The sequence below is a fragment of the Misgurnus anguillicaudatus genome, chromosome 10, assembly GCF_027580225.2.
Source record: "Misgurnus anguillicaudatus chromosome 10, ASM2758022v2, whole genome shotgun sequence".
NCBI classification, from domain to species: Eukaryota; Metazoa; Chordata; class Actinopteri; order Cypriniformes; family Cobitidae; genus Misgurnus; species Misgurnus anguillicaudatus.
The window spans coordinates 8,099,882-8,244,060 of record NC_073346.2 but is presented as its reverse complement, the minus strand read 5'-3'; the positions used below and the strand labels follow the sequence as shown (position 1 = coordinate 8,244,060).

Here is a 144,179-nt window from a genome sequence, read left to right as displayed (position 1 = left end):
TAATGCGGCACACCCGCAGGTACAGCAGGAGCCCATCAGATATACTCTAGTAGTTTTAGTGTATTTTTTTCGTTTACGCACTTTGAGCAACAGAAACACTTATGATAATATAAAACCCAGTCGCTTTATTGTGCACATGTGGTTTACGAATAAATGTCTGGGTCCGTTGGAATACAATAAATTTATTAACAGAACGTTAACATTTGGTTTTACTCTAACTGGAATTAACAATTGTATATGTAACGTGCATTAATATGTTGCAACATTTGTTACATAATTCTTACAATGTAATTACTTGGTAATAAAGGCTTTTGTCATGTGTTCTTCTTAACAATTGCATTTTAACAGAATTGAGTTGTTTTCTTGACAATCCTAACAGAATGTGTTTGTAATTCGAGGTATTATGGTGTTCCAAAACGCTTTGAAGGAGATGCTAACATGCTAATCTCCCGGACCCTGTAATGCTTTCATCCTTCTGTCAAGGACATTCATATCACTCGCTGGTGTGAAGACATGCCATCTTGATTGCTTCAGTTTATTCACAGGATATTATTCATGGTATTTGTTGCCTTTCCAATGGGACCAGCTATCTTTTCAGTGTTTGTTTTCCGTCCCAAACAACCACATTCTTAAAAATTCATGGATTTGTTTTCCTTCACCAATTGTCCCAAAGCCTTTGTTTGTTACTCACCCCTCAAGTTAAAATCTTACTTTTGAGCACCAATTTGTTTGTTTGTGTATGTGTGTGTCAGGGTTGGTTTCAAGGGCAAAAGAACGAACCCGCTTTACAACAAATTGTAGTTAAGAATATGCCAATTATGTTCAATATATTTGCCGTTTCTTCTCTTCCTAGTGTTTACATAGTCATTCAAAATAGTCCATAAAGAAATTGAGTACTTAATTCTACAAGTGGGAGGTGAAACCCCCCGGCAGTTTTATCTACAGAGGTAAATATGTGGTGGGTGAATGTTCTGGCTAATTGTCTTCGCTGCCACAGATTTTCTGCTCTTTAAATGTATTATCTAATTGCTTGCCTGTGTCTGCTTCCCCTGGTGGGATCCACATAATCAGTGCACTCTCTTCGTGCTTTCCCACCAGTTGCATATTTAATTATTTGTTCCGTGTGTTGTAAATTGGCCCTCCTGGCACATTAACACACCATTATTGGCCTGAAACAAAGCGATTACTTTAAATATTGCGGCGACTTTCTGTGCATCAACGACACCCCGGGTGACACGACACTGACCCATGCATCCTCATACACACAGCCATCCTATGCAAAACTAAACACGTCTGTGCATAGTGAAATCTTGTCAGAGAGGTTAAGAGTGTGTGGGGGGGAATATATTACCCTCCACTTTTTTGAGATAATGACCGCCATTCCTTTTCCCAGTCACTGATGACAGCTTGAACTAACCGATAATGGCATGCTGGCAGTGGAGGAGGGCACTTACGTTATTCCTTCTGACAAGGCTCAGGGGAAGGCCTCATTTTTTTGACATTTGACCATGCAAATTTGGACCTGCTACATTATTCCACATTTACATCCTCTCAGCTAGCCGGTTAAGAGCACGGCAACAAGCGGCCGCCCCCAGCAGCTCCGATAAAGGCCGCGGTGCGGGAAAGCATACGGTTAAATATGGATGTAAAAGGTGATTTAAGAGAACGAGTCGCTCTTGATTTTCACTCGGCCAGGTCTCTCGCAGCCTGAACAGGGTGGCGCTTCGTATAGAGATTGAGGTAAATACGAACCTGACAAATAATTAATCACCAGGGAAATTTCATTTTCGTGTATAGCTTTGTCGAAAAGATCAGGACGGGGTGATATCGCATGCTCTCAAATAGATACATTGTAGAGCTTCCCTGTTAAAAAGCATTCTCGATTTGCAGGAATTGTGTGGATAAAGTGAAAAGTCTTCAAAGATCCGCTTCATAAAAACAGCATGCGGATGTTGTCTGAAGTGTTCAAGATACATAGCAAACATGCATTGCCTCCAGGACGTGATTATGCCGCTCTGTACTAATAAGGTATCTCTTGCTGTTTATTTATTAATCCCCATACGCCAGTTCTCTGCTCATTTATTAATGTCGCACCTTCCCTCTTGTTTAGTTAAGTGTGGATGTCTCGTCAGATAGTGAAGGCGTGGGGGTTGTCTAAAGAGGGAGGGAGGGGTAATTTAACAGGGCTAGGAGGGTCACCTCACCTGCTGGGACTACAAGCAATCAGGGATGGCAAATGTTCCCGGAGCTGACAGCTTTCAGGTCGGACCCTCTCATCGTGGCCAGATTGCCCTTGTAAGGCCTAATAATTTGCGGCGGCCGGTTTTAATAAGGAACACTTTGATAGGCTCTCTAGCTGTCTGTTGCTTCGCTGTATTATTGCAGCGATGGGAGGTTGGGAAGCCCGCCCCTCGGTTGCTCGTGAGCCGTAATATGTCAGGCAGGCAGCTCGGTGCTCAAACGGACCGCGGGGCTGACAAGTAAATAAACCTCATTAGCTCACAGGGCAAAATAAACTGCTCAATGAAATGACAGTGGCAAGGGCTACCGTTCTTAAACAACTGTCAAGCATTCTGGCAGCGAGCGTCGAAGCCCATGCAAGACATGCACACAACTCAGCAAACAAAAACACACATGCACATGGAAAAATGGGCACTAATTAACACCAGACAACAGCTCACTCGAAAGAAAGTAACACAATGCAGATTGGATAAGGGGTATGGTTTTTAGCAACCTGATCTCCAGATCTTACCATTTTCGCTTCGGTTTAGGGTTAGATTTACATGAAATGACATCCCTACCCAAACCCAACTCTAACCCCAACGCCAGGCGACAATTGTTTAAAGTTTAGAAAATATAAAAGAATAAATCAGAAAAAATAGTATAAACCAATAGTTAAAGTGACATACTAACGCAAACACTAGATCTGGCCCTAAACCGAAGCGGAAGTGGTTTGAAAACAGGAAAAAGCAGTTGAGTAACCAATCCGTGAGAATGCCACGGAAAAAGAGAGTCCGTAGCAGGGCCACGGAAAAATGAAGAGATCTGTGAGAATGCCACGGAAAAATGAGCACAAAATTCCGTGACTATGCCACGGAACTTTGTGAGATCATGTCTGTGGAAAGAACATGCAAACCCAGGTAGTGAAACATTGAAATATTAATGCCAGGTCCAGCAATGCATGAATATGGACCCTTTTAATAGCTTCTTAATTATTCATCTACATAAAAATGAACTACCTGGACTGTGAGAGAAATATCACGGTGATAAAAATGGCGACGTGTCTCCCATCTAGATGGTAGTTGAGGAACACGTTTAGCCTATTTTGAGAGCAAATATATGAAGAAAATGAAATGACAGTGTGTTCAGTCCAGGGGCGTCACTAGACCCCTTTTACTGGGGCATGTGCCCCAGTGTAAATCTTTTGTGCCCCGGTGTAAATCTCAAGTTTACATTTTAGCAGTAAACTAGTGTAGTGCACGCGCCAATTCGTGTCCGTGTCCACGAACAAAACATGTCTGTGTGTGTCTGTTTTGCTGTGCGCAGCCGCATACAAAGTACGTGTGACGCCACGCGATTCGGTTAGTTTATGGAAACATGACGAGACTAAAGTAAGTTTCTAAATAATAATGATAATCTTATTTTCACCCGATCACGCATGTGATGGACATCAGAAATGTTTTGTGCAAAGCAGGGAAAGGGAAGCAAAAATGAGAGATGATAATGGAGGTAAGACAAATTACATCTTCACCCTGTCAGGTCTCAAACATCTCAGGAAAACCTCTGTCAATAGTCTATAGAATTGCATTGTTCACATACCTGTACAAAAAGCGTGTTATAATGTTCTGTATTTTTAGATATGAAATTAATATTCAGTTCACTAGCTCTAGGACATTACGTAAACAGTTAGCAGTAACTAAAATAGATTTTCTTAGTAGATTTAAATAAATAAAAAATATGTTTTTAATCATTGTTATGTAAAATGCAAATCTGCATAAAAATATTTTCGCTGCTGTCATTATTTCCAAAGATTTTATGCCTATGAAGGTGATACTTACATATTTTTAAATACATGTTTGTCTGTCCCAGTACTTGTTGCAATGTTGGAATAGTGGGTTTAGCAAAGGAAATTGTATCTGGCACAGTAAAAAAAAAAAGTGGGGGGCCGTGCCCCAGTAGACCTTTATGGCTAGCAACGCCCCTGGTTCGGTCTAATGTATCAATGGAAGAAATTCATCCCAAGCTTTCAGTTTTCCAATAATTAGGAATCTTTTTTTATTCTCCATTGAATACTATAACCCACCAATTGTAATATGGTTCTTAAATGCCACTGACAGACATACACAGTAGCAAAATATTACAAATTTCTATTTATTCCTATTTGCAGTTATTAAATACTTTATGCACGGGATAATGTATAGGCAGCAGATATTTATCGCCGAAATAAGCCCCGACAGTGTGATCAGGACCCGAAGTTGTTGTATCACACTGAAGGGGCTTATTTTGTGATAACCTGCTGCATGCATTACCCCCCTTATAACATAGCTATTTACCTCATAAATAAGGTAAGGGACATTAAATATTGATTTAATTTAAAAATAACCACCAGAGCAATGTTAGTGGTAACTGTGGTATAAGCAGAATAATTGACTCTGGTCCTTTGAATTATTTGAAAATAATACACACCCGTGGTGTAACAGCACTCTTCTTCACATTGTGCTGCATTAGGTGTGCACTATTTTCGAATAATTCAACGGCCCGTCATCAATTATTTGTACATAAGGAACATGATTATTAAATTCCCAACGAGTCTCGTCTATGATGGCTTTCAGGTCACAGTGAATGTTTTTCAGGCAACAGTGTATGCTTAGACATAACACAATTCATGTGTCAACATTTCACCAAACAGTTTATCGAGGGTTTTAAATGAGATTTACAGCAGCTTGCGATATCTGGACCTCCTGTTTTTATCCTCTGTCTCACTATATTTTCCTCCTGTAGGCCTGAATTCTCCTCATTAGATCTCTTTCTGTCTCGCCGACCCACCTTGTGTTTTATACTGCTCCAAAATAATTTACAGGGATGTCGACATCGACTTCTCCCCCCGAATACGGTTACCCTCCACTAAATGCTTTGTAGTGAAGCCAGCTCGGTTTTATTTGGAGTTTGTCTGAGCCCATAGCAGAAGGAACGGATACTTTATCAATAGGTAGGGATTGCACAGCCCCGAGCAGTGTGAAATATTACAGACGCTTTGCTCTAGCCGGGAGCCGCGAAGAACCAAACAACGCTTCCCAGACAGCAATATCTCTCTGCTCGGGAGAGATTGTTTTTTTCCGAGTCCAAAACGAGTTTAAACAATATTTATTTCCCACAGATCCACCACGTGCAAGGTGGTCGCTACCCGAGACTGCATGGGAATCCGACATCACAGAGCAAACACGAATGCATCCGCTCTGTCGTTTAGATCTGTTGACATGTTTGTTTTCTGTTTGAACGAAATCTCCGAGTGTCGAACGGAACGACGCCGTTCGGCATTAATCAGTTTTGGCTGCTTGTGTCAATATTTAATTAAGTAAACAAACAGACACACAAACAATTTAATTGGAACGTTATCGAGGAAATAATCGGCCTTAAAAATTCTGTCATGAAAATGTAATTATGCTTGACAAAATTAATTATGAAGAGTGCGGCAGAAATAAACACGCAGGAACATGAGTGACAGAGATATCTGCCAGGGAAGTGACGTAGAAAAAAACACGACCAAATGAAACATCAGTGAGAAGTTATTTCATAGCTGGTTTGATCGCTTGCACTGTTTTTAAAAATGTATTTGCAGAAATGCTGAAATTATTTTTAGTCTTGATTTTTCTGCTGTTAATGATTATTGTCCACATTTTGGTCTTGTTTCTGACGCACCTACCAACAGGTGTGCAAGGGTGATTGCTGATAGTCTGTAGGTGTTAGGTACAGATACAGGCAAAGATATTAGATTAGTCAACACCCACCTACCTGATCTGTGTTGTATGCATTTTACAAGGTGGCTAATTTGTATGAATTTGTGTGAAGTAAATCATACATAATATATATTTTTAAGGAAGCATTTATGAAACCCCGCTCCTAAAACCAGTGACGTCTCTAAATGGAAAGAAAATCGCAAATACATAAAAATGAGATTGATCACATTCATAAATAAAATAAGTACAAATTTATATATATATCCTTTAAGGATTGAGAATGTTATGACATTTTAAATATTAGAAATCAGAGGATAAAGATATTTATGGATGTCTTTGGAAGGTGTGTAAACAAAAATTCTGCTTATTCACATATTTTTGCTTGTAGCTTTCTTATTTTATCAGATATTTGCATGAAATTTAAACAGAAGGTAGAATTTTGTTAGTTCTTTCCAATTAAATCATGAACGTTTACTGTTTTATTGGAATGGGCATCAGACCCATGGTAGCCATAGTTTTTAGGACGATGCCTGCAGTGGACGTTCTGACAAGATGTTCCCTATAGTCTGTTATCACCCTTACAAAAATTAACCATGGTTTTATTGTGGTAAAAGTGTAGTAACCATGTTTTTTTTGGTCTATTGATTACTATGAGCAAAACCATTGTTTTACTACACTAACCATGGTTTAACTATGGTTTTTGAAAACCATGGTTGTCAAAACCATGGTTATTTTGAGGTTACCATGGTTTTACTACAGTAACCATGGTTTTTTGGTTTTAACTGTAGTAAAACCATGGTTAATTTTCCTAAGGGCAGAAATGTGATTACCAAATTTCCTCGATTTATTTAAATACCTTCTCCTCCATTTAGAGTGCCATGTTTTAGTACCAAGATTAAAGATATATATTTTGGTCCACCTACCTTTCATTAGTGTCCAGAGTTTAGTGGAAGCACACCGACCGGTTGAGAGTTACACAAATTTTCAAACAGTTGCTGTGAACTAAAAACACCTCTGGATTGAAAGCTCAAAATATCAAACGCTTCCGGTGGTTGGAATTGACATATTTATTGTCGTATTTAGTAAAAACATACTACAGCCATGCGTAGAGGAGTGGAAATTGCATGACACACATTGTAAAAGTACCACGCAGCCACGGAGCATTTTTCAGATCAGAAATTAATTTTTCAAAACACTTTGTTCAACATCCACATCATCAAGTCAGTTGTGCACAACATAAGAGCAAATTCTCATTGTTTTGGACAAATTGCAAATATTTTGATACAATCATGTAGTTAAATAGCACTAAAAGTGGTTCACTGGCTTGTAATCATAGGGGGACCATTTTATCTGGTGCTATAGTGGTGCTACTGTATCACCCCGGATGGTTTTTCACCTATGATTACAAGCTTTTAGTGCTATTTAGCACAATTTTTAGAGTGTATGTACAATTGTCTCTGCTGTTTGCTACATTTTCAATTGCTTATTATTTTGTATTTATACTGTAAAACATGATTTATTCAGTGCCACAGTGTGTGTAACTTTTTACAGAAAAAAATAAAGGTGTAAATGTGAATTTTATCCAATCTCTGTCCAATTTCCCATGAATGAGTAACTTCCTACTGTTAAAGTCGCCATGAAACGGAAGTAGCAATTGCCTTATTTTCCCCGTGGTGACGTATATCCGTGTGAAACGGCTTCTGAAATGAAATAAGGCAGGGCTGGATTTGAATTTGTCCATCGAGATCTGATTGGATCGTTTGAAGTTGGGTAGTGTTGATAATTGCTGCGATCTTCTCCCGGACTCCGCCCACCTGGCATAACATATGACCGGAAGTGAAGAGAAATCGTTTTGAGGAGGGGAGGAGATTTGCATTTTTGATTAAAGATTATGAGCACACACAATTTTTTTTTAAAAATAATGAAGCTCACAGATAAGTCATTTGTTAATAATACCACAATATTAATACATAGTATATATAGTTTATATCATTTCAATTTCATTGCGACTTTAATATTGAAAAGTGCAGCCATGTTCATTTACAGTCATCATTATCAAAACTGTTCACATTAGAAAATACTGACACATATAATTGTGTACACTTGGTATATTGAGAACAGGGCTATATTATTATTTTAAGACTGTCTTTTATCATGAACAATGACATTCAAGGACTTGCCATTTTGATAGGACTGACATGTTCACTGAAATAAAAATTTGCTCTTGAGGATGAACTAAGTGCTTTTGAACAAGTTTTTTGCAGGACATCTATGAAATGTTGTGCAGTTTAGTACAAATTGGTCTGAAAAATGCATGCATTATTTTGCACATTTTAGGAATGATTCGAGAAATGCTCCAAAGCGACTGAGAAAAACTGTAATATTTGACATCATTCTTACAAAAAATTAGTGTACACACTGTAAAAAATACTTTGCTGCCTTAAATTTTTTTGTATTAAATTAACTTAGATTTACAAGTCATGTATACAGAGATGAGTTGTCACAACTTATCAAATATAGTTGAGAAAATTCAACTTAATTTTATAAGTTATAACAACTCACCTGTAGTTATAACAACTCATCTCTAGTCAAGATAAATAATAGTAAGTTGAAATGACTTGTAAATCCCAGTTGAATCAACAAAAAATTTTAAGGCAGCAAAGTATTTTTTACAGTGCAGTAAACCTTTCTAATTTTGTAATTTTTCAATGGTACTTTACAAAAAGGTGAAAATGTGACTTTGTCCACAGTAACATCAGAAAATACTGACACATATAATTGTTTACACTTTTTATATTGAAAACATGGCTAAACATTTTGACTGTCTTGTTTATTAACAATGGCGACTTGCCGTTTTGATGAGACTGACATGTTCACTGACATAAAATTTTACTTTTGAGAGATGAAATAAGAATTTTAAACAAATTACAGGATTTTGCAGGACATCCATAATGTTGTGCAGTTTGTACGGATTGTTCTGAAAAACGCACTTATTATTTATGAATGATTTGAGAAATGCTCCAAAAATGTAATTGTTCTTTATTATAGGCCAGCTATTGTACAAGTCAACAGTCTACATGTTTTTGTGTGTATTACAGCATTGTCCACTTGAGTAATAACTCAGGAAATGGTGTAACATAACAAGAGTGTGTTATAAAGATATCTTCAATGTTGTGTATGGATAAGCACATTAATGTGCTCTTAATTGTCTCTGATAAGTCTGGGCTTTCACACAGGACAGCTCTGCCCTCTGCTGGACATATAGATGAAGTGATTTCATGCACAAACAAACAAAATGTGTTCGATTAAAATAATGACAAAAAATGTAGTTTTTAACTTATTAAGGAAGCACAATTTATTGTGGTCCCTAAAATGTAGGTTTATGAATATAGCAGACACTTTTATCCAAAGCAAGTTAGGCTGCAATGCATTCAATCTATGTATTGTTTTTCATGTGTGTTCCTTTGGATTGAACCCTAACACAACACTTTATCAGTTGAGCTTTGTGGATCCAGGTGTCTGTGGATTGTCCATTCCTGGCAGATGTACAGCCTTAAAAATTCAGGCAAAGGTTTGAAATCGTTAAAAATGAAGATGTTTTTACCCAACTTGTTTCTCTGTAGACCTAAACCTTGAAACATAGACTCGATGGGTCAAGCAGACTGCAAACCTCATCCCCTGAAGACTGTTGTTTAGTGGCTCTGTCAATACACCTTGAAAACAGTCGCATCTCTCTCTCTCTCCCTCTCTCTCCGTCTGCGAGATAAACTTCCCTCCCTTCCCAAGCCTCTCAAAGCACTTTAGAGCGTTAAATAAACAGTAGGCCTCAGATTTAACTGGGGAGTCTAACAGCCGTGACCTTTTCACTTCAAATGTGGCGGGACCGAGTCATTAATATTGCCATGGCAGCCGCCCGGGGCAGACATAAACTGCTGATAAATAAACGGTTGAATCATTTATGGAGGGGCTCTCTGCCTCTTCCCTCACACAATATGTCCTATGACATGTGCCCGTCTCTCTTCTGTTCAGCCCGTGGAGATTTTAAATGCTAAATGTATGTGCATATTTTTCCTATCGCCGGTCGTATTAGAATTGCAAGCCCCGATCCCTGACGGAACATGAAAGGATCGCTGGTGCATAATGCCGGCAGAAATTATAAAATCCCACGATGACCTGCTGCTATCTGGGTGGCGGTAATGAGCGCGCTCGTGTGCTTTGTGCGACGTTGGCTTGCGTCTTTTCTCATTCCTAATTTCCTGTTTTTGGGGTCTTTGTCTATTATCACCCTAATGACTGTACAGATGTGTACATTTTAACTGTACAGATGTGTACAGTTTATCACTCGCCAAAAGATGAAAGGAAGTCGACGAATCCAGTCACTAACAGTCATGCAATACGAAGAGAGGAAAGTCTGTGCAGTTTCGGTTTGACCCAAGTATCATTCGTTCAGAGGACTAAAGCTAAACAACACACAACAAGACAACTAACAGGAGGAAATGCTTTTTCTTGAATTTTTTAGTTCTCTTTTAGAGGAAGAGATATTCTGTCAGACCTTGCAACTTTATATTGCCCGTTGTCCCTTTGCAGATAATGATCCCTGGCAATCGATTGATCCTGAATCTCTAGAGCTCTCTGTTGGGCACCTGGTGGTTTCATTCAAGCCTGTTTTACCAAAGAGACCACAGCCTCTAGTTAAACTGATGTCAAACCTTATATAAACCAAAATCAGATTTCCATTGAGCCCAGGGCAACAAGCAAAGCAATAGACAGACAGAGAAGACGAATAGATAGATGCATGAACGGCTTGCCAAAAAGATTTTGCATGCAACCTCATGCAACCAAATCAAAGAAGCGCCTGTTAATCTGTTACTTGTTTTTTATCAGTTTATATGCACCGTATTATCTCGCCATTTTGATAGGGTTTTTTGATTATGCTATATGTCGCTACATGTTCAGGCGGCAGACGCAACAGCGTAGACGCAAACGTCATAGCATTTGAGCACGGGCTCCTTGCTGCTGCATTTTGTTATCTGAAAAATTAAAAGGCCATCAGAAACACTCACAACACTTCCAAACCCGAGTACGGTAATGTGCACTAATCCCTCGATGTGTAAAAAATGTATGGTTAAAAATGTGACAGTATCGACATACTATATTAGTAGATTTCTAGATACAACGCCAGAGTTCGACAAAGTTCACATACAGTATGAGGTCAAATTGATTGCAAACTGCATTCTTCTAATAGTTTTATATAAACATATTTGTAAAGTTTTTAATAATTGCAATTAAAATTAAAGTTGAAAATAAACGAAAGGTGGAGATAACAGCATTATTGCTTTTGCAGCGGTAAACATTAAAATCAATCATGTGACTGTTGTTTATGTCATTTTCATTGTTTATATACTTTTAAAATGACATTCATTTTATAACATAAAGCAGATGTTTTTTCAGATGTAAATGTATTTCAATGTTATCACACTGATTAAGTTAATTGATATAAGTTACATATTTGACATAAATGTTTTTATTATTTTAGTTTTTTTCACATGAATGCAGGGGGGCTCAGATTGTTAAAAATGTAAGTGCCAAGGAAAAGACTGTGAACGCTCTATAATATTTCTGTAGCACTTTATATTGCAGTACGTGTACTTATTTTGTAAATATGTTGTACTTACAGGCAAATGTGTGGTACTTACTTTTGAGTATCTACATGGTAATTACCTGGTATACAGGTAATTACTGTACATACCATTTGTAGTTATTATGTTACTCTAGATAAGTACTGGTTAATACCAAATACATACTTCCAGTGTAGGTAACAAGAAACACTACTGTACTTACAAATGAATGTACAATATAAGGATTGTAATTACATGTAATTATTATAGTAATAACAGTTTATTATGCATAATTACATGCAACTATCCCTAAACCAAACCCTAATCCTATCCCCAACCCTATAGTAAGTACATGTTGTTAATCATTTTTACTTAGTACTTAAATGTACTGTATACTTACACTGTAACAGTGATGCCGTAAAATAAAGTGTGACCAAACCGTTTGCCTGTACGCTTACATAATCATGCTTATTATATAGCTATTTACCACATAAGTAAGGTGAGGAAATTTGAATATTGATTTGAAATATTTGATTTGCTCAATTTTACCGAATGCAGACCTTCCACAAGTAAAAATACTTCGGTTTTAAGGTAAGACCAAACGTCACGTCAAATGTCACGAACACACTATTTGGTTTAATCATGTAAATATAACGTCACATATGTTATTAAAATACATATTTAGGCCTATATTTAGTTTTGTGTAATATTAAACTCTACCTGTCAAAATGATTTGCAGCATCCGGGTTACTGTGGGTTAGATTATTATTTTAATTTATTTGCTAATTTTTTATTAATTGACAGTTAGTATAAATACTGCAGCAGTGTATCCAAATATACACTGTCCAAAAAAACACACACACAAAAATAACACAAAATTAGATCATTTAAAAGAAAAAATAAAGACATTGCTGGGGGGAAACAATGTTATTGAGCGGTTGTTATCTGAGAATAACAAACCTGCAAATGTCGCGAATCAAGCATTTGTCAGGAATCTCACGAGAACCCAAGCGCAGACGATGAAGGGGTTAACAAAATATTTTAATTGTTCAAATGCGAAAACAAAGCCCACGTGGGAGCGAAACTACATATACCAAGCCCTTCACAAAGACAAACTTTACACTAAACTCGGCTATATTTTGATATTTAAACTGCAAAACACGACTTGAAACACACGAACAGTACAAAATGATCCAGCACAGGACTATGGACACAAAGGGATTAAATAGAAACAAAAACAAAAAGAGATAAAAAGGTGAAACAGGTGAGGGGAATAAACTAATGATGAATAAATAACAGGGAGAACGAGGGGGCGGGGACTAGAGACGAGACACCGAAGGCACATGACCCGATATGCAAGGCCATGAGCCTCCACATAGAACGTGGGACTGTCAGAGCCCTGCAATCATGAATTAGATATACTTATAAAACATCCTGACAGCATTCCATCGAGCCATGTAATACTAATAAACAGCACATAAAACTTCATATCAGAGAAAATAACATGACGTCTCCCAAACTTCCAGCCTCAGTAATCCTTACACTTGTTCTCCTCTTTTACCAACAGAGGGAGCCATAATGTTACACAACTTTTTATTAGTCTTTCATCTGTTGTAGACCATCATCTGTTATTTAGGGCATTACAGCTCACCATTTAATTATACTACAATGCTTTAAACTGTACCATTGTGTGCTCTTATAAAGATTATATGGTACATTTTACAGTATTGGTATTTTACAATGTAGTGGGAACCTTGTAGTGGGAAAAGATCAGGGCTTATCTTTACCCACCCAATGCATATCCGATCTGTCTGTGTCACTCACTCACACCTGTCTTTAGCTGAAATTGCATTACCATGATAATCTGTGAGGTTATCAGATATAGGCTAAATGCTAATGCTGAAAACACACTTGCAGACGTTTGCACATGCACTTTTCCACACTATCCTCCGACTAAAGCATTATGGCAAATGTTCCACTTTTACATAGATATTTGAGCGAGACGTCCTTACAAGTCACGTCTTCACATAAATTTTTTATGTACTATAGCTCTAATAAGTTACAAGCAATATGTATAATATACAGTAATGCTGTGCTGGGTCTTAGCCAGTTTCAGTGATACCATCAGACAAGCCTTTTCATTCAGTCTCCTGGGATTTTGACCTCTCGTGTAAGCAGACCCAGAATCAGCTGTTGAGTGGGAGTGTAGAGAAATGGAAAGCATGCACCAGACCATTTTCACCACGTGACCTTGAGACCGACCCCACTGTCTGGGTTTTCCCTGGCTGAAATGATTTTCCCTCGACACGCTCACTCAGCATTAAAGTCTCGTGGTGTGCCGGACAACTCACTCGCAGTGGCAGTGATGTATGGGAAAGGGTGTTTGCATTGTGAGGTGAACATTTGTTGCACGTAGAGAATATGTGGAAACTCGGACTTATGAGGAATCACAGCTGGCAAAGGATCCACTTTGACCCAGTTTTTCTTTGGTGTCGATTTCACCCTTTATGAGTTTTGCAGTGACTTCTGGGTTAAAATCTATTTATCTATCTGTTGTCACCATATCAGACCTGATTCCCTGTGCAGAACACTACCTGGGATGTCCGCCACTTTGTAGGGTAGTCCAAATTCCTTGCGTTCGACGTACTGTTCGCTATTTAATACCCACAATGCATTTTGATTTAAAGTGTACAAATAATCAAAATTAAATTTATATGCATTTGTTTATCCACCACCAATCCATTAATTCATCAATCATTAAATGAATAATGAACGAATAGTAGAATGGAAAGTAGACAATGTTTAACTTGTAAACTACACTGCAATCTTTTCTTTAGGTATTTATCCACAACCAAACAGTTATATTGAGGAACAACATAAACAGCCTTTAATCGTCCTGTGTAAAGTGCCTTATTGGGCTTTTCACACTTGCAGTTGTTTACACAAGGTCATTTTTTTAACCCTGGGTTATCTTGTTTTATGGCCAACGTTGCTTAGACTTCACTTTGGGTTTGTAATAAATCCTAAATAGTCGGGCTTTATGATTTGAATGTGCATGTCTGTAATCCCTAGGTTAACTCAACTACACATTCACTTGGTTAATAACATTGATTAGGCAAATACAGCATGCCATCCATATTACCTGTTTAAATAACTGCTTATCTATCTGTGCAAATGTCCTCCCAAAGAAGTTTCACACGGGTAACCTAAAGCTATTGGTCTCTTGTGGGTCTGATTCTGTGGTCCGGTCCAATCGTTGGGATATCAGGGAATCAGAGGTAGATTTTGGGGTTGGGGTGGTTAAAGCTGGCATTAAATACACTAAATCCCAGTATGAAGGGATATGTGAGAATAAGGGTGGGGTTTCCACATATGCCTGCGCAGAACAGAACCGTCCTGCAATTGAAACCCAGGCAGCTGCTGTGAGCAGGATGTCATGAGACGTGTGAAGGATTAGCATAGAAGAATCAGACGTTGGCATCTTTAACCCACACATATGACCTGTGACCCAACAGAAAAGGTTTAAGTTATCTACAGAGGTTTCCTGCTTAATCTTCAGATCTTTAGGGCAATGCCACTTAATCTGGATATACCTGCGCTGGTGTTTACTGGAGTTTACTGGACGATTTAATGTGCACACAAAGAGCTGCAGGCTCACAAAGAGAATTTTCTCACACTTTTCTCTTGTGTCAGTATTGATCCTCAAGTCAAAATAACAACTCAAATGTCTGTATTCAGAACACGCAGTGATGTCAAAACATATTTGTTCTAAATTCAATTCAATTTTATTTATAAAGCGCTTTTTTAACATTTGTTTAATTGTTCCAAGGCAGCTTTAAATATTAATAAACACAAAAATCAGAGGACAGCAAAAATAGCAAAGTAATAATTTAAAGTATAGAAGAAAGTTATAAGTTACGCTGATGTCAGCTAACTCCCTAGGGGTTGATAAAACTCTTGAGAGAAAAACCCTTTAGAGAAAAAAGTCCTAGGGAGTAAAAACCCTTTAGAGAGAGCCAGACATAGCAGATCTTATAGAAAATAAACTATATATTACTATATTATAAAATGTATGGTAATTAAAAATGTAAAAAGCAGTTTGTAGCAGTTGGTTGTTGCTGGGCAGACTACGTGATACAGTAGCAAAAGAAATACTATAAAATATAATACGAATTAAAATGGATAAATGTGTGCTCGGTTCCGGACAAGCAAACTATTGCGACATAAGTTTATTTACTAATTATGTAAATGCTTTGTTAAAGAAATATGTCTTTAGTTTAGAATTAAATTGATTGACAGGTCGTGTACTATCTTTATTTTTGCTTGCTTGTTTTCTCGTGATCTCAACATAACAAAAGTTGTATTCTTGTGATGTGATTAAAGCTAACGTGTACTTTAGAACGTGTTGTTTTGATTTTAGACAGAGCATATTTTGATAAATTAGCATGGATGAACAAATGAGATTTTACTTGGATCAGGGATTCACTCAAGCTGAAATCGATTTGTCAATTATTGACAATTTGATAATGGTGATTTTTAGGGACTGTCTCTAAAGTAACTCCATAATATATATAAGTTTCTAATTTAAACATGCATTTAAATGGGATGACTTAAAGTCAACAAACAGTCACAATACCAACTGTACTGTGTTGATGTAGTTGTCAGCTGTAATGCAACTTTGTTAGATTTTTGATATTTATTCAAATAAACTGTTAAATACTACTTAGGATAGAAACATGTCCATTATTACTTTAGAGATGGTCCCTAAATTCACTAACATTAGACATCAAACTTTATTTATTTCTCAAGTCTATCGGCAATTAGCTACACGTGTGGTAACGGCGAAGACCCCAACTCATATGCATCAGCAGTACACTTCAAAATACACGAAATATTATGGACAGAAAATTACATTATGACATTTGGATTATCATGTCAGGATAACGGGAAAACAACTTTTGTTATCTCGAGATTATGAGAAAATTAAATCGTGATCAAGAGAAAACAACTTTTGTTATGTTGAGATCACGAGAAAACATCAAGCAAAAATTAAAATATGGATGACCTCTCTCGGCTTCCGTAAACCACGATGGATTGTATTTTAATGATAATTCTTGGAGATAAGAAGGCACTAGGCCATTTAAGGCTTTAAAGGTGAGCCAGTGTAAGGTTCTAACTAAAAAGTTTGCCTTAAAAATAAAAAGTAGGCAATATTTACTCACTCTCAACCCATCCTCTCTGTAGGCCAATATGACTTTCTTCTTCTAGCCAAACACAGTCAGAGTTATATTAAATAATATTCTGGTTCTTTTCAGCTTTATAGTATGACATTGTATAGTGCTTTAAGTCTGGGTCTTTAGTCTGGGTCTTCAAGTCCATCTAAGATGAGAATCTCATTGTTTCCAAATTATCCCACTGCGTGGGATTGTTGCTCATCTCCGTGTAAAAGGTTTCATTTTTCCCCTGTTCTTGCACTGCTGAGTCTGCAGGGCCTTTTGTGTGAGAGCTCCAGTGAGTTTAATGTCACAGAGTAATTCTCTGCCATTTCATATAATGGGCTTTTAGGACAGTGTGTCAGTGGCGTGGGGACTGATCACACAAGAATGCCTTTCATTCAGACAGGAACCACGCAGCTTTACAAGTATTTTCATACATATCAGGGGTTTTATTGCACTTGCATTGCACTAAAAATGACAAATCCACAAAACAGATGGATTTAAATGCAGCATTCGTCTACCAACTTGCCCCTTAACACTTTTCACTGAATCACAATGAGATGCACTTATCCGACAAAGCTTTTAAGTGGAAATTTGTACTTTAATGTCCTGATTAGTATTCTCAAACCGTATCTGAGATCTAAGTGATTTATTTTTGTGTCAGACAGATGGGTGTGCAGGTTTTGTGTGCAAAAAAACAAGTTGAATGCGAAGACCACTCTGACCAATGGGCGATGGAAGATGGTATGATGTCATAGCCAAAACATTCTTCTTGACACAATAAGCAAGTGTATTAATGAGATACAGTGTAATCTTCTCCTCAGCCAAGGGTTTTGTGGGGAGGAATATAATCATTCAGATATTAGCTCCATGTGAAGAAGACGCCATTCCAGTTCTTAACTGCTTTGATTTATTGAAGAAAAACTGACTCACCAGGCAGTGTTTATAGACACGAACAGATGCTTTGTAAAGGAATCCTTAAAACCACATGCATAAGGACAAAGTACTTCCCTCTTACCAGCCTACTGCCAAGACATTGACCTGTAGTGATGCGAGTAGTGACCTGGAAGTGGACCTTTACTTTGGTTGCCACTGGGAAAAGGTCATGTTTGTTTTGCTTGCCACCCTTTGGCATGTGAGAGTGACCATGGTGCTGCAATGGGGATAGTTGGTCAAAGAAAGAGACTCACAACAACAAGACACAATGCTGACATTAACCCACACCATCCCATTAACCATAACCCACACATTTTATTCAGTAAGCATTTCCTCAGAATAAATGAGTCATTAATGTATGTAATATATAGACTGCATTTACATAATATGTTTTGTACTTACTCATTTCAGACATTTAAGACACAATTTAAAAATTCATCTCAAACTCAAAATTGCATTACTCTGTAAAAGTTTTTTTCTTTAATGTCATAATGTTAGACCTAGGCCAAATCCTATTTCTATTTTATACCCCTTCACCTACGTCTAAAGTGTACTTTATAGTTGTGCGTAGTTTTTACACCTTAGGCTGTGCGTTGCCTGATGCGCACCTCACCAAAAATTCTCAAATCTTCTCAAATCACACACAACAAGCTGCTTCTTCTTGGTTTGTGGGTTTACTGGGCAAGCTGCTTCTTTCTTCTTCGTTTTTGGGTTGACTGACCAAGCTGCTTCTTCTTCGTTTGTGGGATTACTGGCCAAACTACTTCTTTTTCGTTTGTGGGTTTACTGGACAAGCTGCTGCTGCTTCTTCGTTTGTTTTTTCTTTGGCTGTTGCACTGCTACTGAGGGTTACACACATGGTGGGTACTACCGACTGCATGTGTAATTGCACATTGATGATGCAGAAGTATGATTGAAAACCGATGAGTAGCTTACGGACTCAATGATATGCCGTAAGGCTTACGCAAAACTATTATTATTGTGAATTTTTTTTTCCTAACATTTCATAAAACGCTTGATTTGGGATACATATCATTTGTAATAATATAATATTTGTAATAAAATCATTTTAATGATATAATGAAATAAAAATAGTACATCACACAAACCATAAAAAACATGTTTTTGTTTTAACAAAAAACAACATTATGGCTACTACACATTCCCCCAGTTTCACAGACAAGGTTTAAAGTTAGTCCTAGACTAAGACACATGTTTGAGCTGTCTCAACAGAAAATAACTTGCCCTGAGAGATCTTATAATATGCCAGGGTCTTTGATTTGTCTCAGCATACACACCACTAGCGTCATTTTCTAAGGCATGCTTAAACATCTTAATTTAACTAATGCCTAGTCCTGGCTTTAGCTAAGCCTTGTCTGTGAAACCATTGTTATATTATACAATAATTTATTTGGTTTATTTATGAGTGAAAAGGACATTCAATCAAACCTGTCAATTAAATGAATATTTGTTTTGACATGGTAACCCGATCATATATTCCATAAATGTTTAGTTTTTAGTGTGCATGCCATTCTGAACCTTTCTTATAACTCTACAGAGAAGAGCAAATCTATTTTGTTTGAACTATTTCTTAGTAAGCTCACCTGCCTTCAAAGTGATTTGAAAAACATACCACTTCATACAACTTCAAACAAACAACTTCTCCTTTCACATCTTCATCACGTACAGCACCTGGACAACACAATGTTCGGGACAAAAACAGGATCTGATGGGACCATTTGAGAGAAAAGTTCAGCAGATACATATCCACCATGAAATCTGAAGCACCTGCTCTCAGAGCTACAACAGGTTGAAACTGACAGCCATGTACTGCATTTTATCCAAGTGTCTTTGATTTTTAGTCCTATATTTTCCATGTCACCCTTTCTTTATTCTTTCAGCAATTGGCTGCAAACTGAAAAACCTGAAGCGTGCGTTGAAAGATTTATTGGCAATGAGCATCTGTATGATGTTTAAGAGCTGCTAAATGAGAGTCAATGGCATTGATGGGAGACAGACATCAGAGAGAGACAGCAACAGTGATCTTGGATCTGCAAGTATTGCTTTTCTCCATTCTAAAATATTATTTAAAACAAATGTGACACTATGAAATCCAGGCTAAAGTCTCATAAACTAATGATGAGATTAGGAGCATCGACGTTTGATTTCACACTGATCTCAATCTCTGACATGATCTTACTCATTCAATAGAGATAGAGATATCAATGTTATATTTTCACACAATGTTCTTACATTAGGTAGGATGATGTTTTGTGGTAAACAATAAATCACATAAATTGACTATTAGAGTCATATATCTAGTGACTTCTCTGATTGGTGGATCTCACATCAAAAAATCACATTGATATCTACAGAAGTACATGTAAATGCAGAAACTTTATAGCCTATAAATCTGTCTAAATTGTTTAAACATCCTCATTAAAAGTCTGTTTTCTATAAAATAAAAGTGAATAGGATTTGATCTTCCTGACTCTTGCGCTCTATCAGAGGGAACAGGGTCAGGAAATGAGAACCAGAGCTGGGACTGAGAGAATGACCTTCAAAAGAGTGGGAAAGACAGAGAGAAAGAGATGGGAACGGGATAAAAATAAAAAGACTGCCTATGTACGATACGGACGCGAGTACCAGTGCGTGAGAAAGTCAAATAAAGATGTCATGGAGAAGATGAGATCACTTTGTTTTCATCGTTTCGACAGCATCTGAGAGAGATCTGACCTTAAACAGGGACCCTGTGACCTTCACCTGTTGAGCATCTATAACATCAGACCCAAAAGAGTTATAACCACCTTGATGCCACTACGTGTACTGGACATGGTAACAGTAGATTGAATGGGTATGTTTTGGATTAATAAACTTCACTTTTACCTTTTTATGGGGGAGACTCGTCACTTGTGTCCTAGTCTGGCTGGTTAATTTACTGCCGGGTTAAATGTGCAGCCCTGTGTTCAATTACACGCCAAATTTCAATGCCTCTATATCACCAGATGGGTCACATATAAACTCTCATATATAATGTTACTGTCTGAATACAAAGAAAGTGGGCCGAGAGTCTATTCATCGAATAGTCGATGGATGTTGAGTCTCTCTGCTTGAAAACATTTAACTACCATAGTAAAATAGAGTAGACCAAAAACTGCTTACATAAATGCTTGTTTGTGCAGTTAGTTTGTTGTAGGTTTCAAACACCCAAAACTATCTTAAATTATATATATATAAAATTTATACAACAATTCTTTCTGGTTCTCGAATCTGATTGGCCAAGAGCTCTTTCCATGAGATATTGTACTGATAACATAACAGTAACCGGTTCACCGTTTGTATCATTTCACATCGTGTGGATGAGTAAAATACACTTGGAATAAAGCAACGAAAACAATAATTTTCTCTGAAGTGATCTCTCTCCTCCCATCAATACGCAAAAACACAGTGGAAGTGAAAGTAAGCACTGCCGCTTTTACATTTGAATAATTTTTTGACTTGATAATCTATTTTCCCATGTCGTGACTATTAAAACACGTTGTGAGATATCGCCACTGATATATTTATAAGCAGCATGCAAAAAACATCTCTCTGACAATTAAAAAAACTGTTTAAGTCCAGTAATAAAGCAAGTGCTCGTACCGCAAGATTAAATGGAAAAGCAATATAGTATATAAATATAGTTTTATTAACTTTTATCTCGCGGCAAAACAATAACAACACATAAGACACAAAATATTGTCGCTGTCCGATGAAAACCACGTATGTCCATTTTGCAGATTTTGAGATTTTTTGACGGATTGATTGTCCAGATTCATTTCCGTATACAGTATGCTTCACATATCTAAATGGCCAATGAAAAGTTGTGAAATCATGTCATCTGATTTTCACGTATATCCATTTGGTGTCAAAGCTGTCAATCACACCGCGTATCTCCCGCCCTATGGAAGAATCTCGCCGGTCTTGTGAAGTTTCATTGAAGCTCAGCACTAGATAGCCGAATAAACATAGCCTGGTGAGACAATGAATTTCCTTCATCGGGGGTAAACGTTTCCCCCTGACGCCAGACGTACGTCTAGGAGTGACAAAATTACGGTAGGACTGTGCAAACAAAGTATCTGTCTAGCATTGTCATGTCAGTGTATTGATTCATTGTCCCTTCATAGTTTGCAAGAGACATTTAATACATTTATAATTAATATTAAATAAACTAAGCGTATTTAATAAACTAAGACATAGGCTATTTAATAAACTGAGCGTATTCATCTGTCAATATGAAACGCAACTTGGCCATTCTTATTAATGATCGGAAGAACGCGTATCGACCACCGTTACTGTAAAATATGCACGTATGTCCATTTAAACTCAATTTTGGTAAAATGTGGATTATATCATTACACTGGCAAGAATACGGTTACATGTAAAGATGCCGTACCAAGTATGACAACGCTACAATCAACTGCTTTTGAAATACGGTGTTTTTTCACTTCCTGAAAAGTAACCGTTTCGGACATAAGTGAGTTTCATCGGGCAGCGACGTTATTAATAAAAAACAAGTAATAGTTTCATGACACCAAATACTGCTGGTTAGATCTCATTTTTTACCATCAAACACAGGCCTACATCAGAGCCAAGGAATCCTTGTCATGGATGTAGCCCAGATAGGGCGTTGGTCATCGGCGTAAGTGAACACTGCTGTCCGCTGGTGTGTCTGGGTCTCTGGGTCGGAATCTTTCTAAGCAAATGTTCAAATAGATGCTATCTTTACTAATCGACTGGATATACATATATATTCTTGACTGAACTAATCTTAAAACTACACTTTGTGACCAAGAAACGGTAATATTAAGAAACGGCTATTCCGTCTATTGAGTTATTATGAGATTCAAAACAGCTGAAAGTGTTAACTGTCATTCTGAGCTTCAAATCCATGGTGGAAGAAAGTAGTTCCCGAACAAAGAGGATTTTAAAATAACTCCGTTGTTGTTTTCTAGTTTTTTTTTTCAAATGTGTGCTGTCGAACTGTTGTATAAAAGCAATATCGCTCTCGGAGTCGTGCTTAATCGATATTGCTTAAATATTCACCAATCAGCCATAACATTATGACCACCTGCCTAATATCGTGCGTGTAGGTCCCCCGTTTGCTACCAAAACAGCCCTGACCCGTCGAGGCATGGACTCCACTAGAACTTTTTATCAGAACCAGCATTCACTTTTGACCCTGTCGCCGGTTCACTGCTTTCCCTTCCTTAGACCACTTTTGATAGGTACTGACCACTGCAGACCGGGAACACCCCACAAGAGCTGCGGTTTTGGAGATGCTTTGACCCAGTCGTCTATTCATCACAATTTGGCCCTTAGTTGCCCATTTGTCCTGCTTCTAACACATCAACTTTGAGGACTAGTGTAGTTGATGTGTTAGAAGCTGGAAAAATGTTAAACCAGCGACAGGGTCATGGGCAGCCAAGGCTCATTGATGCACATGAAGAGCTAAGGCTGGCCTGTGTGGTCTGATCCAACAAACGAGCTCCTGTAACTGAAATTGCTGAAAAAGTGAATGCTGGTTCTGACAGCAAGGTCTAGTGAAGTTCATACCTCGAAGGGTCAGGGCTGTTGTGGTGACAAAAGGGGGACCTACACAACATTAGACAGGTGGCCATAATGTTATGGCTGATGGTGTATGTATATAAATTATTTATAAAGAATTATTTTCACAAAAAAAGTTCTAATATCATATTTTAATAGCTGTTAAACAAGTGAACACAATAAAATAACATTGGAAGGCAGGGGTCAACTATGTAGATGAATAAATGAATAAGGTTGGGGCAAGTTGTCACATTGCCAATTTCTACAATTATATTATTAATATTTGCATAAAATGACCAAAACAATTGTTTAACATATCTGTATTTGAGCTAAAGTGTTCCTGCAGTTACTGTAGTACACCATTGGGTTAGTGTTGGGAAAATTATGGGTTTGAAGGAACACACATAATGATAAAATGTACATTAAATGCACTTAAAAAGCATCTACCATATGCATGAAGGCAATTGCTGTTACCCACTGAAAGCCTATAATAGGCTGCTTAATGGCAGGTTTCTATTGTGACAACTTACCCCACACAGTGTGACAACTTACTGTATCCATCTCTTTCATCTCTGTACCTGTACCGCTGAGCTGTGTCTTGGTTTTCAAGGTATCTCTTTGTGTGAATTCAAACTCCTTTTAAAGGTTAACCTCCACGGTCCAGTAAGTTAAGTTAAATCTGGGTGGTCTCTGAATGTAAGATTAATGTTCACTTCTGCTCCTGAGGGAGTCTGTGATGACGCTAGACATCCCAGCTCTGTTGCGTGCCGTCTACTGACTCTGCTAAGTGGGGATGTTTAGGTCAATTCTCTGTCTGCCTGTATTGAGCCTGTGGTGAAAATGCAGTGCTCCACAGATGGCGAACACAAAAGATGTCCATTTTTTCCAGTGATAAAGCACTGTAGAGTGACTGTCAATGGGTCTTTCATTCAGTGCCAGGCCTTGACCACCATCCTTTTGTGTTAGTGCCACACACACTTCAAATCTCATGCCTTCTCTCATTAGCATTTTCAGCTGATTGAGATTTTACTGAATGTACAGTCTGAAAGGTTCAGTGCTTATAACTGTAAATGTGACCATAACTTAAAACAAACTTTCATGTAACTGTAAAACTATAACTGTCATAGAAACTGTGTAGAAGAAAACTTAGGCTGTGTCCGAAATAGCCCCCTATACCCTCATTCCCTACTCGCTATATTAGGTTGCTAATATAGTCCACTTGGATGAGTGAATAAAATCAATGAATTCGGACACTACACTGCTTTCTCACTTAGTATTTTTGTCTTATTTTCAGTACAAATTTCAAAAAATTCTTAAATCAAGATGCATTTTCTTAGTGAGCAAAAGGACTTAAGAAAATAGGTCTAGTTTTTAGACAAAAAAAAATATAAAATTTAAGTGAATTTTTGCCTAAAACAAGCAAAAAAAAAAAAAAATCTGCCAATGTGGTAAGAATTAGTTAAAAAAAAAAAAACGTTTACTTTTTTCTTAAACACTTAATTCAAGAAAAAAAAAATAGAAAAATTGTCTTGCACGGTGGCCCTGAAGTGCAAACCACAACAACAAATTACTAAACAACAACAAAAAATTAAAAAAACACCACAACAAATAAAAAAACACTACAACAAATTAAAAAACAAAAACAAATTAAAAAAACACTACAGCAAAATAAAAACCACTACAGCAAATTAAAAAACATTACAACAAAATAAAAAACAAATACAAAATGGCAGCCCCAATGGCAGATTTTTTTATGTAATGTTAGACAAAAAAAAGACTTTTTAGGTAATTTTGCTAATCAAGAATCTTGATTTAAGAATTGTTAAATATTTTTTCTGAAAAAGACAAAAATATAAAACAGAGAGTCATTTTTTGCAGTGTAAGCTCCGGAAGCGTTGCAGAGGTAAATAGACAGCGATTTTTGTTGCAGTTAAGTTAAACTTGCAAATGTTGCAAACGAAAATGCCTATGAAGAAATACAAAGCAGATTTTTTTGCAGTCCACATAGAACAAACATTTTCAAATTGTGCGTCAGGCTAGGCAGAGGTAGGCACAGCCTAATCTACGGCGTAAAACCTACGCACGACTATAAATTACACATAATGAATTAATACATACAGTACATATCTTTTTTCAATGCGTGCACTTAATCTTTGTACAGCGCATTGTGAATGTGTTAGCGTTTAGCCTAGCTACATTCATTTCTTAGGATCCAAACAAAGATTAATTTAGAAGCCACCAAACACTTCCATGTTGAGGTAAGTTACACAACCTCTGTAATATTGACGGAAATTTGAGGGAGAGGAGGAGTAGTCAGGATTAGTTACTGCGCGCCGAGGACAAAGTGCTGCAAACGTAGTGCTCTTCTGCCATACAATATAGTTCTCACTTTTTATCCGCTTAAAAATCTACACGTTTTATTTTGTGCCACCACACTTACTCGTGTAACTACTCATGTAACAGTCTTTAAATAGGGAAAACATGGAAGTGTTTGGTGGCTTCTAAATTCATCCCTGTTTGGATCCTGAATGAATGGGGCTAGGCTAAATGCTAGCACATTCACAATGCCCTGTAGCCTACAAAGATTAAGTGCACACATTGAAAAAAAGGTATGTATTAATTCATCTAAGTTTAGGTAAGAACATAATAAAACATTAAAAAACTGTGGTGTTTTCCTTTAAGGGGTACTTGCTTGCCGTTGAGTGTACATCAGTTAAACACTCATTATTGTGGTTCATTATGGAATTAAATAAGTGCACTCGATAGTGTCCACTATATGGCTGTCCTCTCAAATAGTGCAATATTTATGGGTATTGGAGCTATTTTAGACACAGCCCTAGACACTAAATATTGTATATTTTCAGTACTGCAATATAAGCTGTTTTTATTGTTAAATTGTATAGCTTTTACAGTGACACAAGCTATGTTTATCCATAAATAGAGATGTAATGCCAAATGACACACTACACACATAATGTTTTCTGTTTTGTTATATAAATTGGCAAATTTACATTTATTTTATTGATTCATTGTTGTTGTAGCAGAATAATAATGCTAACCTCAAAGTAATAAGATATTAATAATAAAACGATCTGTTTGTTTGCTTATCCTGAACAGCATAACATAGCAACATTGTTATGTTGTGCAGTGCTACTTTGGAGAGGTACCACTAGTCTAAACAATGGAAGAAACGCAGAGTTTATGGGAAACCTGTTTAAAAGTTTTTGCTTTTTTCTTAAGTAAAAGTTTTTTTTACCTTACTTTTGTTTGACAAACTGCAATATTAAAGTTGCTTCCACTTAGACTTTGATATGCCTCATAACTCTTAATGTCCAGGAGGTAAAGCTTCATTTTTATACTGTACATCTGTGATCAGTTTAGCTTCGCTGTGATTCTTCTACACAGAAAATGAAAGGTAGTCTGTGGACACAACAGACGGGTGAATACCTTCTCATAGAGACAGCGCCCTGCAGAGCGTCATAAGACTGGACACATCACGTTCTCCACTGTATCCGCTCCGCTCGAGTGCTCTTCCTGCACAGATGAGCGGACAAACATGAAAGCCTATCATTAAAATGATTTCCCGTGAACACATTCAAATAAGACTTAAACTTATGATACACTATCTACGTCCGATCGGAAATTTACCAGTGTGGTCAGAGAGGTTCAGATAGCCCAGTACCACATCTCAAGAGATATATGGACAGTGAATTTAGTATTTTGCGAAAATATTGCTGACTATACTTCATTTCTGTATCTTACAGAACAGAAAACTTTTGCATTGGTTAGCATTAGCAAATGTGTGGTTAACATAAGAACTAAGTGTAGTTGTTACACGTCTGCTTGTGCTGAAACTTTTTCAAAAGTTTTATTTGTTATAGATGTTTGCCAAAATGTACTGTTGCTCATGCATTTGCCAGGACTTGTATTTTTAAGAAATAAATTCTAGAGTTGACTGATCGAAACCCGAAACTTTGTAAGATTTACACTTTTCATTTCAATTCATTTTTTCTTTCATGGCCATCTCATATTTTTTACAGCATCATGTTTTTTGGGGCTTCATATTGTCTCCAATAAAACAATGCCCTTTTCAGTTAATAGGTGAAAACTATTGGAATACGAAGATGTCACACATGCTTTTTATCTAGAAAACTGCAGCTCCACAGCTTACTTGTACAGTATGTGTGTATAGGGAAGTCTATACTGCTACCCAGTTAAACATCTATATAGCATTAAAACTGTACACACAAAACGGGCCTGGAAACGTGCATACGCCAGTTCCCACGCAAAGGTTTTGATAAAAAAAAAAAAAAACTTAATGGGCTTGCAGGGTGGGATCTGAGGATGATTAATGTATGCACACTTGCAGGAGATCTGTGATTCATAAAGGGAACATTGCTTTGTTTTATAAGTCTTAATATTTTTTGGTGTATGCTATTTTTGGCTTTTGTGCGTACGTATACTTTTAGTAAGGATCCTACGCACAGTTTTATAAATGAGATCCCAGATCTTCTACTGTGGATTACTGCAGTGGTTTCAAAACTTTTTCTTTTTTCATAACCCACTTAGAAAGGTATAATCTATCTCAAATATGTTTTATAGAAATATGCAGAAGAAATACATTTAAAGAACCTTGTTTGTAAGTTTAATTGCAATCCCAAAATACTTGATATCAAAACCATTGCCATTATTTGTCATTAAAAGGACAAAACTGTTTATGTGTCATGCACTACAACAAGTCACTTTGCATTACCCACCTGATCCCACTGTGTGACCCACTGGTGAGTCCAGACCACTGATCTATATAAATGACTGGATTGCGCATGACGTCACAACTGTGAAGCCACCGCGCCGCCATGTTGGTATACCCAAACATCAGTGCTGGGCAAGCTACTTGGAAAATGTAGTGAGCTAAGCTACCAGTTACTTCACATTAAATGAAGCTTCACTACACTGAAGCTACCCCCCTGGGAAATGTAGCAAGCTAAGCTACATCAATAGTAGCTTGCTACATCCAAGCTACTTTTTAATTTTTAACCAGTTTTATTATGTAATTATTTATTCAGTTTCAATTTATCATTTTGGTAATTATAGGCAATACAAGCATAATGTAGGCCTAGGTACTTCATATTTTGGGGCTGTTTGCTGGACTTATCCTACTCCCAGAATAAAATGCATGTTTGAGCTGTCTTTATTTAAAAACACCTGGCCCTGGCATATCTTAACACAAGGGTCTCCAACGTGGGCCCGCAGGCAGCAGGTAGCCTGCACAGTGTCTGTGAGGTGCCAGCCAAAGCACATTCTATTAATAGTTTCAATTGTAATATTTATTACATGTTTTTATATTAGCTTGGCTTGGTGACATAACCCAGTCAGAGGTAGAGCACGTGTCTTCACAGAATGCGAGTGGTAATGTTTTGTATGAATGAAGGCTGCACAACTCGAAAATACGGAACAAACAACGTCCTGTGTCGATTCAAATGACGCGCTTATTCTCAAATTCAGGACGACTTCAGAAATTTTTGGAAAATTGTAGCTTGTGTGGAAGCTACCTCACTACTTGGTCAAAAAAAGAGCTAAGCTACTGAAAAGCTATTTGATTTAAGAAAGCAGCTAAGCTACCGCCAAGCTACTGAAAAATGTAGTTAAACTACCAGCTTCGCTACTTGTAGTGAAGCTACTGCCCGGCACTGCCAAACATTCTATTAAATCAATGGACGCGATCAGATTTTAATGAAAAAACATCACTTTACAAGTCTTCGTTTTTATATCTGAAGTTACCCTGTACTTTATTACAACACAAACGTCCTAAGTATGTACATAGTTATTTACTGAAAGTTGTACATTTTAGTTTTTAATCAGTTATTATACATTCATCTTCATTACAGTATCAGATCAGCAGACAGACCGCAGCATATTTATGATTAATGACAAACGTGCTTATTCTGAAATCTAAATAAATAATCATACTTTGTACCGTATGTGCATGCAATAATTTGCTGGTTTTATGTTATTTAAACTTACAAGTTACCTAAACTTATTTAGAGAAATAACGCTGACCGTATAGCTGAATGTCAAAAAAACTTTATTTATACCCGTGTCATTAACAGAACGCAACAGACACACTCACCTTAACGGTTTTTTATAAATCCATTTTCCTGCCCGATTAAAGCATAAACATTGCAAATAACACCAGAAATAACAGTTAATTTACGTACACATATCCTAAAAATAATCTTGCGTGACTGATACGCTGTAAAGCGGGTGAATTTAAAACATGATTTTGAATGGAAGTCAATGAAGCCGTCTGCCGGTTGGGTATACCAAGATGGCGGCTCGAACTCTGCGCTGGCTTCACCTCACGCTGTTACGTTAAGCGTTCTATGCGCAATCCAGTTATTTATATAGATCAGTGGTCCAGACCCACAAAATGCCTGGATTACTATACAGTACACTGTAAAAAATTTCTGTAGAAATTACAGTATTACTGGGTATTACTGGCAACTAGCTGCCGGTAACTTACTGTAGATTTTACATTTATGTTATTTACTGGCAACATATTGTTCAAAGTTAAATGAACATGAAACATTTTTAGACTTTATCTTCTACAGTAAGTTACTGGCAACCAGCTGCAAAATTACAGCAAATTTTTTACAGTGTACCGTAGCTCTGTGTCTCCAACAGTGTGTACTCTTTTGTTCCTCAGCATTGTCTTTAGCATCTTCCTGAATTCACTACATCTCCTATGAAAATAAGAGAATGTTTAAATTACTGTTTTTATTCACTGTGATTGTCTGTTGTGTTATACTCACTTATCATCTGACAATGAAACACATTTGAGTTCATCTTCTGTCGGTTTGCATGGCATGCATAATTTTGTGTCGGGGGGGATCAAGAGATGCTGCAGCTGGCAGCGGAGGCATGATAGGGACCAAGACAGGGGGCGCTACAGCCGGCTGTGGAGTTGGGACCCAAGGAAGACTGTGAAGCTGCAGCCTTTCTCCTCTTCCTGGGACATGACACAGAGCTTACTGCAGGTAAGGTGGGTTTTGCTTTGGTCATTGAGGACCCCTCGGAGGTGTACTCTCAAGAGATTCTCCTTCCACGATTTCCTCGGATCGACCGATGGAGAGGGTTCTCGGGGACAGAGGTGGATCCCCCAACGTCATCGCCGCAAAGTGGCCCTCTGGGATGGTAGGAAGTGAAGCAGGGTGTTCAGCGTGGGTAGGACCCCTTGCCCCTTTATAATTAATGAGATAGTCCAATAGATCAGGGCTCTCAGGGTCCTTTGCTCTGACATGGTGAGGGGCTCATTGAGGCAGCTGTTGAATATTAGCTTCAGCTCCAAAGTCAGAGCCATTCGCTGACCTCAAAAAGTACATAGCTTTTACATTGCCCCCCTTCTACCAGTGACCGAAAGCACATGGGCCTGTTGAGCTCGGCGGGCAGACAGGAAAGTGTTCATCGTGACCTGCTGGGTTCATGTTTGGCCAGTTCGTTCTGTCATGAATTAGGACAGAACCCAGGTGCAGGCAGCAGGTGAACAGTAAACAGGTTTATTGAACAAAAACAGAAAACTAAACCCACAAGGGGGTAAATCAAGATAACAATAAGAGGTTTAGATACTAAACAGACTTTAACAAAGAAAACAATAAACTTGACAAAACTTCAAACACGTGGTAAAACACAAGCATACACAGCATGTGATAATATTACAAAGACATACTTTACAAAATGAACTAGCATAAGATAGCAGACACAAGGGCATAAAATAAGGAAGCAAATCAAAAGGGCAACATGTGACAATCATGAAACAATAACAAGGTGATTAACGAGGAGAAAAGGGGGTGGGGTAAGGAGAAGAGACAAGGAAACACACAGACCAAACAAAGGCCATGTACTACCACACAAAACATGGGCCTGTCATGATATAAACAAATTACAAAATATAAACATTACATCACAAGTGGTCTTCATGGATAAATAAAACGCTTGTATATTTCTCTCAAATACTGAAAAAATAGCTACTTTAATGTAATGGGTATGCTGGTACACTTTCTGTGTCAGGTGGTACAACCAATGTAAAACTAGAAGAAAATGATATATTTTATCAAACACATTTTAATTCAATTTTAAAATATATTTATAAATTTGACATCACAGGCAAAAGCTTACACCGGCATCCAAGTCTGTTAAAGGTTAATTCATTGCAGGGGTCAGGTGGTGCAACCACAAAGTCAAATGCTGCAACTGCTATGAATGCTCCTAAGAAATACAAAACATTGAGCTAAATAATTATAATTAAGCTAAAATTTTTAGTATTAATAAATGCAAGCTAAGGTTGTCTAATTGTCATTATACTCTTTTGAATTATTGTTTTTAAATGTATAGTTCTCAAATGTGCATCTTATAGTAAAGTTGTTTTAAACTTTCAAACTATTTTCAGGATTATAATTTGAAATGATATATCAAACAAACAGCATGACGCAGGGAGTGCATTAAAACGTATTTGGCAAATAGCCAATGATTGGTTGTACCACATTACTTTTTGTAATGGGGATACCAAAAAGTAATTTTTTCAATTCAATTTTATTTATATACTGCTTTTCACAATTGGTAATTGTTTCAAAGCAGCTTTACATTAAAAGAAGCAGGGGAAACACAGAAAAATCGACAGACGATATAAGTAGCAAAATAAAGTGTACCGCAGCTATGAATAAAGTTTACAAGCGAGCGTATTAATAATTTATCGTATACAAGAGGGTGCTAAGTAAAGCCAAAGTCGGCTGACTTCCCTGAGGTTGAAAAATACCCTAGCAGAAAAACCTCCCGACTTTTTAGCCAGGAGGGAAAAAAGTCCTAGGAGGAATAAAACCCTTGGGAGATCAGTAGATCAGTGGTGTGTTGACCTCTACGGCAGCCGGAACTGGGTCTGTTTGTCTCAATGTCCTCGGGTTTGAGGTCGAGACAGGGAGAGACAAACAAAACCCTATTAGCGTAGGGGCCATTCGCATGTAATCCAAGTGTCACACAGTGTTGTCTTTTAATATATGCTCGGTTCCAGACAGGCTAGCTATTGCGGCATTAGAATATTACCCAGACGAGTTACGCTAATGCTTTGTTCTGACAGGCTAATTATTGCGAGATAAGTATAATTTACTAGACGAATGCTTTGTTAAAGAAAAAAGTCATAAGTTTAGATTTAAAGTGATCGACTGTGTCTGATTCACGGACATCAGGCAAATCATTCCAGAGCTAAGTAGGAAAACGATCTACCGCCTTTAGACACTTTTGATATTCTAGGGATTGTCAAGAGACCAGAATGTATGTGGTGGATTGTGTTCTGATATTTATGAGGCTTTGTAGGTGATTAATAGTATTTTAAATATGCGATATTTAACTGGTAGCCAGTTTAAAGATGGCAAAATTGGGGTTATGTGGTCATATTTCTAAGAACGAGTAAGCACTCTTGCAGCACCGTTTTGAACTAGCTTAAGCTTGTTTACCTGATTTGCGTGACATCCCCCGAGTAACGAGTTACAATAGTCTATTCTAGAGGTCATAAAAGTGTGGATAAGCTTCTCTGCATCTGATACAGACAGAATATGGTGTATTTTTGAGATATTTCTAAGATGGAAGAAGGCTGTGCGGCAGACGTTGGAGATATGACTATCGAAGGATAAATTGCTGTTGAACACCACACTTAAAGGAATAGTCTACTCATTTTCAATATTAAAATATGTTATTACCTTAACTAAGAATTGTTGATACATCCCTCTATCATCTGTGTGCGTGCATGTAAGCACTGGAGCACGCTGCGACGCTTCGATAGCATTTAGCTTAGCCCCATTCATTCAATGGTACCATTTAGAGATAAAGTTAGAAGGGACCAAACACATCAACGTTTTTCCTATTTAAGACGAGTAGTTATACGAGCAAGTTTGGTGGTACAAAATAAAACATAGCGCTTTTCTAAGCGGATTTAAAAGAGGAACTATATTTTATGGCGTAATAGCACTTTTGGGAGTACTTCGACTTGGCGCAGTAACACCCTCCCTCTCCCATTATGAGAGTGAGAAGGGGAGCGGACTTTTCAGGCGAGTCCAAGTACTCCCAAAAGTGCTATTACGCCATAAAATATAGTTCCTCTTTTAAATCCGCTTAGAAAAGCGCTACGTTTTATTTTGTACCACCAAACTTGCTCGTATAACTACTTGTCTTAAATAGGAAAAACGTTGATGTGTTTGGTCACTTCTAACTTTATCTCTAAATGGTACCATTGAATGAATGGGGCTAAGCTAAATGCTATCGAAGAGTCGCAGCGCGCTCCAGCGCTTATGTGCACGCACAGAGATGATAGAGGGATGTATTAACAATTCTTAGTTAAGGTAATAACATATTTCAATATTGAAAATAAGTAGACTATTCCTTTAAGTTCTTAACCGTAGAAGAAATAATGGAAGAAATCATGTGAAAAAAATAATTAAAATGTACAGAAATGTTTACGCATTACATAAAAGATTTTAAAAAATATTATTTTTAGTTTTGTCATTGACCCTGCCTCAGATAAAGTATCAGTATGTCAGTATGGTGTTTATGGCTCAACTGGGTGAACCGTCTAAATCCCCTTGCAATACAATCTTGGTATGGACATGGTACGTTTTATTCAATTATTCGATTATTTTTGAGGTTATGCATTTTATTTTATTTTTTTGAACAAATAGCAAAAAAAGTTTTTCCAAATGCTTTAGTCCAAAGGTTCATGGGCTCCCTTCAATCAATTACATTTTTCTGTCACACTCATATCCACCATAAAATAACATTGACTTTTAATGCATATTTATGTGTAACATACACATGTTGCCTATTTGGTAGATACCACATGCTTCCAAATGTGATCTCTGTTCCATATGTATTTTTTTATTACATTATGTTTGTATGTCAAGGTCAGGTATTAAGTTTGCTGTCTGTATCTGGGAGGTCTTATTGTACACTGTAGTATATTCTGTTATTGAAACCCCATCGTTGTGCGTAATATCCACCTTGTGACTTTGTCCCGTAACTCTCCTTGCACTGATATATTCTCAATTCAATAAAACTGAAATTGGTTTGGCTTGTAATATCCTTTCAAATGGTGTCCTTCCAAAAACAACACTCCTGTTTTATGTATCTAATAGACTAAACAGCAGAGATGTTCACATGCTCCAGAGGTCTTTGGCTGATACTTTGACAAAAGTCTTTTAACATCAGTAAACACATTTGAAACTGTTGTAGTGAAGTGCAAGTGTGTGGTTACTTGCATCTACTGCTATACAGTTCATGTCCGCTAAGAATATTATTATCCGATCTTATATCAACAGTCTTTAAAAGGCCCTCATCCAGTAAAATTGTTGTATGATATCATCATGGTGGGAAAATAAACCTTTAAATCGTAAATCCTATGGTTATTTGTTTATTATAAAGCATTATATAGTAAATAACATTCATACCTCATATGTTGTGTGCGGCATTGTTGTGACATAACATCCTTATGTTGCATGATGATAGAAGTGTTCTCCACTTATTATCTCCGGAGTAACTGTAAATATATTGCTGACAGTTCATTCATCACTCTGGCAATGGAAGGTCGGAAGTCAAGCACATTGCATTGTGTAATACACTATAAATATACAATACACTAAGCCTCTGTACACTATGCACATTTTGGCAAATAGATCTTTTATATACTGTACATAGAACATCTGCATACACTTTTAAAAAAGGATATCAAATTAACATATTGTATATTTTTATGTTACTTTAACTTAACAAATTAAGTTAAGCATTTTAAACTTGTTTTTTATAAGTTATGTCACAAGTTAAAACTTACTGTAAAAAGTAGGTTGAATTGATTTGCATGAACAAGTTGCTTAAACTTCAGGCTGATGCATTTTTTATAGTGATGCTGCATGGCATGAAGAACCGAACAGCACTTGTTAATTTCTTAAGAAGTATAACTTAAAAATATTAATATAACATTAAAAGTAGCTAGTCATAAAAGTCAAGCTGAATTTATTGTTAGGAGGCTTAAATGTGAGCTTTTACTTTAGGCTGTTATAGACATCATAAAGCGCATTCAACCTTTCATCTGAAAGAAATTGCAGACTGCAGGGAATCAGAGGTTTGATGTTTAGACCCTCCTCTCATAAGGGGCTCCGGGGCTTTTGCGCACAGGTGTAACTTGTGATTGGCTTTTCAGGAGCGCGTGTACTCAACAGGGTCCTGCTCTCTTCAGACATTCACCAAAGCGCACAGAGCGCTCGACCGCTGCTGGCCGGCAGCAACACGCATAACATATTTGCACTATAAAGAATGACAGTTATATTCAATCCAACTCTATTAGTCGGGCGCGGAGAAAGCTCCGGTAAAACATGCAGTGGATCGAGAAATAGGTACACTAGCATGAGTGAGATTCGCCATGTCGTGTGACTTAAAGGGACTTCACTGATGCTATGTGACAGCTTTGAGAAAAGTTTCTTCACTGTTTTACCCTGAGCGCGCTGCGCGTTTGGATAGGCGCAGTGGCTTTATTTGGATAAGAGCTTGCGGGAGAGATGGCTTGCCTGCGCGTTCTGCAAAAAAGCAGGAATTACAAAACATCCATCTGGTCTGTGCTGTTGAATCTCATTGTTGTAGTTGGATGTCTCCAGGTGAGCGATCGTGAGAATAACATAACAGTTTATTATTGCAGCGCACTTCATCATGCATGTTCACTGAGCAATGTTTCTCTGTGTAGTGTATTCACTTTGCATCTGCAACTGTTCGTCGTGGTCCTGATGTAAAGCAAAAGCCTAAATCTCTTCTGGAGTCATTGCGGTTACCTCACAGTACAGGTGAGAGCATTACAGTATGTTTTAATTGTCAATAGTCACAGGTTTGATCTTGCTGAAATATGAGGATTTTTTAATGTGTTAATGTGATGTTTCCAGAAATTGTATTGTCCCAAAATGTGAATTTGTACAGTAAGTGATATTATCATTTACTGCTCGATCTTGTTTGAGCGCCTGTTTGAGATCTGACCGTCAGGGGGCGCTAGATATCATTGATTTCAGCTTTAAAGTAAATGCACCTTAAAAAGGAAAGAATTTATTTATTTTGGGATGATGATATGATATTTTGCTGAATCAGCTGAATGTTGGCTCATTTTTAACCCCATTTTCAAACATTCACATACTTTGTTTTTCAAACAAAGTGTCCTCAACTGGCAAAGTACTGCAAACACACACACACATACCTGTACACACAGTAAGAAAGGCATAGCGGAAAGATTGGCATGTGTTGGAACTTAGTGAACAATGAACAAAGACAGACACTTGAAGAAGCTCTCCATCAATCAGCCAAGCTTTACAAACAGTCTCTGTGTGCATTTACTGCCTTTATCTCATGAAGAGTCTCGGCACTGTTTGGCACAGGCTTAGAGGCTCGAGTAGCTTCATATAATAATGTGTGTGCGTGTGTGTGTGTGTGTGTGTATAAAGAGAGAGAGCGAGAGAGAGAAAGAGAGAGAGAGAGAGAGTATTTGCTTCCATGTCACAGCAGAGTGTTAAGAGTGTGTGTGTCTCAGGAGTATCTCACCCCACGGTCAGAGATCATAAATCTGTCTGGTCATGTCTGTAAAAGCATTTATAACCTCAGCCATTAGACCACCACGAGGATGAGAGGATAGCGAGTGTATTTCGAGGTCAAACTCACGCAACACCTCTTCTGACCTTCAGCCGGTGCCTCGTGAGCAGCATGCTGACGCGTCCTTCTTATAAATCACATCAGCTTGCTTTTGTATGTATGTCATCAATTATTCCATACAATAGCGTGTTTGCAAGACATGCCATTGCCCCCCCCCCCAATGTGAATCTTTAAAAGATAAATGATCCATTCAAATGTTCTCAACCCACCTCCTTTAATAGCTGTACTTAATAGGCAATAGAAATCCCCGCCAGAAATGGAGATGAAGAAACAGACATTTATTGACTCAGTCTGCATGAAACAGCGTTCGAAACTCATATTAACGTCTGCAAATTTAAGAATCAAATAGTGCAGACATGTTGAGGGGAAATAAGATTCCCATATCGCAGAAATTCACATCATGATAGCCGAGGAGAAATAATGCTGATCTTACTTCCTCCGCTGTGTAGAATATGAGATCGTGTCCCCGTATGAGGTGGATCATGATGGACGTTACATCTCGCATGCTGTGGCTCACCACCACCGCAGGAAACGCTCAGTGGATGGCACCGTTCACTTCAGGCTTCACGGCTTAGGCCAAGACTTTCACCTGGAACTGGAGCCGTCGGGTGACCTGATGGCACCCAGCTTTACTGTACAGACCATGGGCAGAAGAGGCACCAAGAGCCTGCGGCCTTTTCCTACAGATGACCTCTGCTTCTACCATGGGGTGTTAAGATCAAAGGTCAACTCATCCGTGGCCCTGTCGACATGTGCGGGGATGGTGAGTAGACTGATGGGTTATTTGGTTTCGGTGTGTTGAGAGCTGCTGATTGATAGTTGCATGCAGTAAAAAAAGGAAGTTACCTGGTTGTCAAAAAAATGACAAATTAGTTGACACAACAATTTCGAGGTAACTAATATTTTTAAGTTGAATTAACATTTTAAGGCAACCATGTAACTTATCTTTTTAAAGGGGACATTTCATAAGACTTTTTAAAGATGTCAAATACAACTTTGGTGTCCAGACTACGTATTTGTAGTTCTAGCTCAAAATATAATATAGATAATTTATTATAGCATGTTAAAATTACCACTTTGTAGGTGTGAGCAAAAATGTGCCGTTTTGGGTGTGTCCTTTAAAATGCAAATGAGCTGATCTCTGCATTCAATGGCAGTGCTCTGGTTGGATAGTGCAGATTAAGAGGCGGATTTTTCCCCTTCTGACATCACAAGAGGAGCCAAATTTCCGTTATCTATTTTTTCACACGCTTGCAGAGAATGGTTTACCAAAACTAAGTTACTGGGTTGATATTTTTCACATTTTCTAGGTTGATAGAAGTACTGGGGACCCAATTATAGAACTTAAACATGGAAAATGTCAGATTTTCATGATATGTCCCCTTTAAAGGGGTGGTTCAATGGTATTTCATGCATTCTGACTTATTAACACAGATAGAGTTGTTTCCTCATGCTAAACGTAGGCAAAGTGTCAAAAAAGCAGTTGGATTTGTTACAGAGTATTTCTGTGCCGAATGCACTTCGCCAGGGTTCGTACAAGTTTTGGAAAGTTTTTTTCGATTACAGGTCCAGCTGACTTTTAAGGGGTTTCTATTCGTATCACTTCTTTTTATGGGCACTTCCCCCGGAAAACCCCGCCCACCCGTCAATTAACGGGAGACACTAGAACTTACAAACATCACATCACGCGACACAGTTTTGTTTAATTTCAAAACTCAACAATGGCACGAAAGAAGAAGTGTGTTTTTGGATGTAAAGAGAAGAAAGCCAGCCTTATGGAAACAATGGATAGAGTTTATTATCCGGGGTAGCAGCGGAGTTTTGCGTGTTTGTTTGATGCGCTGGATTTCATTGCAAAAATCCCAACCGGCTCATGCGGTAAGACTTCTGTCTTATGTTGGAAATAGCCGCGTGTAAATAATATAAATGACACAATCATGTAGTGAATCATAAGTTAAACAGTGTTGTATAGTGTTGCATGACTCGTACTCGCTCCTCCCGTCGTAGTAACTCCTCCTTCTTCATTTTTTCGTACGTTATCAGAAAGATTTGGTAAAGCTAATCTTTCTTTTATAAATCTGATTAAACTAAAGGCTCTTCAGAGATATAAAGGATGTAATACTACTCTATAGCCCAGATAGCAAAAAATAGCAATGAGTCGGCGGACCACCGGCGGTGCTCTGGCGGCAGTAAGCGTTATAAGGGCGTAATCGCAAACAGGTCTGACGGCGGACCGCCGCGGCAGCCGCTTTTGCATAAATTAAGCAGTCGGTCCACCGGCTGCATGCTGGCGGCATCTCGCAACAAATGAGAGTGACGTATTCGGCGGCAAAAGTTTCATCCCCGCCAGCGGGACGCACCTATAGCCGACAGCTTGGGGCTGGCGGCATAAAGAAGCCATGCGGATATTTTTTGCTATCTGGGTAGGTATCCAGGTTAGCATCAGAAATGCAGAAACAGCATGTGTTATGTGAGCTTTAAGTTAAATCAACAAATATTTTTATACAGTGTAGATATTTATTTCTTAGAGAGGGCCAAGAGCTGCAAAGAGGCTTTTTTAGGCTTTGTTGTTGCTTAAAAGCTGTTTTATGCCTCCAGTGTTCTCATAATGTGGAATATTGTGAATATTCTAAATATCAAAGGAAGATGTGTTTGTGTTTTGTAGTTAAAAAAGTTGGCATGCTAATAAAAACAGACTTAATGTCCTTAGAGAGAATATAAGCCACGCCCCCTAAACATTTGTGGAATGCACTGTAGCAGAACAAGCGTGTCATCAACGCTGCATTGAATCACTCATGTGGGCCTTTGACATTCAAACTGGTTCTATCTAAACATCAATCTACTCTACTCATCGTTCCGTCTATTTGTTTTATACATGAATTAATGTTCGCTGTGGAAAGAAAGAAACCTCAGGCCCCCAGAGTGCTTTTGTTATTTTGGCTCGCGGTCGGCTCCCAGTAGTCGCCGGAGGAGCAAAGTGGCTGTGCCGCAGTTCTCATGACTTTCCTCTGACTGGTCTGACATAATGTGCCCTGTCCCATCAATAGAGCCCATCTAAAAGAACGCCATTCAAATCCCCTTAAACCAGTGACTCTATAACCCACGTAAATTTGGGTCTGGGAGTCTTTGCTAAAGAACAGAGCCTCTTTTTATTAGTCAATAGACAGTTGGGGGATCTTGAAATATGTCTTGAGTGGATACAAGGACATATCAAATTCACAAACTCATTAATGTAGGAAGATGTTTTGCATGTTAATAGTTTGTTTGGCAAGACCTCTATTACTATATCTATTACTGTAGATTCTGTAATTCTTTTACATAACCATCATGGGTATTTCTTTGAATGTACGTAATTTTGTGGCTCTTTGGTGTAATATTGAGAGGTTTTGGAGGTTTTATGAACACTGAAAGACATACAAGTTGTTTTGTACTGAATCCATATAAAGTATGCACTTGACGTAATCCTGTGGCAATTTATTTCCAAATGACACCCGTTTAACCTCACCAGCCTTTAAAAAGAAGCAAATCAAACTTTCCTTTCATTGTAAATGTACTGGATCTATAACTGGTTGGAAACCGTCTTGGCACTGTTATCGTGTAATACTATAGACTATCACAGCATCCCAAGCTGGATGTGATTAACAGTCCACCACAGTTAAGAGTCATTAGTCATTAGTGTGACTCTTCCACGGCCAAATGCGTGTCCAGTAAAGACTTTGTATTAAAGCACTTTGAATGGCGGGACTGGTTTGGCAGACCACCATTGGAGGTTGGCAGGGCAGGACTTTGATGATGATCATTGTTCCCAAATATAAGTTCACAAGCGCAAGGATCGAGCGATCAAATTCACAGTTCACAAGCCTCAATGATTTCAATCTGAAGCACTCATACAAAAGAGAGTTTGTGGTGGCGACAGACGATTTCTGTGTAACATTACAAAGTACAGTGGTTGACTTTAGCGGTGGCACATGGGATGTCAATTAAGAGGGTTACTGGATATGCCAGACACAGGTGAACAGCTGCCATTCTGTGGAAGCTCAAACTGTGAAAGTCTTTTTTGATGTATCACCAATCCACAATAACCGGCTAATTGTACATTATGTCAATCTTAAATTGTTTGTTAAGCCCAATAATGTCTAAAATATTTTGTTGTGGTTTTCCAATTATCAAAAGCTGAAATGAAGTCTTGATTGATAAAATTTCACCTACTTTTTTTCTCATCCTGTTTCACTTGGAAAAACTTAGTACAGGATTTGAATACTGTTTCATGTTTTCAAAAGGGTTAAGAGAGGAAATACCCAAAGATATACAATTCTGATTCCCAACATGCATAACATATGTTGCACTAACGTGAACCGGAATTTTCATGGAGAAGTTAGGATACAGTTGCCTGCATTAAGACTATTGTTAAGGTCAGTTTAGCACATAGGTTCCTCTTCCATGGAATTTCCCATAACCCTTATGGTTTAGCATTTATCATGTGCACCTTGAATACAAAGCCACATTGCCCCCAGCAGCTCCTCAGTCTTGTCCAAAATACATACATTATTTTTTCACAATTATTTATTTTGTGTTTCACTCTACAGGCTGTGTGTTTAGCCTTGATAGATTGACAGAATTTTAAAGTAACATATTTATTTATGAAGAACAGAAATAGACCGTGGCGTGATTGACCTGTAAAAACAAAGCGCAAAGAGGCGCCAATGGATGACTTATTGTTGGCAGGAGGTTATTGTCAATCCACAGGAATAAATGTGGTCCTTCTGGAGAAACTGTTTCTGTGGTGTTCCAGCTGATTTGTCCTTTGTAATTTTTTTGAGGAAACTCCATACAATGAAAATTCACAGTGACCACCTGTTAAGCCTGAATATAGCATAAAAAGTACATGTGACTTGTGTGCAGTATTCCAAGAGCCAGATTTACTAAACAGGGCAAATTAGCACGAGAGCGTAATTCCAGCCTGATCTCACGAGAACTCGTACATATTTTACGAGTTGGATAATTCGTATTAATTCATACAAAGTTAATCATGCAAAACCGTACAATTCTCATGAAAAAACAACAACAAAACAGAACCCCCTAAACTCTCACCCAAACATCACAGGGATCAAGGCAAATCGTACAAAAACGTATGAATGTGGTCGTATGAAATAATATGAATTAGCCAACTCGTAAAATATGTACGAATTCTCGTGAGATAGCGTTGGCAATTCCAAAAAAGCGCAGATGGGAGTGGTAATATCTGCGTGCTATTTACTAGAAATGGTGCTAAATAAATATCACAGGCGCAACAGCTGATTTCCATAATGACCAACATAATCTACTAAGAGCAGCGCAAATTAGTTCAGGGTCGCAAATAAGGAGAGCTGTTGATGTGCGGGTGATCTTCTGTACTAACGCCTGATGCGCTTGAGTTCAGCACCATGGACGTCCCAGCTAACGAAGCCATAAGACACTGAAAAGTGAAGATTTACAATAAGTTTTGAATCACCTTGTATTGTCTAACTTATCCTAGTGAATCTTCTTTTATTTCTTACAGCAAATCAAAAATAGCTTGGCAAACAATATTTTTGAATAATATGTTCCTCTGCCGCCCACTCCAAATAAACTGATACATGTTTAAAAAATCATCTGCCTTGTACCATGTGCTCTCTGATGTCTCTTCTACAATTTCAGCAATTTCAAGCGCAAAATCATTTAAGACATGTTTTTTTTCAACGTTAAATAATGACGCAAAAACCAGTAATATCACACACGCAGACATTAATAAATCGTGTTGCATGAATCATTTAAATAATCTCCTACCATAAATGTTGCGTCTGAAAGGGAAACTCCTAGGTCAGTCGCAAAAATAACTAGACCACACCTTTTCAGCGCGAATTATCCTGCACATCTTTAGTAAATCACGATAGTTGTTATTTAAAGCCCAAATGAGGGAATCTGGCCCTAAGTCTTCTAAAGACTTATGTGAAATGACTGTTTCCACTAATCAATGATATTCCTCTCCCGATAAGTCATTCCAAACATCACATCGATGGATGTTGGTTATTTTAACCTGATAAGGATCACTGTGCTGTACACGGCACACCCCCTCCCTTGCACGTGAGGCTGCATAAACGTCATTGTAACTTCGAAGCTTTAAATCTTCAAAATATATGGTGATATGCAGCACATCGTTTGAAAGCTTAGACTCTCAGGATTCCATTAAGTGCACACACAAAACATAAAATGATTTATAGCAGTCATAAAACTGTAATCTAGTTGTTAGTTACCTGAACAGGGCGACGCAGATTTAGGATATTTACTTAATCTTCCCTTTATCCGCTTCGGTGAAACTGTCCAAAACAAATTGTTCATAAATCCCCAAAAGTCCAAGGAAATGGAATTTTCAAGCCTTTTAATCCAAAACAATTTGGTCGCCTCACAATCTTGAAGTTTCTGACCGAATTATGATATAAATACTGTACTGTATACAATTAGCTTAATACCGGACATTTGTTCGAATCTCACTTTTCATTCACGATTTATAATGATATATTCGGATGTCACATTTATTGTGCAATGTCTGAGGAACAAATACGCCCCCTTGTGGAATTTCAGCCATTCCATAAGAGGCTACGCCGTTATTTGAATCGAAGGAGACGTGGAGTGTTATTCAAGCATTAAAGAACGTATAGGTTATACTTGGGAGCAGTAGCGGCTTATGACTGCTCCGAGGGGGACAAATTCAAAATATGTGTTCATAGTGTCATGTGTGTTGCTTGTGTTTTCAAAATTATGTGTTTGTTGTGTCGTGTGAACCATGTGCATTACGTGTTTTGTCAAAATAAGTGCCTGCTGCACACGCGTCAAAACCGTTTATGATAAAAGAAACGTAAGACACTCCCTTAACACTAAACTATGATTACGCATGAGATTATGCGAGTATCTGGCAAACCCGAGCGTCTCTTTTATCGTAAACCCTTTAGACGCGTCTGTAGCAGGCTCTTATTTTGACAAGACACGTGATGCACACAGGATCACTTACCTGAAAATCCTTCTCATGCGAGCATAAAAACTTTTTGCGATATATTTTTGCGGAATTGACTGGTTTCCAATGTCAATTTGCGCAATTTGAGAGGTAATGGGAACGCAGCTAGTGAGTAAGTAATTGTTTACATTTCAGTCTGTTCCTCACAAACCTGTAATATGGCTATGGGATATTGAGTCATATTGACTTTTCATATCTTTCATATTCATATCTTTTTGATAAGGTGACTTAGAGTTTTAGAGTTTTAAGGATATGATCATTTTGTGATTAAATAAAATTTTTAAATAAAAAAATGTAGTAGGTTTAGAACAACATGAGAGTCAGTAATGGCAAATTTGTAAATTGTTTATATGCGTTTGTTGAACTACTTCTTAAAGACTCCAAATGTTGTACAATTCATAATGTGCCCATTTCAAGAAAAGCAACAGTTACAGTAGTCACCGAGATGATGTAACAGGATTTAAAAATGAAACATTGACACCTTCTCAAGTATCTCCAGCTGGCACATAAACTATCTAGACCGATTTCAACTTCTAAATGCATCCAGACGAGTACAATCTTCTCTCTGATGGAAATAGTAGGCACATCAGGTGCATCTTTCACAGGCTTCAGATATCCGCTCAGCTCCTTTGATTAGGACTCTTAGGTCATGTCCGGATCTGCCCGTTTCCCTGACTGCGGGAGCGCAGCTGTTATTTCTCTCCCAGGTAGCGTCTTCTGACGCTTTATGACTGCTATTTGCACCTTGTAGTTCTCAGTGTGTAATTTCATGAGCGGTATTTAAGGAGGCAGCCTAGACATTTGTTTTTAGTTAAGGTTGTCATGGACCTGGAAGAAGGAAGCACAGATTTGATGGCAATGATTCTTGCGTGTTATGCAAGAATGTGGTAACAGTGCCACTCCCACTTGACGACATGGATTTGTACTTGTGCTAAACTGTGTGCTCGAGGTTTTACTGTAAATGCCATGTGCGTGAATTGATTTAAGATTTTGAGATGGTCGCTGGCATGGATGAATGGTATACTGTACATTCCCCTTGGATACATCAACAAATTTGTGGTTTCCCCTTCGGGATTCCCCCATTCCATGAGACTAGATTTAATTGTTAAATAAATTAGACTGTTGTTTATCCATTACATCACCCACTAGTTCAAAGCACAATCATTCAAACTCTATGACAAAAGTGAAATTCATTTCTGCACTAGAATGTGCCATATTTTACATGTTTAGTACAGCAGATCAGTTTCAGGAGATGGCAAAAACGTTTTCCGTATTGCATTGCATTGAATTTGAAGTGTAAACTTTCAGATTATTTCTGATGTTATGCCCATTTTTACACCATGTAATATACGTCTCAGGTGTGCCTAGAATGTTTTTTGTGCAGTTTCAGCTCAAAATACCCCACAGATCATTTGTTATAGCATGTCCAATATGCCCCTATTTAGAGTGGAGCATTTTTTCACCTTAAAATGCAAATGAGCTACAGCTCCTTACTCCCTTATCAACAGACAAAGAGCATTTATGGGTTGAAATTGATCTGATTCCTTTGCATACAGTCTGAGACAATAGTATCTTTAGCTGTATTAGCGCTACGAGGTATTAACTGACACATTTAGAAAAGCTTTAAGGTAAAATTAACCAATCAGCCAGTGGCTGTGGGTGGGGCTTTGTTAGTGTGACATCACATTAACAAAAAAAACAAGATGGCATGTCTAATGAGACTGTTCTGGTTTAATGGGGGTTAAAAAAGGAGAGGGTGTTTTTTATTGTAGGGTCACATACTGCAAACACATTTATGTCCAAAAGTGGATTTTGCTTAATATGTGCCCCTTAAGAGAAATAAAAATATAAATGAACTAAATCAATGATCTTTTTTGATGTAGATGAAACACTTTAGGGCAGGGTCCTTATGCAAAAGACTTTACATTAATTTTAATGTCATTGCTGGTCAGTGTTGGGGGTAACGCATTACAAGTAATGTGCATTACGTAATAATATTACTTTTCTGAAGTATTGAGTAAAGTAAGGCATTACTTTTTTAATGTAAACCTTGACATTTGAGTTACTTTTTCATAAAAGTAATGCGAGTTACGTTTTTAGTTTAATTAATTTGATAAAAAAAATGTACTGAATTAAACTAAACGTAGTCACATTATGCACTCTATGCATAAAAAGAAGTACACTTCCATAGGTACTTAAAGTGCATTATTTTCGCACACTAATTTTGTACTAAATATACTAAAAATTCTTTAGTACTTTTTAAGAAGTTCTTAGGTAGTGAAGTATCCTTCACTGTGCTATTTTGGGACATCATGGATGTGAACTTAAATGTGCTAAAAATGTATTTAAAAAATGTATTTAGGTACCACTTTTAGTAAACTTGAACCCACCTTTGTATGGAAGTTGAGTTCATGTTTAATACAAGTTTTAACTAAATAAATTTTTCATACAAAGATAGTATGTTAAAAGTGCATTTAGTTCATATTCATGGTGTCTCAAAATAGCACAGTGAAGTACACTTAGATAATCTTAAGAACATCTTAAGAAGTATTAAAGATGAATTTTTAGTATATTAAGTAAAAAATTAGTGTGCGAAAATAAAGCACTTTAAAGGTTACGTTCTTCCTGATCCCATTTTTAAAACCATAGTTAGTGTGTAATGTTGCTATAATAGCATAAATAATACCTGTAAAATGATAAAGCTCAAAGTTCACTGCCAGGCGATATATTTTCTTTAATAGAATTACTCTTTCAAAGCCTACAGCGAACGGCCGGTTTGGACTACAGCCCTCTATTTCCTGCTTTAATGACGTCAGTAAAACTGTTTTTTTGACTAAATTCCACCCACAGGAATACATCAGTCGCCAGCTTTGGCTCAAACGGCTCTGCTAAGTTAAGCTGGTATCAAATCACAACACACTAAACAAACTACACAATCAGAACTCGTTACGTATTTCTGAAGGAGGGACTTCATAGAACAAGAAAGACTGTTTGGAGGACATTGAAAACAGCGCTATACAGATAAGTCAATTGTGTGAAAAATACCACGTTTTTTTACACGTGAAACATGAACACATGTTATATTGCCCATTATAAGCACAATCAAAGCTTCAAAAACATAGAAAGAACGGGACCTTTAAGTATAGAATGGAAGTGTACTACTTTTTTACCTGGGTACGCCTGTGTGGGAACAGTTTAAGTCAGAAACTGAGATGGCAGGGCAGAGCTCGACATTTTTGTGATGAAATATGCAATTTCTGAATGCAGAACTTCTGAGTCATAAAAAACACCTGCAAGGCCTGAAAGAGATTAAGCCTCAGCCAAGAAAAAGTAATGCAAAAGTAACTAATAGGTAGCGTAAGCATTACTTTCCATGAAAAGTAACTAAGTAACACAGTAAGTTACTTTTTGGGGAGTAACTTAATATTGTAATGCATTACTTTTAAAAGTAACTTTCTCCAACACTGTTGCTGGTTAATATTCAGAATTTATTAACAGAGCTGCAATCTGTAACTTTTCCTCGAACACCCACCCCAAACACTTTTCATGCTTGGCCTATTTACAGGCAGGGGCGTAGCAACCGGGGGGGACGGGGGGGTCACGACCCCCCCCCCCCCACACACACACTTTTACTGTGCGTTCACAAGGCCACCAAGCATCAAAGTGGCCGGAAGTCATAAATTTTTAATGAGAGACGAAGGCGAGCTCCGCAGAGCAACAGCGCAGTGCGTCATGTACAGTGTTCTCTGATTTGTTACTTAGATTTGAGTGAACTAACATTCAGCCAATCACAGAGCATGAGCTTCAAATCTCTTGTTGCTCTTGTGAAGTTTGTTTATTCACTTTTGCTATTACGCCGTCTGAGACAAAATGCACTCCAGAAAAAAGCAAAGGACGATTAGCCTAATTTTTTTCAAACACACGTTAGATAATGTTGCAGTATGTCGTGATGACACAAATTAGATCTAAAATATGGTTTGTTTATCTCAGTTTAATTTTAATTCGAGTTGTGTTGCACCACTTACATTTAAACACAGCTTACAAATCTTATAATATAGATTAAAACGTATTTATGTTAAACCCATCATCTGCGCTGATGAATCTGCTGGTGTAATTAAACAGCAACAAATGTTGACGTTGTCATTCATAAAGAAAATAAACAGTTTATGCAGGCAAATGTAATATATTTTTTGGAGCCTATTATAAATCACTATACATCGGTAATCTAAAGATCTTATTCAAATAAACACATTTGACGATCTTTTAAAACAATCAATTGTATTGATGAACGAAGCAATGTGGCAGGAAATATTGCGAAGCTCAGTTATTGTGATATAATGAATGAACAAGATGTGCCGACGCGACGCATTTGTCATGAAGCACCACCGTGTGTCCGTTCATTGACTCTCAGTTTCTGACTGGAGCGCGTGACAGAGGAGAAGCGCATACGAGCATCGGGAGCTGTCACTGGTAGTGTTAAGTAATATTTTAAACCGTCAAACTCACTCTGTTGAGACGTTATAATAAACGCATCTTTGAATAGTGCCACCACGCTCGCGGTGTCTGTTTCTGATGATTTAGCCACATATTTAATTGTAGAAAATGTATTTGAACTCATCATACATTAAAGTTAATCCATAACTGAGATTTAAAACAAAGTTTAAAGTAATGAAGCAACAGGATTAAAGATAATCTAATTGTAAAAAGCTTGGAAGTTTTGATGTTTTGATTCAGGGCCGCTGGAAGTCATTTTGAACAGCGGGTGCTGTGAAATAATTTTTTTAACAAAAACCTATGAGCCTAGGCCTATTTAAAATACATTTTAAAAATAAATACATTGAGTTTTACTACTTTATTGTCATATACACTTCAGTGCACACAGCCAGGGTCTGAAACACACAGACAACATCAGTTATCAGATAAATATATGCGCTATTAATCAGAAGCAGAAATACTTTTAATAATCCCAGGGGAAATTACTTTCGTTATAACTTCAGATATACATACATAGAACATATTTACATACAACATATAATATTATAACAACATAATATTAATTAAACTTCAAAATTTTTAATGTCCATGCGGACGAACATATTTTACTTTCGTTTTTAAATCACACGTCGATTAACAGTGGTAAAATATTCTCACAGTAACATACCTAGTATATTTTATATAGATCTTTTTATTACTAAATAGTACTATTACTCTTTTTTAACTTATAATTCATAAATTGAACAAAAATAATAATGGGTTTAGTTCTGATATTGTATACTTTTATAAAAAAAAATACATGGTGTATAATTACATTTTTAGAATATATTAGGCTTTATATAAGGTTTGTATTATAAAAATTCTTTATTTGTTACAAACAAGAGATAAAGAATTTACAAACGTTCTCATCTTACCATATCCACAGGTACAGAGTCATTATATACAATAAATTCGTGGGGTAGCATTTAATTTTTTTTTAAAGATAGATGCATTCGTTTAAAGTAAAGCATTTATTTACTTAGCTACAGATGAAGCAGCTCTTTACGCCTTCTAACGTATCATAATCGGTCATCATTTATGTCCAAGAGACTCAATAATAATATGTTACATTTTAATCCTTTTTTCATATTAAAAAGCGTTTTTGTGCTGCTTCGCATCCATGTATGTAATAAGCAAACCCGCGTTGTCATCCCGTTAATACTGTATGCGGAAATTATCAACGCGCTCTTTGCTCTAGCAAAAGACACTCGTGTCGCGCATTGCGCCGGTTGTATAATAAAGTCCAAAGTCTCTCATGATTTGGGGGACGAATGCCCAGGGAGTTCAGAATTTCGGTGTGGCCATGCATTAGCCAAAGGTGTGTGAGTCTATTATCTGTCATGGTGCTGCGTACCCATGTCTTCAAAAGACGCAAGGCGGAGAAAGTGCGCTCGGATGAGGCCACGGAGATGGGTAGGCACAGTAATGAAATTAAAATCCAAAATTGAAAATACATGTAACAACCTACGTGTGTCAAAAATACAAATGTAGTGTAACTGAAATACTGTAACTATCATAACATATCTTTATTTCATAAAAATAAAGTAGGCTATATAGATGGTCTCACATTGGTTTCAAAGTCCTGCAGTATTTTTAAATTGTGAGTATGATTTCACAAAAATAGGTTCATGTAAGCTATCATGGCATGTTCCCAAAATTGCCACTAGGGTGCTGTAAAATGCCAATTGGTATTCTATTTAGAACGTATTATTATGAACATCAGCTTTAGGTCACATTACCATACTGTCCCCCCCACTTTTAAAATGGCTGCTACGCCCCTGTTTACCAACCCATCCTCACCCCATGTCGTCAACACTTGACGACACTTGACCACTCGCCAACATGCGACGGGGAGGGTATACATTTTTTGACGAACTGGGGACTTCAATACTATTACGTCCGTTGCATTCTCTTTCCTATTTTCTTACCATTTTCGCGTTGGTTTAGGGTTAGATTTACATAATGACATCCCTACCCAAACCTAACTCTAACCCCAACGCCAGGTGACAACTGTCGTACCTAACTCTAACCCCAACGCCAGGTGACAACTGTTTAATTTCGCGTACACTGTTTAATTTTGCGTAATCTAACCCTAAACCGACGCGAAAATGGTAAGAAAATAGGAAAGAGAATGCAACGGACGTAATAGTATTGAAGTCCCCAGTTCGTCAAAAAATGACGCGAAAGGTATACCCTCCCCGTCACATATTGACGAATGGTCAAGTGTCGTCAAATATTGACGACATGGGGTGAGGATGTGTTGCGTTTACAGGTATGTGTATTGAAAATAAGTGATGACATTTCCCACAAACTCCGACCCATCCGCGCAACATAAAATAAAATATAAATATTATAAGCTTGTCATTGTGAATCCTGGTAAGGTATGGAGACTGTTCTGAAGACTGTTTATGAATTAACTTGGCTAATTTTAAGCCAAATCAGGTTATAGATTCATACTATATAATTAATTTTCATACTATAGTGATTTTTCCTCCGTTGGCGTGCCATTACAATTGAATATCAGTTGCCATTTTAGGTTTCTATGTTAGACAGCAGATGCAATAGTAAAATAGGTCATGTAAAACCAGAATTATAAATGATGTGCTTACGTGTGTTTATAACAGTTGTATTTATGAATATAGTTCAACATTATATGTTCTAGTGCAGCAACACTTTCCTGCAGCTCCTCAATGCCAAGATAACATCAAAGCACTCATCCAGACACATATCACCCATGAAGCGTGTTTAAGTTTTTCGACTGTCTGAAGTCAATAGGGCTGAATAACTAGAGGATATAAACCAAGAATGGTGCATAATATTTGAAAAAGACCATGTGGATTTAATCGAGTAGAAAACACAACACAGGTCACAGTAAGGTCTATAACTGTCTGTCTGAATTATGCTTTTGACAATCGGTACTGTCCTCCCCAACTAACTAGAAGCCATGATTACGCTCCAGTGGGGTTTACTGACTAAACTTCAGATGGATTGTAAGAAGACATATGGCACGGTGCATAAACAGCTAAAAAAGCAAATTGACTATGGGAATCAGTCTTGAAATGTGAGTTTCACTAAAGGCAGCAGTTAGTTAGCAGTAGTGAACTTTATTTTTAAAGTTGCACTGGAAGAGGTCACTTCTGTTGACCAAACGTACTTATCTGGTGACATGAGTGGAGCGTATCTCACGGGGTTTCTGCTTTGACACCAAAAACAACTAGGTAATTTTGCTCTTTGAAGAACTCACGTCTAATAAAGGATCAAAGGCCTGACAGTATGACCTTTCTATGTCTATGTCTACGAGGTTTATTTTTTTCTCTGATGGGGGGGTCATGAATCACTGCTCTGAAAGCATCTGCATGAATATGCTTAAAGCTGTTAATGATATCATTTGACCTAACTAACACAGCCAGTTAACATGTTTTTTTTTCCAGTTTGATTTCAGTGGTTATTTTTAGGCATTCACATGCATTTTATTTCTGGTGCACTATAAAAATACAGTCTACATGGATCATCTACTAGGACTGACAGCAGTTCTTATCCAGGGTCATAAATTTTACAGCCGTGATCAGATTTTCACCTTTATCCACACACGTGTCTATGTGCGAATTAATGGATCCATTGTGTCTTCTGGATCAGTTGTTTTTCTCATCCTTAGTTTCAATGTAAAAGCTTTCTAAGGACGAGCGGTCGTTTCGCGTGTTTATTCATCTGTTGACAATCACGCAAGTGTTTGTTTGAGAAGGCGCTTGTTGAAATCTGTCAGCAGTTTCCTCACATACGGGCGTTAATTACGTGATGAGCTGTGTATCCCATGCGCGCTATGATCTGCGTTGTTTAGTCTGACTAGATCGGTATGGCTTTGCTCTTTGTGTACTTAACCATTAAATGAAGGCGACCTTCTTGAGAAGATATCCGGTCAACTGTGTAGGCATCTCAAAAGTGAACAAGAAAATAATTACAGGATATTAATCGGTGACATTTATTACAGTAGATCAACATCCTTTCAATGTTCAGAAACATGCAGCATTCAAAGTCTGATGTAAGCACTCATGTGCTTCCTCCCATATGCATACATGGATGATTGTGAACAGGCATGTGTACATAAACACATGCTTGCAAAATGGACACTGGGCATCACGCAAATGAAAGACATTTGGTCCTTGACAGTATCCTGCATTATTCAATAGAGCATAAAAGCTCTGAATGTGTCCACCCTTATCCCAAAAGCTTAAGCAAAAAAACTTCAATCCAACCTGCTTTGCCTCTGTCTTCCATTCCCAGAGCTCAACATATGTTTTACAGGCTATTGTCTGCATGATTGCCTTGCAATGAACTTAAGTGTTGTTGGCAGTGATGAAAAATAATCAAATACACATTGGGTTCAAACAGGTTCTCAGCAGGGTTCTCGTCTGTTTGTTTGGAGAGAAGCTAGTCCTTCGAGCTCAATTAAGGATCATTTTCAGTCTGTGGTGAACTGGGTGCTCAAAATGAGTTTTGAAGTGAATTCCCATTCTGACCTGACATGACATTTGGATGAGGGTTTGAAGAGTCCTCATGGGAAGTATGTTTTTGATAACCAGACTCTCCAAAGACGTGTAATTGAAGTGTTTATGTCACAAACTACGTTTAGAGTCTGTTTTACATGTAAGTATGGCATCTTAAATGCTGTCTAATTAACAATAATGGGATCAGACGATGATGTTAAAATAATAGTAGTACCAGTTGCTGGTGTCCCCATTAAGGGCTTGTTATAGCTCTGCATAGGTCCTATGGCGTAGCCGCGACGACGTAAGTTCCGCATCAGTTTTCATTTATACTTTTGCGTCGTCATCCGCATCGACGTGCCAACACACGTCGTAGCAGCATGACCGTCAATGAAGCAGCTTGGCAAGTTAACCCACAAACGAAGAAGAAACAACTTGTTGTGTATGATTTGAGAAGACCAGCAATAATGGAAGTAAATAAACAGCGACTTTTGTTGCTGAGCGTAGAACTGATGCGCTGTTAAAAAATTTGCTTAAAAAAGTAGCTACGGCGTAAAGCTTACACACGACTATAAATTGGGCTTTAGGGCTTCTTAACCAGTTCCATTGACAACCAGCTAAAACTACAAGAGACTCGACCACCACGACCCAGTTTCAGCTGGATGTCCATTGAACTCTTACTGGTTGGATCTTGCTGATGGAAATTCCTCTAGGTCTTTTCAACAGGGTTTGGTCAGCAATATAGCTTTTAATCCAAATGGATTTCTTTCAGACTGGCCCAGTGATCTGATAATCTGGCATCTGTAGGTGTCTTGAGAACATTAAGTAATCGTCTGTTTTATGTTCCAAAGCACAGAACCATTATGTTATAATTTTATGGCACAACGAAAGAATGTATTTATCAGATGGCGAGGCATTGACTGGTGTGTGTTTTTCCTCTAGTCAGGTTTGATCAGGACTCAAGAGGCTGATTACTTCCTGAAGCCACTGCACCCACATCAGGCACTTCTGGAGAACTTTTCCGCACCGCCTGATCACCATCTCCACATCCTGTACAAGAGATCCACACAGACAGACACAAAGACAAACATCGGAAGAGTAAGGAGGACATCCGAGCCAAAGTCTGCCAGCAGAAGGCATTCGGGATTCCCTTACATGTGGGGAGATGAGATGACCTCATACAAACAGACAGATCCAGAGGAGTATCAGCATAAACCACATAGTGGCGACCACTACAGGACACGGCAGAGACGGCACTACTGTGGAAGACGGAAGAAATATATGTAAGGATGGTCTCTCTCTCCAAATATACCTTAAGAGTTGGCATATTCACCATGCTGGTTTAAATTAAACGGGTTAGTCACAAGGTGGCAGAAAGCGGTCATATGCAATGAAGTCACAGCTTTTCAAGGGTCATGTCTAACATGTGTTCATTTCTGACACCGTGACATCATCAGACACCTGTATTGTGTTTAGTCAGGGATGAATTATTCTCACCAGCCCCAAACATACACTGTATCCTCACACTGCATTTGAACCACGAGTAACAATTCACTAACCAAATCTTATGTGAGATATGAGCTAATACAGTTTGACACACGTGGCGTATATTAGCGTTCCATATGGGCCTGATTTTTCAAACACAGATTCAGCATATTCCTGATCTAATAAAGATTTATCATTGGAAAGGCACCAATGAGTGTGTGACATTTGATGTTGTCTTGGTACTGTGTTACAGATATGCCTAAACCACCTGAGGAAGATATCTATATCTTTCCGGACGAATACAAATTCATGCCTAGAGGGAAACGAGCCATCATACTCAAACCTCAGCCGTACCAGAGACTGAACGTGGAGACGTTGGTGGTGGTCGACCGTAAGATGATGGAGAATCACGGGCACAAAAATATAACCATATATGTCCTTACTGTTCTAAACATGGCAAGTCATACATTTAATTTTTTTCTATTCATCTGGATTCCTCTTTAGTGTTCCTGAATCATGAGTTTGATCCCCAGTTAACACACATACACTGTCAAAAAAGGCTGTCCTAAGGGGGCAGTATCCTTTAAAAAATGTCCTAGGATGTACCATTTAGGAACAGATATGTATACGTCTTATACCAATTTGTACCTCTTGGGTACTTATATGAACTCTTTAGGTGCAAAGGTCTACTTTTTGGAAGGGTACCACCCCAGTGACAGCTAGGGACCATTTTTCTTATAAAAATGTATAGCTTGAATGCTTGAATGTTGCTTTGAAAGAAAGCATCTGCCAAATGCATAAATGTCAAATCTGTTAATCCATCTATTTGTTGGTCAATACATCCATCTGTGTCTGTCTATCTGTTTATCCATCCATTTTATACATTCCCAGTATATTGTGTTGCACAATTTGACATGCTCTTAAAGCACAGAGCATAATGTCAACCTGAGGTCATAGCATGTGTTTTCACTTGGTTGTGGCATATCTGCTGACCAGTTGGACTAGTTAATGATTGATAAAACTAAAAGTGAGTCTTTTTAGGGTAAACATGGTAAAAGTGTAAGCACAAATCAAAACACATTTACAGACTAATAAAAATAGGATAGTGTTACGTGTTTTGAAAATAACCATCAAACTTTTGAGGGTCTTATACAAAATACAGACACCTAAGCTGAAGCGGGATGTCTCTTGTGTTGGTGTCACTGAAAACTCAGACAAAATAGATGGACGGAAAGAGCTTGTATCAGGGATGATGTGTTTGTATTTATGATACCTGAGCACCTTAAACCATGCCAGAGACTTTATCCTTATCCTATTTCAAAAGCCAGTGAGATATGTGGGATTAGGTATTCCCTTAAGTACATGTGGTATGCCTGGATAGAGACAAGGCTTTGAAGAAGTTTCGAGAAACATCCAAGCCACAAGTTTCTCATTTTCCCCAAAGAGAGGCTGCTGATAGATCACCTCAATAGGTCAAATTGAGTTTAGATACCTTAATAAAATGCTAAATTTGTACTTGTATGAAACAACATGTACAAATTTGCATGAACAATGGAATGTTGCTTTTGTCCACAAAGGTGTCTACACTATTCAAAGATGGGACCATTGGAGGTGATATCAACATTGTAATTGTTGGACTAATACTGCTGGATGAAGATCAGGTGAGATGCTTTTAAAATATAATTAATTTTATTAAGTACTAACAAATAAACACTTTTTTTAAAATAGTTAGTACTTCCTGACTATATTGCATTGATAATGTGTCCAAACTGAAATGTTAATCCATAGGTAAGTGTAGATATCCTGGTACATAGATGAATGTCAAACAGAGAGAGAAAAGACATCTGGAGATGATTGATGTCACAGACCATGATATAATCTAGAGGTTTGAAACGGTATGAAACACTTGAGAAGAATTGTATTATCTTTCGGGGGCTCGTCTTCTTTGCTCTCTTTGAGACATTCTGTCGTTTTAATGATGACAGTTTAATTGGATGGATGACATTCCACTGGGTTTCAGCCAGATGAGGGTAGCTTCTGCTGGAAAATAGGCAAGCGATGGACTGAAAATGAGAGCTCTGTTACTGATACACCTGTGCTAATGTTAATGAAGTTCAAGATGAGGAATGCAGAAAATGACCCTCATCCCTTATTTTGTTGAAATAATTAGCGAGAGTCAGTCAGGATCATCTGGGGTCATCATGGGAGGCTAATATCCCATAGTCTCATTTAGTGAGATAGGCCCAATAGAGGCAGCAGATAACTGCTCAGCCCAGCGCTTGATGAGCAGCCTGGTTTATAGGCTTACAGCATTACCAATAACACATATTTTTTAACCTCTACTCTATTCTGCACTTCTCCATTCTACTGGACTCAATTCTAATCTACTGTACTCTACCCTATCCCACTCTACTCTAATCTACTCTACTGTGCTTTTCTGTACTCTACTCTACTTACTTTACTGGACTCTACTCTACCCTACTATACTCTACTCTACTCTATCTACTCTACTCTACTATCTGCTCTGCTCCACCCCTCTCCACTGCATTCTTCTTTGGTTTACTCTGTTCTACTATTCTCCACTCTGCTCTGCTCCTCTCCACTCCTCTCTTCTTCGGTCTTCTCTTTTTATCTCCATTCTACTGTGCTCTGCTCTGCTCCACTCCACTCTTCCTCGTGTACTCTACTCTACTATACTTGGCTCCACTTCTTCTGTCTACTCTACTCTACTTTTTCTATACTCTGCTCCACTACACTTTTCTTCGCTCTACTCTACTCCGTTCTTCTATTCTTCGCTCTACTCTGATCTGCTCTACTCCACTGTTCTTCTGTCGACTCTACTTTACTATATTCTACTATACTCTACTCCACTCTTCTTGGGTTTACTCTACTATACTCTATTATACTCTGCCTGCTCCACTCCACTCTTCTTTGGTCTACTGTTCTCTACTCTACTCTGTCCGCTCTTCGGTTCTACTCCACTACATTCTACTTTACTCTCCTCTTCTCTTCTCCCCTCTACTCTACTCTACTATCTGCTCTGCTCCATTCCGCTCCACTCCACTCTTCTTCGGTCTACTTTACTCTACTGTTTCTATACCCTACTCTACTCTCCTCCACTCCACTCTTCCTCTGTCTACTTTACTATACTTGGCTCCACTTCTTCGGTTTACTCTGCTCTGCTCTGCTTCGCTCTTCTTCGATCTACTCTACTCTACTCTACTCATTCTACTGTGCTCTGCTCCGCACCCCTTCACTCTTCTTTGGTCTACTCTACTCTACTGTACTTTTTCTATACTCTACTCTACTCTGCACCACTCCACTCTTCTTCGGTCTACTCTACTCTTCTTTTTCTATACTCTGTTCCACTCCACTTTTCTTCTGTCTACTCTACTGTACTTTTTCTATACTCTGCTCCACTCCACTCTATTCTTCGCTCTACTCTAATCTGATCTAATCTGATCTGCTCTGCTCCACTGTTCTTCTGTCGACTCTACTTTACTATTTTACTAAACTCTGCTCTGCTCTTCTGCGGTTTACTTTAATATACTCTATTATACTCTGCTTCGCTCCACTCCACTCTCTTCGGTCTACTGTACTCTACTCTACTCTACTCTACTCTACTCTACTCTACTCTACTTTACTCTCCTCTACTCTACTCTACTCTACCCTACCCTTCTCTGTTGTACTCTCCTAGGATGGACTAGTGATTAACCACCATGCTGACCACACTCTAAACAGTTTCTGTCAGTGGCAGTCTGGTTTGGCAGGCAGAGAAGGTCGGCGTCATGATCATGCCATACTTCTAACTGGTCTGGATATCTGCTCCTGGAAGAATGAACCATGTGACACTCTAGGTAAAGACGCATCTGCCAATCTGAGATCAGACACACAGTTCTGCGCAAACTTGTAGATATAGTCCAGTTGTAGTATAGCCTGTGAAAGGTTCAGACCCTGCAAGAGGTCATCTTTCACTATTGTACCCTTAAGCAAGACATTTAACCCCCAGTTGCTCCCTGCGTTTGTGCACCATAAAATGTTAAGTAAATAACAAAGCAGTAAACCAGTAGGAAGGTTACAATTAATTTAAGGTAATGTTAGGCTTAAACGTATACTTAATATTACAGGTTAAGAAATCATACATTTATTTGTGACTATTTAAGAGTAATAGCTAATTTGTTTGGCAAGAACTGTGCCTTATGTTTAATACAAACCTGTCCCACTTCATCAAAATTGCTAAATTATTAGAGATTTATAAGACCACTTTTCCTAACAACCTCTGTGAGATTTTTAGTTGAGGTCTCCACCCTGTGCCACATGAAAGAATCTTTCCCTGTTTACCCCATCAGCAAACCTAACCTTGTCTCTCAAATACAAGGCCACAGTTCAAAGGGTGTCTGGGAACACAGCATTTGAGTAGAGTCAATGATTAACACTTGTGGCTAACACACCTCATATTCAGAGGTGAAGAGGTCAGAGGCAGGGGAGATTTCTCATCTTTCAGAGGTCACGATGGAAGATTAAAGAGCTCTGCTGTACCTTTGTTAGCACAATATACTCTTCAGATACAGTGCCACCAATCTAAGAAAACCATCACATACTCACAGGTTTAACCTCATACAGTGAATAATTACAGCAAGTTATATAGATTTAAGAAAACAAATATTAAATGAAGTGATCTGTGTTTGTAGTGGGTAAATGTTGTTATCCAGTCTGCTTTCACTCTTTAAAAACACAATAATGTGGTTATACATAAACCTATGGTGGGTTGTTTGTTACCCAAATAACTGGGTTGGTTGTCCATAATTGACCCAAACATGAGTTAAAAGAATGTCTATTCTAAAAAGTAAGTATACGTTGTTAGCAAGCATCATGCTGTATTATTATTCATTTTATAGTAGTGTTTTTGAAGTTCACATGTAAGGAATAAAATACTGTCATAGAGATTTTAAACCCCACTGGACTTACATAAATGTCATATTTGAAAAAATAAAGTGTGGAGTTGGGGTTAAGGAAAAATGCCAAATGAAGTGTTGCAGGATGAAGTGAGGAGCAGTATATTTATGCATAATCTAACTTTTGGATTGGCCGTATTAAATGCAGATGCTCCTCCCAATCTCTATTAAATTAATAAATCAAGTGTTGAGGGTTCTTAAAAATATATTGTTTTTATACTTGCGCATTGTTTTCCAGTTAAAATGTTCAGTATGGCTCAAATAAATCACCACGTGTATTTTTTGCAATACATACACATATTTTATCATACATTACTGAGCTCAGTGTGTCAAAGCACAGAACATATGCTAACTGGATAAATGGAGGAAAATAAATCAAACTCCTGTGGTCCTTTTGGGGCTTGACTTTGGTCCAACACACACTAGATTCAGTCTCCATAGGTTTTGTATTAAAGAATTAGAAAGTCAAGACTTGGTCATAAACAATACAGTTTGCTTAGATCTCTCAGGCCCATACAGTAACACATTTTGAACTGTTCAAAGCATTTTGGGAGTAGGTTTTGCTTTTTTAAAGCAAATCTTTTTAGATTTTCTGCAGCTGATTTAAAACAACTGGATTCAATCTCTTGATCTTAACAACCCTAAAATCCATTTTAAGTCTTGATCTTACATCATTTTGCATCCTTGCTATTCAACATACTAAAACCCCATTGGGTCACTCTTGTGCTTACTACACTGATCTATATAAATGACTGGATTGCGCATGACGTCACATTTGTGAAGCCGCCGCGCCGCCATGTTGGTATGTCCAAACATTCTATTAAATGAATAGGACGTTATTAGATATTAATGATAAACCACTACTTACCAGTCTCTGCTTTTATATCTGAAGTTCCCCTGTACATTATTACAATGCAAACGTCCTAAGCATGTACATAGTTATTTACTGAAATTATACGTTTTACTTTTTAAACAGTAATTATACATTCATTACAGTATCAAATCAGCGGGCAGACCGCAGCATATTTATTATTAATGACAAACGGAGTCATTCTGAAATCTAAATAAATAAGCATGCTTTGTACCATATGTGCATGCAATAATTTGCTGTTTTTGTAATTATGTTAGGTCATACAGCAGTACAGTAGTATGTTAGGTCATACAATGTTAATGGCATGTATTTAGTTAAAACCCTAAAAAACCCTTCTGCACCCACACCTTGCATTTATTCATTTAAAATCTAATATATTTCTGTGGCATTTAAAGAATACAAAAATATAAAAAAATACTTTTTTAAAGAAATTGTATCATTGCTACAAGCCGCTTTACAGAAAAGTCCTGGTTGTTATATATGTGGTCATTTCGTAAATGCAAAAATTAAAAGAATATCCGTGTCAGAAAAATGCCCAGGTTCCTGCAGGCTCAGGTATTTATGAATAAACAGCCCAGTCACACGAAATTATGTACCTATAGTCACGTAATTTTTTTGATTTTTTTTTGTGATACTGACATCATGAATTTCCACGTTTTTTGTGATCGTATCACTAATTTTAATTTATGTGTCATTATCACGTATTGGTTACTCAACTGTTTTGTCCTAATTTCTTGCAATTTTCGCTTCGGTTTAGGGTTAGATTTTTCATAAAATGACATCTTTACCCAAAACCCAACTCTAACCCTAACGCCAGGCGACAATGTTTTAAAATTTAGAAAATATAAAAATAAATCAGAAAAAAATAGTATAAACCAATACTTCAAGTGACATCCAAATGCAAACATCAAATCTAACCCTAAACTGAAACGAAATTAGTTTGAAAATAGGAAAAAGTAGTTGAGTAACCAATACGTGACAATGACACATAAACAGAAATTTGTGATACGATCGCCAAAAAACGCGACAGTATCACGAAAGGGAGTCAGAAAATTACCTGACTATAGGTACATAATTTTGTGAAACTGGGTAGCAATAGACAGTTGGCTGAATTGTTAAAAAAGAAATATAATGAGATAATGAATGAATGTTCGATATTTTAGGTTTTGCTCCAATCAGTGGAATGTGCAGCAAGTATCGTAGCTGCACCATCAATGAGGACACTGGTCTTGGTCTGGCCTTCACTATTGCCCATGAATCTGGACACAAGTAAAAGTTGAATTTATCATTAACTCTCATATCATGTTGCCTTTATTGCATAAATGAAAGCTTTTCATTTTACAGCTTTGGTATGATCCATGATGGGGAAGGCAATTTGTGTAAGAAGTCGGTTGGAAACATCATGTCTCCCACACTGGCTGGACACAATGGTTTATTTTCCTGGTCATCCTGTAGCCGACAATATCTAAACAGGTTTCTAAGGTGAGTAAAGACTTCCCACTGCATTTTATGGTAGTAAAATCTTCCTCCCTGTTTTGCAAATAACATGTTGTTGTTGTTTAGTTTTTTTTGGTCCAATGTTGTGGCTAATATGAAAGATATACTGGAGCTTCTTAGAAAGATTATCCCTGAATCACATGCTCTACACATTGGCAGCCCAAAGCGACATTAGAAAAACAGCGTGATGGTATTACAAACCATGCCCTTTACTTAGCATGACCTGTCTATTAGTCATCCACGCAAGCTCACCCAGCATGAGAGTCTAGACATCAACCTCATCTTTTAAAAGTAGTATTTGTAGTGCTGTTTTGGTTCTGATATGTAAAACCAACCAGCTCCATTGGGGTTTAAATTTAAGTTTCTGTCTGAGAGCCACGTCTGTGCTCGTGAAACTGGATCAGTTTGATTTGTAGCCCTTAAATTAACCATCATGTCAAATGTGCTTGCTTATCATTATGACCTCATCCTCTTTACTGTCTGTCTGAGTGAGCTCTCTGGCAGGAAGATGAATCAGTAGTTGTAGGCTACATTGATAGAAGGGATTCCCTGTTTGTTCTTCCCCCTCTTTAAGTGTAGCTTCATGTGAAAGTTTAACAGTAAACAGTATACAAGTTTCATACATACATAAATTGGGATTTTCTGCATCTATTTAAAAAATATAAAATATGTTTTCCAATATAACCCTAGTTTCAGTGAATCTTGTCCATTTCCACCACTGTTTGCAATGATTGGCAAGACTGTGCCATGCTGGGTCACTGTGATGTTGCCAAGTAGTTCATGTTCTTTTGCCAGTGACTAGCGATGACAGAGTGACATGATTTTATTTATTCCAATAAAAGCTTGGCTACATTCGGTGACATGAGTTGAGAAGGGTTGGAGTGACAACCAAAAGGAGTCAGTGGAGTCACATCTTCCATTACATTTTGAGTATTTTTTGGATTTTATACTGTATGATCTGTCATGGCTCAAGTATTGTGTTGATATTTAAAATTGCTCTTGGAAAAACCAATGGACCCAAACAGGCCACTGTTTGTAACATATTCCTGCAAGGAGCATGCATTGATACTTATTTATATTTGATGTAACTCATTCTGCAATAGTGTTGTTTATATTAAACATTAAAGCCACAATATGAAAGATTTCTGTAATAAAATATCCACTTACACAGGCTGATATATTTAATGCAGTCGTGAACCTACATTATCCCAAAAGTTCCCATAGATTTGTAAATCCAGAGACATTCCTGCTTTAAATAATGCCTCGTCCCTTGTAATTGTCCCCTTTTAGGGATGTTTTCCCGGACAGGGATTAGCTTAAGCCAGGACTAGGCCTTAGTTTAATTAGGAAAAATGAAACTAGTTTTAACAAACATGCCTTACTAAAAATATTACTGGGGTGCATTTTGAGGCAAAAGAAAGGGAACTGGTGTATTTTAAGATATGTCAGTGCAAGTTCTTTTCAGTTTGGACTGCTCTGTTTTTAGTCTAAACCTAATCTAATCCCTCTCCGGGAAACCGCCTCTTAGTGACTTAATATCCGCGCTATCCTCAGTTTCTGGTCAAGAAACTACAGCATGGCAACACGAGTGGACAAATGCGGAGGTGGTGGTTATATAGCATGCAACATGCCCCTGTTTTGCCTTGCAGCTAATTCATTACGATGGCATAAAATAATTTGATCAAATGTACAGGTAATAAAACATTAATTTATTACCTCATCCATGAACGCAATTAGCAAATTCCATACATCTCTGAATGTTGAAAACAACATGTCCCATCATTCCACACTCCTTCATAACATCATTAAGCTTTGCATTGTTATTGTATTGTGTTATTGAGTGATAGTGACCTCTAGTGGTAAAAATCTACATATTGTGGCTTTAAGTGATATAAAATTTGTTTGAGATCTATTTGAAATAACATTCAGCAGTTTATTACAGGTGCAGATCTAGGATTTCATTCTTAGGGGGGGTCTTAGCTCTCAGTTATGATGTTAAAAGAGCATTGTGATGCCTTTTTGTAAATTGGGACCAGTATTATTATATTAATTAGTATTAATACACTCACCTAAAGGATTATTAGGAACACCTGTTCAATTTCTCATTAATGCAATTATTTAATCAACCAATCACATGGCAGTTGCTTCAATGCATTTAAGGGTGTGGTCCTGGTCAAGACAATCTCCTGAACTCCAAACTGAAGAAAGGTGATTTAAGCAATTTTGAGCGTGGCATGGTTGTTGGTGCCAGACAGGCTGGTCTGAGTATTTCACAATCTGCTCAGTTACTGGGATTTTCATGTGCAACCATTTCTAGGGTTTACAAAGAATGGTGTGAAAAGGGAAAAACATCCAGTATGCGGCAGTCCTGTGGGCAAAAATGCCTTGTTGATGCTAGAGGTCAGAGGTAAATGGGCCGACTGATTCAAGCTGATAGAAGTGCAACTTTGAAATAAACCACTCGTTACAACCGAGGTATGCAGCAAACCATTTGTGAAGCCACAACACGCACAACATTGAGGCGGATGGGCTACAACAGAAGACCCCACCGGGTACCACTCATCTCCACCACATAGGAAAATAAGGCTCATCAAAATTGAACAGTTGAAGACTGTTGCCTGGTCTGATAAGTGTCGATTTCTGTTGAGACATTCAGATGGTAGAGTCAGAATTTGGCATAAACAGAATGAAAACATGGATCCATCATGCCTTGTTACCACTGTGCAGGCTGGTGGTGGTGGTGTAATGGTGTGGGGGATGTTTTTCTTGGCACACTTTAGGCCCCTTAGTGCCAATTGGGCATCGTTTAAATGCCACGGCCTACCTGAGCAATGTTTCTGACCATGTCCATCCCTTTATGACCACCATGTACCCATCCTCTGATGGCTACTTCCAGCAGGATAATGCACCATGTCACAAAGCTCGAATCATTTCAAATTGGTTTCTTGAACATGACAATGAGTTCACTGTACTAAAATGGCCCCCACAGGCACCAGATCTCAACCCAATAGAGCATCTTTGGGATGTCGTGGAACGGGAGCTTTGTGCCCTGGATGTGCATCCCACAAATCTCCATCGACTGCAAGATGCTATTCTATCAATATGGGCCAACATTTCTAAAGCTTTCAGCACCTTGTTGAATCAATGCCACATAAAGGCAGTTCTGAAGACGAAAGGGGGTCAAACACAGTATCAGTATGGTGTTCCTAATAATCTTTTAGGTGAGTGTATATTAATAAATTCATATACATATTTACTCTCCCATTCAGTTATAAGCCCTTATAATTTTTTATTTATCTTAAGTCAAAAAATAATAAACAATTACACAGTTGTAGTAATGGTGACTAAAACTCTTCAACAGCTATAAAGGTATAAAATTATTAATTACTATTATGTATTATTACTATACAGTTTTGCCAATATGGCAGTTATATATACAGTCTTGTTCAAAATAATAGCAGTACAATGTGACTTACCAGAATAATCAAGGTTTTTAGTACATTTTTTTATTGCTACGTGGCAAACAAGTTACCAGTAGGTTCAGTAGATTCTCAGAAAACAAATGAGACCCAACATTCATGATATGCACGCTCTTAAGGCTGTGCAAGTGGGCAAGTAGTTGAATTAGTTGAAAGGGGTGTGTTCAAAAAAATAGCAGTGTGGCATTCAATCACTGAGGTCATCAATTTTGTGAAGAAACAGGTGTGAATCAGGTGGCCCCTATTTAAGGATGAAGCCAACACTTGTTGAACATGCATTTGAAAGCTGGGGAAAATGGGTCGTTCAAGACATTGTTCAGAAGAACAGCGTACTTTGATTAAAAAGTTGATTGGAGAGGGGAAAACCTATAAAGAGGTGCAAAAAATGATAGGCTGTTCAGCTAAAATGATCTCCAATGCCTTAAAATGGAGAGCAAAACAAGAGAGACGTGGAAGAAAACGGAAGACAACCATCAAAATGGATAGAAGAATAACCAGAATGGCAAAGGCTCAGCCAATTATCACCTCCAGGATGATCAAAGACAGTCTGGAGTTACCTGTAAGTACTGTGACAGTTAGAAGACATCTATGTGAAGCTAATCTATTTTCAAGAATCCCCCGCAAAGTCCCTCTGTTAAAAAAAAGGCATGTGCAGAATAGATTACAATTTGCCAAAGAACACATCAACTGGCCTAAAGAGAAATGGAGGAACATTTTGTGGACTGATGAGAGTAAAATTGTTCTTTTTGGGTCCAAGGGCCACAGGCAGTTTGTGAGACGACCCCCAAACTCTGAATTCAAGCCACAGTACACAGTGAAGACAGTGAAGCATGGAGCATGATATGGGCATCTTTCTCCTACTATGGTGTTGGGCCTATTTATCGCATACCAGGGATCATGGATCAGTTTGCATATGTTAAAATACTTGAAGAGGTCATGTTGCCCTACGCTGAAGAGGACATGCCCTTGAAATGGTTGTTTCAACAAGACAATGACCCAAAACACACTAGTAAACGGGCAAAGTCTTGGTTCCAAACCAACAAAATTAATGTTATGGAGTGGCCAGCCCAATCTCCAGACCTTAATCCAATTGAGAACTTGTGGGGTGATATCAAAAATGCTGTTTCTGAAGCAAAACCAAGAAATGTGAATGAATTGTGGAATGTTGTTAAAGAATCATGGAGTGGAATAACAGCTGAGAGGTGCCACAAGTTGGTTGACTCCATGCCACACAGATGTCAAGCAGTTTTAAAAAACTGTGGTCATACAACTAAATATTAGTTTAGTGATTCACAGGATTGCTAAATCCCAGAAAAAAAAATGTTTGTACAAAATAGTTTTGAGTTTGTACAGTCAAAGGTAGACACTGCTATTTTTTTGAACACACCCCTTTCAACTAGTTGCCCAATTGCACAGCCTTGGGAGCGTGCGTGTCATGAGTGCTGGGTCTTGTTTGTTTTCTGGGAGTCTGCTGGGCCTGCTGGTGGCTTGTTTGCCACGTGGCAATGGAAAGTGTACTGAAGGCCTTGATTGTTCTGGTTGGTCACATTGTACTGCTGTTATTTTGAACAAGACTGTATATATATATATGGTGAATATTAGTGACTATTTTACAAAAAAGCACCTAGCAACAAATCTAGCGACTTTTTGGATGAGCCATAGCTTGAGATCTGTGTGCTGCCTTTCATGGGACTTGAAAGCTGGCAATACACAGCAACAAAATGAATAGAGGGTTGAATGCAGCTTAAGTCTTAAAACATCAAGTCTAGCAACCAATAATATTTGTGGTTCGATGAAGATTCATGACAAACTTACACAAACTTAGAATTTGAATTAAACAAAACAAAACACATTAAATGATTAACTGCAGTGCTTTTGGTTAGCAGCCTTGTTTTTTCTGAGGTTTAATTGCACAGAATTGATGATACATTTATAAAAAAAATGTCATAAAACTGGGGCACCTGGCATCATCTCACAATTCCCCCTCCCAACCCGAACTATAATCAAACAAGAATGGGTTTTCACCAAAAAAATATATCAAAAAGTTACCCAATTACATCTCTGTGGATCAGTGTATTGAAGAGTTGGATCTTATGCAGAGAACTTTAAGTTGTTGTGCATCTATTTAGGGTTGCAACTAAACTGCCGGACTTGGCCTTGCAGGAGTGTTTGACATTAATGTCACCAGGAACCCTACAGAGGTTTGACTGTCAGCCAGCGCTGTCTAGGCATCTGAAGGCAGGAACAGTCTACTTTTACCCCCACAACTTCCTCCCAAAAAAAGTAGTGTACAATAGATATGCTGCAGATTATAGCAACATACTTTTTGTCCACCTCCTTCCCATCTGTTATCCATTCCTCACCATGCGCCTACCAACACACAGACTGTAGATCACAAGACCTTCTAGTAGCTAAAGACTGATGTGCTTTCAGACCTTCTGTCCTTCTTTTTCATAGCCCACCCTTTTATCACTTACCCCGGTTTCCCCAAAACCCCAACTTGAAAGGGAATCTGGTTGGGTCAGGCCCAACAAGATCTGTGTTATAGCTGTCGGTCGCCTTAATCTGGGAGGGAAACTTAAAGAGGTGACACTGGGAAAGCTGAGTAGCAGTGATGACTGAATAAGATTCATCTGTGGCTGTGACATGTTTGACTCTGCAGGCCAGATGCTGCATTGATCTATCTCAAACTAATATAAAGCAGAGCTTTCATGCACAGGAGAAGAATTTCATAAATCAAACAAGGTTTCCCTTCACAGCATACACAGACTGACTGAGGGATGCTGGGATTGCTTGAACTTTACAGAGGAGCTTTTTGCAGCAAGAACACCTATAGATACAAACTAACAGTGTTTGGGAATCTAACAAGCTTGTTAAGATAAATACTAGTCTTAAGTAGTTAAACTTATGCCAAGGAGCTACATTTAAGTGCAGTTTATGGACACTGTAAAATAGTGCAGTCAGCGGTTGAAGTCAAGTGCAGTCATCTTTGTTCTTATTTTATCACTGACTGTTAAATTGATAACTTAATTATATTTTATTTATACTAGGCAAGTGTTTCCTTTATAGTTATAAAATATTTATATTGGTCTAAATATTTTAAGTATTTTTATTTATTTATCATCATAAAAAATCTTAGCCTGACGTTGTCATACTCAATTCTAGTCAGAATTTGAGTCTGATACCGCTCCATTGAGCTATAATTATAAAAATGCCTCTGCACTCAATTGGATAGACCTACGACCAATCAGAGCAACGGAGTGTGTGACGTATGTTGAAATTACGTCTTTGCAGCCTGACCGAACTGCTAGTTATTTCGCTACAATGACACTAACATTGTGATTATACTGAGTTAGCGAATGTACATCAACATCTATTATGTTTACAACATTTCGTTTATATCACAACATGAAGTATTTACTAAGTCATAGAGTAAGACTATCTCTTACCATTTGTACGTTAGGTGAACTTCATCCACGACGATACCCATTACGTTGGCTTGAAAATATTGGAGCCTAGCATGTCCCTCCACTTATTCAGCAACCACGATTCAGGGCTTCCGAAAAGAAGCTGGCAACGACTGCTAATTATATCCATCTCGTCGTGCACGCTGAGTTGCATCGCCGTGATAACGTTAGCCATTTCAGTTGCGACCAACTTTTGCCGAATAGGAAGGAAGGCAAAAACATCAACAAATGCCCTGCTCGCGTTTCTCTGTTCCTCTTTTAAAATCAATGCTCTGTCGATATCTTTTAGAACAGACTCAATGTCAGAATCCACACATCTGAACTCTACAGCAGCAGCCATTCAACACACGCGCTCTTTGGTGACGTGGTTCATTACGTTACTGTTGATTATCTGTCCATCATCGTATAAAGCCCGCCCTGACAATTTGATTGGTTCGACCAGCATTTGTCCTAGCATAGAAGCTCCTCAACGCAGAAACCCCAGACCGATCTTCCCGTTTTCAAAATCTTGTGGGCGGGGCTAAGATCCGCTGGCACCCAGGCTAAAAAAAATCTAGAAATTACCACCAAATTAGTCATTTTGATCACACAAAAAAATCATGTTTTTTAATTTTTTAATAGCAATAATTGTAGGATAGTTCCTGCTCGTATTTATGCATCTGTGTCACTATGTATATGTGATCCTGGATCACAAAACCAGTCATAAAGGTAAATGTTCTGAAATGCATCATAAAAAATCTAAATATTAAGAAGTTCGCCTTTAAAGTTTCCCAAATTAAGTCCTTAGCATCTGCATCCACTCACAACAATACAGTTTTGCTATATTTACCATAGAAGATTTACAAAATATATTTATGGATATCCTAATGACCTTTTTTATGAAAGAAAAATAAATAATTGTGACCCATACAATGGGTCTCATTCACTAATAATTGTGTAATTTTTTCGTATTTATAGGCACACTTAAACTTCTCATGAAAACTTTCTGCCTAATTTACAACAGATGCGTATGCAAATGAATTTGTTCTTATATTTGTTCTTACGTTAGTTAATTTGGAGTGTTCTACATAAGCGGCGCGCGAGGTTGGTAATTTCCATAAAACACACACAAACCAGCTTCATATAAGGATTTTCCGCAGCGCAGCACTGGTCCACAGAAAACTTTAAAGCAGTTTGTCATAGAAGCAAAAGAGCTCCAAAAGAAATCCATGATCATATTTATTATCTGTAAACTTTATTCACAAGACCACAAGAAAGCGCCAAAATCGCAACCCGACCATATGTGCCAACCCGTTTGACTAAGGCCAGAGGCCCCACTGTCGTCGTTAATGCAGGTACGCATGCATTGTGTGAATGAGACCCAATGTATTGTTGGCTATTGCTATAAATATACTTCAAAGGGATGATCCAGCCAAATATCAAAATTACCCCATGATTTAGTCACCCTCAAGCAATCCGAGATACATGCCCCTCATCTTTCAGATTATCACATTTTGAGTTTATTTTAGTAAATGTCCTTACTCTTCCCAGCTTTACAACAATAGAAAACAGGAGTCAGGGAACAACTTCTCACTTTAAACCCCCCAAAAAGTGCATTCATCCTTTACAGAAGTAATCCACACAGCTCCAAAATTTAATAAAGATCTTCTGCAGGTATCGATGCAATTTTGTAAGAAAAATATCCATATTTTAAACTTTATAAACTATAGTAACTAGTTTCCGGTAAGGACGCCATCTTGCGCAAAGAGTTTTAGCATAGTGACAGTTGGTTACCATAGGTGTGTTGCGCGGTGACTCGTGAATCGTTTTTGTTTGTGAATAGAAAATAAATAAAACACAAACAAAAATACTGATTAATAGTGAAAATATTTTTTTCCAAAATCAACAATGCATAAATCCTATTACAAACATACCACACACACAAGCATACACACATATACATTTAGTGACACACAGTCATTAACCCACACATACAGATCTCTGTTAAACTACTCAGAAGTCTTTCAGTTTTTAACTTCTGATTGTGTATGTAATGCAAAAAGCCTAATTTCTGTCTCATATAACATCAGCAGCATTAAATAACACACGTCATGATAAAGTCAAAGTAAGTGTTGAAAGGAAAGATCTGTAACTGTAGCCAAGGGAAGGATGCTTGTTATGTTGTCATGGTTTCCTCTTCTACTGTACTAAAGTAAAGCTGTTTTACAGCATGTATGAGTCAGTCATGTTTCTGTCTCAGTACCGCCCAGGCCACCTGTCTGTCTGATGAACCCAGCGCCATACAGGAGTACAAATACCCTGAGAAACTTCCTGGAGAGCTGTATGACGCAGACACCCAGTGCAAATGGCAGTTTGGAGAGAAGGCCAAATTGTGCACCCTGGACTTCAAGAAGGTAAGACTTTTTAGCAGCTGATATGATGATTGCTTTGAAAATCACTGCAGCATTGGGTCAAAAAAGGAACGAGCACAGCCATTGGGTTAAATTAACCCACATTTTATATTTGACCCAATGATATGTTAAAACAACACAGCATTGGATTGAAACAACCCAGGATGGGTCAATTGACAACCCAGTGGGTTGGGTTCATCCTTTTTTTTCGTATTCAAAGATATTTAATATTAACAAGATGTGTCAATGTATTGATATGAATGGGGGACATTGCAACACTCAGAATTGTCGCTGTAGTCCTGCCTCCCAGTTAAAAGAACCAATTGGCAACCATTAAAGAATGGAAGAGGGACTTCTGCATAACATAAATAATACATTGCTGCAGGTGCATATCAGTGCATTTTTTTCGATGCAATGTCCACTGGAGGCGTTTGGCCCATTTTGAAACCTGCTTGTCTTCGTTAAGTAGATTCGTGCCGTTTGAAAATCACTTCAACGCAGATCCCTATGACTTTGTAAGTAGGTACTTTCCAAGAGGACTTTGGAGGATAGCATTAGATCTGTATGTAAGTCCTTGCTGGTCCAAGATTTAGTAGCTACAGTATAGGATTTAGTCAATTTGTGCTGTTGGGTCAGTGTAGTCATACGCTTCATCATCATGCTGGTTACAAGCCTTACTGATCCTTCTACCAGGAATATGACACTAATATTTTAAAACAAGTCTGAGCTGTGCTTAAGTTAAAAGGGTCTTTTCAGCTGATAAGAATCCATTTGTGTGGTTCTTATCGTGGTATTTAAGGTCCAGAAACAGAAATCCAGGCCAGGTTCAGTGGGAGTGTGGGATAAAGTATGACAGTGATTGAGAATTATACTTTACCTGAAAACAGCTTGCTAGAATCAACCACAAATGAAACCTTTAGGTCGTCAATCACACGGCACCAGGGAACATATACATTACATTTCCCAAGAGCAAACCTACTGATCTTAGATCAGCTTTCCCCAGACTGTATAATCATGTCGTTTTTTACGATATGACCCAAATAGGACACATGCATTGCCAAGATGTCTGTTATATGAACTTCCTGTCAGATTACAAACATATATATCAATCATTTCAATCACAACAGACCCAATTTACTTTCTTAATACACTTTCTTGGGTTTATGGTGTGTGTGTTTTACTGCAATCTATTATTAAAATGTTATAATTAAAAAAAAGGCCTTTTCACACACAGATTATGGAAAATAGATGGAAAATGAGTCCAGGATATGCCTGGGGATCATTTGTTTTTAGTTTATTCACACTGGCATTGATTTTCTGGAATCTGTGCATCCGTTGACATTCAGTAAAGATCCTATAAAGACACGTGATGTGATGTGTAATTGTGCACTTGGTGTTTTTTTTCACAGCGTCTTATGTTTGCTTATTATTCACAGTTTCTCTCTCAAGAATCCACACGCGTGCATTTATTTTCTGATTCGATCATAAACAACCGCATGACGTGCTGTTCTATTATGCTGGCGAACGATCTTAGTTTCAGCGTGGATAGTGACGGGCTCCATGAACTTTGCTTCATTTTTTAATTTTTTTGTTGTGAATGTAAATCTGCATTTAAAACCCCTGTGTCAAAGAGCTTAACGTTGTCATGATTACACACTACGAACCACCCCTTATGGCACTCTTTTTGCCTGGTATTTTATTCTGTCTCTTTTGTTCACTTTCAAACAGCTTTTGTCCTGATTACAGAGAGGGGGGACTGTGGACGAGTCCATCTGCTTTCATTTAAACGCAAGCAAAACAAATAATGGGTTTAATATGAAACAAACTAATATTAGGTCAAAGTCTGCTACTTATGTTATTAGTAAACATGTTGCATGTGTATGTAAGAGCTTTCTCTGATATTTCAGAGCAGTTGATAAAAAACGTGCGCAAATTTCAACCGCTTGCTAAATGAAACAAATGAAAGAGGCGCAGAGCAGCCACTTCGGTTTTATCAGTGAAAGCCTAAAGATTGCACCGAACACCGTTGATGTCATGTCCAATGGAAAAACATTTAGCTCAGTACATTACATTAGATCCGAGAGTAGGGGGTCTTTTGTTGCTGCTCAAACACATTCTACACCACAAAAGCAATCCAGTCAGATGCGTTTTCGACTACCACTGAATGTGGACAAGCTCAAAAAATGTTAAACACTGTTTACCAGGGGTGCAACGGTTCTTGGTAAAGAATCGCGCGGTGCATTGTGTTTGATTCGTCCACACATTTTTTAATATAGTTTAATGAAAAAAGCAATGTATAAAACCGCTAATGCATGTTTCTGAATACCCTCTGCACGTGTTTACCTGTCCAAAAAACTCATAGTATGCAAATATGTTGCCAACGTCACAGTTTCTCCTCACGGTTCCGTCCTTCCCAAAACTGTATAATGCACATGACATGAGTGCTGTATGCTCACCAGGGTGTTGTTGATAGCACGAGATCGCTGTGAGACCGAAACAGCACACATTGCCTTCTGTGTTTAAATGTTAACAAACTGATCTTCTTGCGAAAAAACCTGTCCTCATAAACATACACACACCGAAACGTACCAAAACCTAAAACCATGACTCACACACCAAACCGTGATTACACCTGTATTTAGCGACGTCTAGGGGTGGGCGAAAAACTGGTAGACATGATTAACCGGTAGAAAATTTTCACTCTGTAGAGATTTTGGACTATCGTCTCAATCGAGGTTACGCGCCCAGTGACCACCTGCTAATAAGCCCAAGGGGGGACAAGGGGTGTGTTTCTGAGGGACAATGTGGGACACTTCCTGGCCCGGCGGTGCACCCGACCCACGGGCCGACTTATTGATAGTGGTTTACCCGTTTCTAGCACATACCACCTTACACTGCAAAAAACTTATTTTCTAGAAAAAAATCTTGTATTTTTGTCTTGTTCTCAGTACAAATATCTAAAAATTCTTAAATGAAGATGCTTTTTCTTGACGAGCAAAACGACCCAATAAAACAAGTCTAGTTTTTAGACTTCAAAATGTAAGTGATTTTGTGCACAAAACAAAAAAATCTGCCAATGGGGTAAGCAAAAAAATCTTAAACATTTTTCTAAAAAACTAAATTCAAGATTTTTTCCTTGTTTTATGCACAAAATCACTTAAACTTGACATTTTTGGTCTAAATACTAGACTTATTTTCTTGGGTCATTTTGCTACTTAAGAAAAAGCATCTTAATTTAAGAATTTTTAGATATTTTCACTGAAAACAAGACAAAAATACAAAGACATTTTTTCCTGAAAATAATTTTTTGCAGTGTACATGGCATATTTATAATGCCCTATTCCCCTAAACATGTGTAATTGCTGATGTATGCTCATGAATAGGCCATCAATGTGAATTTTTTTAAAATAAAGAAATAATAATAATATTTTGAACATTCAATGAATTGACAGATGCACTTCCACTTACGATTTACTTTAGCTATTTAATTTATTTTTCATTATAATTTATTCCCTTTAAATAAATTATAATATAAAATTATAGAATTAACAGGAATTGAAGTTGCTCAACAACACAGAAACAGTTAAAAAAAGTCTTAACTTACAACTCCAGAGGTTCACGGAACGAGAAGAGGAATGATGGTGAACTTGCATGTTAGTAAAGGCAGGCGCAGGAAAAAAAACTGTTCAGTGTTCTGGAGACATCTTTAGGACTTTCAGCCACAAATATTTATTTTCCCAGTCTTTCTTGTACCCACACCTTCTCTTTTTAATTGATGATGGCGGTGCAGAGTCAGACTCAGTCTCTTTCTCCATTTTTCGAATTGGAAAGCGCGCATCTAAAAGGGATGCACGTGCGTGGCTGCGTGCGGACTGTGCTGTCATGACAACAAAGAAAAGTTGACAACAACCTAGTCAGCAGTTCAACTCGAGGGGCAACAGTAGCGTGCGAGTAGCGAGTGGCGAGCGAGCCTGAACTGTCTAGTAATGTTCGTTTGGCTGCCTGGGGCTCAAGGATATAGAGCGACCAACTTTTTTTAAGCAAGCATTGATTATGCGTGACACGGTCTCAATTTGCGGGACGCATGAATTGGGCTTCAAACGCTGTGCGTTCACGCGCTACGCGGGACGGGTGGGCACCCTACGCCCACGTCACGCTCTTGTGTGCGTCGTCACAGAAACTTAACGTTTGTACATGTATTTAAACACCGCAGTTTGAAAGCAAAGTATTTTAAGCCATTGAAACACAAATGCGTGCGCTCTTTTTGTGTGTGAGGAGCACACAAGTCGCGCAACCGCTGCTCATTAAGCTCATGAGCATTTTTCCCGCTTTATTGGCCTTAAATACATATATGCATCAAAATTCCCATCTTTGTAAGTATCCTCATAAACACGACCATTTAGGGCGTAAGAGAAAGTGAACAGCTAAAAGAGAAAACACAAGTGTAACAGTAGATTGGATCTGGTCTTAAAGGGGAAGTTACCTAATTTTGCTCCTGTCTGTCACTCATGTTTGTCAAACAGCATTAATAGAAAATCTCTCACTGCTCTTGACTAAATCACTTTTCTACCTTAAATAAAAAATATGTATATATATACATACATAATTATTTATTATCATTCCTTAATCATTGACTGTTTATCTTCAGAGAGCTTCAGTTTTGTTTGTTTTTATCTTCTTTTTATGCTTGTATAAGGTTTTTGTAAGAATTATGAACATTTCTATGGTATTAAACATAAAAAGAACCTCTACCGTGATACATATCTTTATCATGATTTAAAATGTATCCTATCGTGATAGAAGATTTTGGTCATATCACCCAGCCCTAGGGTCGCCCACTTGGGATCCGATCACATCTTAATACCAGGTGAAAAAAGCCTCTTACGCCCTATTCGCACTGGATTAGTATTACCTGGTGACCTCTAGTGATTTGTAATAATTGCAGAGGTTGTCTGTAATCTTAATCTTGGAATCTGGGATGTCTGTAATTGGTAAAGTAAAAATTCCCCCGCAAATGACCTACCATATTTCGCTGAACACCGAGGTCCTCTGATAGTCCCGTGCCAATTGGCATCTCTGTTATGTGGCCAGGAATTAGTGGGGTCGTATATAATTTTTCAAAGCTTGTGTTAACTGTGTGCCTTTTTTATTTCATTTCTCTCTGTTTCTGCGCCTCTCGCACTGCAGCTGAGGAGCGCACATACAGAGACACATATCCCTCCGCTTGTCATGGCTTTTACTTTTGAAAGTTGAGGAATTGAATAGCTAAAAACTGTTGCGTGTTGTGGTGTTGTGAGAATTATGGTGTTATAAGTGTATAAGACAAGGTGTTATGCTAAGTTGCGTGTATTGTTGAGGTGTTCAGCCTCAACATCAAGTCAGTAACTGTGAGTCAAATCAGGCCTTGCTTATCCCGTGCAAACCGGCCACACAAAACTGTAGGGGTGTAATTTCTAAATCACACGAGGTCCCCAGATAATACTAATCCTGTGCGAATAGTACTTTAGATTGACAAATGCTGTAGAAGTACTGTTTATTGTTAATTCATGTTAACAAATACAACCTTATTGTAAAGTGTTACCAGATAAGTAGATGTTTATCAGACATGTATACTGTAAATCAGATCAGAAATGGAATGCCAAGCTTCTAGACAATGCATCATTTCACATACCAATCTAATGGGATCTCAACATGGTTGAGATCAAAAACTGAACTTTGTCCAGCATCCATTACTACAGGGAGTTCGTAATATTCCCCTCACGCGAGGTGTTTTGTGTATTTTACTGATCAATTGCTTGTGATATCACCGCATACTCACACACCTCAGAGATCTCTTGCTTTGTTTCTCAGTTGAAATATGTTAAGCAGCTCTAAATATCCGCCAAGTGCAGTAATTCAGGCAAAGCATAATGCATCTATGATCATTATTCTCTGTCTCGTCATCTAAAGTTAGAATTTCCCATAGAGAAATCTGATAGAGTGCTGCTCTGGCAGATTTCTCTCGATACTCTCCGGGCCAACGTGGTCTCGTGAAGCAGAAGCAAAGCTAAATATACTTTGGACGGTCGCCAGTGGGAACCTCTGTTTGCTCAGCATCTATTGTCCTGACATTCACTATTTATATGCAGTCTAATAGGAAAAGTTTTGTGCATTGGCACTTCTGAGTGACAGGAATGATTATGATTATAACTGCACAGTGAATAACTTAGTTATTATCAAAATGATTGAGATGGGTCGAGTGAACTACATGTATTCAGATATTATAATGCTACACTTATTCTTTATGTATGTGGTAAAATAGAAATACAAAATCATTTTCGTACCTTTAAAAGGTTTAACTTCGAGTTTATTTGCTGATACCTATAGTCACGTAATTTTTTTATTCTTTTTCCTGACCATAACAGGGCTTTGAACCAGAATTTTTTCCCAATTGGTTCGTTCCGAACAGAAACAGTATTTTAACGTTTCCGGTTTTTCGGTTCAACCCTAAAATTGATGTTCCTAAAACGGTTAGAACAAAAAAATAAAGTTCCCAAACCGGTTAATAACGTTCTATGTCAGCTGTGGGACCAGCCCAGTCTCCTGAAAATGCGTATAAATAGCACGAAGTGCAAAACTCGCGCAATACACACGCCAAACTCCACCCCGGCGTGCACACGATACGCAAGTCCCCCCCATTCACCCAAACGGGGCATCTTTTTTTGTTGTTTTATTTATTGGTTTCTCAATTTTTTGCTATTTATTACCATTTTCGCTTGGGTTTAGGGTTAGAACAACTTTTTGTTACATAAAAATTACATCCTAACCCAAACCCCAACTCTAACCCCAACTCCAAGCGACCATGGCTTAAATATGGACAAAAACATTGAGAAACCTGTATATTAAATAACCTCATTAAGCAAATCTAAAATCTAACCCTAAACCCAAGCGAAAATGGTTTACAAAAACACAAAAAAATCGAGAAACCAATAAATAAAACGACAAAAAAAGATGCCCCGTTCAAGTGAATGGGAAGGACCCGCATATCACATGCACGCCAAAGTGGAATTTGGCGCATGTACTGCACGAGTTTTACACTTCGTGCTATTTATACACAACCTCAGGAGACTGGGTAGGTGGGACATACAAATAAGTAGGCTGATCATTAGGACATTAAACTTAAATTATTAGTCTACATAATTTCCTTAAGTCTCTATCTTGTTATCAAACATTAAAAAAGGCGACATTATGTAAGCGACATTACTGTAATTTGCCAAATGTATTTTAATGGACTACAGTATGAGACACAGTAGAGCAACTCTCTCTCAAGTTTATACATCAAGAGTTCTGATCTTTGAAGGGTATAGGGATAATCACATTTGATTGGAGTTGGACCGGACACATTCAACCACATGTGTGTCTGTGCGTACAGAAAATAGTGCTTCCCTTTTGGTGGTTAAATTGTTTAAAATCACTTAGTGTTAAGATTTGCAAGCCTTTGAAACATGTGCAAATGATCAACTTTCACTCTATTTAAATTTGCGTATTAATCCGCAAATCGCATGCGAGCCAAACTATGGGTCGTGATCTGTACGTATCACGGATCAACTGCGATCCGTTACACCACAAATTAGTAAAAAACAAACATCTTGAAATACTTGGTAGCCTACAATATTTACCATTTATGATTGAGCATTAGAGCTTGAGTAGGCTACTTGCTGGTGGCAAGCTTCTCATTTCTCTGATGAGCCAACGATGACCGGAAGTGAACTTCACAGAGTATTCCACAGAAATCTTGTCAAAGAACGAAAAACAATTACGGTATTAACCGGTTACCATTATTTTAAATAAACGTTTCTGTTCCGGAACATATATTTTTTGAAAGTTTCTGGTTTCGTTTCTGTTCCATGCAAAACATCAAAAGTTTCCGGTTTTCGTTCCGTGAACCGGTGATCATAAATGTCTGTTTACGTGTCATTGTCACATATTGGTTACTCAGCTGTTTTGTCCTATTTTCTTACCATTGTCGCTTCTGTTTAGAGTTAGACTTACATAAAATGACATCCTTACACAAAACCCAACTCTAACCCTAACGCCAGGCGACAAAAAAAAAGTTTAAAACTCATAAAATATAAAAAAAATTTATCAGAAAAAATAGTATAAACCAATACTTAAAGTTACATCCTAACGCAAACACCAAATCTAACCCTAAACCAAAGCGACAATGGTTTGAAAATAGGAAAAAGCAGTTGAGTAACCAATACGTGACAGTGACACGTAAACAGAAATTTGTAATACGGTAATGAAGAAACATGTAAATTCGTGACAGTATCACGAGAAAGAATCAAAAAAGAATCAATGACAAAGAATCAAAAAATGACGTGACTAAACTACGTGACTATAGGTACGCCATGACTCCATTGACATCCGTTGTACCTTGTTTTTAGCAGCAGATGTGAAGTTTTTTTTTGTCAGGAATCTACTTAAGATATTTTAGCAAGGTGGTGAATATCAAAAAAAGATAAAGTATTGTCAATGTTTGGTGTGCAAAACTGTTCTGTCACCCAGAGCTCCCACTGGTTTCACTATAAATTAGCATCAGCGTGGTCTTGTTGGCAGTTTTAGATATAGAGCTCTCTCCTGGTGCTCAGCAGGGATAACACGGGAGGGGTTTGAGGAGATCTCACTTTAACAGACAGCTGTGAAACTTGTGCTGGGATTTGGGCCGTGATCACTCTGGGAAAACTGCTGCCATTGTCAAAATATGATACAATAATCCAGATGTGAATAATACAGACATATAAAACATGCAGCCGTTCTCACTGTTTCTGTTTTATAGTGATCGAATAAAATGTTGGACATATAGATATATACTGTGGGGGGCTGTCTTTACAAGGTAGTAAAACTTTTTTTGGCAAGTCAGATAAATTGTTTAGTAGGTTTCAATAATAATTTTAACAATTAAACTTGTTTGCATATACTTCAAGAGACTTATTACATCTTGAATAAAGATGTGATCACATCCAGGTGGGCAGGGTAAATACAAAATATCACTTTTTGGTATTTCATAGCATGCAGCTATCAGTCAGTTAAAAGTTGAATTTATTCATTTAATCTTCAGATGGGGAATCTGCTGGCCTATCATTTCTCATTCTCAGATAAACTCAACAAAACTATATTGAAGGGAAAAGTATCTGAAATGCTTGATTTGGTGGTAATTACAGCAGTATTAGATACAGGAAATATTTGTTATACACATTGTATCGTTATGCTAAATGGATTAAAAATATCTTTAACTTATGTATTCATAAAAGTTTTCATAATCTGTCCTTTAAAACTATAATGTCATGTTTTCTTTAAAACAAAGCTACTTTATCAAAAGATTCACATACAGAATGTGTGCAAATGTTTAAAATACATCACTGTTAATTTCAGAGTGCAAAAGACTCGTTCGAGTGGTTTTTGGACAGTCACGCCAGATGTGTATTATTCATTCAATATTCATTGTGTAGTTCGTAGTAGATCTCGGATGATTTCTGACCTGTTGATCTTTTGACACATGTAAGTTCTTCATTAAATCTGTATTAACACTTCTGTCTGATATTTGTTATACAGGACATCTGCAAAGCCCTGTGGTGCCACCGGGTCGGAAGAAAATGCGAGACCAAGTTCATGCCGGCGGCTGAAGGTTCAGCCTGTGGTCCGGAAATGGTGAGACACAGTCTCGTCTAAAAAAGAATCCTTCTATAAACTGTTCCCTTTCAGCTCGTGTGGCACTAAAGCCAAAAGGTCTGTTCCCCACCGTACTTTTCTCTCAGTGAATAAGTTTAAACATTAATGGTTATTTAGCTCATGTCATTAACTGCAGGAGAGAGAAAATGGTTTTGGGGGTTTTTGTTTTTTCTTTTGAATAGGTTTTAACAGATGTCTTGTGTCTTGAACAAGTGTTTCCAGGGAGGCAAAGCAGAGAAGGGCTGGTGTGTAAATGCCACCAGAGTGAAAGAGATTTCATGCTGTGAGTCCAGAAAGGAAATGAAACTGGTGATGGTGATGTGCACAATAAAGGTTGTTCACATGAGAACTGTCAGACAGATGAAAGGACAAGCAGACTGACAGGGACAGCAGACAGATTCAGATAGAACAGCAGACAGACAGACTTGATAGAATGACAGACAGACGCAATAGTATGACAAACATAAACAATAGAATGACAGGCAGACAGACACAATAGTATGACAGAGAGGCACTATAGAATGACAGACAAACAATAGAATGACAGACAAACAATAACATAACAGACAGACAGACACAATATAATGACAGACAGACACACACAATAGAATGAGAGACAAATAATAAAATGACAGACAAACAATAGAATGACAGACAGACAGATACAAAAGAATGACTGACAAACAATGGAATGACAGACAGACAGAGATAATAGAATGACAGAAAGATAGACACAATAGAATGACAGAAAGACACAGTAGTATGAGAGACAGGCACAATAGAATGACAGACAAACAATAGAATGACAGATAGACAGACACAATAGAATGACAGACAGACAGACACACACAATATAATGACAGACAAACAATAGAATGACAGATAGACAGACACAATAGAATGACAGACAGACAGACAGACACAATATGACAGACGGACATAACCGAATGAAAGACAAACAATAGAATGAGAGACAGACAGACACAATAGAATGACAGACAGACAGACAGAGACAGACAGGCAGACAGACAGACAGACAGACAGACAGAGAGAGATGATAGAATGACAGACATGTGCAATAGAATGACAGGCAGACAGAGATGATATAATAAGAGACAGACAGACAGACAGACAGACACAATAGAATGACAGACAGAAAGACAAAATGGAGTGACAGACAAACAACGGAATGACAGACAGACAGAGATAATAGAATGACAGACAAACACAATAAAATGACAGAAAGACACAGTAGTATGAGAGACAGGCACAATAGAAATACATACAAACAATAGAATGACAGATAGACAGACACAATAGAATGGCAGACAGAGAGACACAATAGTATGACAGACAAACAATAGAATGACAGACAGACAGACAGACACAATATGACAGATGAACATAACCGAATGAAAGACGAACAATAGAATGAGAGACAGACAGACACAATAGAATGACAGACAGACAGACAGACGGTCAGAGATGATAGAATGACATGCAGGTGCAATAGAATGACAGGCAGACAGAGATGATAGAATAAGAGACAGACAGAAAGACAGACAGACACAATAGAATGAGTGACAGACAGACACAATAGAATGACAGACAGACAGACACAATAGCAAGTCAGAGAGACACAATAGTATGACAGACAGGCACAATAGAATGACAGACAAACAATAGAATGACAGACAGACAGAAATGATAGATTGACAGACAGACAGACAGAGATGATAGAATGACAGACAGACAGACACAATAGAATGAGTGACAGACAGACACAATAGAATGACAGACAGGCGCAATAGAATAAGAGACAGACAGACACAATAGAATGAATGACAGATAGACACAATAGAATAACAGACAGACAGAGATGATAGAATGACATACAGACAGACACAATAGAGTGAGTGACAGACAGACACAATAGAATGACAGACAGACAGACACAATAGAATGACAGACAGACAGAGATGATAGAATAACAGACAAACAATTGAATGACAGACAGACATACAGACAGACAGACAGACAGACACAATAGAATGACAGACAGAAAGACACAATGGAATGACAGACAGGGACAATAGAATGACAGACAGACAAACACAATACAATGAGAGACAGACAGACACATAAGAATGACAGACATACACAATAGAATGAAAGACAGACAGACACAATAGAATGACAGACAGACAGACACAATATAATGAGTGACAGACAGACAGACATAATAGAATGACAGACAGGCAGACACAATAGAATGAGAGACAGAGACATTAGAATGACAGACAGACAGACAGACAGACACAATATAATGAGTGACAGACAGACACACACAATAGAATGACAGACAGAGACAATAGAATGACAGACAGACAGACACAATATAATGAGTGACAGACAGACATAATAGAATGACAGACAGACACAATAGAATTACAGACAGACAGATACAATAGAATGACAGACAGACAAAGATGATAGAATGAAAGACAGACAAACACAATTGAATAAGAGACAGACACACAGACACATAAGAATGACAGACATACACAATAGAATGAAAGACAGACAGACAGACAGACACAATAGAATAAGAGACCTACAGACACAATAGAATGACAGACAGACAGACAGACAGACAGACACAATATAATAAGTGACAGACAGGCATAATAGAATGACTGACAGACAGACAGACAGACAGACACAATAGAATGACAGACAGACAGAGATGATAGAATGACAGACAGACAGACAGACACAATATAATGAGTAACAGACAGACATAACAAAATGGCAGATAGACACAATAGAATTACAGACAGAAAGACACAATATAATGAGTGACATACAGACATAATAGAATGACAGAGATGATAGAATGACCGAAACAACAGAATGACAGAAACAATAGAATGACAGAATGACAGACAGACAGACACAATGTAATAACAAACAGGAAAAGTAGAATGAGTGACAGACAGACATAAACAATTGAACGATAGACAAACAATAGAATGACAGACAGACAGCTGTTATTTAGTTTTAGTTGTCAGATTCAATATTTCTTCATTCTTCTTCTCTCTCCCTTTATGTCTTCTCTATGGATGCCTTTCCACTGAATCAGACCCTTCACAGCAGATTGGGTTTAATGAGCTCATGCAGTTCTCCTGGGATGTCTCTTTACTCTCTTTTGTTAGTGAAGTGCATTTGGGCATCAGGGTAATTACAGGCCTGGTCCGGGGTGTAGGGGTTCGGGTGATCAGGGAAGACAAGGACGTCTCTCGCAAACATGTTTTCTTATTCCAACACATGTCATATCTGGCTGATAGAGAGGCTAGCACTGGTGGTCTGCGCTAGAGAAACAGATTGAGATGTTTTTTGCATGTGTTCGAGCGATGGCTCTTGGGGGTGCTTGGTTTGCAATATATTGGACACGATAGTTTAATCCGCTTTATTCCAAGTGAGAGAGAATGACAGTATGCAGCTTTAATAATGACAGTCTGCTGTAGGAATCCCAGATATCTGCTTTCAGGAAATATCAGTTGGATCACACGAGGAAGCGTCTCATGTTGCTGTTACAGAACGTGTGTTAAGAGTGCTGGACTGGGAATTAGGTTTATTTACTTGCTGTACTTTCTACATGTCCTCTGAACAAAGGTCACATAATTGTTTTATTACTGTATTAGATTTAATTGTGTCCAATGGGAATTGAAATGTGACAGAATGCATAAACTGTATGATGCTGGTCTAATAAGAAAATTGTTGACCCCTAAACCCTCATGTGGATAAAAATTTGTTTGACTTTACACAAAAGGAGATTTTTTAAAGAATATCTTGCCATTTTGGAGCTAGACGGACTCAGCCATCATACTTATGTTATATAAAGAGTGCCAAGACATTCTTCAAAAGCAGGCCCGGCGCCACTTGGGGCAAAGGGGGCATGGCCCCCCAGAAAGAATTTGTGCCCCCTCTCAGTTTTCTTAACAGAGAGCTAAATTCAGTCATATACTTTGATATAATGATTTTGTTAATAACGTGTATAACTGAATTTATCCACTGAGTGCAACTACCTAATCTTAGGCAAATGACCTCAGTGCCCAAAAAAAAACGAGATAGCCTACATGAAGATGTAGTGCAATTCAGCGACCTACATTGTAAAAAAAAACAGAGTGACAAACGTAAAAAGGTATAGTGTGGACCCCCCCCAAAGAATTTATATGCCCCCCAGTTATGCCATCCTAGCGCCCAGGCCTGTTCAAACGTCACATTTTGTGTTTCACAGAGGTTTGTGAGAATATAAGAGTGAGTAAATGATGAATTTTTATTGTTACATACATGTACACAACAATACTTTGTACAGCATCAGCACTAAGACTGTATTTTTTTGCAGTGGTGTCGTCGTGGTCAGTGTGTAAAGCAGGGCGATGAAGGTCCAAAGCCAGTTCATGGTCAATGGTCAGCCTGGTCTGGCTGGTCCAGCTGCTCTAGGACCTGTGAAAGTGGAGTGACCTACAAAGAGAGACACTGTATCAACCCAAGGTACATTTAGACCATAGTAACAAAGAAAGTTATAGGTTAGAGTAGAAGTAGAAATTTGCATCACACAGATAGTAAGATGACTATTGCTTGCTAGGCAGTTGTTGTAATATTTTTCCATCTGTCTGTTTTGTCCTCTGTCACAGGCCGATGTATGGTGGCAAGTTTTGCGAAGGTTCATCTCGCACTTATAAAACATGTAATACTGAAGATTGTCCTCACAACGCTGTAGATTTCCGAGCTGTGCAGTGTGCCGAGTTCAACAGCAAGCCTTTCCGTGGATGGCACTACAAATGGAAACCCTACACACGGGTGGACGGTTGGTCGAAATTAACTTTATTGTTGCTTAATGTGAAGGGAATATAGTAATACACTGCTACTTTGTGGGCTGGTGGTTGAATGGTAATATAGTGTGGTCATGAATAAAATGTTATAACTTGTAATACTTTAATACTTATTAAATGTAAAACTTTTCTATGATTATTATGTGTAATTATTGTTGTCGTTGTTTTAGATCAAGATGTGTGTAAGCTCTACTGCTATGCTGAAGGCTACGACTTTTTCTTTGCCCTCTCGAGTAAAGTTCGAGATGGCACGCTCTGTACACAGGACAGGTCTGATGTCTGCATTGACGGTATCTGTGAGGTAAGAATGACATTTCACACTCACAGCTTTAAGCCGTGACTAAACACTGTAAATAACCTTGAAATTGTAATTTACAATTTATCTGCTTGACTAATATGGTAAAGATGAGGCTGTTCACGGACAAGTGTCCAAGCAACAACCAAAACACAAACTGTGTGAGAGCACTCTACTTTAGATTTAAAAAATAATGTTATAAACCTTATAAACTCACACAAAGTCTATTCATACAAGCCTTTAGACATACACACCCTATTTATGATCTCTCTTTCACACTAAAATGTTGTACATACTATGTTGTTTTTTACTAAAGTCAGCTTAAGTCACTTTATGCTTTTAAATATATGCCTGAATAATCTTTAAAGTTGTCAAGATCACTCAAAACTAAATCCGTAGTATCCTTGTGACTTTTCACGCTATTCCTAACACCATATGCACCGCTCCTGTGGGTGCTCCGGGGCTTGAGCACCCACTGAAATGGCCGAGCACTCACCGACATAGGGCAGATATACTCAAGTAATTTTAATCAAAAACGCTTTTAAAATTTGGGAGCCTCTCTGATTGGGGAATCTCATGAGTTGTAATATCTACGTTTTGATGAATAAGTTGAATTAAGGGCTCTTCACAAACTCTAAGGCACCGCTTTCCTCCTGCTATCCAAAGCACATGGGCACTCCCATAGCCTCTGCCGTTGCTATGCAACCTAAGCGTTGTGTGACATTGTGCCAAGCACCACCGGGGGAATAAGAAATCGGCGCTTATGTTTAGTGAATTTTGTATTTTTAACTTTTATTGTGCTATCCGTTTGTCAGGTAGACTGTCATTGTAAGTGGATCACATTTTTCATAGTTTTTATAAAAAAGGGTAGAAATTATTTCTGTTGTAATTGAAAACATGGCAGAGACGCTGTTTATGATTCTTAGCATGTATTAAGCCATCCAATTCTCATAAATAGCACACAGTGTGAAAAGTCGTGCAATAAATACACCAAATTTCAATTTTGCGTGCATATGATATGCCAGTCCTTCACGTTCACTTAATACAGCAAATCTTTTTGTGTCATTTTATGTATTGCTTTTTAATTTTTTTGTGCTTTTAATTTTTTTACCATTGTCACTTTGTTTTGGTGTTAGAGCTAATTTTTGTTACATAAAATGACATCCTAAAGCAAATCCCAATCTAACACCAAACCCAAGCAACAATGGTTTAAAATTAAAAGAGAAACCACTATATAAAACGACATGAAAAGATGTGTATTAAAGGAATGGAAATATATGAAGAGTTTGGTTCCAAAATGCAATAAATCCATTTTGACTAATTTCAGTAAAAATGTGTTTTCTATACCAAGAAAGTGACAGGTTACAAGTCTGTTACAAACTTTCACATAGCATCTTTAGGTTATAATAACATAAAAATGTGGCGCGGGCATTATTGTTTACAATGCGATATATATATATTTTTTTTTTTTGTCAATTTATGCAATACATCCCTGTGACTGTACTTTTACTTACGTGTTGTGTTTTATATGGTTGAGAAGTGATTGGGTTTAGGGTTAGATGCTCCAAAATATCTTTAAAACCATAGATGATCATGAAACCATTTCTACATTTACAAATTCATAAAATTAAATGCGTCTAATCTGACATACAAGGCAAAAACCTTAAAACGTAACTGGTTATATGAGCTACTGGCGCTAGAGTGCATTAATCCCACAACACGTAACGTTACGTCATAATAAGGTGCTTACACAAATGAACTACGAGGTTGTTATTTATAGTTATTTTTAGTATATTAAGACTTTGAGCAGATGAATACAAAATATTCTGTACAGATGGATGGTTTATTCCTCTGCCAGGGTTGTCTTTAGAGCTGTAATACATATAATAAAAGTGTCTCTCAGCACTGGTTTAGATGCCGCTGTCTCTTTTCTTTGGTAATGGACTACTTTGACACAGTTTGTGTGTTATCATCACAGCGGATGTCTTTACGGTTTTTACAGCCATGAAAATTCCCATTGAGAGAAAAAGCGACTAAGCGGCTACTTTAATCTTTGTGTTTTCACGCAAAAGCGGGGTTTGGTTCAGAGAACCCAATAAAAGTCTCTTTCCTCAGAGACTGCGCTCTGGGACAGGCACTGAATGTTTGCATCAAGAGAGCCAACTGCAATTCTGCTTAATTGAATTGACAGCATTTCAAATCTGTTTTTATATTATGAAAGAGAAATTGTTTCAGTATGAAATGGTGATAAATTGCAGTGGAGCAGAAAAAATCCACTTAAGTGGATTTAGTTTATGTAAGCAGAAATGATGAATCATCTGAGTGATTCGTCAGTAATAATGTTTTGGATGCGAGTCTGTGACATAAGTAGTTTGTGCAGATTTGAAAATATTGAAGAGAAAAGATACACAACTTGAAAGGTATGTGGGTTGACTCCTTAGGTTATTACAATTTTTGTCAACATATGGTCTTGTTGTACATCAAAAATTTTTGGAGGTACAATTTTCTCTCGATTAAAGGGATAGTTCACCCAAAACTGAAAACCAAATCTATCAGAGGCCCCATTGACTTCCATAGTCTTCTTTTTCCCTACTATGGAAGTGAATGGGTCTCTGATCCATTTGGTTATAAACATTCCTCAAAAGATCTTCCTTTAGAAAATCAGAAAAAATATACAGGTTTGTAACAACATGAGAGTAAGTAGATGATGACAGAATTTTCATTTTTGGGTGAACTACCCCTTTAATAATTGCAATAGTTTTGAAAGCAAAATGTTATTTTAGGTTTCATGTCATCAACACATGCATGCAGTTTGATTTCTGCATATGTTTATCTTGCATTTCATTAATACAAATGGTTTGCTTTCAACATCTGAGTGAGTGATTTGACTGGACTGTCATTACTGTTTACAGTTATTAATTTCTGATGTTTGTTTTCAGAGCGTCGGCTGTGACAGGGTGCTGGGATCCAATGCTGTGCCTGACGTGTGTGGTGTCTGCAAAGGCGACAACTCCACCTGCAAGATCTATAAAGGACAATACACCAAACAACATTACATTAGTCGTACGTTTCTAACTTTAGCCTTACAGCACCTCTATATACTTTGGCACAAAACCTCAAACTAACTAGAAACATACAAACTGAGATTCAGGATCAGAAGCAATTGATTTGAATAGGCCTTAACTTGAATTACAGTATGTGAATAACAGAGACATTTCTAAGACTCACACCTTACAAAAAACAGGCTAAGGTCATGGACCTCCACACCCCCAGAGCTATTGTCATTGTAAAGTTAAGCGAAAATCATTAAATCACTAAAGCTTTCTCTCATAGTCTGAGATCTGTCATGTGTAGGGAAAAACAGAACCCAATTGCAGACTGCTCTTGAACAAAAGACTTTTATTGAATAACAAAAACACCCTTGAGGGTGCAAACTATGATAATAATACAAATAATAAACGTAACAGGGCAAGACAAGGTCTAGTCCTGGATTAATCTAAACCCTGTCTCTTCATCTAAACCTATACTAAATCTCTCTCTTTAGAGTATTACCGGGTGGTCACCATACCAGCTGGAGCACGTAGCATTCGTGTGATGGAGCTTAACTCCTCTAGTTCATACCTGGCCTTGAGGAACCTCCAGAGGAAATATCATCTCAACGGGCGCTGGACGGTGGACTGGCCTGGCAGACACCCCATCGCTGGAGCTGTGTTTGACTACAAGAGACCCTACAACCGTCCAGAGAGTCTCACCTCTACTGGACCAACTAATGAAACTCTGGTGGTTGAGGTAAGGTAGATCCTAGTAAATTACTATCATAACACACAGCAGTCAGCTGTAACTGAGCAAATAACAGAGCGTTAAAGTGCTTAGTAAGGGAATGCAATGGTAAAGAGATGTGTTTTTACTCTTCAACTTTATAGGCACATCATTTTATAATACAGCTGAAGCTAAATGTACAGTTGAATGCTGTTTCACCTTGTTTAGAAATCTTACAGCTGGATTCCCTCCAAAATTCAGTGCGACTGTACTTAAAGGATTACTCCACTTTCATAAAAAATTCTGATCATTTACTTACCCCCATGTCATCTATAGGGGTGTCACGATTCTCCAAATCCTCGATTCGATTACATTTTCGATTCTAAGATCACGATTCGATCCGATTCTCGATTTTTACATATTTTTTATATGGCATATAATTTAGACAAAAATGATATGCCATTATTTATTATTATTATTATAATACTTTAACATTAACATGCACAACTCGCATAGGGGTTTGTGGGCTTCACTTAACGCGAGAGCTTGTAGAGAGAGGATTCCTTCTTGCACACACATGGACTATGCGCGGTTGGCAGTTACATGCATTACATGGATCGGGCGGATGACGTGACGAAAAATAATATTTTAATTAAATTCGGTCGACTGCGTGTTATAAGCTGTGTCCTTCTAAGCACGCGACCTCTCTGCCTTTCATATTGGCAGCCACAGAAGTTCAAGAAGAGAACTGAAATGAGACGGTCTAGCCTTCTGAGGACCCACAATTTGTGTCACCTGCTGCACACGCCCCCAGTAGCGCCCACCGTGCCTGTCAGCAGAAAACAGCGGAGACATTTCTGACTTATTAAAATAAATATGTAATCAGAAATATATTAATTTATTTTAGAACATATGACACATTGATGTAGATTAATCTATTCAACAGCATATCAAATAATCAACCTAGAAATATACGCAACATAAACATAATAATATTAACACAAAACGTAACTTATAATACTAAAACAGTGACAAGAAAAAGTTTTCTAATAAATACACACTTTTATTTAATAAAGCTTTTAATTGTTTGGGATATCCTCGGCTGTTAAGGATCCATTCGTTCTATCATTAACAGTGCGGAGAAATGAGGATACATTTTGACACAGCTCTTATCAACGCTGGCGAAGGAGGTACGTGGCAAACTCCAAAAATGAGAATTAAAAACAAAGGAAATAGAATGTCAGAAAAGGGTTGCCTGGAATAAGTTTTACAAAGTGGTAAATCAGGATGACACCAGTGCAGGCTATGTAATTTGTGCGTTTAATTTAGGCTATTTATTTATTTATTTTTGTCCCTGTGCGCCGATCGGAGTTCACTGCTGATATTCTAGAGCTTTCTAGTCTCGCGGCTGTCATCAGCAACGCCTTGCATCGCCCAGTCAGCGGATGGCGGGCGGGTGCGGTTTTGAAAACTGGTCAGAAACGTTGCGGATGGATGGTGGACGGATGATGAGTTTTGTTATGCGGTTGCGGATGAAATAATAGTCCATCCACGTATCTCTAACATGGACTTAATCCACATGGACTTAATGCGTGTGTCTTGGACTCATAGCATCTGAAATAAATCCAGCATCATAAGCAGCTGCGCTTCTCTCTGTCTCACTTGCACGCGCTCTCGCATCTGTCCGAAGTCTGAACATAAACTAAAGTAGTAATCCTTATGTATTTGTTCAGTTTTATGAGTTTTTTATGCAAGCTGAGGCAAACTATCCTTTTGTTTAAAATATAACCCGCTGCATCTTGCGCCTCCCTCACTATCGCGCACATGCAGAGAGCTGCGCTCTGTCCAAAGTCAGATCACTGTTAATCCTGTTTATGAAATGCATTTCAAGGAGTTGTAGCAATACATCCCTCGTGTTTAAAATATGATCGCTTTCTGCTGGACAGATGTTTTTAAAGGCATCTCTGAGAGTTTTTTTCCTCGCTTGGCAAGCCGACCAGACGTGAAATGGGGGCGTGGCAGCATCGACGATCCCATTTTTTAATTCGAAGTTCGAAGCTGTGACTTAATTTCGATCGATTTCGATTTAAAATCGAAATCGTGACACCCTTAGTCATCTAAGATGTTCAGTCGAAAAGAAATTAATTACATTCCAGGTTTTTTCTCCATACAGTGGCCTTTTTTGAACCTCAACAGTTTACACTTTCAATGCAGCTTCAAGGGACTCTAAACGATCCCAACCGATGCATAAGGGTCTCTTATCTAGCGAAACAATCATAATTTCACCAAAAAATAAGTACTTTTTAACCACAACTTCTCGGTTTGCACTAGCGCTGTGACACGCCAGCTTGACCTTACGTATAACATAATCCTGCGGAAAGGTCACGCATGATGTATGTGAAACTACCGCTCCAGTGTATACAATTGTGGAGAAAGAGGTCCGTTCTGATGTTGTTTTATGTGGAATGATACTAATTGATGTCTTTGTGTCAGTTTATTGTTTAAAATGGTCCGCAAGTATGCGTTTCACATATGTAACATGTGAGCTTTCAAAGTGATTACGTAATAAGTAAGGTCACAGACAAAATGCATTCACATTTGTAAGTCTTTTAGTATAAACGCACATGGTAAATTCATGTAAATGTTATGTAAATCAAATAAAAAAATTTACATTCAGAATTCACGTTTACCAAAAGGTAGAATCTACAAATTCTCAAAATCACAAGACTAACTTTATAGTAATAATGCAACTTGTCAGCTGACTCCAAAGGGGTTGAAAAAAACTCTTAGGAGGAAAACCCTGAGGGAAAAGTATATATACTATATATTGAGTATATTATAAAAATGTATGTGAATTAAAAGTTTTTATAACTTAAAATAAAATAAAAGTTAAATGAAGTGGTTGGTTGTCGTTGGGTGATCCATTAAAAAAAGGTAACACTTTCCAATTAGGTTCATTAGTTAACATTAGTTAATGTATTAACTAACCTGAACAAACCATGAGCAATACATTTGTTACAGTATTTATTCATCTTTGTTAATGTTAGTTAATAGAAATAAAGCTTTTAATTGTTTGTTCATGTTAGTTCAATGTGCATTAACTAACGTTATCAAGATTTTAATAAAGTATTAGTAATTGTTGAAATTAACTCTTTCGCCGCCATTGACGAGATATCTCGTCAATTAGGAGATAACACTTCCCCGCCAATGACGAGATTTTCCGTCTTTCCGCAATACCGCTATTATCCACCAGCGTTTTGCTCAAAATTGGGTGTTTTTGAAGAAACCTACCCATATTTGAGAGTGATTACAAGAGAACTAATGAAGGTAGGATGAAACGGGATTTTTTTAAAGCAGAGGGTCTGTTCTTTCATTTGATATATTGTTTGTTTATATATTTAAAGAAGAACATTTTTTGGAAAGCATTAAACTTGTGAAAATCATGAAAATCTGGCGATGGCTGGCAACTTTTTTTAAAAACGCTGGCGGGGAAAGAGTTAACATTAACCAAGATTAATAAATGCTGTATAAGTGTAATTTATTATTAGTTCATGTTAACTAATGTAGTTAACTAATGTTAAGGTCACGCTGACGCATCACATGACTAGTGTACGACAAGAAGTTGTGGTTTAAAAGTACATATTTTTTATTAATTAAATTTTCTTGCGAAAATGATGATCGTTTCGTTAGATAACACCCTAATGCCGCGGTTGGGATCGTTTAGAGCCATTTGAACTGCATTGAAACTGTAAACTGTTGAGGTCCACTAAAGTCCACTATATGGAGAAAAATCCTGTAATGTTTTCCTAAAAAATTTAAATTCTTCTTAACTGAACAAAGAAAGACATAAACATGTTGGAAGGCATGGGGGTAAGTAAATTATCTGGATTTTTTTATGAAAGTGGAGTAATCCTTTAATGTCTTGAAATATTGAAGAACATTTTATAATTTCCTATGTGGTTGACGGCAAAATTCTGTTGAATTCCTGCACAGGTGCTTCTGCAGGGCTGGAACCCGGGCATTCATTGGGAATACACACTATCCAAAGAAGATACAGACAAGCAGAATCAACCCAAACACAACTACACCTGGGCCATCATTCGATCGCAGTGCTCAGCCACCTGTGCCGGAGGTAAAGCATACTATCTTATGGCAGTCTGCATAAACATAACACCTGAGTAATTCTGGAGGAAACCTGCTTTACTTTTGAACATACAGCAGCATCTGTTGCCCCTTTACCATTAAGATCTGAAGTTGGTGCTTGGCCGGGGAAGCGAGCGATCTCATCTGACCTGTTGAGACTAACTTGAGAGCCGAGCGATGACATAACTATGTGTTATTATATAACACACCCACTTATAAACACGCTGCATCATGGTCGTTGGATATTATGATGTTCATATACAAAGTAATTTAATTTAGCGTCTTGATACAATCACAAGATGCTTTTGATGCAGAGGTCAAAAGTCAAAACTAATAAAAGTTTGTAATATCTAAACCACGCTTATGATAGCTCAAAATATTTGTATTTTATGCAGTGCAACATAATAAAAAACATAGTTGTTTCAAAACGTTTGTTATTATAAAGCCCCCCAGCATCTGACTCCAGTATTGTAGTATTCAAGACCGATCTTAAAACCATTATTTGAAGGTTTTGGTCATGTCTCATCAGGACTCAGGATTTTAATATTTATTTTATCTATATGGATATCACTAAATTGCTGATTTATTTGATAACATCATTAATGAGATTGGATGTTAAACATTCTGCTTCAAATGCAGTCAGTAACTTGATTTTTTGTTATTATTATGTCAAAAATGTCAGTGAAATTAAAACAAACATTGACAAAATAAAAAAGCATCTTGCTTTTTATGTTGTAATATAATTTAGCAATATCACAAGAGAAAAACAGTTGTTTTCAAAAATGAAAGCATGAATGCAAATGCAATATTCATATTAATAAAGTTTTTACTGTTTCGGCACTAAAATAGTTCCAAGCAAATTCATAGCAGAAGTGTTTCTGAGGAACACATAGCACTGTTTTGGTGTATTATTTTATTATGACTTTATGGGGTGGTTTTTCCGGACAGGGATTAGCTTAAACCAAGACTAGGCCTTATTTAAATTAGGAAATATAACTATTTTTAACAAACATACCTTACTAAAAACATTACTTGTGTGCATTTTGAGGCAAAAGAAAGGGCACTGATGTATTTTAAGATATGTCACTGCAAGATGTTTTCAGTTTGGACAGCCCTTACATTTATTTTAGTCTAGGACTAGTCTAATCCCTGTCCGGGAAACCGCCCCTATAGGTTTAGAGTTATGGACCTTTCAGATTAATTTGAGCACGCTCTCAAAACAAAGGTACAAGAAGATACAAAAGTTGTTACTGAAGCGAAACCTTTTGCACTCAAAAGGTACATATTGGTACCTCGAAGGTACGCATTGGTATTGGTCTTGTCCTGGTCTCAGTACCTCAAAGTCTTGGCCTTGTTCTGGTCTCGACAGACTCTGGTCTTGGTTTAGGTGGGCTAACGCTATCTGATGCTAGTGAGAGACTAGCAGGCTTTAATGACAGTGCTAACACATTACAGGGACAGTACCTGGTAGAATAAGTAGAGCAACCTTTGGTTCAGTGTCTTGCACAAGCACACAGCGTTGATGGCTTACATCCAGACCCACAAAGAATCTGCACTCAAGAGAACATCAACAGGAATTCCTGTCATTCACAGAGTCATGTCACTTCATTGTTCATTTTTTAAATATTTAGTCTAATTTGATTTGCTTTCAGCTACTAATAATAATGTAACACCCTTAGCTCCGTTTAACCCATTTTACTACAGTATATAGCCAATACTGTACTGTTCATGTCACTACTTGCAGGACTCAAACTGGCAACCTTCTTGTTGTTAACCATAATGTTTCAAATCAATATTAGAGTCAGTGGCATTTTATATAAACTGAAACAACTTTCATTTTCTATTCCTACTTTGTAGACTATACTCTTGTTGTTGGCTCTTTAGACAAAATGTTAGATGCATTCACATTTAAAAAGTCTATTAGTATAAACGCACATGGTAAATTTAAAATGTTTTCACTTTTACCAAAAGGTAAAATCTACAAATCTGTAAACTTTAAGTGAATTTGTGCTTAAAACAAGCCAAAAATCTGCCAATGAAGAAAAAAAAGATTTCTTGATTTAAGTGTTTAAGAAAAAAAGTAAACTTATTTCAAGATATTTTTTCTTGCCCCATTGTCTAAAAACTAGACTTATTATCCTAGGTCATTTGGCTCATTAAGAAAATACATCTTAATTTAAGAATTTTTAGATATTTTTACTGAAAACAAGACAAAAATACTAAGTAAGAAAGTCATTTTTTGCAGTGTTAAGCTAATGTCAGCTGACTCCAAAGGGGATGGAAAAAACTCCTAGGAGGAAAACCCTGTGGGATAAGTATACTATATATTGAGTACTATATTATATATTATAAAAATGTATGTGAATTAAAAGTTTTAATAACTTATAAATAAAAGGAAAGTGGTTGGTTGTCGCTGGGTGATCAGTTAAAAAAAAGAAAATTCTATACTTTAAGATTTATTAAAAATGTTGAAATTAAGGGAAGCGCTTGGTTGTTGCTGGTCAGACATTGGGTGGGCATCACGATGATAGGAGACCAGTGGATCAGTGGTTTAAAGAGCTTCACAGCAGCAGGAACTGGTTCTGTTAGTCTCAGTTAAGTAAAGAACTTTTTGTGATGCAGAAAGGTCCTTCAGATGTTAAAGGTGCATTGTGAGGTGCATATGTTCTACAGTAGGTTGAAGGTGCTACCCACAGCTTTCTTATCACAGGTGTAACTCAAAATAGCGCAAAAGTTCACCTTCAGGTGAGCCAGCAAGCCCAGGTCTGTTCCCATCATTTGTGCTGAGATGGGCTGTACCCTCCTCCCCTTTAACACCAGACCTGAAATTAGTCCTCTGTAAGGGTGTGTAGAGAGCCTGAAGCCATGAAGATGAACAATACCTGCTTTACTGTGTCCTTTAAACCAGAGGTCAAACACCCTCCAGACTAACTCTGAAATAACATGTCCTCTGAGAACAACAGCGTCAGAGGTCAATGGCCACAGTTTTTGTGACAGCTAGATCTACTCAAATAAAGTTGCCGAAGGATTATAGATTTATGTTTTGGATTATAGCCAAGTAGACACTTTTGGGAGAACAAAGGTTGCAGTATGTCCTAAATGAGGGTTTACCTCGACCAGGGGCAGAGCTCACGTCACTCCGCTTTAGCATGATCTCCACTGGTTACCTGTTGCTTCACTTAACTTTTTATTTTTATTTTCCAGCCAAATATCAAAATTACCAAATAATTTACTCACCCTCAAGCAATCCGAGATACATAGTCCATCATCTCTTTAGACAAGCACATTGTGAGTTATTTTAGACATCCAAGATGGTGTTGTTATCGGAAGCTAGTTATTATAGTTTATAACGTTTAAAATATGAATATTTTTCTTACAAAATTGCACATCGATTACTCACAAAAGACATATATTAGCCATTTGAATTACTTCTGTGAAAGATGGATGCACATTTTGGGGGTTTAAAGTTAGAAGTTGTTCCCTGATCCCTGTTTTCTACCTTTATAAAGCTTGGAAAAGCAAGGACGTTTCGTTGCAAAACGAGATAACCACCGTTTTTTAAATTGTTCAGAAATCGTGTTTTTTGGTTGTGCATTCCAATTAATTTCAATGCAACTGCAGTTGGTTTGTTTTGATTTAAAACCTTCATAACTTAAATAATACAGCTAAGTAGCAACATAAAACAAAATAATAACATGATAAAATAATAATAAACATGTTTTGACAAAAATGTTAAAAAATGTATTTATCTCGTTTTGCAACGAAACTCTTCATTTACTAAAATAACTCCAAATGTGTTCGTCTTAAAGATGATGGACATGTGTATCTCGGATTGCTTGAGGGTGAGTACATCATGGGGTAATTTCGAAATTTGGCTGGAGTATCGCTTTAAGATACTTATACTAACATTTAAGGCTTTAAATGGACTTGCACCTGGCTGTCTCGCTGATTTACTTCACCCTTATCAGCCCTTATCTGTCTCTTAGATCAGTGGTTCTTAAACTGGGGGCTGTGGCCACCTGGGGAACCGCAAGATGGTGCCAGGGGGTACACCTACATTCATTTATCATACAATTATTTGTAGTGCATCCTCAGAAAAATAAGGGACCTAACCAACAGCAATATACATTATATAATTTAATAAGTTTTGTTTAATTCAAATTTTAAGCTTTATGTCATACATTTTTGTTGGGGCATGAAGGGATGCGCCGTACACAAGTGAGGCCGCTTGCTGAAAAGTTTGTCTTAGATCATCTGTCCACTGTAGGCGAAAGGTCATGTTGTGTCACTGCCCCCAAGTTTTGGAACTCACCACCACCCTCTCTTTACAATATATCTTCCCTATTTATTTTAAGAAACAACTGAAAACATACTTGTTTGATATGTATTTCCAAAAATGTTAGTTTTAAACTATGTTTTGTCTATGTATGTAATGGTCCAGTCTCCTTCCTGAAAGCGACCTTGAGCTTGTGGAAAGGCGTTATATAAAATAATCGTCTTCTTTTTCATTGATACAATGTTTTCTGTCCTCAGGTCAGATGGTCACTAAATCATCATGCTACAGGGATCTGAGAGTTCAGGTGAACGCCTCTTACTGTAACTCCCAAACCCGGCCCTCCAGTGGTGTGGTGCCCTGCAATACTCAGCCATGCCCCCCAAGGTAACATCTTCCTCTCTGTTTTAACACATTAAGTGCTGCGATTTTCAGAGGTTTTTGGAGGGGACGAGGGTCATATCTATATTTTACCTGCCTCATGGAACCAAGTAGATTTTTGCTTCACTGTTTTGATTTATGAATGATGAGGATAAAAATCTTAATTTACAGGGCTTTGAAACAGAATATTTTCCCCAATTGGTTTGTTCCGAACAGAAACAGTATTTTAACGTTTCCGGTTTTCGGTTCAACCCGAAATAGACGTTCCTGAACCAGTTAGAACAAAAAAATAAAGTTCCCGAACTGGTTAATAACGTTCCATGTCAGCTGTGGGACATACAAATAAGTAGTCTGATCATTAGGACATTAAACTTAAATTATTATTCTACATAATTTTCCTTAAGTTTCTGTCATCAAACATTAAAAAAGGTCACATTATGTAAGCGGCATAACTGTAATTCTGAGATTCTGACACTTAAACACTCGCTCACACACAGATGGAGGACAAATGTCAAACGGCGCTTCGGGAAGGAGATGCAGCATAAACAGTCGCTCCACATAAAGTTAAAATTACGTTGTTTTTTAGTGCTTTATTCCCCAAATGTATTTTAATGGACTACAGTATGAGACACAGTAGAGCAACTCTCTCTCAAGTCTATACATCAAGAGTTCTGATCTTTGAAGGGCATAGGGATAATCACGTTTGATTGGAGATGGACCGGACATATTCAACCACATATGTGTCTGCACGTACAGAAAATTGTTTACTTTATCCCCTTTTTGTCATTAAATTGTTTATAATCAATTCAGTGTTAACATTTGCAAGCCTTTGAAACACATGCAAATGATCAACTTTCACCCTATTTAAATTTGAATATTAATCCGCAAATCGCATGCGAGCTGAACCATGGGTCGTGATCTGTACGGATCAATTGTGACCTGTTACACCACTAATTAGTATTAAAAAAAAAACATCTTGACATACTTGGTAGATATTTACCTCTTATGATTGAGCATTAGAGACTTGGGCTTGAGCTACTTGCTGGTGGCAACTTCAAATTTTTCCCATGAGTCAACAACAACCGGAAGTGAACTTCACTGAGCATTGCACAGAAATCTTGTCAAAGAACAAAAAAAAAATAACGGTATTAACCGGTTACCATGTTTTTAAATAAACGATTCTGTTCCAGAACATATATTTTTGGAAAGTTTCTGGTTTCGTTTCTGTTCCTTGCAAAACATCAAAAGTTTTGGGTTTTCGTTTTTGTTCCGTGAACCGGTTCAAAGCCTTGCTTTTTTACTAAAAAACTAATTTACATGGATGAAACCAGAGAACAGAACATCACAGAGACTTAGGTAAAGGTCATCAAAACCAATTAGCAACTGTGTAGCTTTAGCACACCCGCGTTATGACGCTTTTCCATTGCATAGTACCCCACGGTTTGGGTCGAGTCAGCTTACTTTTGGGGAATTTTCCACTGGATACAGTACATAGTACCTGATACTTTAATTAGTACCACCTCGGTTGGGGTTCCAAGTGAGCTGAGCTAATACTAAAATGTGACGTGAAAACGCTGTAGATCACTGATTGGTCTGAGAAAATCGTGACGAGCGTCATGCTAAACGCAAGATTAGATTTACCTTTGTGAGTGTGTTGTTGAGCAAGCCTGTTGTCATCTGTGCTTTGTTGTAAGTTTTCGAACTCCCTTTTAGCAGTAAAAAACATCCACAGGTTGAGTATCAGGAACACCATACCAGTGTTTTCCAGGTTTGGGGTTTGCGATGGCAGATTCATGACGTGCAGGTCCGCATGCACAGAATTTTTGCAACTTAAATGAGGCTCAGTGGAGCGCGTCGACTTACGCCATGGGTGTTTGTACAGAAACTGTCATGTGAGACAGAGGTAGTGAAAAACGCGATGTACAAACATTTATTTGTGGGGGTCAATTTTGATTTTGAGGCAGACTGAGAAATGAATGTATGGGGATCTATAGCATTCCAATAACGATCTGACATGTATGATGTCACAGCAGTAGGCAGCGCAAATATAACGACACGCCTATAATCCCTCCCACTGCGAAGTGGTACTAAACTCGATGGAAAAGCTAACCAAGCCAAAGTGAAGTGAGCTGACACAACCTGACCTGACCCGTGGGGTACTATGCAATGGAAAAGCGCCATTAGTAACACCCTGACAATGCATTAGCATTGCTTCCTCAAAGACTTGCTCAAATTAGCTTAATACTAATATGCCATTTATCTGCCGTGCCATTACCTCAGTTCAGCCCAGTGCTGTTAAAGACATCTGAGCATGTGATTTTAGACCTCACTGCCCCTGTTTTCTCATCTCCCTCATTATATATTTTTGAGCTGTCTCCTTGGCTACGTCATGCTGGGTCATTTTTCTCTTCTCATGTATGAAGTCTAGTCAGTGGCTCCTGGGAAGCACGATCTATCGCCCGCTTTCTCCGCTGCATCTGCAAACCGTAATTCCCAATAATGTCTGACGGCTTGGAAAGGTAGAAGTGGGATTATAAAATGACACTCACGCCAGGTCTGCTAAAATGTCCGCCAGTTCACAGAACTAGTTAAGTGCATCCCTGAGGGCCCAGCCGTCCTGAGACATCTTTACAACTAGTAGCTGAGCAGATTGCACTGTGTTTCCTCTGAGACGCTCCTTACGACTTATCATAAATTTATGCAGTTTTTCTAAAACCTGCTGTTTGCGTATTAAAGTGTCTGAAACTCCTGTAAAGCCTGCTTAATATTGAGCTGATTGTTTCCCAAGTGTAGCTGTGTTTTCCTTGGCGCTCCAAGGTTCCACTGTCTTTTTTTCTCCCTATCTCTAGCTCACATACTCAGTTGCTCTCTCTTTTGTCACACATTTTCAGTCTGACAGGAACATCATGCACTAGACCTGAAAAGTATTTACATCTGCGTGTTATCATTAACACACACACACAGCTGGCTATACTTGGGGGATAATGCAGGAATGATGGTCATCCGTATACCGTCTTTAACAAACACACAAAGAACCCATTTCCTACATAAATATGCAGCTAAAAGTGCTTAGATTCCTGTAGCTCATTGTGTTAGCAATGCAAAAGGTTGTGGGTTCAATCCCAGAAACACATACTCATTAATAACTCTTTACTATTTTGCTAGAGTTGCTATAAAGCTCCAGCTTTGGTGGGCACAGCGCAGGCAAGCATGAAACCTCCAAAGTTTGTTCCAAACTTGCACCTCAATAATTGCTAAATGTGCATCCCGTGAGCCAACTATATTGATTGAAACAAACCAGTAGTTTTCTTAACACAGTGTTAGAACATGCTTCATCCGTCACGTTTGTGTGAAATCCATTCAAGTTTGATGTACTAGTGACTGTGACAAGAAGGACATTGCCCAATAAACATTTCTCAGGCTCCCAGGCTAAGTCTGGTCACTGACGGCTGTCTGGCAGCACAGTTTGGGTGTGGTTGGGAGTTTTGGCGCTGGGGTGAGGAGGTCACTTTGGCCAGCTTGTCAATGCCAACCATGTTTGTGTCCAGGGTGTACACCTCCATTACTCAAACGCTGGCACTCCAAGGCATCATCCATTCCTGGGACTGCGACAAAGGTGACCTCAGAGCCCTGACCCCAGGTTGTAAATTGGGCAATTTTACACTGACGAAAGAAAGTCATTGGATATGACAGTTCAGCGATAGTTAAGACCAGCAGATCCAGGAAACAGTTCCAGAAGAAGGGGGGAAGTGTGATGTTAATCACACAAGACAACCGAGAGGCTGAATTATGTCTCATAGGATTTGTTTTGTTGTTGTTTTTAATGATGATGCATACTTTTATGAATCCTTACAATGTCTGATGTCCTTTATCATTTATTAAGGGTATAGTTCCAGATGTCAGAAGTTTTAGCATTAATTCTACATGACTGTGCAACCACATGTTCTGACAGACAGTTGAATCATTTTGATCCATTGCAAAAGACGTATATTCATTTGTGCCTTACCATGTACAGTAATATATGGCTGAAGTAGTGATTTATAATACAGGATATTGACTATGCCGTGAGATCATGAGACACTGCATGAATTCACTTTTGCATTGCTAAAGTCGACGCTTAGCCTGGTGCTGAAAGGTGAGGGGTTTTGAAGGATGAGATCCTTCAAAAGGATTATCGTGAGGGTTTTGGGTCTGCTGAGAAAAAACAGACTAGACCAGTTGCCAGCCAAGATTGACACATTAATGCTCGGAGGAAAGAAGCTTATGTACACTTTTGCCCACTTTCTGCATGAAGGAGGGGTGGACAAAGTGTGTAATCTTTGGCATGTAGGCATGTGCGGTGCAAATTTTTTATATTTTGTGTAGTCATAAGGCAATTTAACACATACATCACTTTCATACCTTTAATGACATTTGTCCATTAAGAAGTCACACGTAAAAATGATTTGTTGTCGCAAGTTGTGCATAACACAACACAAAATAAACACTGATCACAAGACACAAAGCATAAGTTTAAATCCTGACACCAGGAACACGAACCAAGACTAAAAGTGCAGTGTCAGGACCCAAACAATGTTCTTTGATAAAATATAAATGTAAAACTGAACATGGCATGGCAAACATCATGCTAGAAATGATTGAATCCAGACTCGATGTGCCAATACAAAGCACAGCAAAACAAGGAGAACACATGGCATCAAGAAACACATCAAGAGCCATGTGCTCACAATCATACAAGAGACAAGACCAAAAACATTAGTCCAGACATACATCCTGATACAAAGGACAAAACATAATATATAAGACTGAGAGTCCCAGGCATCATGCTCTGCCACAAGACTCAGCGCTGTCACAGTCTCACAAAAAAACTTAAAAACACCCGACTGTGACAGTAGCTGTGTTTCCATTAAAGATTTGTGCAAAACTTTAGCATTTTTTTAAATACTGCTAAAGTAATTTAAATGAAAGCGTTTCCATTAAAGTGCATTTCATTGCTAAAAAACAACGTTATTTTGTGTATTGGGTATGATGCAATGTGTTCTTGTGGTTTAGGGTTAAAAAAATTTTTTTTCCATATACCATACTTTTTGTAGCTTCAGATTTAACTCTCTTCCTGAAACGCACGGATTTGAAAAGCTGATTTTCTGATTGGCTAATCTGCGCGTTGTGATTGGCCTGAATACCTCTGACGTCAGCTGAAATTATTTGCTTGTCGGTTCTTTTGACGCCACACGAACACACCTCTGCTGTCTTGTCCTCCAATCAAACATACCGCACAATATTTGAAGAGTTTTGTTGCAAACCGAGATAACCACCGTTTTTTTAATTGTTCAGAAATCTTGTTTTTTGGTTGTGCATTCCAATTAATTTCAATGCAACTGCAGTTGGTTTGTTTTGATTTAAACCTTCATAACTTAAAAAATACAGCTAAGTAGCACCATAAAACAAAATAATAACATGATAACATAATAATAAGCATGTTTTGACAAAAATGTTAAAAAATGGATTTATCTCGTTTTGCAACGAAACTCTTCATTTAAAGAATGATCATGTGACTTTAATGCATGTCAATTAATATAATAAATATAAATGCGAAAAAAAAACATTCCATTTCCATTGCAGTTTTGCAATATACCGTATTTTCCGGACTATAAGTCACACTTTTTTCATAGTTTGGCGGGTCCTGAAACTTATAGTCAGAAGTGACTTATACGTCAAAAGTATTTCATATGAACCAAGAGAAAAATATTACCATCTACAGCCGTGAGAGTCCGCTCTATGCTGCTCCTGCATTTATGTAATTCAATGGATTCAGTGATGTTGAATGACTTCGGGACCTTTTTGAACTTGATTTGGCTTGTCGTGTTAATTTAGCCTATTCAGCCTTCCAGGTATGCTATTAGAACGGATGTGTTAAAAACAACACATTAGTGTTGATTCTGGGACAACAAAGAATTGCGTTGTCCTGGAATCCACACATCTCTGTGTTATTATTGAAATTACACATTTTGTGTTACTTTTAACACAACATTTGTTTTATTTTAACACAAAATGGCACATCGTGTGTTAAAATCTTAACGCACAAAGATGTGTAAATCTTTCTAAGAGTGTAAGCTATTGTGTATCGTGTAAATAACTGTTTATGTTACTATAACATGTACGGACATCTATTCAGCCTGCTGTTTCGTGTGCTATTGTTTAGTTGAATAACTTACCTTTCCAGATTAAATGTCTGTTGACTTGGATTTTATAAAATCATTTTCTAAATAAATGCGACGTATAGTACAGTGTGACTTATATATGTTTTTCCTCTTCAAAACACATTTTTCACTGATGCGACTTATACTCCGGAGTGACTTATAGTCCGAAAAACGGTATTCCTTTTTTTAATTGCCTGAACAACCACCTCACCCGAGTTGGTTGGTTGAAGAGTGCATTTAAATGTAGTTAATCATTTGCAATTTTTTTTATTCAATTATTATGACAATTTTAGTCACTAAAACAACATTTTTGTTGAATTTGCAAAATGACATCACAAACTGTAAAAGGCAAATCTTTAAACCAAATATTAAATCAAAGAACAGTCAAGATACAAGAAACAATAGTGTAGTGCAAGTTATAGTCACATGTTAAGGTCTATGCCGTAGCTACGCCATAGGTTATCCGTAGCCTGTGCTTTGCTCTGCGTAGCCTGATGCACACCTCGCCAAAATTTTAACAGCGCGTCCGCCAGTTTTTAAAGCTATTTTTAACAACACAAATAAATTCTTTCAAACAAACAAGCGCTTTAAACAAATAAATTATATTTACTGAATTCTAAACACTAAAGACTAGACCTCCCTATCCCTGAGTTTTTTTTACATTTTTGATGGATCAATTACATCTTCATAAGAAATCTGACCAAGAATTGCAGAGTTAATTCCTATGATAACAGGGCGACTGTGGTGTTCTTGTTAAGGGCTTGTACATGTGCAATGAACACAGTCTACCATAATTCTGATAAATAAAATAAATTTTTAATAATATTTCATATAATGCATATTCTACTTAAAATGAGTGACATAACTGCATACATGCATCTTTTGCATGTTTCTTCCCTTCCTCTTTTCTAACATGTGCACCTTCGGCTAGATGTTTTCTCATCTATAATGTTTTTTATAGATTTGAAATCTGTATAACCTGTTAGCTAGCACTTATATTTTTGAGCATTTTCTGAAAAACGACAACTCCAAACTAAAACATCTGCAGCTCTTAAACCCTATGGTCTATATTCATAATTCTGGTCTTGTTTGAAACTAGACACTTGACATATTGTTGCCTAATAGTCATAACAACTCAGAGTAGTAAAGAAACAGAGTAAAACAAGGTAAAATATACATTAAATGACTTCCGTTTTTCTTTAAATAACATTCACTTAGCAAAAAAGGTATGAAATGGTCATGTGAGACACCTGGGGGACACCATATAGGTGAACTGAATGTCTGACCATGCTGTGATTCAAATTTGAGAATGATACTCCAAAAAATGTTGTTTCTGTGAGCTTTTATTTCAAAAAAGTCCAGGCGTCCTTTCAGAAAAAGTGCACTTGGAAACTCCAAATATACACATGATAACAATATGACATGATTATAAAAAGAAAATGAGTCAGGACTACATATTACATTATGTATATCAATTCAGAACTTCTCTGCCCACCAAAGAACATAGAAAAAACTATTTCAGAAAAAAACATTTGCACATTATAACAAAATACTTGCTATTTTGAATATGGTCGCTCATAAATGCACTCCAGGTTCCAGTATTCCTGTGTCAGCTGAAGTCCTGTTTTACATCACATCACATCACACACAAAGCAAGAGAGGATATTAGTTTGAGTCAAAAGTTAGAGACATACAACTATTTGTATGAGAAACTATGATGTAATATACATGAACATAATACATATACACAAACACACACACATTACATGAATATATTTATTTATAATTACAAATGTCTTATGTTTGCCAAATAACCTATATTTCTCAGCTGGTAATACTCATATTTTCCACCACATATCTTATTTTCTAGTTTTTAGTTTGTATATTCTGTGCATTTGATTCATATAGCTATAAATATGATGCATTTATATAACATGTCATACAAAAACGAAACCATGTAAAACTCGTATATTAGTCATCTCCAGTGTTACTTTATAATCAAAACAGCTAACATGAAACAAGAAATGTAACGTAAATCAACAAAAGAATCCACTTACTTTATCCAAGCGAGCGCAGCTGAACTCATAATCCGGTCCATCTCTCCTCGACGACGCGCTTTGTTTACATCCAGTCTTGCATTGTTGATCCGCGATCATGCTCTTTATCAACTTCTCCAAAACACTTTCAACACAAAAAAGTCATCTGCAGTCCACGATCCACAATGGAGATGTTATATCTAACATTTGAAGAGGTTTCTCAGCGGCTCCGGAGAGCTTAGCCGGCTGCTATGCTACCCAAACAAACAAACGCGCACGGAGGGGGCGTGGGCATTTCTCTCCATGCGCTTCTGTAGATTTGCGCAGAAGTACACTTTACTGACGTAAGTTGAATCCTTGTAATCGTTTCATGATTGGTTACTTCCTCTGTCAATCAAAGCTTTGCTCACTATGCATTGGCTGGCTTTGTTTTGGTGTAATCCAGTCAAAAGCCTATGGCAAGCTGAAAGACATCTATCTAGGCAAATCATTGATCGCATGAGATTTTGAGTTGTCAAACCTTTTCTGATTGGACAAAACAGAAAAATAGGGCGGGATATTTATCTGAACAGTCTAACGAAGCAGGAAGAGATGGATTTTCACTGATAAAAATCGATATTTGATAGAAAATAAACATGATCGATCTTACTTTGCGGACGCGCGGATGTAAACAAAGGAGGATATTGCTGGATTTCTCACTATTTTTCATTGTTTTGGATTAAAACGTGGGATGCTTTTTGAAGAGTGGACCCTTACCTTGCAATGTACGTTGAAGTTTTTGGGAATTGTCAGAAATTGTCAGAACCATATGGCAAGCCATGTGAGTACCCACAAAATTTTTTATATGCATTCCGTCTGCATTTCATTTAATCTTTTCCACACCAGTGTATTGATTGCAAAAATAAGCTCAGAACATGAATTTGGAGTGTTTAAACTTTCAAATAATGCAAAGTTTATGATTGTTGATTGAATATTTGATGTTAAACAAAGTACAAAAACACGTAAAAACGCCCCCTAGGGCCCGCCGCCGGGCCGGTGCGTGTTAACAAGATAAGTCACTCCCACATTGACCCGTTCTCCTCGCTCAATACCCCTACTTTGCACATTTTGCATTGGATGCAGATGTGCAATCTGTATCAGCATATAACAGAGGAGATGAGCATTGCTCTCAACTTGCCATCATACTTCATGTCATTCACTGATTGATTTGTTCAATGTTGCATGAAGTCGAAAATGCACTGCCTTTGAAATCCGGGTGGCAAGGAGGCACACACTCGTAGTCTGAGGGGTAAAAGCACCATTTGAGCATTACCTGTACGTTTCTTTTCACAGGTGCCCAGTGCCACCCCAGCCCAAATGCCATCCTGGGTGGCTGCCCATGTCACCCATGCATAAATCCGCCACAGATTTGAATATATATATCTTAAGTATTAATTTAATCAGATGAGAAAACCTGCACTCGTGTAATAACATCATGAGTCTGAATCATAGTTACTGCTTTGTCAGTTCTTAGATTTAGAGATTGTTTGATATTTGTTTTATTGCAACAGTCCTTTAATAAACAGTCCTTTGTTTCGGCAAACATTTTCTTAAGTACTTTTTATGTGATTCATGTCATTGGGTTTTGTTATATTTGGACTGGCCTCATGAGTGTCTCTGTGCTTTGCATAGGATATATACAGTACATAAATGAGAGGAATGGATATGTTTATATTTTTTAGGCCTATTTTTTATTTACCATCCTGATGGTAAATTTTTCATCTTGTTTTAAAAAAAATTGCTTACTTTTTAGTCTGTAGTTTTCTTGACGGGATTAAACATCATCTAATCTTTATTTTCAAAAACACACATCCATGCATACACTATACAAATATCAGGAACAGGCAGAATGAATCTTTCCAGACTGTTTACAGTAATGCTTTGGTGTTGAGGGACTAACCTTCACTGTGAGTGCTGAACACTCTCGTTGAAAGTATCAGACAAGTGTTGATGGCTTTAGAAACAGGCGTGTCTCTGACCGACAGAACCGAAACCTCAAGAGGGACACGAGTCCAAGTCCCAAAAATCTGTCTCTCATTTATGTTGCATCATTTTCTTATTGCTATGAAATCATTAACAACTAGTCAGATAATATTTGCAAGCTCTAAAATGTTGATGCAAAATTGTAAACAGTGATTGGTTTATAAAGATTTGATTGAAAGCTTGGAATTAAGTAGAGACAGCGTTGATGACTTCGTATCGGACAGCAGTCTGTTGAGTTTTTTGGTAACTAGGAGATGTTCTCATTTGAGGGATCTGCTGTATAATGCGGTTGCCTTTGGCTCTCTGCAAATTGACATGTTTTGGTTTTGGACCTTGACATGTTTTCATGCCCCCATCAATTGAGACGAGTGGAGATGGTAATACAGATAACCAATAGACATCTAATGATTTCATGAATGACGTTATAGTCTATTCAGAAGGGCTCTGTTAACACACTACATGAATCCTCATAATTGTTCATGATTTAGGAGTTGGCTAATTTGTATGAATTCATACAACCATGTGTAGATTTTTTGTACGATTTGCCTTGACCCCTGTGACATGGGGTTAGGGGTTGGGTTTCGGTATTTTTTTTATTAGAATCGTACATTTTTGCACGATTAACTTCGTATGAATTCATACTAATTAGTTAACTCATAAAATATGTACGAATTCTCGTGAGATCCGGCTGGATAGATGATGCATGAACGTGAATGATGCATCAAATCTTGTGCTTTGGATTAGTGACTGGACATCTGGAAAATAGTGTGATATCTATAACTTGCAAACCATATAAAGACTTAACTAGGATAAATAGTCTGTGTCTGATCTCTTAAAGAAATAGTTCAGGTTATCAGATTAATAATTCTAATAGTTTAGATTATTCCGGTATCTCATGATTGTTAACAAGATGTTTGACATCATGGCCATCAATCTGTTGTCCACTTTTGGTCGAGATTTTTAGTTAATATTGGCAAACCTTAAGGCCGTTCCTTGGGCAGTTCATGACAGACTATTAACTGGCTTTAGAAGACTTTTTAGGGTTATTTTATAATTTTGTGAATTAAGGCTGTGCGATTAATCGCAACTGACTTTTGATTAAAAATTTTTTTTAAACAAAAACAAGATAATAAAGCGATTATTGTGCCACATTTCATTTCTGTTGTTTAGTTTGTGTAAAAGATCCAGCAAATCTCAATAAGTGCGGGTAAATCAGGTCTATTGATGGTGTCAGCATGCATGAACAAAAGTTGCGGATGCGTATAAGAACTCGGATCGCTCTGTAAAACTGTTAATATTCGTAAAGATTTTGTCATTTCACTCAACCTGAGACAAAACAATTACTTGCTTTTAAAATCAATGAAGTCCATACATGATGCTATAGCATGATTCTCGGTGTAACTCTCTGCTTGCTCGTGATACAATAACACCTTTGACAAGAAAGAGGAGAAAATGCTGTCGCAGTTAAAGGGCACCTATGATGCAAAATTAATTTTTACATAAATGTTTGTTGGCAGTGTGTGAACACAACCATCCTACAATGAAAAAAATCCACCCCATTAAACCAAAGCAGTCTAATCCAAAGCAGTGTAAGTCCAATAGAAAGTGAATAGAGACAAACCTTCTTGAAATCGACACCATGCTCACCACCTCATAGCACCTGTCACATTTATAATCTGATTTCTAGAGATCTGTCTGTCATGTACAGAATAGTGTCCAATAACAACAATATACATTTAAAGCAGCACACTGGTGGGAAACAAGTGGCTGAGAAAAAGGATCATAATGTATAGTCTCATCATATATGATGTGTTTCTGAAGACACCACTGCTTTGAAATGTAATCTTAATTAAAATTATCATAAAAATAATCCAACCCAATCTCATCGCATTTCATGGTATAGTCACAAAATATTTGATTTATTTGTGATAATGGACACGATTTTTCTCTTTTTTTGTGTTCCTGAGCATGACTTTCTTTTTCATGTTACACAAATTTGTATAGATTCTGTTTACTGCATTTCAGACATCCCAAGTCAAACCCCAAACCGTACTTCAACCCCAGGTGACAATAGTTTAAAACTAGAAAATAAAATGTATGAAACATGTCATAAAATTACATAAAAAAGTTCTAGAAGTGCTAGAAATTGACACAAGAAAAGAAAGTCGTGATCATTGACATGAAAAAAAGAGGAAATCGTGTCCATGAACATGAATAAATAAAACAAATATTTTGTGACTATATCATAGGGTTGAATAATTATGATTTCAGTTCTGGCCAAAATAATTGTGATTATGTTTTTTTTTTAATCGAGGAGCCCTTGGACAAATTAACTGTAAAGTTGGTAAGAGGTAGGCAGAGGCAACAGATCAAAGTGCAGACATTTATTTATAACATTAAAACATGAAACAAGGTAACCCAAGTATAAACAGAACAGGACACAGAAACCAAAACTTACATCCAACAAAGACTGACACAGGACATCTGAAACACTAGGCTATGCATCGATGTCACTTTAGCACATGAACACACCCCCTTTGGAAAGAATGAGTGGCAAAACTTTGAACAAAATGTCTGGGTTTAATAGAAAGCGGCAGTATAACTGACAATTAGAGACTGTCCTCCAAAAATGTGCAAGCACCTTATTACACAAAAAGTTAGGTATTAAGGGATTAGTGTCCTCAAGCAGCAGTAGCTTATACAACCTGTTGTTACGTTTTAAGGTTTTTGTCTCATACATCAGATTAGATTAGATACATTTTATGAATTTGTAAATCTAAAAACTGCTTCATAAACATTTATGGTTTTAAAGATATTTTGGAGCATCTAACCCCACCCTCACCCTAAACCCAACCCTAAACCCAACCACTTCTCAACCATATAAAACACAACACGCAAGTAAAAGTACAGTCACGGATATTTATTGCATAAATCTGAATGAAAGTATTACAAACAATTTGCTTTGCAAACCTTGCGAGCTGAAGCCACACGATTACTTTATATGAAGAACTCAAAACGCACAGTCAGATCTCATTCAAACATAAACCAGCATGATATAGTCGGTCACAAGAGCCAATAGCGCTTCACATTCTTATCTATAATGATGCAATCGGTCACGAGACACACGAGAGCCAATGTCTTTTCACAATCATAAATGACGTATCATCGTTTCTTCTGGCGGCAGATTTTAAATCGGTGTACACCGGATCTGATATTCACAGCGGATTGTCATCACTTTTGCATATTTTCTTCAAATAAATCGATTGTTTGACCTCGGTACACTTGGAATATTTTAAGTACATTTTTAAAAAGTTGTGACTGTTTTGAGTGTTGTGTTTATATCCTATAATATATAAACGGGTACGTTATTTGCCCTAAATGCCTAAATAGCGTTGTGTAATAAAATACAATTAATCCTGGCAGTTTAAATTAAAAATCATATCCCAGTACATGTCATCATAGCAAATTTATACCCCAAAATATCATTTTATACCATAATATATTAAGTTTCACCTGCTGCTGGTAGAGGTTCTAATTTAGTAAACGCATCTATTGGTCGTATTTGGTGAAATGGACAAACGATTAAAGCAATCATATGGGTTGGAGAATAGGTTGGACAATTATCATCTTAAATTAAATTTAGTTGGCCTTGACAGCGACACTGACAACTTGCAAAACAACCATTAGTCCAGGGATCTTGCATGTGACCAGACATCTCTTTTGCAGACATATATGTTTGTCTTGCCTATACTACCAAACCATAGCTACAAATTCTTGTTGAATCTGTTTGCACAGTCGATCAGACAACCACTTCCCTCATTTTATACGTGTTTTTGCGGATTTCACGCTACATGCTAACATTATTGGGGGTAACACATTACAAGTAAAGTGCATTACGTAATAATATTACTGTTCTGAAGAATTGAGTAAAGTAACACATTAAATAATATAATGTACACATTAATATTTGAGTTACTTTTTTAAAAAATTAATGCAAGTTACTTTTTTAGTTTAATTAATTTGATTTAAAAAATCATATACTGAATTAAACTAAACGTAGTCACATTATGCACTCTATTCGTACACGCCTGTGTGGGAACAGCTTGAGTCCGAAACTGAGATGGCAGGCCAGAGCTCGACATTTTTGTGATAAAATATGCAATTTCTGAATGCAGAACTTTTCAGTCATAAAAAACACCTGCAAGCCTCAGCCAAGAAAAAGTAAAGCAAAAGTAACTAAAAAGTAACATAAGTATTACTTTCCGTGAAAAGTAACTAAGTAACGCAATTAGTACATTTTTTGGGGAGTAACTTAATATTGTAATGCATTACTTTTAACCCTAAGAGCCCTAAGGTCATTTTTACAATGTATTGTCCGTCTGGTTTTATTTTCTTAAAAAGCTTGTAAAACATCAACCCTGTAGTGCACAGACAATCTACAAACATCTTTTTTTTCAGGACAAGTTGGACTGTCAGAATATGTGTGTTGTATTGATGTCACATGAATGTAAAATAAGTTATGGGACCATAAAGACAAATAAAAAAATAAAACAGAAATTGAATCAATTATATATTTATTGTAATCACACAGAAAATAATAAAAGCTAAGCATTTTTCCTCTGTAAAACAGTTGTCTCATGTCTTTGGAGTCCTTGAGCACAGAAATGAACATTATAAATTATACAGATCAAAAATTATTTACATTTTTACAAAAAAAGTCCAGGCGCTTTCATTACATTTATTGATGCAAAGCCTCAAGCCACATGCGTGATGACGCACACATGCGTGATGACGTACTCAAACAGAAAGCATCAGTGGACATTGTAGCATTTAGCTAGCGGTAAACCCGATAGAAAAATCGATAAATTATGGACATCAAGTGGATACATCTAGGATGTAAGAGTTTGGATGCATTGCTGAACAACTCCGAAAAGAGGGACAAGTTTCAGGCTGGATAAAAAACTTTCTGTAAAAGCTAGAAAGACACCAAATATATCCCCGTGATAGCTAACTCCTCAGCTATTAGCAGAAAAAAACGGTAAGAAGCTACGTTTTACGGTTATTAAGAATCAGAGGTGCCATTTTCAATCGTCGACGATTGATTGGGTTTCTGAGGGTTAAACATAACTTTCCCCAACACTTCATGCTAATGCTGTCACACGTAGGGAGACAATCAACACATCGACCAATGAACAAAAGAACTACAGACTACAAAACAGAACTTCAAAATAAGAGTACAGGACTAGGGAAACACAGAATGAGATCATGACAGAAACCATCTTTTTATGGATACTTTTAGTTTTTGGACATATAGGTGAAGTTCATTATATGGACAAGAGCAACATATACTGTTTAACTTTTGTGCTTTACACGGTTCCTCTGTGCAATATACCAAAATTAAGTTTGCTGTAGAAAAATCCTATAGTGTATTTTGTATTACAGATGAATTTGAAACAGAATGAAATCTATCATGTCTTGTTAACAGTCATCTGAGAGGGATTTACTTTTAGGTGTCCAAGAGCAATGAGTCACTCGTAACGTGGCCTTCCTGTAACACAAGCCAAACATTTGCTGCTTTCTATTCCAGTATTCTAATAGCGTGATACTGTCATTATGTCATCAACAGGTGGCAAGAGCTGAACCAATGTAACAGTGCATGAAATTTCACATTTCTCTCTCTCTCTCTCTTTCTGCCTCATTTAACATCCTTAGTAAACACTATTTATTGCATTCGTGTTTTCCTAATGTCCTGTTTGTTTGGCCTGAACTCTTTGGGTTTACGAGAGGTCAGAGCTAAAAGCCTTTAAAACTCAGCACACAAGCGTCTCGATGGATGCACACACACACTTGTGCAAGTTAAACACAGACAGACGTTTTAAGGTCTCTATAAGGCTTCGGTCATTGCAACACTGTTCTGTTCACCGATGGCATATGAAGATTTTAACAGTTTATTACAAATCATTGTATGCATGTACTGAATTCTCTGTTATTGTGGTCCTGCAGGAGGAGCACAATATACCATAAACTGACAGAAATGTGTTTATCACAGACATAAAACTATGAGAAAACTTATTCTTTATTTGAATTAAAGAACTTATGCACATTTATACATTATTATTTACATTTGATATGTTTTGATAAGTGCAAATTACATCACTGTCAAAGTAAAAATGTTAGGACTACTATTGACATTATTATTTGGATATTCACAAGGAAATTTTATTATTTGTTTACTAGTCTTTCAGTTTCTTTTACAGCTTTAAAGTTTATAAATGTCATGGCATTCAATGCAAAATTAATTTTTTACAATGATTTTCAAACCATTTGGCTTTTTTCTAATATATACAATCTGTTCACACAAGTGTCTTAACCTTTTGGTTAAATTGTGAAATATTTGTGCTTAAAACGCATGCTTTTGCTTTATTTTTAAATTAAAATAAATGCACTTTGTTTGATATTTTGTTATGTATACAGTGACATTAATAGATTTAACATACATGTGACATATAGATGCCCACAATATGTTTTGGTAATACTGTATAGATATTTACTGAAATTTTAAGTATTATGATAAACGTGTTTATGATTTTTGTGACATAAAACAAGTTTGTGGAGCTCTCATGCATTGTTAGAAAATAATTATCAAAATATGTACCCCTGATGTCACCGCGGCATACATTTGGTACCAATCGGGTGTACCTCATAAGTCTTGAAAAGTGAAGCCGCTGGCTCTTTGATCGCCCCCTGGTGGCTGGCTACAGTACATGTCATAAACCCCGCCCTCTTCATTCAAACGAATGGGACTCTGCTCTAAATAAAAAAAAATATTCCCTTCCAATAAAAGTTTCCGAAAGATGGTTTTGGTCCTTTCATGTAGTTGTTATCACGCTGATATATGTTCAAGTGTTCATTTTTTGTGATAAGTTTTATTTTAGCTAGTAATTTGATGCTATAGAAATGGGGCGTGTCGTTATGATTGGCGTGGTTGAATTGGGCGTGCGAGCGTTTGGGCGGACGTTTGATACCGCGGCTCCGCCTCTGGCTCCACGGACAATTCCTTCTGCGCATGCCTTGGCTCCAAACTGATGTTTTTATGTAACATGGCGGCGACCATGGTCGGACATTTTTGGCTACAATTCATTACAATGGAGGGAAGCGACATCTTTTTTACAGTCTATGGTACCAACCTTGGATATAGTATGTTGCTTTGAGGTGCTAATAAGCTCTTTGGCCATTTTCTCAGTGTGGTTGGGTAAAATATTGGCATGGGTTTCTTAACTCAACCACTGGGTTAAAAAAAACTGATCCAGCCATGGCATCCAAACAACCGAGCATTTTTAGAGCGAATGCCATACTACACTCACTACAAGCATGTATTTTAGGGCACTTCTTGATTTGATCTTGCTGTCTTTAGTGCCAGAGATGGCATGGAGAGGCTATTACATCATGGAAATAGGTGGAGGTTCACATTTAGACCCTGACATCAACTATGGGTCGGTTCGAGTATAAATGTATGTGTCGTGTGTAATGTTACACGTGTGAAAATTGAATTGCTTCCTCTGAAAAGTCCATCTATTCTCCTTTCTCTTGCTGAGATGATGTTAGTCATTTTTAACATTCATATATATACAATACAATGTTCTCTTTTTGTCTTATTTATGGGGCAGATAACTAAAGTATAAATACTTGCCAGACAACTTCCCCCAAAGAGTGCCAACTTTAACTTTTGCATCACGGCTCAAATCAAGAACCGTGGAAGTTGAAACCTCGTGAAGTCATGGCTTGTGTGTATAATCCATATCACAATTATCAAAAGATCACATATTTCCCAGTGATATATTATTAAGTTTCTTTAATTAAAACAACCGCTTGCATGGCTAAACCTTTGGCAGATTTACCATTCACTAGATCATATGTCTGATTTCACAGCATAAATATGAGATTTTAAAGAATGCAGACCGAGGATGTTGAAAGCATATGGAAATTCTCCAGTGCTTTATAAAGCTGAGGCCACTACAGTGATTACATTCATCAGAGTTGTTGTTTAACATTCCTATTAAATGATGTGTTTAGCTTTGGTAAATAAAGTTTAGGATGTTTGTATGTGCTGATGGTGTGATCTGAGGTCATTTGGGAGCTTTAGGGAGAACTGTTGACCTTCATGAGCCGATATTATGACTGCTGACTATTGCTGAAAGCCAACAAACCATCCACACTTGATAATCAAGGTGTTGTTACAGTGTTAACACTCTCCTAACCAGAACAGATGAGGGTGCAGTCATCGGTGCATATATATATATATACATATACTTTTCAGCGTGCATCCTCCTTTTGTTCGGTGCATCCCTTTGTGCCCCCTCCCCAAAGAAAATTAATGACATAAAAATCTCAAACTTAGAATTTGAATTAAACATAACATATTAAAGACACACTATGCAGTTATTTTACCTTAATATAACAGCTTCAAAGTTATTTCGGTGGTAAACAAAGTCATAGAAGGGTGAATCATCCTCCGGTTGAAGCTCGGGTAGGACGCCGTTAGCAAAACCAGCAATGCAAGCTTGAGAGAACCAGCCCTGACAAATCTCGCGAGAATCACGACTTGCTTTACGGCAACGACGTCACACACGTTAGGCTTGTTCAACTTCGTGTGGCGCTGCAAGAACCGACCGCCGGATGACGTCAAAGTACCGCGAGAATGATCCGAGACGGCACTTTGACGTCATCCGGCTGTCGGTTCTTGCAGCGCCGCATGAAGTCGATTAAGCCTATAACAACAACTGACGAATTTGAGACGTGAGGCTAAACAATTTAAAAGTTAAGAAAGCGCGTTCGGAAGAGAGTAGAAATAGAGAATCTGACCGCGTTAGGAACCGGACAAGAGTCCCACTCGGTCAGGTTTTTACTCGTTGGCGTGAGCTAAAAGACAGCACTGGATGGGATGCTGATCTGGCGATCTTGTTGATGGACTAGTAAGTAAATCTCTCATTTGTAAACTTGTTTGTGGTCTATGTTGTATGTTGTTGCGCTTGCTTGTAGTATGTCATGTGATTATCATGACAACAGTTGTCAATATCTCACATAATTATCAGGACATAAATAAGCCTAGAGGTTGTAAATAGTGTAAACATGCACAATTTGCAAACTATTATGGTAATAATATTATGCTATTATACTAAATAGCAATAATCATGTATAGTGACATTACCGCCAATGTTATAAAATAATGCAACGTACACAATTAACTTTGTCATGGCATTTTGTAATGTTTACAAGAACACAAATGAAAATATACAGTAGACATAGACTATAGACTGTTTACTTGTGATTTAGCTGCAATCATGTTAAAACGTTATAAGCCAGTACTTATAACAAATGCGGTACTTTATTATTATATGCACTCTACGCTTGGAATAAACTTCTTATTATCTTATTACCATCATCTGTACTTTTGTAGACTATGCAGTAGCCTAATATTTGTATGAAATTGTGAAACATTACCTGCTCATTATCTTCGGAGTACTAGAGTGGGAAATTATGACAGTTGCAAGTATTCTCCAGCGACTCTAGGGGTCGCTGTTTAACAAAACCGCCGAAAATGCATAGAGTGGCTTTAAATTATACAGTGTAGTGCTATTGGTTTGTAGACTTATTTTTGTGAGGTTTAATTGATGTATTATTTAAAATGTCATAAAACAGTTTGAGAACCACTGGGCAACAGTATGTTTGGAATATAACACTACTATATTAATAATGTTCCTATTTTAATAATGTTTTTATTTATCTTTTTTATAAAAGCATCGCAAATACACATTTTTTATACAGAATTACAACTGGATGCTACACATTGAATTTAACATGCAACGTAATGAAGTCCTGCGATAGTTTCTAATCACAGTGTTCACAAAATGAAGTTTATTTAACTAAGTTCGGGAGGAGTCTGGTCATGTGGTCCAACCAATCAGCGCAAAGAGGTGCCTTTAAAGGGATAGTTCACCCAAAAAATTTTTTATCATTTACTCCCTCTCATGTTCCCTATCCCTTTAAAGGCACACCATGGAACTTTTTGGCCACTAGGCGGTGCTAGACATGTATTTTTCATGTCTAGCGCCCCTAGAGCCCACAAACGCCGCAGCACTGTCGCAAAAAAAAGAAAACAACTCTTTAGGTCACAAAGTGTGTCTTCCAGCATGTCATGTGTCATATAATATCATTTCATGGGTTTTATTTTCATCAAACGCCAAAAAATCGCGTAGCTCACGTTTTCAAGCCAGTTGTAACGGTGATCGCTTGGTTAAAGTTGATATTTAAAAAAAATATTGCCCTAAAGGGGAATCGAACCCAAATCGCCCATGTCGTAGATCCATGACGCTACCACGGCACCACAATGTCACGTGTTATAAGTCTCTTTCTAAACTCTCCAAGTAGCCTCCAGCAAAATTCACGTAAAAAAAGTGTTCGGGCGCCAGACAGGACTTACATGTGCAAGCATTATAACATTACTTACTAGTACAAAAGCATGAGAGCCAAGTCAGCATCAGTCAGGAACCCCTCCTCCTTCTTTAGTTCACGCCAGCGAGCGAACACTGGCCCAATATAATTGATCCTCGTCCTTCTTTTTATTCTGTCACTCCCGTTTTCTCTTTCTGGTCTCCTCCGACAAAACCTTGGGTTTCTTTTTCTTAGTTGCTGCTTCAGCCATGATAAATCATCAGGAAAATAAATAGTTGCGCTCTCACGACAAAATTTGAGGAGGTGGAGAAAGTGATGAATGCCGTTAAGCAGATTTTTGAAGTTTTTAGTTTTGTGCTCGGTTACTACCCGAAACCCCAAGTTTAAAAGTACGAGTAAAAGTGATACAGACCCCGTCAGGCTATGATGGACATGTCATTCAACCTATTTTAAGTCGATGTACCATCACAGCGGTCTTAAAAATATTATGAATGTTGAAAATGAATGTTGAAAAATGAATGTTGAAAAACTATGAATGTTGAAAAACTACAAAGTGTCACTTTAAATAGTTTATTGCAGCATCCCTCCTCCACCCCATCACCTTAAGCCCAATTTATAGCCGTAGCCTGTGCGTAGCTCTGCGTATCCTGACGTGCACCTCGCAAAATTTTTAACAGCGCGTCAGTTCCACGTGGACCGCAAGCGCTGTGATTGGTCTCATAGGTATTTAAGTTTGCAACAGTGAAAACAAAGATGGGCCAAGTTGAGGAGTGATTTAACTCAAACTGCAACAAAAGTCGCTGTTTATTTACTTCCATCATTGCTGGTCTTCTCAAAGCATACACAACAAGTTGCTGTTTTTTATTTGTTTGTGGGTTAAACTGGCCAAGCTGCTTCTTCATTGATGGTCGCGCTACTACTGTGGTTATGGACAACGACGCAGAAGTATAAATGAAAACCAACGCAGAACCTACGCCATCACAGCTACGCCGTAGGACCTACACACAACTCTAAAGAGCCCTTTACTCCCAGCTGATTCTCAGTTAAAGAGAGGGATAAAATTCCGAGCTCGAAGCCATACCTTCGGACAGCATGCCAAATATGCTTTATCTCATTCCCTATCGATTACATGTTAATGCGAACTCGTGAAATTCCTTTAAAGTGTAGTGAATAGAATGCAATTTATGCTATGCAGTTATAAGCGCAACTATTTACTCAGAAAAAAAGAAGAAATGCTTTGGGAAATTGAGGATTGGAGTGCACATGTGTGACAAATATTTCTGATGCAATCAACACAAATTTTACTCTCCGGATATGCGTGTGTTGTTGTATGCTACAGCTGGAGCGTGGGTGACTGGGGTGTGTGCAGTCACAGCTGTGGATCTGGCGAGCAGATCAGACAGGTGCAGTGTCTCCAAAAAACAGGACCTGAACGAATGGACACGGTAACCGATGAACAGTGTCCGCAACCACCGCCATCTCGCAGACAGACCTGCAACACACAAACCTGCCCACCGGCCTGGACTTCCGGTCCGTGGTCTCAGGTTAGTGGTCCCCTATTACAATCAAACTTCTCTTTGTTTCATCATATACAATATACTGAATGCTTTGAATTGAGTGGTATTTACTATTCTGGAGTCTCCCAATTTATATTATATATGACATTTGACTGTAACTCCAAAAGGGTTGGTACGTTGACAGCAAATTCCTTAACTCCTTCTCCACCATTGACGAGTTATCTCGTCTTGAGTTATCTTGTCAATTAAGAGAAAACATTTGCATGAAAAACGTGTTCCTGATGAGTTTCTGTGGTTATCTGTAATACCGAGATTATCCACTAGATGACCCAATTTATAAAAAAAACTGAAGCAAAAAATTATTTATTAAATTTTACATGTTTTGATAATCATTCTGAATCTAATCTCTAACAAAATTACTTCACAAAAATGCAATTATTTTAGCATTTTTGCAAAAAAAAATTAAGCGTTTTGTTTGTTTATTGCTTGTTTGAAAGCAGAGGGTCTTTTGTTTTTATTTGATATATTTGTACGTTTATATATTTTTAGAAGAACATTTTCCTGGAAGGCATTTTGTGAAATTTTTGTTAAAAATTATAAAAAATGCTGGCGGGCAACTTTTCAAAAAAGGCTGGCGGCAAATGAGTTAATTCTCTGATAATTTTTAAACATAAAATTGATATTTCCTTTATTAAAAATAGTATGCAATCAGAGTATGGACACTTTTCTATCCCATTAGCCCATCAATATAAAGGGTTAATAAATGATATATACTGCAGATCTTTAAGAAGGCCTGCTCTTTTCAAGTGTAAGTATGCTAACCACAAGCATATGGCACACATGGTGATGAAAAACATGCCGGATGTACTATATCCAGAAAGTATGCATACTAAACCCATACATACTGTTTTAATAGTCAAGAAATTGGTATTTTATTCAATACATAACTGTTGCACTACACGTTTTTAGATGAAGGGTGTGTTTTTTCTTTATATCCTCTTAATGCAAAAGATCAGATGTTTTCAGTATCATTATTTAATTGTTGGTTGAATCCTCAGTGTTCTCGTAAGTGTGGGAAGGGTGTGATGAAGAGGACGGTGGCCTGTGTAAGCAGTAACTCAGGTTCTCATTCACTGGTGCTGCTGGACGCTTCCTGTGCCTCGCTGCCCAAACCCGACAGCCAGCAGACCTGTATGATCAAACGCTGTCACAAACAACGCAAGGCACAGTGGTTCGTCTCCACCTGGCAACCGGTAAACCATTTTTGTGTTTCATTGTGCATGCAAACAAAAACAAACAAACAGACCAACAGTCTTAAAAGGTCTACATGTCCAATACTCAGATGTGACAACCAACCCCGCAAGCTATGAGACAACCATCCCAAACTGACTTCTTGACAAACATGATAAGCTAGCTGCCACACGGCTTTAACTTGATCGCTAAAAGATGACTCAAAATAAAGCTACTACTTTTGGCTTTTTAATGAGTGTTTTGTTTTTGAATGACTAATATCCTACAAGATCTCAACACAAAAACAACACCAACATGAAAATTTACTCTGACCCATAAAAATAAAAAATTGTCTCCTAACCTCAATGTTTTGTGTCTGCTCAGCAAAATTACAAGTGCAAATGAGTAAGCTATCAAAGGCTTATAGATTGATATCAAAATTGTACCACAGCGCCATGTAGTATGCCTGGAATAAGCAATGTGACAACCAACCCTTGAGACAACCAGCCCTGGTCTCCCCTAGTGTTAACGCATTTAAATAAGTAACCAAAAGATTGTGGGTTTGAACCATTATGAGTAAGACACACTCTCACAAATAAAGGTACAGAAGCTGTCACTGGGATGGTACCCTTTAAAAAGGTCCTAAAATGAACTATTCCTTTAATGTACTAACATGCACCATTTAGGTCCAAAGTATACTTTTTAAAGATGTACCGCCCCAATGACAGTGTACATGGAGTTGGGTTTATAAGAAATATTTCACCAGAAAGTGACTTTTGTGTTTACTTTTACAATGTTTTATTCATCACATGACATGACTGTGAAACACAAAGGCTGCATTTACACTGCCTGTTTGAAGTGACTCAATTCCTATTTTTTTCTGTCAAGTGGCACAGATCAAAATATGACCCATGAACGTGTAAGCAGGGGAAAAAAACGCATAGATTCTGATATGCTCTGATCGGTTTCAAGCCTCATTCATATGTGAAAATAAATTGGATATAAATCGGATACATGCTTTTGTCTTCACAATCTAAGTGGAAAGATCGGATATTCCCAAGACGTGTTGTGCGTCATTAAAACTGCGATGCTGGCAAATGCCGTCAATTCAGGTGGACCCCACCCGCCATCGTGACTTTTCTTTGCAGCGCAATGGAGGACAACGGCTCCGCTTAGTGCTGTAATGTTGAAGTTTTATGTCTCGTTACTGGGGCTGTCAAAAGATTAATCGCGATTAATCGCATACAAAATAAAAGTTAGTTTTTGCATAATATATGTGTGCGCACTAACTGTGTGTAATTATTTTTTATATATAAATACACACATGCATGTAACATTTACATGTATATATTTTATATTTTTTTATATTTTAATATAATTTATATTATATATAAAAAAATACATGAATAAACATTTTCTTAAATTTATACATGTATGCATGTGTGTACATATATGAAGAGTTTTGTTGCAAAACGAGATAAATCCATTTTTTTACATTTTTGCCAAAACATGTTTATTATTGTTATCATGTTATTATTTAGTTTTATGGTGCTACTTAGCTGTATTTTTTAAGTTATGAAGGTTTAAATCAAAACAAACCAACTGCAGTTGAATTGATATTAATTGGAATGCACAACCAAAAAAATTTGATTTCTGAACAATTTTGCAACAAAACTCTTCATATATACACATAAATGTATAAATTTAATCATTTTGTCTGTGTCTATTGAATATCGTGACATTTTTTCCCTCTGTGGTTTAAGCTGTCAGTATGTCTACCTTGAGTTGTTTGCCAAGTGTTTAGTGTTAATGATGATATCGGGTACGAGTCGCTTTTAAACGATGATGTAAGCGGGGTGTAAAAAATATACAGGCAACAAATCAGAATTGGACATTGCCAAAAAGTGAATTTTTGTGTCAAGTACCAATAAACAAATGCAAATACCAATAAAAATACAAGTTCAATTGAGGTAATTGGTCCACAAAGCTGTTGTATGGCTTCTATTTGTATAGCTCACAAAACAAACATATGAAGGACTACATAAAGAATTCAACAGGATATGAGATCTGAATGACGTGAGGGTGAACAAAAAGGAAAATTTTAATTTGGAGGTGCACAAATCCTTTAACCCCCCCCCCCCTCCCAAAAAAGTGCCTACTAAATGATGACTTGTGTTTCGGTCCTTTATTGCATACATTTTACCCCTATGCGTGCTCCATCTATATTTTGTGTTTGTTTCTCTGTAGTGTTCGGTGTCCTGTGGTAAGGGTCTTCAGGTGCGTGTTGTAAAGTGCGCTGAGAAGGACATAGCAGGGAAATACAGAGAGTTGTCACCCAAAAAGTGTCAGCATGTACCGAAACCCTCCACGGAGCTGCAGAGAAGCTGTGTCCTATCAGACTGTCCCATCCTCTCTCCTCGCAGCAGACCCGACTGGTACTCCTCTCCATGGACACAGGCAGGTGTTTCCATCATCAGTGGCCCTGATCCCACATTCACCATCATCAGTCAGATAAAACCTTGCCTACCTATTAGTAGATTTATAATATTTTTATATCACACGGAGCTTGCTGAATGCTACCCACTTCTTCACTGTAACCCTGATATCAGGACAGCCATTTATAGTATTTTTATAGCCATTTATAATTTATGCCTTTTAGTATTTATTTACATACATAGCTGGCAGTGTAAATGTGTGTTACAGTAAGGGAGTCACCTTGTGTAGGGTTTCCCATACTGTTAAAACAGCATTAACAGTTTGGCATCCAGTCCCACCAGTACATTTAGCAAGGCAATACTTGTAGATACATGAACAGCTAACAGAGCAAGAACTGTTTGTTGTAATGTGTGTGTTTTGTGTTTGTTCAGTGTACAGTGTCATGTGGAGGAGGAGTTCAGATACGTTCAGTACAATGTCTCGTTGATGGACGACCCTCCTCTGGATGTGTATTACAGCTGAAGCCTGCTGTGTCTCAGGCCTGTAACACACTGTTCTGCCCTCAACCAGAAAAGAAAGGTCTGCAATTTAATTCACAATTTTCAGTTTCTTCACTTTAATGGCAATAAAAAGGTTATTAGTAATTATATTCAATTAATTATCAGCTATTGAAAATTTGACAATTTTCACAAGTGTCCCTTCTGTCATTTCACTGTAATTTAACAAATTTGTCTTTAGCTGCTCATGCAAGTGCATGCAAGCTTTTGTGGCAAATACTTCAACTTCTAAAAAAATCCACTTCTTTGGACAAGACATAGTAAACAAGACATATTGCAAAATCACCAAAGATGTAACAAGAAACATTGCAAATGATGAAATTCATCATTTCAATCAAGAAAATCAAGAAAGTGAGCCACAAGAAGTTAGCGATGAAAAACATCCACAGGTTGAGAATCAGGAACACCATAACAGTTTTTTCCAAACTTGCCGTTTGTGGCGGAACATTCGCGACGAGCACGTCAGCATTATATGCTTAAATGCAACTTCAATGAGGCTCAGCTGAGCGCCGTCGACTGACGCCGCGGTGAATGAAATGAAACTGTCACGTGAGACAGCGGTAACGTTAGTGATAAACGCGATGTGCAAACATCTATTTGTGGTGGCCAATTTTAATATTGTGGCGGACTGAGAAATAAATAAATGTATGGGAATGTACAAGGACGCTCTCACTTGAATGATGTCACAGTATGCAGCGCAAATATAACGACATGCCTATAATCCCTCCCACTGCGAAGTGATACCAAACTCGATGGAAAAGCTAACCACGCCAAAGTGAGGTGAGCTGACCCGACCCAAACTAAACTAAACCGTGGGGTACTATGCAATGGAAAAGCGCCATAAGGCAGTGTTGCCAACTTTTTTCAATTGAAAGTAGCTAAAGCTTGCTTGGAATGTCGCTAAATGTTGCTAGATTACCTGATTAGCATAACTGTGATGTCATTATATCATATTTGCATTCTCACTACATTGACCCCTCAAATCTGTTTCACATTTCTCTTACTCTCTGAACTCTCTCTGAATGTAAACGATCGTGGGATCAGCCAGCTCCGGCTTCCCGCAGACACGCTTCATATGCGGTCTGAACGCAGAGAGATGAACAATATCTCCTGCTCTGATTGTAGCTGGGAGGGACTGCTGCGCGATAACTAGGCCAGCTGTGAGTGCTATGGGATGGGGTAGGGCCCACGGCGGCAGCTGCTGGTTGAGAAGAGTGAACGTGATACGTGCTTTCACACCAGAGTCTCTAAAAGTCTCCAACATCACCAGAATTCGTCGCTAGATTTGTTGCTAGTCGCTTTTTTGAAAAAAGTCACCAAGTTGGCAACACTGCTCACAGGGGACATAAGTTTAAATGTGATCTACGTTCGTTTTGCACATCGTCGTTCATCTAATCTTTATTTCGAGGAAAAGTCCTCAAAGTTGATGTGGCGTTAATCTGAGAACAACACAGTATTTCTTAATGGCGCGGGGACAGGATTTAGGGATTTGAAGTGAAAGTATTTGCTGAACATATAATACATGCAGAGAGCTTTCGGTTAATATCATTACATGATTTTTGATGTAGGTGGCGTTAAGCAGCTTTGCATCTGAGCTCTTCATTTATAGATTTATATAAATATATAAATTATATAAATGATTTGTGATTATTTCGATTATTTGTTATTTAATTAATAATTGTTATTTCGTCGTTTATTTCATTACATTTTAATCACGACAACCCAATTCCATTAAAAAATCTGCATTTTTTTCTTTTTTAACAGTTGAAAGAAGATGCTTAACCTGTAGACGTTTGTCATTAAAAGTATCTAAAACATTCTTTGGCAGTAAATTTAATATTAGTTTAACAGATTATGTCAAAGTTTTGACACTGTTGTTGTATACTTGTGTAAATGGTAGACTCACCAGTTACGCCACATTCAGAAAGCCAGCGACGCAATCTCATTCATTTCAATGGAAACCGGGCAACGAGTAAAAGTGACCATTGGCAACCGTGTGCGCGCCCAGCGATGCGAGAAAGTTAAGAAGAGTTTAACTTTATGCAAATGTCGAGTGATTTTCGGGAGCGACTACCAATGAGAACGAAGCAGTGGAGTTCACGTCATCCTTCTCTCGTCAGTTACTGGCGTGGGTGGTACTCATTTGTTTATGACAAGCAGATTTAGAAACGCCTCATTGAAAGAGACAGGCGACACACAGCGATAACATCGCTGGCTGTCGGAATGCGGCTTTAAGGCTACAGTGATTTTTGTATTTACATTCTGCAATTTAACGTATTTTGTACTCTTTTGTAGTTACATCCTGTACTAAGACCGACAGAAAATTAAAAGTTGTGATTTTCTAGGCAGATTCTCTAGCTAGGAACTTTACTCTCAAACTGGCGTAATGTGACATGACTGCAGCAGGCGCAATGATATTACGCACTGCCCGAAAATAATCCCCTTGGAAACTTTCAATAGCAGGTTCTTAGTAGATGACGTAACTACAGAAGAGTCAAGTTTAAATAGGAAAAATATCGAAATTCTTTGGTTATTTTTGAGCACGATGCTAAACAATGCTAAAAGTGCTACGCCAGACCCGGAGATCAGCTAAATGGATTCCAAAACGGTAAAAATCAAATGTTTAACTTTAGGGGAGCTGGAAAATCAGCATATTTTCCAAAAAAAGTGGAATGTCCCTTTAATTATTAATCTCAAGTTAACATATTAGCTTTGGCATCTTAATTTTAGTATTTCTTCCCACAAAAATATTACTATATTATTAAAAGTATTTCTTTTGTTACTAAAGCTCTGTTTAAATTGGAATGGTTATTCAGTATATGTCATATATGTCACTAAAATATGTTATTTCGTGGTTAAGCATGTCATTTTACATGTTTACCTGAAGGCTCAATGTTTATTTTTTATTTTTTACGCAGATGTGATCTGTAAAGATTATTTCAACTGGTGCTATCTCGTACCACAGCATGGAGTCTGCAACCACAAGTTCTACGGGAAGCAATGTTGCCAGTCCTGTTTGCACGCGAAACCCTGACACTTTTCTGCTATGGACATTTTACCATGAACTTCTGAGGCGAAGCAACGGTAACCCTGAAGGGAGCAGAGCGATGTCCGACCTAAAATGGTGTTGAACAAGTTCACGAGTTAAGACTTGAAGTGCCCTTTATTCTGGTACTAGACGAGCAGAAACTGTGTCACTCCTCTGCAGGAAATGACATTATCAAAGATGATGTCATTGGGTTTTAAAGAGCTTCAAACGGACAGGAAGCTAAAATATCCAAAGGAATGCAATTGTCCTGGTGCTAATAGACTTTTAAATCCGAGGCTAAAGGTGCTTGACGTAGATGTGTGCTATGTATTAATACAAATAAACATTGTGAAGAGTTTTTCCATGAACGTGCCTCAATGTCATGTAAAACCAATTATACAGCCTTAATAGATCTCAGAGCGACAGCTCATCATCAGCAGGGAGATTATGGTGTTGTGTAATGAGAATACATCCACTTCTGGTGCTATATGTTGATGGCAGCCAAACATCTGGTGAATAATAACTGGGGTTTTAAATTAAAATTAATCGCTGCCATTGTACAATTGATATTATTCTCTTTATTTATTAACAATACTGCAATGTAGCAGAATGACATACTGTACTGCTGTAATAATGTGCTGTTATTTTATTGCCAGTTTATTTTATTTCAGGTATAGTTGCACGATTAATTTTTGTATTTTTTTGTGCTTTTACAGTACTGTTTTTGGTTTAATATTCCTAAAGAAGACACGGCAGTTAAACTAATAACCGCAAGTTTAATGAAGTGTAATAAGTGCCAGATTTAACAGACTTTGCTCTCTTTGTGGGGTTTTTATCAGCTGTCACCACACAACTTCCAAGTCTTATAAATCTGTCTTTGCTTTGCACATGAAAGGATCTGGCATCCCTACATATGGATTGTGAAGTAAGCGCCATAGCACAAAGTGTAGTAGAGTCCTTTATAGTATGCATCTGTTGTAAAACAGCGTTAGATGAATGTATTTTCTCTCGTCCGAGCCGAATGCTGTTCTAGAGTGGTGGACAAAGGGTCTGTATTAAGTGCCAGTTTTTATTAAACCTGATGCCATCATATTTGAGGCTGTGTTGTCTTTTTTGGCTGTGAGGAGCAGATGTGGAGATCGCTCACTAACGCTGACTCAGGGTTTTCCTTGTTCTTCATGCGCTATTGTTTCCAGATGGAGTCAGCCGAGGCCACTGGATCACGGATCGGGAACTATTATGACTTGTAAGCTGACTTTTAACGCACAGCGCTGTAAAGACTTTAGCAGAAAACACATGCATCACTTTCTGTTGTAAATGTCTCGAGACATTTGTTAAGAGTTAAACCATGTTTTGTTAAAGTCTTTGAAAGATGAGATTAATGTTCAGATTATGAGTGAAGCAATTCTATATATGGATCTGCTAAAACAGGAATCTGTAACATCCCCCTAACGCTGTGTTTGCTTTTGGAGTTGTACCGCACATGGATGATACCTCACACCGGGCGTGTGGTTGAAGAGAGATGGGCTATTACTTTTCTGACTGATTGTTCATACGTTTTCCACCTGGTGGTTGAAAATAAGGAATGGATAAACAAAAACGTGCAAACTAGTAGTGACCTGAACTAAATGTTGGCATTACATGAAAAAATGTACTTAAAAACACAACAATAGCACACATATACATCTCAAGGAAGTAGTAAAGTGCACATGTAGGCTACATTTGAATGACATGTACAGCTGATTTATGTCTTTGTCTGATGCTATGTACTCTTGGTCCTGATGGTGTAATTAATAAATTTAGTTCTGTCACCAGACACTGAAAATGTAGATCATCAAGATGATAGTTTTAGATGTATGGAGTTTGTAGATATGTTTTCACGTTCCTCTAGCAACAGTAATTTTAGTATGGATCTAAACCATACACAACAACATATTCACAGCGGTGACTGTGATTTGAGGACATGTTCTTGGATCTTTTGTTGGTCTTGTAAGAAATTTGATTTAGGTACATGTCCTTATTGATGTTACCATCATTTTGCCAAGTAGGACATGTTCCTGCTCTTTAAAAAAAACAGTGCTATCAACTAAACAGATGTAAGGTTAGCATTGAGCTTGAACAACAAATTTATCAACCAATGAGCCGATTAGAATTAAGCAGAACCACATATTCACATTTCACAATATGAAATATGAAATTCATATACAATATGAAATTCTTTTTTGCATTTTTATATTATCAAGTTATGTTAAACAGCTGGACATAAATAAAATACCTAATAATTTGTGTCTGCTCCTGTTTATTGTGATGACAGGGCTCTTAGTCCAAAGTGTTCACATTTGGAGAAATATTTACACATTTTACTTCATATTTCTTTAGACTGAATAATTATTTATTTTCCAATTCCAAAGTATACAATGTAATGATCTTAACGCTGTATGCATGCCCTTACAAAAAATAACTGCAGTACACTAAAGTACAACTGCAGTGAACCTGCAGTAGAAAAGTAGTACAACTGCTGTAAAATGAAACAAACAAAAACTGCAGTTACTTAAAAAAAAAAAAAAAACAGTTATTTTTTGCAAGGGATGGCTTTCTTATATTTCTCGATTGCTTGCATGCATTGCTTCGCTTGCTTGCTTGTTGCATTTAAATGCACATTTGATTTGTTTGTGTCCAACCTGCACTAAAGACACTGTTAAATCTCCTAGTTGCATTATTCTGTATTAACATGTTAAATTAAGTTTGTTATGCGAAAGCAGATTGTTTATGTTGTTACTGCTGAAACCGTCTATATGCACTTATCAATACAACATCACCATCTGCTGGATAAACTATGAACTCTACCACTGCCTCTTATATTTCTGAAATCTGAAAATTGATGGGTCAGGAAAAGTCAGATGCAATAACAGCTTGTTTTGTTTTTGTTCCAGATCCCCCTGCTGAAAAAAAAAACAATATAAACCATCAAATAAATTATAATGGTTTCCATTAAAATACCATTAAAAACAATTAGCTTTACGATTTAAATCGCTACAAAATTCCTTTTTGTAGTGTGTTTTGGGACATTCCAGTATAATTTAATGTCTCCCACCAATATAACCTAACAAATACCAGTAGATACCCACAGAGACCATTATAGTTTCCATTCCAACCAATAAAATTCTCATTAAAACCATTAAATCTAATATAATTTCTGTGATGGTTTCTATTGTTGTTTTTTTTTGTTTGTTTTTTTTTAGCAGGGCCTGTTCTCCTTCCCCTCGCCTGAACACACGCAGGGATGCTAAAAAGCACAAGCAAGCAGCACCTATATGCCATTTAGACCATGCAAGATGTAAACAGCACTGGTCCAGAAGCACTTTCCTGATGTTTTTAAGTTTTAGTTCACATTTATTTTACATTTTTATTCCGTTCTAAATGTTCTGTTGTTTTGTATTTTGTTGTAATATTAATATTTTGTACAAACTAAATCAGGAAGTGCTTCTGGACCAGTGTTGTTTACCTGCAAACTGGTAAGAATATTAAATATTTTTCCTTGCATTAGTTGAAGGCACAAAACATTTATTTCAGCTATGTCCCTGCTTTGTTTCATTTCAGCATGTCTTAAAAATAGCAACAGTTAACCAAGCTTTCCTTTTTGAATCCTTTGTTGTTTAACTTTACTTAGATAAATATTATCTCTCTTTTAGGAACACTAGAATAAAGTCTTTAATATCCATGTATTATTTCAGCTAAGTTTTCGCTCGGAGAAAGACTTTGTATGCCACATTTTGTATCCTTTTTAAATAGGACAACGCTGAGCCAACGGTCAACCATCCAACAGACCTCTTTATAATCTATTTTTTATTAATTTGTTTTATCTATCTATTTATTTATTTGTATGATTCAACCTTGTCTTTTTACAATGTAGTATTTTGCCATAACGACGAGAGGAGCATGGTCATGTCCCACCAAACATGGAACGTCTGGGAGACATTCAGATCATGTCTGTATAACGTCCGTTAGTTCAGACCCACTTTTAAACATCTGATGGACGTGCAATAGAGGGTCAGTGTCTGGACGTCACCCTTGCACCCCTTTTGGATATCCACTGATGTGCTAAAAAGGTTCAGTGTATGAACGTCTGTTTGGTTCACCTTCTGGGCATCTGTGGACATGCAGTGCAGGTTCAGGGTATGAACGTCAGACTGTGACCCCATATGTACGTCTGTGGACATGCACAAAAGGTTCACTGCCTGAATTACTGTTTGGTACACCTTATGGACGTCCGTGGACATGCTACTCAGTGGACGTCTTTTAAATGTTAGACAAAGTCTTTTGGACGTGTTTTTGCTCAGTGGGACCCATTTCGGCATTTGGAGGTGAACACAGGTGTGAAAAAGAAACAATTTGAAAGAATTTGCTAACACAAAACATCCTTGGGCCAAACTGTCATAAATAAAACCATATCCAGTTAGTGAAAGCATAAACCATTTAGTTTAAACTTAAAGTAAGTGTACCCATTAAGCCCATGTACCATTTAAGCCCACTTTTAATTTTGACATTAAAAAGATAAAATCACATTTTATGCTGCTCATTATTTTAACCAATTGAGTGATTTGTTAGTTCACTGATATTTTAATTGCATACCAATCACTTTTGTCAGTTTTGAGTTAGACCCATGTATATGTACACTGGTGTTTCAGGACCCTTCAGAAATAAACACATGTCTGCAATTGTAAGTCATTTCTTTTATATTGATATAATGTCAAATAAGAGATAAATGTATTGATTTTTGTGTATGAACAAATAGTTTTTTATAATTTCATATAATTTCTCTTTAGACGTATAAAGATGAGTTTTAATGGCTTACGCACAGCACTAATCTTAGGGTCAATCCATAAGCCTTACTAAAAGACAGAGTGCCAAAAAAATAAAGCCTTTTAAAAAATAAATAAATGTAAACTACAAAGACAACATTTTTTTTTACATTCATCAACAAATAAATAGGCCTACATCATAAATTACTTACTTTTGCATTTGGCAGACGCTTTTATCCAGAGCGACTTAGAGTGCATTACAAGCTATACATTTATTAACCTATGTTCCCTGGGTTCAAACCCATGACCTTTTGCACTGCACACCAATGCTCTACCACTGAGCTAAACAGGACTGATTATTTTCATAAATTGATTTTCTCAACTTTAAATTGACAAGGAGAAAAAACTACAGCACCTGATCAAAAATCATAGAGGCATGTCATCGTGAGAACACAGTAAAAAATTGTCAATTACAAAACTTGTGATTATTGCAAAGGGTTGCAGTCTTTATTCGTGAAGAGTTTTGAATACTGCATGTTATTATTGTTGAATGTTATTTAGTAAGGCTTATTTGGAATACATGTGTGATTAAATGGTACCAGTGTAGTTCAGACTTTTGACTTTATTCATAAAAATATCTAAATTGTATATTCTAATATGTACATCAACTAATTAATGTAATGTCGATTCTGTAATTAGGAAGTCACTACATGTATTAAAGATGTGTACTGGTGAGTTAATTTAAACCAGTGCTTCTCTAATAGTGGGGCGGGACCCCCAGGGGGGGGCTCGAAGCGACACCAGGGGGGGCGCGTGAGACCCCGGGGACAATACTTTTTCAGGAAGTGATCTTTTTTGCATCGTCACTTAAAGACATTACACCCCAATCACGCTGATAAGCCGCTTGATTTTTGTATTATTATTTATTGATTATATTTAATTTAATTGTTCAGTATCAAATGGTCAAAAAATATTATACTTTATATAAGGATTGATTTTTTTTATTTCAGGCAAATTGATGCATTTTAAGTTTTTTCTGTTACAGACTAAAAAACAATGTTAATAAAGTTATTCTTTGTTGTAAGTTGATCGATATTTCTTTTTTTGTTTTCTTTTTGTGTTTTCTCAATGTCAATAAGGATACAATGTTTTGCAGATGTGTCATTTTATAGACAAATTATACTATTTACAGTCGCGACAGAGAGTTGGGGGGGGCGCGAAATGTTTACTTCTTCTTAGGGGGGACGTGACAGAAAATAATTGAGAAGTACTAATTTACACTAAGGTACAGATAGATAAGGTAGGTAGATACACAAGAAGTTCAATTCAATTTTATTTATAGATTATAGAATTGTTTAATTGTTTCAAAGCAGCTTTACATTAAAGGGGCCGTGAATTGGTCGATTTTATTGCTTTATGACGTTGATTGATGTCTACTTATGCATTTCGCGTTGTTTTTACATTCAAAAACATCAAAAGCAATAAGAAATACGCTATTTTGTAACATGGATTAGTGGCTGTCTTGAGAAATGGTTCGTTTGAAGGGGCGGGCCGCATTGAAGACCTGAACGTAAACACCCACTGCTATGATTGGACAGCTTAATTCCCCGTCATTACATGTAGGGAAATGTTTTAAAAACATTAATGTGATAAAAATAGCAGCCGAACACAAATATGTTTGAGACACAAAAGATTCTGGGTGCTAAACATGATACACATAAATGACAATACGTATATTAAAGTAGAAACAAAACTCGACGTGACTAAATTACCGTATAAAACACAGTAAGCGTGCATCCGAATCTAAACTGCGGCTAATAAATCCTTATCAATAACTTTGTATATTTCTATTGTGCTTGTGAGGTTGCTTTTACATTCACGTAATGTTAAATACCACAGTTATATGATAAAAAATAAGCTTTGTTGAGTGTTTGACCTTTCAAACGCAACTTGCCTAAATTACCGTATACAACACAGTAAACGGGCATCAGAATCTAAACTGCGGTTGATAAATCCTTCCTTATAACTAACTTTGTATATTTCTACCTTTAAATTACAGTCGTATTGTTAAGTGTTGTACCTTTATTAATCGTTTAATGTTTTTAGTAAATTAAAACAGTCAACAAACGTATTTAGACACGGATGTTACAACAGGACACATCAAGCAATCTCTTTTAACAAAGCAATAGTGAAACGCAGTAATTAAATAAAGTAAAATGTCTTACTGTGAATTATACTGCTGTGTCATTGTTGTCAGATCCAATATAAGTGGTGCTTCTGACTGAGTCTCTCTGCAAATCCAGCATCGACTTCTTTACAAATGAATCCATGTCCACAACGTTAACAAACGCTCCCCACACGAGCTGGAACTTCTTCAAAAGCAAACTTTATCCAAGCATATTGCTAATGTTAAGTTCCAAGCCTCCGAATTGAAGTATTTAGCTTCTGTGTTGTTCCCATGGTTGTTCCCACGCGGTTCTTTCACAACCGAAAAAGCGTTTCCATGGTATCATAACAGATCACCGCGTCAAAATAAAAGTCTCTCAGAAAAAATGTATTTAAAAAGTCATTTTGGTTAAATTTGTCAATCTTTAAAGACATGTTTACTTACTGAGACACACGTGTCACGCGAAGCTGTGGGCGGGGCTACAAAAGTAGACTTGTCCTTTTGGTTATGGGGAGGTGTTTCAATTCTACTTTGACGTCATAGATTTCCGAATTTTAGACTGGAGTTTTTAGCTGGCTTGGTGCCAAAGACGGTTATATTTCAGTAGCACAGACGTTTTCAGTTCTGAAACTTGCAGGATGTTCATTTAAGTATGATGACCTCTTATGTAACAAATTATCAAGTTAAAATTGAGTTTTTGATTCACCGCTCCTTTAATAGATGCAGGAAAAAACACAGGAAAATTATAGACATAAGCAGCAGAATACAGCGGTTAAGATTAACCATACTAGCGAGCGTGGTAATAATGTAATGTATATAAGAGGGTGTTAAGAGGGGTTTTGAAAAAAAACCTTAGGAGAAAAACCCTGCAGGAAAAGTCCTAGGAGGGAAAACCCCCTTGGGAGAGAGCCAGACACAGCTGATTCTATAGAGTATTTATTATTTAATAGGTACGATTTTTTTACATTTTATGGGGATTAAAGCATAATATATATGTATATATATACACAGATACGTAGATCAGATGGGGGCAGCTGGTGGTCGTTGGTCTGACATCGGCTGGGCATCACGTTGAAGGACGGCAAGTTGATCAGTGGCGTAATGACCTCCACGGCAACCGGAACTGGGTCTGTTTGTCTCAGCATCCTCGGTAAAGAGGACGAGACAGGGAGAGAAAAACAAAATCTTATTAGCGTAGGGGCCGTTCACATGTAATGCAAGTGTCACACAGTATTGTGGTTTAAATCAGCTCGGTTCCAGACAGGCTAACTATTGCGGCATAAGTATATTACCCAGATGAGTAATGTGAATGCTTTGTTCCAGACAAGCTAACTATTGCGGGATAAGTACATTTACTAGACAAATTATGTGAATGCTTTGTTAAAGCAACACTAAAGAGTTTTTGCTCTTTGCTCCCCCTACAGGTTAGAAGCGTAATTGTTCATTACCACTGTCGTAAATACTGCAGCATAGCTGGCTCTGATTGGATTGTAGGTCTGCCGTACAGCAAGTTTTTGTAGTTTTCACTCGAACTACAGGACCACTACCCGACGGTTGGAAACTTCTTTAGTGCGGTTTTGGCCGATAGAGGGCTGCAAAGCTAATGTGAAAGTGCCATTCACCCTGTTTTGTATAGATGAACCACTGAAACTTTTTTGGAAACGTTATTTTAAGGTAAAAAAACCTCTTTGGTGTTGCTTTAAAGAGATATGTTTTTAGTTTAGACTTAAATTGATCGACTGTGTCTGATTCCCGAACGTTTTTTGGCAAATCATTCAAGAGCTTAGGGGCTAAGTAGGAAAAGGATCGACCACCTTACACACGTTTGATATTCTAGGCATAATTAAGTGACCAGAATTTTGCAACTCCATTGTTCGTGATGGATTGTATTCTGATAGTAATTCTCTAAGATACGAAGGTGCTAGGCCATTTAAGGCTTTATAGGTGATTAGCAATATTTTAAAAATGTATGCTAAAATTGGGCTTATGTGGTCATACGTCTTAGATTAAGTAAGCGCTCTTGCAGCGGCATTTTGAACCAGCTGAAGCTTATTTACCTGATTTACGTGACATCCCCCGAGTAACAAGTTACAATAGTCTATGCTCAAGGTCATAAAAGTGTGAATAAGCTTCTTTGCATCTGATGTAGACAGAATATGGTGTATTTTTGAGATATTTCTAAGATGGAAGAATGCTGTACACCAGACGTTGGAGATATGACTATCGAAAGATACATTGCTGTTGAACATCACACCTCTTGACTGTGGACGACGGCACCACAGTGCAGCCATCTATGGGCAACTTATAATCAGACATATTTAGTTTGAAGTGATATAGTTCAATAATAAGTTTAACCGGGCCGTGATATGACTCTTCCTCATTTACATAAACAAAGTGATAGCGGTTGGTTAGATACGATCTAGATACGTCTCCACGAGACGTCACATCCCCACAACAGATGTTGGCTCTGTGAACGTCAAACTCTCGCAAGACAAGTGCATGAATGAACGTTGCAGCGCACTGCTGCTAGAAATCAACAAACGTTTCTTGGACTTTATTTTCTCACTTCATTTTTCACAAATACAATAAACTGGATTACAATTACGGATCTGGACTTACAAACATGCAGCATAAGAGACAACCTGATCTTCATCGGCATTCCTGATTCATCTGTTGACGAACGTGAGAGAGCATTCAATGATTTCATGGTTAAACAACTCCAACTCACAACCAACTGTCGACAATATTACTTTTCATCGTGTTCACTGTTTGGGGAAAAACTCAGTAACGCGACTCGGCCAAATTCTGTGTTTTTTTGTTTTATTTTATTGTATGTTTTGCTGTGGGCTAGGTCTGTATAGTGTTATTTAGTTTTATTGTTCTGTATTTGATGTTCTGCAAAACTCATCTATACATACAGTATAGGAGTATCAACATGCAACTCAAATTCATAACTTGGAACATTGTTGGTGTTGCTCTCAGACAAAAATAAAAATAAAATTCTTAACTATTTGGATCCTCTACAGACAGATACATTTACTACAAGAAACGCAGCTTACAGATTCAAAACAAAACATCCTAAGATCAGCACAATTCACTCATTCATTTTCAGTCACCTATAATTCAAATCAAAGAGGAGTATATATCTTAATAAGCAAAAAATTCAATTAGTTCATAATTTAACTATTTTAGACAGAGAAGGAAGCTTTATTATTATAAACATAACCATTAACAATGGCCCAAATTCAAATAACCCCGTTTTTTTCCATACAGTTTTTCTTCCATTTCAAATGTCTCCAATGGACCAGTAATTATACACTGTAAAACATTTCTGTAGAAAGTACAGTATTACTAGGTATTACTGGCAACTAGCTGCCAGTAACTTACTGTAGATTTTACATTTATGTTATTTACTGGGAACAGTTTGTTCAAAGTTTAATGAACATGAAACTGTCACGGTAGAAATAAAGAGAGAACCCAAATGCAGACAACTGTAAAATAAACCGAAGGTTTATTAAAACTACAAAACACAAAAACCCACGAGGGGGTAAAACAGATGATGAATGACGATGTAAAACACAAAACCAAAAACACAAACACTGAATACAAAATAACAAAAACTCAGAGGACTAGATTCAGGTAACACGAAGGACATGAACCAAACACACTGAATCTTGACGAACGAACGAGCCCAAGACAGAGAACGAGAGGGCATTATAAAGACAGCAACTCAAATGGGGAACAGGTGCAAATCATTACATAATCAGGACGAGAGCACATAAGGGAGTGGGGTAAAAGTGACAAGACACTGGGAACATGTGGCCAAAGCATACAATGATACTCCACATGTCCCCACACAAAACACAGTACTGCCATGATCTTTCCCTATGAAATCAGACCTGAATCTAACACAAGGTCTGGCAAGACCATGACAGCAACAAGACACTGGGAACACGTGGAAGCCACACACACAATATGACTCCACGTGTCCCTACACAGAACATAGTACTGTCATGGTCTTGCCATATGAACTCAGACCTGAATCTAGCACAAAGGGCAAGACCATGACAGAAACATTTTCACTGTTTATCTTCTACAGTAAGTTACTGGCAACCAGCTGCATAATTACAGCAAATTTTTTTTACAGTGTATGAGGTGATTTTAACACCATACCATACGTATAATAAATGCCACTGGCAATCTACCAATACAATAATCCAGTTCATGAAAAGTTTTGGCCTTGCTGATGGTTGGAGGCTACAGCATTCAACTGACAGATAATACACATTCTACTCACCAGTTCATAAAAGCTACTCCCACATCGACTTTTTCCTAACTAGCAATTCTATCATACCAAATATCTTTAAACAAAAAATCCACTCCATCAGTATCAGCGACCATGCCCCAGTAACACTTAAAAGGAATCTAGATAATTTACAAAAACATAGCACTAGATGGCGATTTATCACTTCTTAAAGACCCAGAGTTTATATTAAGAGGGTGGACATCCTTCCTAGAAATAAACAATTCGCCAAAATCAGGTAAAGCAGTTCTACAAGGTAAAATCATTTCATTTTCTGTCCATAAAAATAAAAATAAAAAATAGAAAAAATAAAAGAACTTGAAATTTTACATGCACATAAACCAACAATAATATATAATGAATGAATAAGACAAAGATTCCTGCTAAACGAAATCATCAATAAAAAAACTATTTCTAATTCAGAGACTCCACCAAGAAACCTTCCATCATAGCAACAAATCCAGTAAATATTTGGCAAATCAAATAAAAAAGAACAGAGAAAAAGTAACAATTGCAACTATTAAGGATTCAGCAGGAAAGTCTACAAACTCCCCTCAAAAAATAAATGCAATATTCAAAAAAAATCTGCTAAACTTTACTCATCTGATAATACCACAAGACAAGAGGATATTAATTCCTTTTTCAATAATATACAATTATTCATCCAATACATCCAATACTCCCTTCCAACTATCCTCCTATATCTCTCATCAATGTAGACATCAAAATAAATAATCAGTAAAGATCTTGCACATGGAATAAAAAAAATTATCCCATTCATAATCCACCCAGATCAGACCGGTTTCATCAAAGGTAGACAGGCATCCAACAGCACATGCAGACTATAAGATTTGATTCATTATTCATCACTACAAAAGGAAAACAGCATTACAGTCACTTTAGATGAAGAGAAAGCTTTCAATAATATATTTAAATAAGGCTAAAGAAGTGACATTTAAAATCCTAAACGATATCTATCAATCCAATTTCTTTTTACATGAAAGATTTTATTGGGAAAACAATTCATGTGGATTTTGTGAGAAAGACATTGAAACGGTAGAGCATAATTTCTTTTAGTGTGATTTTGTCAAATAATTTTGGCTTTCATTTCAAAGTTGGATTCAATCTAAAGATATATTGATTATAATACATCCTTTGAATATTACCTCAATTAAACATGGAGTGTTTATGAACGACAAAAATTTAGAATTTTTGGTAAAGAATCCGATTGTGTTAGGCAAATAATTTATCCATAGATGCAAGTACTTTTGTCTGCTTTGGATGTATAGTAGATTAGGACCCTCACCCCCTTTTTTTCTTCTTCTGTGTTTTTTTCTTTCTTCCTTTAAATGCTGTATCAATTAAAAAAATTGATTGTTTAATATGCCTTAAATGCTTGTATTTGAATAATTTGCAATAAAAAAATAATAAAACAAAAAGATGATCCTTTTCACACTTCAGTTCCGTAGGTGGCGGTACAGTTGGTTTTCAACCCGCCACCCACAACAGAAGAGGAAGAAGCCTAGCCGCTGTTCTGAGTTTACAAGCAGTTTGATTTGTAAACAACGAAAAATAAGGTAGGTAACGTTTATCTTTCGATAAGGAATTTACCGGTAAACATTATTATTAGAACATTCTCGAAAGTGAATGAATTAAATTAGTTTTCAATGACGGTACAATACATGCATGCAAGCCTGTTAGAAGGTGCATATAGGAATGTTTCGTATTATAGTAAGTTAACTTAAATACCGTTATACCATTATAGTCCGTTCATATAACATAAACAATCGGTATACTTTTAGACCGTGGTAACGTACTTGGCCGGGATTTGGATATTTTGCAACTGGTTAGCGGTTGCGGCTAACAGACAGGTGGTTGTAACGTTACACCTGTCAAGGCCTAAAGCAGATCGTTACAAACCTGTCATGAATTAAGTTAAACACATACACAGAGAGAGTAGTTGATTCATACGTGGATTTATTCTTAATATGCTTTGTTTTTTATTTTGATATGTATTTAAATATACATGTATACATTTGACGCGTTGTCTATGTAAAACCCTTTTTTTTTATCTTGCCAGGAAAACTATTTAAATCTAGAGATTAGGGATGTGTATCTCCATTACCGAGTCACATCTCGATGCATAGGCTGCGATACGATACATTAAAGATGCATATGAACAGCTACCAATGCCATACGATGCGATTCAGCCGTTTGCGATGCAGTACGGTCCGATGCAGTGACAAAATATGCCATGCAATTAATATGGTACACTCTTAAAACGGTTAAAACAACACATTTTGTGTCTAGTTAAGCACAACACATTTAACGTGTTGTCCCTAACTTGACACATTTCTGTGTTATTATTGGAGCAACACATTTTCTGTTGTTTAAACGCATCTTGTGTTGTCATTTTATTTAATTAAACACAAAATCAACACACATGACACACATACCGTGCTAAAATAACACATAATGTTTTAAAGTGAATAAAACAAAACAACGTGTACAAATTAACACATCTTATCTATCTTAGAGTGTACAGATGTGTTTCCACTCATTGGATTTGTACATGGGCGTCTGAACCATTATAAGACCACTTTAAGACTAATGATATTGGACCCACTCACCTTTTCCTCTAACTTGTCAGAGTGGCGTCCGTCAAATCCTTTCCACTAGATAGAAATGCCCCGAATAAATTAGCTACAGCCTTGACTTTCCTGCTGCTTATAATTTATTTATGAAATACAGTGTAAGGTCATCTGAGTTTTTACCCCAATATTAGGCTGATATCAGCCCTCTGCTGAATTTCCGACCCTGTTTTATTTTAAGAGTTCACTCACCTGTCAAATTTAAATGTAACCCCTGGTTTCATGTAATACTTACAGTACCTTATGGCTACAAAGCAACATAGTGCATATTCTGACCATATTATAGTATCTGAGGAAGCTTTTATAGAAATTAAACAGAGGTGTAAAGTACTCGAGTAAATGTACTTCGTTACTGTACTTAAGTATTTTTTGGGCTACTTTGTACTTGTACTGAGTATCAAAAATATAGGCAACTTTTACTCTCTACTCAATTACATTTTTGATTGGGTATTTGTACTCTTTACTCCACTACATTTGAAATGACACTTAACGTTACTCGCTACATTGTTTATTCGTCAAATAAAAACGAGACGAAAGTGTCAGAGGGTGATGATGGATAGAATCTGTGGTCGCGAGGTTACACGCACACACACAACTGAGGGACTTCATTTGGCGCTGCGCAGAGCAAACGTATGAAATCAAAGTACTGCGAGAGAGAATCAAATGCATATGGAGAAGTCTGGTCTCGCGGTACTTTGATGTCAAACGCTGAATGGCTTGCGTTGAGCCACCGTAGCGGGACATCTGCGTGATGCGTATGTCATAAACTGTAGAGAAAAGTTCGCGTCTGGTCTGAGAGAAGAGATAAAGAGCAAACATATGGATGCATATCACATTTGCTTCTGTCAAGGGACCCTTTGTTAAACATGTGATGCTACAATCAAAACAAAAGTGATGCGCGATTGCAGGAGGGTCATCCCGCAACTCAAAGGCAAGCACAAATGTTTATATACTCTGACGCTACTGTATCAGCTAACCTGAGTTACATAACTTGATATAACTTACTATATAAGCCAAAATAAACCAGCGAGGTCCTGTACTGATTGCCCGAGTAACTTAAGTACATTATAAGATTGACAATAAGTGTACAATTTCACTGTCCTCACATTTAATCAAGTATGCTGTAATGTATTTACTGTAAAGAGGGATGCATGACGGAAGAAATGTAGTGCACTTAATGTGAGATAGTGGTGTTACGTACTACATGTGTTTACAATTAATCTTTTAAATGAACAACTTCACGTTTTTAATATGCATTATCATATTTCTGTTAGTGTAATTTTAGTTTTCAGGAATTTTTTAAATATTAAAATTATATATTTTTTAGGATAGGCCTATATAAGAATATTTGGTAATGTTAACAAGATTTTAATAAAGTATTAGTAATTGTTGAAATTAACATTAACAAAGATGAATAAATGCTGTATAAGTGCAGTTCATTATTAGTTCATGTTGAGTAATGTAGCTAACTAATGTTAACTAATGAACCTTATTGTAAAGTGTTACCATATATTTATATCACAAAGTTAGGCTATATATTTTTCAGCATGGCACATTCAAGTACACAAGGACACTAGACTAAAATTAAATGGGTTTAAATTAAATTGAATGTAGATTTCTAGACTAAAATCTCATGGCATTTAGTTGAATAAAATTAGACTAAAACTAAATCAATTCAGATGACAATAATATGACTAAAACTAAATTAAATTTTAATCAAAAGACTATGACTATGTTTAATCTGTGTTTGTTCTGCCAGGTCAACATTTTGAGGAGTTTGATTTATTTTCTATATTAGGAAATAAAACCTCATAAATAAACTTTCTTAGTTTTCACTGCCCATATCTACAATGTCTCTTTGTGTTGATGACTAGTGCCTCTTTGAGCCAACATTCAGTATGAGTAAAAATACTTGAGTACTTTTAAATTGGGTTACTTTAATACTTTTACTCAAGTCGTATTTAAATTGGTAACTTGTAACTTGTAGTGGAGTAATTTTTACAGTAAGGAATTTGTACTTTTACTCAAGTATGGCTTTCAGCTACTCTTTACACCTCTGAAATTAAACAACTGAACTGATTAAAAAATGTTC

The 144,179-nt window shown here is 37.4% G+C and overlaps 2 protein-coding genes and 1 long non-coding RNA gene across 6 annotated transcripts in view; 2 read left to right on the top strand and 1 right to left on the bottom strand.

Moving 5' to 3' along the window:
• The first annotated feature begins 35,581 nt into the window (after positions 1 to 35,581).
• Positions 35,582 to 129,256, top strand: adamts16 (ADAM metallopeptidase with thrombospondin type 1 motif, 16). The gene is made up of 23 exons (XM_073871844.1): positions 35,582 to 36,002; positions 36,089 to 36,185; positions 37,485 to 37,798; positions 54,025 to 54,366; positions 54,826 to 55,023; positions 56,145 to 56,228; positions 58,265 to 58,424; positions 61,557 to 61,662; positions 61,738 to 61,875; positions 71,076 to 71,229; positions 80,821 to 80,916; positions 85,346 to 85,494; positions 85,638 to 85,810; positions 86,006 to 86,136; positions 89,070 to 89,193; positions 89,675 to 89,919; positions 93,883 to 94,021; positions 98,566 to 98,692; positions 120,736 to 120,940; positions 121,972 to 122,166; positions 124,391 to 124,600; positions 125,011 to 125,158; positions 128,055 to 129,256. Exons 1-23 carry the CDS (start codon positions 35,907 to 35,909, stop codon positions 128,168 to 128,170), a joined length of 3,747 nt encoding a protein of 1,248 aa, XP_073727945.1. The 5' UTR covers positions 35,582 to 35,906; the 3' UTR covers positions 128,171 to 129,256.
• LOC141367199 (uncharacterized) lies at positions 106,212 to 107,550 on the bottom strand. The gene is made up of 2 exons (XR_012371424.1): positions 106,944 to 107,550; positions 106,212 to 106,507 (listed from the first exon to the last, which is right to left on the bottom strand). It is a non-coding gene; the product is annotated as an uncharacterized lncRNA (long non-coding RNA).
• An 11,639-nt stretch (positions 129,257 to 140,895) lies between the features above and the next one.
• Positions 140,896 to 144,179, top strand: part of LOC141367198 (uncharacterized) — an 8,946-nt gene continuing 5,662 nt past the window's right edge. For all 4 annotated transcript variants that reach the window (XM_073871842.1, XM_073871841.1, XM_073871843.1 and 1 more), the window contains exon 1: positions 140,896 to 141,013. The gene's annotated coding sequence lies outside the window, so the exon portion shown is untranslated. The remainder of the gene's footprint in view (positions 141,014 to 144,179) is intronic.

What these genes read in the sequence shown, in the direction of transcription:
- adamts16 (XM_073871844.1), top strand. Translation starts at nt 35,907, where the DNA reads ATGGCTTGCCTGCGCGTTCTGCAAAAAAGCAGGAATTACAAAACATCC. An exon ending in GCGGTTACCTCACAGTACAG is followed by an intron (nt 36,186 to 37,484) that starts GTGAGAGCATTA and finishes TCCGCTGTGTAG; the next exon opens with AATATGAGATCGTGTCCCCG. An exon ending in GCATTGACGGTATCTGTGAG is followed by an intron (nt 86,137 to 89,069) that starts GTAAGAATGACA and finishes GTTTGTTTTCAG; the next exon opens with AGCGTCGGCTGTGACAGGGT.